The following is a 144,179-nucleotide window of genomic DNA, read 5'->3' as shown; positions in this document are numbered from 1 at the left end:
CCCCGAGGTTTCAGTTCTGCCTATGCCCTCCAAAAGCCTCAGGAATATTAATGAAAAAGGAAGTGGTGACTAACATTTCTTCTCCCTTGGAACATTCCTTTCTCTGGCTTATGAACTCCTGCGTGACTACCCTATTGTCTCAAACCCAATAAGGACCACTATCTTTTCAGGCCTTGCCACGTCCCTTTTAAGAGTATTTCCCAGTAATTGCCATTACATACATATATGTGTATATGCATATATATACATAAATACTCCCTGCTCTCCCTGTATAATGTTACATCTAAGTATGTGAATGAAAATGAGGACATGACCACTCCTAGGTCTGTCAAGGGGAAGGTTTTATTGTAGATATGAGGGAGGATACATCCAGAGGCAACCAAAGGAAGGGTCCAGACCAAACATGGCCAGCAGACTGAACAGGGCCATGATGGGAAGAGAGAAGAGGAGAGGAAGGGAGGGGAGGGGAAGGGAAGGGAAAGGAGGGGAAAGAATGGGAGGGGAGGGGAAAAGGGAGGGCAGGAGAGGAGAGGAGAGGAGAGGAGAGGAGAGGAGAGGAGAGAAGAGAAGAGAAGAGAAGAGAAGAGAAGAGAAGAGAAGGCCAAGATTGAACCAGCAAGGAGCCAAGAGGATAGAGGCAAGAGACCTAGACAGTTTGTAGCCAAAATGGCTGCTTATATAGGAGTCAGAAGCTGGGAGAAGGGGAGGGAGAAGTTTAGGGTATGGGACCTGCTGAGTGGTGTTGGAAGTAGCCACAAAATTTAGTGAGACTGGTCCCAGGGTTGTTTGTTTGTTTGTTTATTTTGAGACCTAACAGTATGCTTTCAGAAGTATTTGGTATTGAATAGCCCATGAAAGAGAGCATGGAGAGTTATGTGGAAGGGCTTGGAGGGCAGAAAGGGAGGGGGAGATAATGCAATCATATTATGATCACAGAAATAAAAAATATTCTAAAAATACAAATGTGGCCTTCTTGACATTCAGAATTAAAAGAGTGGAATGTGTTCATCAAACTCTTCACCTCAAGCTCAGGGATCTATGTGAAAGAGGAACCAGAAACATTGTAAGAGCCAGACAGAAGTGGTGGATGACTCCAAGGAAACAGACACAACAGAGCTGATGCATATACGAATTCAGAGACTGGGGCAGCATGCAGAATTGCACACGTTCAAGTCAGACAGTTTCCAGTACTGAAAGGGGAAAGTGGGTGCCAAGTCCCACCTCTAACCAAGAAACTTCAGTTGGTACCTGCTGGGGAAGGGGAAATCGCTTTGCTCCAATGCGTTCTCACTGGGTATATCAACCACACTCTAAGGTAGACCATCCCCAGGAGTAGCTGACCAACATAAAACATGAACTCCAAGAGTATTTGGGGGGGTGTTTATTTTTGTTTTGTGGGCTTTTTGTTTTGGCATTTTTTGTCTTTTTTTGATTTTTGATTTGGGGATTTTTTTTTGTTTTTGTGTTTTCTTTTGAGATAAAGAGGGAGGGGAGCATAGAGTCGGGTGAGTAGGGAGGTGGGAAGAATCTAGGAGGCATTGGAGAAAATGATCAAAATATCTGGGAAAAAAAAAGTAACACAAGGAGTCATTTTCCAGTAGTAAAAACCCAATCACTGCCTAGAAAAATTTCACTGGGAGCTTAGACCTAGAAGGATTCATTCTCATAGTCAAACTCACCTCAAGGGGACAGAACCTTGAAGACATTTTATCTAAAATTATTGCTAGATTTAGAGGCTCTCATCTGAAGTCTTGGCATAGTCTTTAACTCCATTCTGCTTATATTAGTTTTTCTGCTCTATTTTGAGACCCCAATTAAAAGTCTATTCAGTCATTTGACTGAATATTTTTGAAGAACAATAGTGTCCAGAGAACTGATTTAATTATCAAAAAGCAGTGTAACAACTTTTATAAAGTATATGCCTATAAATTCCTGCTAACCAGGCACTTGGAATTTGAGGAGTAGAGGAAAGCAGATTAAGACTTAATAACAAGCCGGGCGGTGGTGGCGCACGCCTTTAATCCCAGCACTCGGGAGGCAGAGGCAGGTGGATCTCTGTGAGTTCGAGACCAGCCTGGTCTACAGAGCTAGTTCCAGGACAGGCTCCAAAACCACAGAGAAACCCTGTCTCGAAAAAAAAAAAATAAAAAAAAAATAAAAATAAAAGACTTAAGCCGGGCGGTGGTGGCGCACGCCTTTAATCCCAGCACTTGGGAGGCAGAGACAGGTGGATCTCTGTGAGTTCAAGGCCAGCCTGGTCTACAGAGCTAGTTCCAGGATAAGCTCCAAAGCCACAGAGAAACCCTGTCTCGAAAAAAACAAAAAAAAAAAATAATAAAAAAAAATAAAAGACTTAATAACAAGAAGGGCAGTGAGATGACTCAGTGGGGTAAACACACTTGCCACCATGCCTGCCAACCTAAATTTGATCTCCAGAATTCACATGGTGGATGGAGAAAAGCCAGCTGTCTTCTGACTTCCAGACTTGCACCATGGTTCATTGTCTCTCATTCTCTCTCTCTCTCTCTCTCTCTCTCTCTCTCTCTCTCTCTCTCTCACACACACACACACACACACACACACACACACACACAAATATATAAATAAATGAATAACTGTTTAAAAAAGCAAAACAGAATGAAGTAAAATTTCATGAAAGAGGATTCCTGGGGAAAAGACTAGCCCTGGTAAAATTCAGAAAATATGAAAGTGGATGCATATTGAGGGACTTGTCAATGACTCGCTATTGTTATACATATGATGGATAAGGTCAAGGCAACAAAGTAAGACCAAGGAGGGACCCATACTGAGAAGGACCTATTATGACTTGTGTACCTGTGACCCCAGTCTTCACCTGAACTGGGATTCAGGCTACTTTGACTGATGAGTAAAGTCAGGTAAGTAAGGTCCTAATGAGTACCGTCAGGAGGACTCAATCTGCACGAGAATCATTTCCAGTAATGAAGAGTGCAGCCTGACCTCTGACCCAGATATGGATTCCCTGCATCTGGACTAGTGACTTGCCACAGGAGTTGAATGGCAGCCTTCATAATGGATGAGTTCATGGCCATCCTGGACTATGTGAGACGCTGCCTCAACTCCTTCCCCAAAAACAAAAGAATCTAAAGTGAAAGTACACTTGATAAAAACAGAACTAGTCTCACTGGGTGAGGGCATCACCAGCTGTGCTATGATGTGGGTGCCAAACGGAAATGGTTTTGTGGAAAACAAGTGTCCATGGGACTACTGAAGAAAAAAACTGAGTGGCAGCCAGTGATGTCTGGAGATCCCAAAGGGAGTTTCAAAAACTAAATAATCTGACACACATTTTGGAGTGCAGAGGAATGTCACAGACATTTACTATGCAAGTACACAAGGCCAGAACATTTTCAAAATGGGATGCAGAGCAGGCTAATTACAGAGAATATGATACATTTGTATCATGTCATTTTAGGCACTTTGAAATTACGTTTCTCAGATCTCCATCCTCTGTATAGTTTCTGGTTTGCTATAATTAAGAGACAGTCTGAATTTTGGTTCAGAGGAAAGAAGTACAATAGTTCAGATGCTTGGAGCGGGTCATAAGTTATTGTTTGATGACACACCTGGTTTGTAAGTGGCATAAGCAAGGATGGCAGTTCTTCCATATTCAGTCAGATATCATGTCAGATTGTGACATAGGAGTATATATCATGTATTTAATCAGGCGCACTGTACAATTCAATGAAAAATGTTCATATAATATTCTAAATCGTGAACATTCTGGAGTCCTCATATGTTCAACGTAGGATGGGCATAAACATACTTCATAAATGCGGAAGCAAACGTCACAACACAAAGGCAGCATAAATTACACAGTGTGTAATAATAGAACCTTTGGGACATCTTATCTGTTCATGAGGAAGTAAGATAAAATCTCACCAAAAGAACCGGTCTGAGCTGGTCTAAGCCAATCTAAAACACTCTGAGCCAGTCTGAACCTGTCTAAACCGGTTTGAGTAGGTCTGAACTGGCTTGAGTAGGCTTAAACCAGTTTGAGTCGGTCTAAACAGGTCTGAACCAGTCTGAGCCAGTCTAAACCAGTCTGAACCGGTCGAGACAGGTCTGAACCGGTCTGAGCCAGTCTAAACCGGTTTGAGCTGGTCAAAACCAGTCTGGGCCGGTTTGAACCGGTCTGAACCTGTCTAAACCGGTTTTGACAGGTTTGAGCTGGTTTGAACCGGTCTAAACCAGTTTGGTTGGTCTGAACCGGTTTGAGCCGGTCTAAACCGGTTTGAACAAGTTTGAACCAGTCTAAACTGGTTTGAGCCGGTTTGAACCGGTATAAATGATTTGAACCGGTTTGGTTGGTCTGAACCGGTTTGAGATCGTCTAAAACCGGTTTGAACCAGTTTGAACCGGTCTAAACCGGTTTTAGCTGATTTTAGCCTGTCTGAACCGGTTTGAGCCGGTTTGAACCTGCATAAACTGGTTTGAACCCATCTGGGCCGGTTTGAAACAGTTTGGGCCAGTCTAAACCGGTCTAAACTGGTGAGCCGGTCCAAACCAGGTCTAACCGGTCTAAACCGGCTTTAGCCATCCTGTACCAGTTTGAACCGGTCTGAGCCAGTCTAAACTGGTTTGAACTGTTCTAAACCGGTCTGAGCTGTTCTAGACCAGTCTGACCTGGTTTTGACCAGTCTGAACCGGTCTTAAGCTGGTTTTAAACTGATTTGAACCTGTCTAAACCGTTCTGAGCCAGTCTTAACTGCTTTGAGCAGGTTTGAAGTGGTCTAAACCTGTTTGAGCCTGTCTAAACCGGTTTGAGCCAGTCTGAACCAGTTTGAGCCGGTCTAAGCTGTTCACTGAGGCATCTCATTAGCTCAGTTTTTGTGTAACTATCCTGATACGAGAACCCCTCATTGTATAGAGTGAGAGTCTCTTGCTCAGTAGAGCACTTCTTACATTTCTAGTCACTGGGTAAAGACATAGGTCAGTAGCATTTCTTCTTCTCGTAATATATTTTCCATCATGTTTAAAGCTGAACTACATCAGAAACTGGAAGACACTCTCCAAAATGTTAGGTTCTCAAGGAGACAGGTCATGACAGTATGAACGTGATATGAGGAAAAGCCCCAGTTGGACAGTAAGGGGAAATCATGTGTGGCTTTGGGCATGTAAATACAAGGAAAGAAAGCTGAGAAACACATCATTATTGTGCCATTTTCAAAGGCATATAAAGAGTCTCTTTCATGTGCTAGCAACTCCTTATGTAATGTGGGTGTGGGTGTTAGGTTGAGAGGACAATGAGCCGAATAGTGAGCTACTCATGACTTTCTTCTAGCAGACTGGTGAGGATATTTTATCAGCCTTGCCATATCTTCCCATTCTACATACCAATAGGAGTGACGGGGAGTAATGCAGTGTGCTTGAAGCTACACTAAATAAAAGCCCAGTATCTGTGTACACTTCCCATGTTATTGAAATATGCTACAGCTGCTGATGACATACCCTAGGAGGGTTATGTAATCTGCTTGGGAAATGCACAACGGACAGTGGTAGTATCTTTACTGGCAGCTGTTATAAGATAAATACCTACCCCTTTGCCTCTGCCCAAAGTTGAATATCAACTTGCCCATTAACTTTGGAATTCATATAAAAAGGAACATTAACAGAAAGACAGAGGCTTTTGTGCTTGTAAAATCTGAAACAATACAACACCCTAAGTCCAACCTGACTGCAGCGGGATTTCCTGAATTAACTGATAGACATTTGTAGTATCAAAAGCTGAATAGTGTCATGCGCTCTCCCCCTTTTACTTATTTCACAGTTTGTTTATCCTGTCTGTGTGTCCTTACTATTGGCAAAAACTAAGTTTGCTCTATGTTTTTCCTGACTACTGACCAAAGCTAGTTCAAGGTACTTCATCCTGGAAGAACGTATTGAGAAATCACAAATCATCGCTTTGTTTATATTTCTATCATGTTAAATATTTGTGTTAAGGAAAAGGTAGTCACTTGTGGTCGGTCACCTTTTCATGAAGGTCATTGGAACCTCAATTTGCTTTTTGTAGCAGTAATCAAAGTTCAGACAGGGCTCTAAGTTGCACAGACTTTGAAGTTAATGAAGGGCTAGGACAAGGGATTTTCTTAACAGTTTTTTTTTTATTTTATTCATTATTTTGTCCTTCTTGGCCAATGTTTTACATATTTGTTTGCTGTTCTTTGGAACCTAGGAGATCGTTATGGAAGAGCAGGTGAGGGCTGAGGCAAACAATTACTTGCATTGAGAAAATGCAGGAGCTTAGCTCTGTTTCTGTAATAGAAGTTTGGTACTGCTCACCACTTGACTGAAAATATGGGAAACAGAAATCAGTTACAAAATAGTTTTATTCATGGTTAGTCAAGGACAAAGGAGACGTTTCTGTCTAAAAGCTCCATCTTGGCAGCTGGGACTGTGACTCAGTAGTAGAGCACTTGTCCAGTAGGTTCACAAGCCTGGTTCTTTCTGTCCCCAACATTGCCAAAACAAAGCCTCCATGTGGAACAGTACTGTGAAGATTTTTTTCTTACTGTGCATTGGTGTTCTGCCATGGGTGTCAGGTCCTCAGGAACTGGAGTTACAGACAGTTGTGAGGTGCCATGTAGGTGTTGGGGAGAGAAACCAGGTCCTCTGGAAGACCAGCCAGGGCTCTTAACTGCTGAGCCATCTCTCCAGTCCCGTGGGAATAATTTGTGTGTGTGTGTGTGTGTGTGTGTGTGTGTATGTGAAAGAGAGAGAGAGAGAGAGAGAGAGAGAGAGAGAGAGAGAGATGGTTATAATGAGATGGTGAGTTAAACCATACCTGATCCTGATCTAGGCTGGGTCTTTCTCTCCAGAGCACTGACTCCTGATCTTTTTCAAAAATCTGCCTAATCCAAAGACAGGGATGTGGCTTGGGCTGTTCCAGCACAACGAGGACTGAGACAGCAAGGTCGCCATTTCCAGGCCAGCATGGATCAAACAGTGAGACCCTGTGTCACAGAGTGATACTGTCCTTTTAAAAAGGGACTTCTGGGAGTTCAGTTGTTAAGAAAATTATCTGTTCTTCCAGAGGGCCTGGGTACAATTCCTGCAATCACGTGGCAAAACAAAACCGTCTACTGTTCCTGTCCCAGGAGATCCAAGGCCCTTTTCTAGCTTCTGTGTTCATTAGACATGCACATGATACACAGACATATATACAAGGAAAACATTTATAAGCATAAAATTAAATTAAATTAAAATTGAAAAAATAAGATCTGATTGGGACTTAGGACCTGGACTTATTATGTCTGTCATCTGACTTTTTACTTCAAATATATTGCTTTAAAGCAAGTTAATTAAAACGAGACAAAGGTCTCTTTAAGAGTTTAGAATGGAGCAAGACATGGTGGCTCCAATCAGTAATTGGAGTACTCAGGAAGCTAAAGCAGGAGGACTCCTGTGAGTTTCAGGCCAGCCTGGGTTACAAGATCCTGTCTCTGTGGCCACAAAGCAAAAAACACCAAGACCCATCCTAAGTGTGAATGGTCCTGTTTCATGGGCTGATGTCAAAGACTAACAAGGAGTGAATGAGCAAGTATAGCAAGAACACTTATCGCTGCTTCCAGACTGTGGATACAACCTGACTAGCTCTTTCAAATTCCTACTGCCATGCCTACTCACCATAACATACTGCATACTCAAACTGTGATCCCCAACCCTAATTCTAACCCTTAACCCCTAGCCTTAACCCTAACCCTAACCTCTAACCTTAACCCTTAACCCTAACCCTAACCTTTAAAGTGGGTGCTCATTTTAATTGATGAGTTAGTTTTTTGAGACACAGCCTCACTTTGTAGCCCAGGTTGGCCTAGTAGTCACTATTCAAGCCACACTGCTCTCAACCTTGCAGCAATCCTCTGTCTCAGCTTTCCAAGTCCGGGGCTGTAGATGGAAATCACCAAAACAGTAGAAGACTATTTGTCAATGGAATAAATAGCTCTCACATTACCTTTTTTTTTTCTTGGCTCCCCATTAAAGATGGGTAAACTGCAGAGAGAAACATAGGGCTAATATCCTATTTTAGCCATCTTTTTCAGGTGAGTGGCCCCTGACCACTGCTAAAACATCTTAAGAGCAGAGCCAAGGCTAGTTGAGGACTCTGGCGGATATGGAATAGTTTTTTACGGCCTGAATCAGTATAATTAATAAAAAATAGAATGCACACAGGACCCACAGTGAATATAAGTTTGTTCTTAACTGCAGAAAACCAGTAACTAGTTCTTAAAGATAGAGGCAATCTAGCATTTAGCTCTTGCATGTACGTAGAGCCTGAACCTCCTGCTTCTGTCTGCTGAGTATTAGAATTATTACAAGTATGTACTGTCATACATCTCATTTGCGCAGTGCTAAGGACTGAACTCAGGGTTTCAGGAATGCTAGACAAACGCTACCAACTGAGCTAGAACCCAGTCTCCTCTTTTTGAAATAGAAAGTATGGCAAAATATAAAATAATCCTTGTTATCTAGAACTACTTTGGTGCCTTGATAGTCTAAGAGAAAAACTCGGTCCCCAACTTTCACAGAAACTGAATATCTCCACCCTGTTTTTAGCTCTTGATCTGTTGCAGTATTTTGCCATGAGTTTTTTTTTTCCCTAGAAGCATAATGCCTTGTTTGGTTTCTATTTCAGCTGCATTCCTTCAACCAATACTCCATCAAACAGCAAAAGATATTTCTGACCGCTGTGTCACCTTGATTCTTGCTTCTGCAGTTCAGACTCCTCCCCCGCACAGCCGCTGCAAGATCAGACCTGCCATAAGGATAGAGGTGCAAGCTGTCCAAGACCAGAGTCTTGAACACATGAAAAAAAAAAATCCTCATTTTCTTTCTTGTTGTTCTAAATTCTCATTACGGGTCCTAGATGGCTAAAACTCACTGTGAAGACCTAGTTGGTCTTGACCTTTGAATATACTCCTTGTCAGTTTCGCAATTAGGTGGTATTACAGGCCTGCATTATGGGAAAAGGCAACTACTAATGTTTTTATTTATATATTGTAATTGCACATATTTGTAGGGTCTAATATATTTTGATACACATGTGCATTATATAGTGATCAAACAGCACATCCAGCTGGGTATTGAAGCTCATGCCGGTCACTCTAAGCACTCAGGAGGCTAAGACAGGAGGATTGTTGTGAGTCCTAGGCCAACCTGGGTTACAGATTGCAACTCTGTGTCTAAAACCAAAAGGAGTGGATGAGTTTGCTCAGTGGGTAAATATACAGGACAGCAAGCTTGATCTACTGTGTTTCATCTCTGTGAACAACACAGTGGGGAGATCTGACATCTGTAAACTGACCTCTGATCTTCACATGTACACACAACACACACACACACCCACACACACAGAGGGGGGGAAGGGAGAGACAGATAGACAGAAACAGAGAGAGAGACAGACAGACAGAGACGAGAGAGAGAAATAAAGATGAAAGAAAAAGAAATCAAAGAATTAGAAATCCTATTGATTCCTGGGCTCAACATAGGTACAAAATGATTATAGCAGGTTTTCCTTCAGACTACACTAGATTGAAGCAGTGTCAGGGTGAGATTGTGACATCACATTGGACCTCTAGATAAATCACTAGCATCCCACATGCTCAGCGTTGCCATGCAGCCTTTCCAGTCATGGAACAAGGAAACTGTTATCCTTAGGCTCCTTGGTAGGCAGAGTAATGCTCTTCCAAATACGTCCATATTCTAATCCCCAGAAACCATGAACACATATCCTTACATGACAACAGAAAATTAAGGTTTCAAAGTTCACAAAGATTAGTAATCATATGATCACATGACCTACAATGGGAAAATTATCCTAGCTTGTCTGCCAGGCTCAGTGCAATTACAGGTGTCCCAAAAAGTAAACAAGGGTGTCAGAATAACAAGAGGTGAGAAAGACCAGACTGATGGTTGCTGACTCAAGGAACGCAAGCAACCCCTGCAACTGTTGAAGACACGAAACCAGCTCTCCCCTAGAATCTCCCCCAAAGAATGCAGTCTTGCTCACCTTGGTTCTAGCCCACTGCGTCATTTCCAACTACTAACCACAGAACCGTAAGATTGTGAATGTGTGTTTTTTTTCAAATTTGTATTAAACAAAAAGTTTATGTTGTTGTTTTTCACAGGAGTCACAGGAAACTAAACAAGTCCCATTTGACCAATTGGTGATATTTATATTTTTACTTAACTGAATTTTTATGAATTGGTTGTTTTAATTTTATGTAAATATTTATTTATTATGTATACAGTATCTGCCTGCATATACACCTGCAGGCCAGAAGAGGGTATTATATCTCATCATAGATGGTTATGAGCCACCACGTGGTTGCTGAGAATTGAACTCAGGACCTCTGGAAGAACAGCCAGTGCTCTTAACCTCTGAACCATCTCTCTAGTCCAAAATTGGTTGTTTTATAATACACACAAGAAAAAAAGTAATTTCTTGTTCTTCCTAACCTATTATATTTGTTGGGGTAATGATTATACTCATCATACTTCTCCTGGTCTTTTTAGTGAAAAAATCCAATTTGCAACTCATTTTTCACTTCAGAGCTCATGGACATCTTTTCAGGGTAATTTGAATGACTACAACTCACATGAAAGTTAAAATATAAGAATGTCAACACTCAGGAGACTGAGTCAAAAGGACTGTCATATCTTTGAGGCCAATTTAGGCCACATAGTAAGTCCGAGGGCAGAATGAGAGAGATACACACACACAAAAAAAAGTAGTCTATGCAGGCATAGACATGCCTATAATCCCAGTATTTGGAAGAGTCAAGGGTTTGGAGAGTCAAGGGTTCAAGGCCAGACTAGGCAAGGTAATGAATTTGAGGACAGCTGAGAGTGCATAAGACCCTCCCTCCAAACAAGTAAGGCACATGTGGTAGTGTACATTTATAATCCCAGCACTTGAGAGGCTAAGGCAGTAGGATCGTTCATAAATGTAAGGGCAGCCTGGGTTACATAGTAAATTCTAGGCCAGACTCAACACATGTGAGAAAATGAAAAAAGGAAAAGTGGGGAGGGGGGAAGGAGGGTAAAAATGAAGGAGGTAGAGGGGGGAGGGAGGGAGGAAGAGAGAGCAACTCAGTTGGTAGAGTGTTTACCTGGAATGCATGAAGTCCTGAGATCCCCCTGCACCACATAAACCAGGAGTGACACTGGGCCTCTGTAACCCCAGTAACAACTTGGGTGCACACCTACATCCCATCACTTGAGAAGTGAAGGCAGAAGGATCAAAAGTAAAAGTTTATTCTTAGCTACATAGCTTTTTAAAGTTCAGCCTGGGCTATATGGACACTGTATCAAATGAACTATGATTTTTTTTCCTGAGGGAGGATCTCACACTATCCAGGCTGGGTGTGTACTTTAGTGCCTCTCTGGGAAGTCAAGGTCAACCTTAAACTTCTAGGCCTCCTGAATTTACCTTCTAAGTCCTGGGATCAGAGGTGAGAGGCACCACGTCCGGTTTATGCAGTGCTTGGCATCAGACTCAGAGTTTTGTCCACACTGCTTGAACAGTTAACCATCTGAGCTTTATCCCCAGCCCAAAATATTTATTTTTAAGTCTTTTGCTGAGTTCTTTAAGAATTTCATCCAACGTACTTTGATCGTATTCACACCCAACTCCTCCCAGACCGGCCAACACCTCTCCACTCCCTCCCATCTTCATTCCTTTTTCTTTTAGTAACTCAACTCCCATTTGTGCTGTTCATATCCGCATGGGTGTGAGGCCATCCACTAGATGTGTGGTTAATCTACCAGAAGCTACAGCCTGTTCAAAAAGAGCTGGTTCTCTCGCCTCCCCAGAAGCCATTGACCGTCCACAGCTCCTCCCTTAGGGTAGGTAATTCTGGAGTTGTAATCACAGTACTCCAAGGAAGAAGCAATAAGATCACAAATTTGACGCCAGCTTAGATTTTTCTTCTTCTTTTTAAAATTTTACAATACAGGGTGTTTCCCTCCTAGTCTAGGCAGGCTACACATTCTCCACATACCTTCTACTCCGTCCCCAAGTACACAACCGTGCCCAGTTAAGTATCCCCTTTCTTCCCTAAAAGTATAGCTTTGTAGTATTTTTTGTAAGATGCTTACTATAGATGCTCAAGATCTGTTAAGCTCAGTATTGATAATTTCGGTATCCCCAGGCCCGGCATCTAAGCGATAAAATATATGGGTGATAATTTCAGTGGAGATGTTTCGAATATACGCATATACTTACATAATATCTCTTTATCACATTATTTTTCAAAATGCTATACATTTTCATGTGTTCAGAGTTATCATTCACACTGTTACAGTTGCTGAACAGCTCTTTATAAATTATGTTGTCTCTCATTGTATTGGTTCCTAAGTAATACCGTTATTTTATTTGTGACAGGTTCTTACTATGTAGTACTGGCTAGCCTTGAACTTGTAGCGGTCCTCCTGCCCCACTTTCCTGAGTGTTGGGATTACAGGTGTGTACTACCACACCCAGGAATAATGTTTTTATTATCTTCTACACTTCTGGAGAATGGACCAAGCCCAGAATTTGTTTTATGTAATAACCCGGCATTCTGTTATTAAAACATTTCCCACCCATTATTTCATTAGAGATTTCTTCCAGCCCTGTGAGATGCATCAAGTTCCAATCAGGTATCTTCAGAAATGCAGTGTATAAATTGGGCTGGAAAGATGGAACAGTGGTTAAGAGTTCTCACTGCTTTTCTAGGGGAACTGAGTTTTTTTTTTTCTTCCCTACATGCCAGTTAGGCAGATCACAAATACCTGCAATTCCAGGTCCAGGGAATCCAATGTCCTCTTCTAGCCTCCTTGAACACCTATACACCTGTACCACACACACACACACACACACACAGAGAGAGAGAGAGAGAGAGAGAGAGAGAGAGAGAGAGAGATTAAAATACAAAATATATTAAAAATAGAAATATAGATGTTAAGAAGTTGGCCCAAGATCACTCAGTCAATTAGTACTAGAAATGAGTATAAAGTTCCATTCTCAGCTTGGTGATTAACACATGTAAACTCACACTCCACACTTGGAAGACAAAGCCACAAAATTGACTTCTAGGTCATTCTGGGGTACTTTGTAAGAACCTGATGAAATAAAGGAAGGAAGGAAGGAAGGAAGGAAGGAAGGAAGGAAGGAAGGAAAAAGAAAGAAATTTAAGGTTGTTTTTGCTATATAATGAGTTCAAGGTCAGTCTGGGTTTCAGGAGATCCTGTCTAAAATGTATCTTTAAGATACACTATTAATTAATAACAGCACTTGGGAGGCAGAGGCAGGCAGATCTCTGTGACTTCAAGGCCAGCCTGGTATACATAGTGAGTTTTAGGCCAGCCAAGGTGCACAAAGAAACTCCATCTCAAAAAAAAAAAAAAGAAAGAAAAAGGAAAAAAAGTCCTGTGAACAGGCAGCAGCACCCTCTCTCACCAAAACCGTCCCTTGCTGCCACACCAGTGACCACCAGCCCCACCGGCCCCATCTACACCTGGATCAGCAGCAACAACCAGCCCCACCGACTCCAAATGCACCTGGAGGGACAGCACCAGTGACCACCGCAGCCACAGGCCCCAACTACACCTGGAGGAAGAGTGACCACCTGAACTATAGGCAGCACCTGTATTAATTGGAGGAAGAGGGATACTCAGAGGCTCCACATGCACCGATTGGAGGAAGAGATGGGTAGACAACAGTATAAGAATACAATCACAAACACAAAGAGCAATAACCAGTACCTAGTGGGTCTATAGCCCCAAGACTTGAACGTCCCAACACAGATAAAGTAGAAGAAAACAACCTTAAAAGTATGAAGGTGATAGAGGCTCTTAAAGAAGGAATGAAAAATTGCCTTAAAGAAATGGAGGAAAAGACAATAAAACTGGGGGGGAAATCAACAAATTCCTTAAAGAAAGCCAATAAAACCAAGAAAAAAATGATCAAACAGGTAAAGGAAACAGTTCAAACAGTTCAAGACTTAAAAACTGAAATGGAGGCAATAAAGAAAACATAAACCGAAGGAGGTCTAAAAATGGAAAATATGGGTAAATGAACAGGAACTACAGATGTGATTATAACTAACAGAACACAAGAGATGGAAGAGAGAATCTCAAGAGTTGAAGATACAATAGAGAAAATAGATTCATCAGTCAAAGAAAATGTTAAATTCAACAAATTCATAACACAAAACATCCAGAAAATCTGGGACACCAGGAAAAGACCAATCCTGAGAATAACAGAGATAGAAGAAGGAGAAGAAATTCATATCAAAGGCACAGAAAATATATTAGACAAAAAATCATATAAGAAATCTTTCCCAACTTAAAAAAAGGATATGCCAGTGAAGGTACAAGAAGCTTAAAGAATATCAAATAGATAAACAAAAAAGTGCACTCACCATATAAAACCCAAAACATTAAACATACAGAATAAAGAAAGAATATTAAGATCTACAAAGGAAAGTGGCCAAGTAACATATAAATGCAGGCCTATCAGAATTATACCCGACTTCTCACTGAAAACTCTGAAAATCAGAAAGTCTTGGATAGATGTGCTGTAGACAATAAGAAACCACAGATGTCAGCCCAGACTACTATACCCAACAAAGCTTTCAATCACCATTGACAGAGAAAGCAAGATATTTCATGACAAAACCAGATTTAAAAAAGACCTATCCACAAATGCAGTCTTACAGAAAGTACTAGAAGGAAAACTCCAACTCAAGGAAATTAGCTGCACCCATGAAAACACAGGCAACACATAATATCACACCAGAAAATCATAAAGAGGGGAAACACAAACGCTACCACCGAAGGAAAAAAAACAGGAATTAACAATCTTTGGTCATTAATATCTCTTAATATCAATGGACTCAATTCACCTATAAAAAGGCACAGGCTAGCAGAATGGATATGAAAACAGGATCCATCCTTCTGCTACATACAAGAAACACACCTCAACCTCAAAGATAGACATGACACCAGAGTAAAGAGTTGGGAAAAGATTTTTCAATCAAATGAACCTAAGAAACAAGTGCTTGTAATTATCCTAAAATTTTGCAAAATAGACTTCAAATTAACGTCAATCAAAGGAGATGGAACCCCATGGCTTAAAGTTAAGATTCAACAACACTCATTGTAAAAAGCCGACAAACTCATGGAAAGTGAATAATGCTAAACTGAATCACCCCTGGGTCAGGGAAGAAATAAAGAAAGAAATTAAAGACTTCCTAGAATTCAATGAAAGTGAATGCACAACATACCCAAACCTATGGGACACTATGAAAGCAGTGCTAAGAGGAAAGTTCATAGCACTATGTGCCTACATAAAGAAAGTAGAGAAAGATCACATCAGTGAACAGCACACCTGAAAGCTCTAGAACAAAAAGAAGCAGACTCACCAATGAGGAGTAGATGACAGGAAATAATCAAATTGAGGGCTGAAATTGATGAAATAGAAATAAAGAAAACAACACAAAGACTCAATGAAACAAAGAGATGGTTATTTGAGAAAATCAACAAGATAGACAAACCCTTATTCAAACTAATCAAAAGGCAGAGAGAGAACATCCAAATTAACAAAATCAGAAATGAAAAGAGGAATAACAACAGACACTGAGGAAATCCAGAGAATCATTAGGTCATATTTTGAAAAGTTATACTCTACAACATTGGAAAAGCTAAAAGAAATCAACACTTTTTTAGAGAGATGCCACATACCAAAATTAAATCAAGAACAGATAAACAATTAAAATAGACATATAATCCCTAAGAAAATATAAGCTGTCATCAAAAGGCTCCCAAACAAACAAACAAAAAACAGCCCAGGAAAGTATGCTTTCTGTGCAGAATTCAACCAGAACTTCAAAGAAGAGTTAATACCAATACTCCTCAAATTGTTCCACACAATAAAGACAGAAGGAATATTGCCAAACACTTTTTACGAGGCTACAGTTACCCTGATATCCAAAGGACACAAAGATTCAACTAAGAGAATTACAGATCAATCTCCCTCATGAACTCAATAAAATACTGCAAACCAAATCTAAGAGCACATCAAAAAAATGCATCCACCGTGATCAAGTTGGCTTCATCCCAGAAATGCAGGAGTCATTCAACATATGAAAATCTGTCAATGTAATCTACCATAAAAATAAACTAAAAGAGAAAAAAATACATGATCATCTCATTAGATGCTGAAAAAGCACTCGATAATATTCAACACCCTTTCATGATAAAGGCCTTGAAGAGATCGGGCATACAAGGAACATATCTAAACATAATAAAAGCAATATACAGCAAGCTGACAGCCAACATCATATTAAGTGGAGAGAAACTCAAAGCAATTCCACTAAAATCGGGAACAAGACAAGGCTATTCACTCTACCCATATCTATTCTATATAGTATTCAATGTTCTAGCTAGAGCAATAAGGCAACAAAAGAAGATTTTAGGGAATGCAAATTGGAAAGGTAGAAGTCAAATTTTCACTGTCTGCAGATATGATAGTATACATAAGTGACCTCAAAAATTCTACCAGGGAACTCTTACTACTGATAAACACCTTCAGTAATGTGGCAGGATACAAGATCAACTCAAAAAAATCAGTAGCCCTCCTATATACAAATGATAAAAGAACTGAGAAATAAATCAGAGAAACATCACCCTTCACAATAGCCACAAATAATATAAAATATGGTGGTGTAACTCTAACCAAACAAGTGAAAAACCTGTATGACAAGAACTTTAAAGTCTTTGAAGAAAGAGGTTAAAGAAGATATCAGAAAATGGAAAGGTCTCCCATGCTATTGGATAGGTAGAATCAACAAATAAAAATGGCAATCTTGCTGCTTAGTAGTACTGCACACCATTAATCCTAGCACTCAGGAGACAAAGGCAGGCGAATTTCTATGAGTTTGAAACCAATCTGGTCTACAGAGTGAGTTCCAGGACTGTCTATAGCTACTGAGAAACCCTGTCCCCAAAGACCAAAAAAAAAAAAATTGGCAATCTTACCAAAAGCAATCTACAGATTCAATGTAATCTCAAGACAATTCTTCACAGACCTCTAAAGAACAATATTAAACTTCATATGGAAAAACAAAAAACCCAGGATAACCAAAACAATCCTGCACAATAAAGAAACTTCTAGAGGCATCACCATCTCTGACTTCAAGCTCTATTACAGAGCTACAGTAATAGAGCTTGAAAACAGCTTGGTATTGACATAAAAACAGAAAGGTGGACCAAGAGAATCAAATTGAAGTCTGTGATATCAACCCACACATCTAAAAACACCTGATTTTTGACAAAGAAGCTAAAACTATACAATGGAAAGAAGAAAGCTCTTCAACAAATGGTGCTGGCATAACTGATATTGACATGTAGACAAATGCAAATAGATCCATTTCTACCATGCCTAAAACTCAAGCCCAAATGGATCAAAGACCTCAACACAAATCCAGCTACACTGAACCTGATATAAAAGAAAGTGGGAATTAGCCTAGAACACATGGGCACAGGAGAATACATCCTAATAGAACACAAGTAGCACAGACACTGAGAGAAACAATTAATAAATGGAACCTCTTGAAATGGAGAAGCTTCTGTAGGCAAAGAACATGGTCAAAAAGACAAAATAGCATCCTGCAGAATGGGAAAAGATCTTCATCAACCCCACATTGAACAGAGGACTGATCTCCAAAATACACAAAGAACTCAACAAACTAGATATCAAAATACCAAATAATCCAATTTAAAAATGTGGTATAGAACTAAACAGAGAATTCTGAACAGAAGAATCTCAAATGGCTGAAAGAAACTTAAGAAGGAATTGCTCAACATCCTTAGCCATCAAGGAAATGCAAATCAAAACAATTTTTTGAGATACTATCTTACACATGTCAGAATGGCTAAGATCAAAAATGCTGATGACAGCTTGTGCTGGAGAGGGTGTGGAATAAGGAGCACGCTCTTCCACTGCTGGTGAAGTACAAACTTGTACAACCATTTTGGAAATCAGTATGGTGGTTTCTCAAAAAAAATGGGTATCATCCACCTCAGGACCCAGCAATTCCACTCTTGGGCATATACCCAAAGGATGCGCATTTCTACCACAAGGACATTTGTTCAGCTATGTTCATAGCAGCATTATTCACAATAGCCAGAACCTGGAAACAATCTAGATGCCCCTCAGCTGAAGAAAGGATAAGGAAAATGTGGTACATTTATACAACGGAGTCCTATCAGCAGTAAAAGACAATGAAATCTTGAAATTTGCAGGCAAATGGATAGAACTAGAAAAAAACATTCTGAGTGAGGTAACCCAGACGCCATAAAGACAAACATGTATGTACTCACTAATAAGTGGATATTAGACATAGAGCAAAGGATAGTCAGGCTATTCTCCATGATAACAGAGAAGCTAGATAACAAAGAAAGAACCCTAAGACATACATGGATTCCCCCTGGGAAGAGGAAATAGGCTATATCTCCTGAGTAAATTGGCAGGGGGAATGGAGGGCAGAAGCGAAGCGGGAGGAGAAAATAGGAGGGGTAGGAGAATTGAGGGGGCCATTATGGGGTTAGCAAGAAATCTGGCAGTAGGGAAATTCCCAGGATTCCACAAGGATAACTCCAGCTAAGAATCTAAGCAATAGTGGAAAGGGTGTGTAACTGATCTTCCCCTCTAATCAGATTGATGACTACCCTAATTGTCATCATAGAACCTTCCTCTAGCAACTGATGGAAGTAGATTCAGAGATCCACAGCTAGGCACTGGGCTGATCTCCCAAAGTGCAATCAAAGAGAGGGAGGTGCAATAATATGAGCAAAAGAGTAGAGACCATGATGGGGAAACCCATAGAAACAGCTGACCTGAGCTAGTGGAGCTCACTGACTCTGGACTGACAGCTGGGGAACGTGCATAGGACCAAACTAGGCCCTCGGAATGTGGTGACAGTTGGTGCTTGGGCAGACTCTGTGGCCACTGGCAGTGGGACCAAGATTTATCCCTAGTGCTTGAACTGGAATTTTGGAGCCCATTCTCTTTGGAGGGATTTCTTGCTCAGCCTAGATACAGGGGAGAGTGTAGTGAGCCGGACAGGATCGCCATTACAAGATGGCGCCGACATCCTGTCTTGTTGGAAATAAACAACTCCGTATTTGGTATTTGGCTATGGCTTTGAGAGCTGCGCGTCCCCGCTTCCCGCATGCGCGGTGGATGAGGATCCTTGAGCCTATCCCGATGCGGTCTGGTGTCAGCTGTTGGTGGCAGCCAATCACAGGGCGACCCGTGTGCCAATTCCCTATTTAAGCGGCTGCCTAAGTGCCCCTCCCCTTCGCTTCCTGCTGCCTCTCCCCTTGCTCCCTGCCCCTTCGCTCCCCGTCCCTCGTTTTCCAGCCCTCTCATTCCATGCTCCCCATCAATCAAGAACACTCCAGTAAAAGCGTGTTCTCAGTGGAATCCTGATGTGGTGGTCATTCTTCGTTGCTGGTCGAGAAGTCTGCCACAGGAGAGGGACTTGATCCTGCCTCAATTGATATGACAGACTTTGTTGCCTCCCCAGGGGAGGCCTCAACCTCTCTGAGGAGTGGATGGGGGTTGAGGTGGGAGGAAGGTGGGGGGGAGTGGGAGGAGGTGATGGTGTGGGAACTGGCATTGGTATGTAAAATGAGAAAAGATTGTTTAAACAAACTATTAATCCTTTAATCCCAGCACTCGGGAGGCAGCGGCAGGCCGGTCTCTGTGAGTTCGAGGCCAGCCTGGTCTACATGAGCTAGTTCCAGGACAGGCTCCAAAAGCTACAGAGAAACCCTGTCTCGAAAAACCAAAAAAAAAAAAAAAACAAAAAACAAAAACAAAAAAACAACCTATTAATCACTTTTCTGCCTTTTGCCTAACATGAAATATATAATGTCTGTTCTTTAATGTTTAACATCTTGTATGTCCTGTGTCCAAGGACAATAAATGAAATGGATTTTTGGAGCTTGGAGATGATATAAGATTTGTTCCAACCACTATATACATACAGTGATCTAACTTTTACATAGCCTCTAGGACTGGTCTCCACTCTGGTTCAAGGATGGAGGTTTAGATGGCAAAATATAAGGGAGATACGTTCTGTAATTCTTTTGGTTTTGCATTTATTTATTGTTGTGTGTTTGCGTTTGTGCCACAGGGAGTGTGTAGAAGTCAGAGGAACTTGAAAGAGCTCATCATCTTCTACTACGTGGATTCTGGGGTTCACTCTTAGGTCTTCAGGCTTTGTATTAAGTACCTTTACCTGCTGAGGCATCTCATTGGACTCTGTAATTCATGGTTACTGAAAAACAATCTGATTTATGGACCTGGGCTTTAGTTTGTAGATGTATTCTTTTCAGCACATAAACAAATGCTCAGATATTTGGAGCCGTGCCAGTGAGATGGTTCAGCAAGTTAAGATGCTTGTTATATAAACCTGACAACCTGGGTTCAATACCCAGAATACACAGAAAGGGGGCAGGAGAGAACGACTCTTCTGACCTCCACATGTGTACCACGGTGTCATGGCCACACATGCCAAACACATAAATACATTAACAATAAATAAAATGAGCAGCAAGGAGCTGGGGGGTGGGCAGAGAGCACTTGCGGCTCTGGTAAAGGCCCACATGGTACGTCACACACTTCGGTGACACCAGTGCCATATGATCTGACACTTCTGACTCTTTGGCACTGGGTATGCACATGGCACATATACAGACATGCGGGAAAGATTATACAGACATGCGGGAAAGACCTAGAGAATAGAAATAAAACCTTATTTGCATGTCTTAATTTTTCTGAGACAGGGCCTTCCTATGTAGACCATCTGCTTCTGTCTCCTGAGTGCTGGTCCACATTAAAGCCCTGAGAGCCATACTCAGCAAAATAAATAAACCATTTTTAAGATCAATAAAATAAACACATAAAATAAAACTTTAGAGACAAACTACTAGTTAGCATGTTCTAATCTGTGTCTTTTCAGCTCGATATGCACCACTGAAAAACCAAGGCATCGTGTATGGAACCATTAGAATTTCAGTTTTCACTCTGATATTGTTCTTCCTTATTATAATTTTCTAAAGATTATTAAAAATTTAAGAAAGCCACATGGCATCTTCTTACTATAATTTCCTGAAGACTATTAAAAATCCAAGAAGGAAATGAAAGGAGGGGAGGAAGTGGAAATTTTGAATGGTATTGTTTATAAAGCAATAAAAATTTAAAAAATAAATGGTGCTGACACCAAAAAAAATTCAAGAAGGTCACATGGTATCATAAAAATAGAAAATCGACAGCCTTTCCATTTAGTAACCATATACCAATGCGGTAATAGCAAATTTTAAATTGTTTGAACCGAAAATGAAGACAGGCTGTCATATGTACTTCGCAAGGTTTCAAAGAACATATGTGTATGAAATAGCCACATGTGTTGTTAGGATAGCCATCATCTGTCTCTCCTCCTGTTTCAGAATGGGTCTTGCCATGAAGTGCAGGCTAGACCCTAATTCTCAGTGATCCTCCAACCCTCTAGCCTCTGTCTTCTGAGTGCTGGAGTTCCAGGCTGCACATCCCACCATCTCTACTTCTATCTGCATTCCGCCCATACTCCTCTCTCTGTCTCTCTCCCTTTCTGTCTCCCTCTATCCCTGGCTCACACCTGAACACCAGGTCTCTCACATGCTACTCCGCTACATTCCCAGCCCTAATTTGCTCTTAAAGATTTTAAACTTTGAAGTCTTTTTTAGCTCGTGTGTGTGTGTGTGTGTGTGTGAACTCACAGCAATATTCCCGCCTCAGCCTTCCAAGAGCAGAGATTATAGGTGTGAGCCACCACGCCTGACTTTTAACTGACTCATAATGTAAAGAAGAAATGAAGTGCTATCTCCAGTGTTTCTTCAACACATTCGAGATTTAATCAGAATAGTATACATCAAAAAATAGAGTATTGTTCCTTGATCATTGCAGTTTCCACTTCTTACTAAAGGTGGCAGTGCTGTTCTCTAAGGAGAACCGAACTTTTGCAGTCTTATTATTCGTTACACTTCTTTAAAAAAAAATATTGCCTGGCATGGTGGCACATGACTTTAACACCAGCACAACAGTCAGAGGCATGCCTGGTCTAAATTGTATTTCCCAAGAAGGTCAGGGTTATGTGTTGAGACCATGTCTCAGTAATAATAATAATAACAACAACAATAATAATAGCAATAGGAATAGTAATAATAACTTTAAGATGTACAATGTATTTTGGTCATATTTATCCCCGTTGCCCTTTGTTATACCCCCCCTACACTGTTTTCGAGGGTCTCACCTTGTAGACAAGGAACAACCTGTTCAGTGTTAGAATCTATTGTTTGATGTTTTAAAGGCACCCCGCTGAAGAGACACTGGTATAGAAAATAGAATTTTATTCAAGTACACTGGTTTGGTGGTACACATTTTTAATACCAGCCCTCAAAATTCAGACAGGTGGATCCTGCATTTGTGGTCACTTGGGTTAGAGAGCGAGACTGTACAAAACAAAACAGAAAACAGCAAATGGTTTCAGTCAGGTGATTTGCACAACTCCCCTACGGTAGTTCTTTCCACTTACTTTCCATGCTATGACATCTTTGTTGGCTCTCACCACCACCTCCATGTTAGCTACTTAAATAGGTGAGAAGTCATTCTGTTTCCCGCCTCTGTTTTTATTACCTGTGTGATTGGCAGAGCCAACCACTGAAAACAGATAAGAGGTCACGGAAAGGAATGAAGACACTAGTCTACCTACGGGACATGGGATTTTTTGTATAGTTTTTAATAAATAGATAAATAAATAAATAAATCGTACTTTAAAGCAAAAATTTTGAAGGTCTTACCATTTCCCCCTAACTTTTCTCTTGGAACCTCTGCTTAACCTTTGGCTTAGTTTTCTACTATCAGAGAAAATCAGAGTTGAGAGGCAGAATGTAGAGGAAAGAGCACTTCTTTGGCATCAGAAAACCCATTTGGCACCTGTGTTCTGCTACTCTTAATTTGGTTTTCTCTAGAACAGTCATTTAAACCCTGACGCTTGGTTATCTCAATTATAAATTGAAGTTAATAATGGATCGTGAAAAGTTGGCAGAGGATACAATAAACAGAAAAGCATTTTTGTAATTTATACATTTAGATTATGAATGTATCAAACTCTAAACATTAATATTTAATGTACGAGGTCTTTGGTACTGTTTTTAAAGCCCCACCCTCTCTGCATGAGTTGCTGGCTCTGCTGAAATGACTGTGCCCTTTGCCCTCAGGACTCTGTCTTTGAAAGACTGTTCAGAGGTGCCAAGCTTGGTGGCCTGGGCTTGAAAGGTCACTCTTAACTACGTAATGAGTTTCTGGCTAGCTTGGGCTACAGGAGACTATCTTTAAAAAATAGTTATCAGTCTCTTCGTAGAGTTCTCTGTACCACCTATACTTACTTCTCTATTTTGACTAAATGTTGGAATTCATATTCACCCAGTACAAATCCCTTTAAAGCCATTGGAATCCTTCAAGAGCAGAAGCAGTACAAATGAACTTTCATTTTATTTGGTCCTGATAATACATAGGATTCACAAGACATAACTAATGAGAGGGAAAGTGGAGAAAAGATGGCTAAAACAAGCTCTGGTATTATTACTAGTAGTAATAATAATAAGGAGGAGGAAGAGGAAAAGGAGGAGGGTGGTGATAATAGCTGGGTGTGGTTGGTACATTCCTGCAATCCCCAGCATTTAGGAGGCATAGGCAGGAAAATCACTGCAAATTCCTTCTGTACTAACACCTGTCATCTCAAAAGTCGGGGGGACAGAGAAAAGACGATTACAAGATTAAGATTAAGTACAACCTCAGCTACATAGTAAACACCAGGTGAACCTCCAGAATTCATCAAAGCCATGTACAGCAGAATGTGGTGATAATTACCTGAACATGAAATCCAAGAACGCGTGGCGGGAGGTTGCTCCCAAAGGCAGAGGGGAATTTAAGATCATCTTCAGCCACACGAGGAGTTCACGTCAACTTTTTACGTGAGACTAAATAAAATAAATAAAAAAACAAACCATCTCAAAAAGGGGGTGGAGCAGAAACTGGCGATAGCGATAGGCTTGGAGTATAAAAACAATTTGATAGGCAGAAATGGGAAAGACAGTGTTCTTAGATGAAGGGATCATCAAAGTCAACCGCAAAGAACAGGGAAGAGAAGGATGTCTTTGGAGGATGAAGAGCATTCTAACTGGCAGCGGTTAGAGTACACACAGGGAAGCTGTGAGGATAGAAAGATAAGTAGCAGCTTACTTTGAATTCCGAGATGAGGAAGTTTATGGAGTTCCCATTCCTGTTGGGCTTATGTCAACTTCTTCCCCTAAGTGCTGGGAGTTATCTCCTCCCCTACTTCTCCTAGTACCAGAAGGGAGCCACTTCCCTTTCTCTGATAGCAACTAACTTGTCTCAGGAGCCTGTCCCAGGATGGGCAGAGTGAACCTCTGGGGTTTACAGCTTCTGCCCCTTCCTCCTACCATTACCTCATTCTTACAGAGGCTTATGACTTCCCGACCCTGATTCTCTTCCTTAAACAACCAAGATGAATCATATAAGCCACGTGTGGTAATGAAGACTTGTAAGCACAGCACAGCAACTCAAAAGGCTGAGGCAGGAGAATGGCACACCTGAAGTCCACCTTGCTTACATAGCAAGTTTAAGGCCAGCAGAGGCAGCTAAGGAAGACACTATTCCAAAATAGAATTGAAATTAAAGAGGCTAGGGATATCGCATTTAAAAAAAAAAAAAGGTTTGGGCCAGGGAGTCAAGTTCAGTTGGCAGAGAATTTTACAACAATGTGCATGAAGTCTAGCATGACACAAAATACTGGTGGGGGTGCCGACCTACAATCTCAACTTTGGGGAGGGGCAGGCAGGAGGATTAGAAATTTAAGGTCATTCATGGCTACAAGCAAGTTTGAAGCCAGCCTAGGACACGTTACACCTGTCTCAAAAATAAAAACAAGAGGTTATATAGGTGGTGAACATCTGTCATCCTAGAACTTCCACACTTTGCAGGAGAGGAAAAAAGATCAAGAGTTCAAAGCCATCCTTCTTAGCAACACAGTAAGTTTGAGGCCTGCCTGGGCTATGTAAGACCCTATCTCTAAAAAGAAGTAAGCAAGCAAAAGACCACCAAAGGGGTAGAGGGTCTGCAAAACAATACAGACATGAGACTATTTTCAACTTGATTTTCAAAAACCGTTTTATGTGTATTGGTGTTTTGTCTGCATAAATGTCCATGTGCCACACACATATCAGAAAACATTAGGTGCCCTGCGATAGTTGTGAACCACCACATAGGTGCTAGGAATTTGGCCGGAGTCCTCTAAAGGAACAGACAGTGCTCTTAACCCCTGGGGCTATCTCCAGCCTTGTAAAATTTGATTTTTTTAAGACAGGATTTCTTCAGGCAGTTCAGGGTTTCCTGGAATGCGTGACATTCCTCCTGCATTGGTCTCCCAGTACACAGATTGAGATTACAGGTAGGAGTCACCATTTCTGGCTCCCTTCATTCACTTAAATGCCAATAGTTTGACTGTTCGTAAAAGCCACTCATTGGTTAAGTAATAAAGAAACTGCTTGGCCTCTGATAGGACAGAAAATTAGGTAGGCAGAGTAGACAGAACAGAATGCTGGGAGAAACAAGCTGAGTCAAGGCAGTCGCCATGATTCTCCCACCCAACACAGATGCAGGTTAAGATCTTCCCTGGTAAGCCACCTCGTGGGCTATACAGATTATTAGAAATGGGTTAGATCAATATGTAAGAGCTAGCCAATAAGAGGCTGGATGTAGTAATAGGAGCAGCAGGCGGCTTCCTGCCACCTGGCTAGCTTTACCTGAAATAATTATATGGAAACTGTATTCTTTTAAACACTGCCTGGCCCATTAGTTCCAGTTTCTTATTGGCTAGCTCTTACATATCAATCTAACCCATTTCTAATAATCTGTGTAGCTCCACAAGCTGGTTTACCAGGAAAGATCTTAACCTGTGTCTGTCTGGAGTGGGAGAATCATGGCGACTCACTGACTCAGCTTCTTTCTCCCAGGATTCTGTTCTGTTTACTCTGCCTACCTAATTTTCTGTCCTATTAAAGGGCCAAGGCAGTCTCTTTATTTAACCAATGAAATTAACACAAGCCAAAAGACTCTCCTCCATCAGCTGGAACTAATGGGCCAGGCAGTGTTTAAAAGAAAAAAAAAGCCACTCTTACAAACAAGTCAGTTCTATCACTCGGGTCTGTCTTCGACTTCTTTTTACTACTAGTCACTAAGATTGTCATCTGTCCAATGTTGATGCACAAGTCATCAAAGAGGAAAGGTGCTCTAGGTGGCACCGTCAGCTTCAACTGTTGAGGTCCACATGCATGCAGGCATTTGCCAAGCTCATACTACGGAGAGTTTACAGTCCTGCCCCTTGACTTTGTGATTGGTCATATAACTTGCTTTGAAGAATAAAATGGGAATGGAAGTGTTAGAGTGGAAGCTTGGATTCTAGGTTGGCATGGCACATTTTTATTTGTCCCTCTGCATTTATTTTTATACATAAATAAATATCTATTTAAATGTCCTTAAAAGAGAATCCTGCTATGCAGCTGTAGGACTTGGAATGGTAATGTCTCCCCTAGAAGAAGACATCAAATAGCTGATATTTGAACACTTGGTCCACATTGGGTGGCACTGTTTGCCGGGGTTTTGGATATGCAGCCTCCTTACTAGAGAAAGTGTATCACTGGAGACACACTTTGAGATTAAAAAGCCCATTGCCACTTCCAGTTCCCTCTGTCTGCTTTGTGCCTGCAGTAAAGATGGAAGCTCGGCTTTCTGCTCCTGCCACAATGCCTTGCTACTATGCCTCCCTCCCATTAAAGACTCGACCCTTTGGATTGTGATCCAAAGTAAACTCTCTTTTTCATATGTTGCCTTGATCATTGTATTTTATCACTACACCAAAAAGGAACTAGTTACAGAAGCTGGTACCAGTGGCGGTCAAGAATCTGACAAGTTTGTGGAGGAATGTGGAAAGCTTTGGAAGTTTGTGCTGAGAAAGTGGTTAAATGCTGTGAGCAGAGCTTAGAGGGCCTTTCTAGTGCGAGCCTGGAAGACAGTAGTGCTGAGGGAAATGTGGACTGTGGGGGTCCAGGTGAAGAGGATTCAGAGGGCAACAATATTAGGAACTGGGCCTGAGGCCAGGATGTGATATTTTGGCAAAGAATCTGTTTGCATTCTGCCCTTGCGCTAAGAACTTGACTGAGGCTAAACTAAAAATTAATGGACTCGTTTTTTGGGTTTTTTTGTTTTGTTTTGTTTTGTTTTTATTTTTTTTTGTTTTTTGGTTTTTTTGTTGTTGTTTTTTGTTTTTGATAGAGGCAATTTCAAGGAGCATAATATTGAAATTATGTCATGGTTATTAGTAATAACTCTTATGTAGGTTTATAATGAAAATAAGCAAATGATGCTTTAAGAAATACAAAATGTACAGTTTGAAAAGAAATAAAGAGGGGGCTGGAGAGATGGCTCAGAGGTTAAGAGCACTGGCTGCTCTTCCGGAGGTCCCGAGTTCAATTCCCAGCAACCACACGGTGGCTCACAACCATCTGTAATGAGACCTGGTGCCTTCCTTGCCAGCAGTACATTGTATGCTTAATAAATAAATAAATCTTAACAAAATGAAAAGAAATAAAGAGCACTAGGGGGCTTAATGTTGCAGCAAAGGCTTGTGCTGTAAGAGATTAAGGGATTAACATCATTAAGGCAAAGATCCATGCTCAATGTTGGAATAAAAGGAAGGGTACACTCAGGGCAAGACCCTGCCTAGCTAATTTTCTAAACTGTGGGGGGGAAAAACATGTTTCCTGTTCCTAAAAATAACTGAATAAAATATCTGTCGCTAATGTGATTCAAAGTGTGGGAGGGGCATTCCAAACTAGCAGCAAACCTTGACAATGTGATCCTCATGGCGCTAGCTGTAGAAGCATGAGGGATGTGACAGTGAGAGAGAAAGCCACTGAGACAAGATGGTGTATGGCAGGGGACCCCATGCATGAAGGCCCTTCAAGGGAAGGAGTCAGTGAGATCCCAATGCATGAAGGCCCTTCAAGGGAAGGAGTCTGTGAGATCCCAATGCATGAAGCTGTTGAAGTGAAGTCTCAGTTGCAGTGGAGACCAAAGACATTGGAGATGTCAGAGTCACGGGGTGCCTGTCAAGGAAAGCTGCATACAGGGAGTGGAAGCAGCCCATGAGAGAGATGTATGTTGCAAGCAGCAAAGCTAGAGAGGCAGATGCAACTAAGCCCTTTGGAACTAAAGTTCTAGACATAAGACATGAAATTATGGGGTTTGATGTTTCCCTTCTGGATTGCAGTCTTCCTTAGGCTCAGTATTTCCACACTATGATCCCATTTCTGATGGAGGAAGGTCATTGGCTAATAAAGAAACTGCCTTGGCCCATTTTATTGGTTAGAACATAGGTGGGTGGAGTAAACAGAACAGAATGCTGGGAGGAAGAGGAAGTGAGCTCAGACTCGACAGCTCTGCTCTCTGGAGCAGAGACGCCATGCTCCCCTCTCCTGGGCAGACAAGATAGCTCTGCTCTCTGAGGGAGATGCCATGAAGCAAGCTGCCAGGTCAGACATGCTGAATCTTTCTCGGTAAGACTGATGCTACACAGATTATTAGAGATGGGTTGATCGGGATATGAGAATTAGCCTGTAAGGGCTAGAGTTAATGGGCCAAGCAGTGTTTAAAAGAATACAGTTTGTGTGTGGTTATTTCGGGGCATAAGCTAGCAGGCGGCCGGGGTGCTGGGGACGCAGCCCCACCGCTCCTAGCACAACACATTTCTTCATTTTGGAAGGGGTAATATACATTCTGTGCTATTATATGTTGGAAGTATGTAACCTGAATTTTAATTCTACAGTGCTGTTACAAATAAGACATTGCCTTGATTCTCAGAAGACACTTTAAACTTTTAAATAGTGCTGAGACTGGGAAAGATTACGGAGAGTTTTGAAGTTGGACTACATGCATTTTGCATTATAATATGGTCATTAGGTCTATGAGGCCAGGGAGTGGAATACAGTGGTTTGAATGAGAATGTCCCCCATAGATTCAGATATTTGAACATAATGATTCCATATCGATGTCACTGTTTAGGAAGGTTTAGGAGATACAGCCTTGCTGGAGGAAGTACATCATTGAGGGGAGGCTTTGAGATTAAAAGCCTTTTACGGCTTTCAGCTCACTTTGTCTGCTTTGGGCTTGTGATTCAAGATGTAAGCTCTCAGCTTTCCACTCCTGCCTTCACGTCTGTCTCTTGCTACTCTGCATCCCCACCATGATGCATTGCTATCTTTCTGAAGCTTTAAGTCAGATTAAGTCCTTCCTTTAGCTGCCTTGGTCATGCTATTTTATCAGAGCAACAGAAAATTGACTAATACAGTATCTCAGGATGGCTTTCAACTAGTGATCTTTCTGCTTTAGGTTCTTAAGTTTTAGGGTTACAAGTGTGTGCCAAGCCCAGTTCTATTTGCCCTTTTGCCTTCACCAGGACAATATGTACAAGAGAAAACCTTCTTACCGACCCAGGGATGATGAGTACACACAGAGCAGAGCCATTCAACCCAAGACATCACCTGGGGTGATTTAAAAGGTCACTGTAGCTTCTTGGGCCAGAAACAGGAACATCTAGCTGAACCCAGCCTAGATCAACACAACTCCAGGCAATAAGCAGATACACTAACTTCTTTCCCACGCCATCTGTTCCGTGCCACTGCAGTTGGCCAGATCAAAATGACCTTGTGATACTAGGCAGTAGGCAAAGACTTCTTTATGGGGGACTGTATTTATGGATAGATTGTTATCACAAAGGGATGATGCCTTGGGGGACTTTGAGACTTTGATGCCTTTGGAGCCCTGTGAAACTTGCTACCTGATGAATGCTTGAGAAAACATCTTCAGAGAAAAGGAAAATAGAATAGATGATCAAAGAGTTTCAGGAGGGAGAGGAGGCAGGAGTGGGCAGGTAGACTCAGATGAATCTAGTTCCAGCACTAGCAATTATGAAACTTGTTTAAGCTTCAGGTCTTGTGTCAAAAACATGGTATGTTTTGAAATCAAAACCTTCCCTCACCTCAGCTGGTAGTGTGTGCCTGTAATCTAGATACCCTGGAGACCGACGTAGGAGAATTGCTAATTCAAGAGAATTATGAGAAACATTAATGGGGCAAATGTAAGCACAAATGAAAACATTCTCCTCCTCCTCCTCCTCCTCCTCCTCCTCCTCCTCCTCCTCCTCCTCCTCTTCTTCTTCTTCTTCTTCTTCTTTCTGGTTTTTTGAGAAAGGGTTTCTCTGTAGCTTTGGAGCCTATCCTGAAACTCACTCTGTAGACCAGGCTGGCCTTGAATTCACAGAGATCTGCCTGCCTCTGCCTCCTGAGTGCTGGGATTAAAGGCATGCACTACCACTACCCAGCTTTAGATCTTTTCTTATACATTATTTTGTATCCAAATTCTCTGTACCTGATTGTATCGGAGTTCATGTTAGATGTGACATTCTCCACAGCATGGAGACATTTCACTCTTAAGTGCATACAGAAACTTCTCTCCTAGGCCTTAAATTTTATTCCTAGCACAACAATTAGAATAAAGCAATATGAGATGGCAAGACTGCCTAGCAGGTAAAAGTACTTGCTATGCAAGCCTGACAACCTGAGTTTGATCCCCAGAACCTATGTAAAGGTAGCAGAGAAGCAAATCTGTAGAGTTCTCCTTTGACCTCCACACATGGGCTATTACATACATATCACACTCACACACAGACACACACACATTATGCACACACACACACAAACACAACTAAAAACAAGAGCTATGGATGTATTTCAATGACAAATTATTTGCTTAATATGAAAAAGGTCCTGGTCTTGATTCCCAGCATGACACAAACGTTTAACTTATTTCTAACTCATTCTATGCATTTATGTATACCCACACACAAGTAGACACAGAGACCTTTAGTTTAACTCTTTAGTTGAGTCTGTTCCTTGCAGTTTAAGTACTAAGGTATTTTCCATAATGAAAGAAAAGAAATGATGGATAACCAGATGTGTAAATCAGTATTCCCACAAGTGGTGAAGAAGTGAACTCATTGTGTACCTGGGGTGTGTAATTGTTTTTCCACATAACCAGCCATCCTGAGGTTGAGGAGTTAGAGAATTTCGGGAATTGTCTGTGATATCTGGGACGCTTGGGATGCTCATGAAAACTCTCTGGTCTTCACTGGCTATGCTGAGGCAGGATGTTCTAGGATTGGCGCACATCTGTGATTGTCAACAAGCTGGTTATTTTGGAGAACATTAGGGACAATGAATTTGTCTCTGCTCCCTGACGTCTTTGATTCTCTAACAGGCTAGCCTAGGCTTCTTTACATGGAGGTCTGAGTCCGCAATGAGCAGCAAAGAAGGTTTAACTGCTTTTAAACTCTTTTAAGAAGCTTTTTCACAAATATTTTAAACAAATATTAACTACATATAATGGATTTCTTTATGGCATTTTTAGCCATGTACATACAGCATTTTCATCATATTCTGCTCCCATTGTCCTTCCCTGTCCCCTTCCCAAGAATTGGGAATCAAACTGAGAGCCTCACATATGCTAAGTAAGTGTTAGACAACTGTACCACATTCCCAGAAAGAAACTCATTGAAAATCCCTGTCCATGTCCTATTTACTGAAAAAGGTCCTGGTCTTGGGCAGGGCCTTAGGCAAAAGTTTAGGTTTATAGAGGTTTAAACACAAAAGAAGCCATCACTTCTAGACTATAAAAGACTACAATCAACAGGAGGAAAGGAAATACTGATAAAGAAGAAATTGCTCTTGAACCAAGATCAAAGACCGGTGGAGCAGAGTCAATTTAAGAAAACCATCAGTAGGGGCTGGAGAGATGCTTCAGTGGTTAAGAGCACTGGTTGTTTTTCCAAAGGACATGAGTTCAATTCCCAGCACCCACATGGCACCACACAACTGTCTTTAATTCCAGTTCCAGGGGACCTAACCCCCATGGCAAGATACCAATGTGCATAAAATAAAAATAAATAAATTAAAAAAGAAAAACCACCTTTTTTGTCATTTGTTTTGACTTTGATGCTGGGGATTGAATTGAGGGGCTCACACATGCAAAGCAATCACTCTACAGCCAAACTAACTATCAGGCCTAAGGCCCTCATTTCCTCCCTCTTTCCCCATTTTCCCCTTCTCTTCCTTCCTTCTGAAATTTCTTTTCTTTTGAGACAGGGTCTCACTGTAGCCTAGACTAGCCTCAAATTTAATGTGTAGTTGAGGGTTACCGAGAAGTCCAGATCCTCCTCTATCTGCCTTCCAACAGTTGGGATATCAGTTACACACTACCAAGCCCAGCCTTTTTATTTCCTTTATTTATTTAATTTTTTTTTGGTTTTTCAAGATGGGGTTTCTCTGTAGCATTGGAGCCTATCCTGGAACTAGTTCTTGTAGACCAGGCTGGACTCGAACTCACAGAGATCTGCCTGCCTCTGCCCCCTGAGTGATGGGATTAAAGGCCTGCCCTGCTGCCACCACCACCCAGCCTTTATTTCCTTTTTGAGACAAAGTCTTACTCCAGGGTGGCTTTGAACTCAAGGTGATCCTTCATCCTCAGCCTCCCAGGTTCTGGGAGCACAGATAAGAGTCACTCACACTCAGCTACCTTCAGTTTTCTATGACGTTATACATCTTTGGAGGACACAATGTTTGAGTCCATAGATTCTAAGGACTATGTGATTCTAGTCCAATGTGATTCTAAAACCATAGAAACACTGGTCTAAGCAGTTAATCCAGAATCAGATATATTGGTGATTGCCTATAATCCTAGAATTCCGGGTAGGGGGATTTCTGTGATTCTGAGGCCAGCCTAGGCTACAGAATGAAACCCCCTTTCAAAGATAAATATATAGCTTTAAACTACCTGGGATGAGGGTGTAGTTTAAGGTAAAATGTTTGCTTACTCCATAGGAGGCTCTTGCGTCCAATTCCTGAGTGCCAAGATTGCAGTTTTATGTAGTACAGAGGCCACGGGGCGTGTAGACAATCATTCCACCAACTAACCGAGTAGGCTCTCGACCTGGTTTCTAAGATTTTTGCTTTAGGTTTCTTGACAGAGAGTTTTATGTAGCTCAGACTGGCTTCCATCTTTCTATGTACTCAAGGCCAACATTAAACTCCTAATTCTCAAGCGCTGGAATTATAGGCATGCACCACCAGGCACTGCCTTTCTTTCTTTAGGAAAGCACAATTAGAGTAGAAATGGCCAGGAAATGTGAAGAGAATGAAAATAACTCCCTGAGTATAGTGCACATCACAGAGTTCTTTAGTAATGAAATCTTTATGTGTATGTGTGTGGACATATGCATGTGGGTACATGTGGAAGAAGGCATCAGATCCCTTGGAGCTGGAGTTCAAGGAAGTTGTGAGTCACTCATTGTGGGTACCAAACTTCCATCCTCTGAAAGAGCAACAAGTGTTCTTGACCACTGAACAATTTCTCCAGCCCCAAAGATCTTATTGTGTTGTACATCCGACTACTGGCTGTTTTGGTATTCACAATGAAGAATTCACAACTGGGTTTGAAGCCATGGCAATCTTTCTGCCTCAGCAACCTACATGGCAAAATTGCAGGTAAGAATCACCATGCCTGTCTTACAAATTTCCTTGTATTTGATAGGAGAAAAGATTTAGAAACAATAAGCATCTCTGCAGAAGGAAAAACTATTCTTCACAGAATGTTTCGCCAAGGCATGAAACACAAGGCAACAAGCCCTGATCTGAGATGAACTTGTATATTATCACAGATCTGTAAAACTTAAGTTCAAAGTAGTCAGACCTTTACTTATTTCTTTACAGACATATGAGCCCGAGTATCAATTATCAGTGTGAGATTGATAGATTAGAGATTTCGAGGGATTTCAGAACAATGCACTTTATAACCTATTGACTATGCAGACAATACAGACACCAGACATGTCTACACATGGACACTGCCAAGGCAAGTCTTCAACAGGAAGTTGCCACATTACCCGATCTAGAAAAAAAGGAGTCAGGAGATGAGACACAAACTTGAGAGTTTCTACGTTGCGCACATACTCATTTACACTTAGAAGCCATTTCCCCTTTAACCAGGTTCCTCTTAGGATGTTGCTTAACTTCAAACCAACGATTGTGACATCACCTTCATTTCCCAGCAGTCAAATACAAACTGCCTAAGAAAAAAAAAATTTCCCTTTGTGGGTTGTAGTGTCATTAATCAGCAATTGGAGGAAAGGCCGTGAAGGGCAGGGAAAAGTTAAGTACGTTTAGAAATGTAAACTGAAAAATGTACTTGAATTTGTCCTGAATAGCAGGGACTGGGGTGGGGGAGTTATTTTTATTATATTGATTTGGGTTTTTTTTTTTGTAGTCGTATGCATGTATGCGTGTGGGAGTGGTGCCCATGCCATGGTGTGTCTGTAAATGTTAGAGGGCAACTTTCACCAATTGGTCTCTTCTTTCTTTGTGGGTCCCAGAGATTCAGCGCAAATCATCAGACTTGGTGGCAAGTCACTGAGTCATCTCTCCAGCCCTATTTATTTAGAGATGGAGTCTAATTGAGCCCAGGGTAGTCTTGAACTCTTCATGGAGTGATGATCTTGAACTTTTGATCCTACAGCATCCACCACCCAAGAGCTGATATTACACACGTGCTTATACCTGTTTTATGTGGTTCTAAGTATCAAACCCAGGGCCTCAGACATACTAAACAATCACTCTACCAATCTACTGACCTAGATCCCCAGCCCAAGGGTTAACCCTGGAGTTTCTCTTAAAAAGAGAATAATGTGTTCTGCATAAATGAATGATTTCATTCTATGCTAACATCTTATAAAATATTTGAAATTGCTTCAACTTTTAAAAGTTGTTAATTAAGCATATTTAACTATAACTAAAAAGAAATCTAATAATATCATAGGTATTATATGTATGGAATAAAGCTGGCAGTCACTGTGGCCAACAATGAGGGAGACGGGAGCTGGAAATGGGAGTGGAAAGAGGAGGGAAAGTGTGCTGACTTCCCAAACAAGATAATGAATACCTTGTAATGAGCAGGGAGACAAAGAAGAATTAGATGTCCAAATCAATCAATACTATGCTGTGGTTTTTAAAAGAATGCTTTAGTATATGGACATTATATGGAGCCTTTTAAGGTTTGCAGTCAAATTGAGAAGAAAGCACTAATATTCTGTACACATCCTCCTCCAACCTTGCAATACGCATGCATCCTTTTTTACCTGATTTCTACTTTGGAGTAGAACACTTATTACAACTGTTACCCGTCATTCAAAGTCCAGAGTTGCATTATGGTCACTCTTTGTTTTGTTTTGTTTTTTATTTGTTTGTTTGTTTTGAGGCAGGATTTCATGTAGCAAAACTGTGTGTGTGTCTGTGTGTGTGTGTGTGTGTGTGTGTGTGTGTGTGTGTGTGTGTGTATTTCAGGATGATCTTGAACTTCTGATCTTTCTGCCTGTCCCTTTCAAGGGGTGGGATTACAAGTATATGCCACTATGCCAAGAGCATTAGGATCACTCTTGGTACTATATATCCTACGAGGTTGGGCAAATATAATAATGAACTATAGTCACCATTAAGCAGAGTGGTTTCAATACCCTAAAAATCTCACTCATTCTAGCTCCTTCCTAGAACACCTGGAAATAGCAAATATCTTTATGATTAAAATAATCTTTGGCAATTTCATACCCGATTCTTCCTCCTATTCCCTCCAGACACAATTCCTTCTTTCCCTTTCCACATTCATGCCATTTAAAAAACTACCCCACTGAGCCCAATTGGGGCTGCTTTCATGTATATTGGCGTGGGGCTGGTCACCATAGGTAATCTAAAAGACCCACACCTCTGTGGTAAAAATGTCTTCTGTTCCCCTGGTAGCCATCACTTGCAGGTAGAGTCTCCTATGGATGGAGTTTCATGAGCCCCTTTTCCATTCATGCCAGAATACCGACTGGTTTGACTTTGTGCAGGTCTTGCGTAGGGGCCCATAGCTGCTGTGAGTTCCTAAGTACAATGGCCATGCCATATTCAGAAAACAGCATTTTCCAACAGTCTTTCCTATCCTCTGGCTCTTTTGATTTTTTCCATTCCTCCTTCAGTGATGCTTCCTGAGCCTTGGGGGAAGGGTTTGATATAGATGTCCTATGTAGGGACATCTACATTCAGCAGTCACTTCTCAGAAATTTGACTAGCTTTAAGTGTCTACGTTAATGGTCACCCACTCTGAAAAGTTTTTCTGACCAAAGCTGAGAGAGACACTAATCTATGAGTATAACCATAAATATTTAGAATGGAGTTGAACATGTTCACTTAGTAAAAATAACAGTAGCAGGTTCCTCCCTAGAGCCTAGTATCTCCCCCATCATGGGACTTTGACCACGTTTACAGCACCAGGCATGAATTCCTCCTGTTAAGGAGGCCTTCTATCCAATCAGAAAGCCATTGGCTACTTCCATAACAGCCAAGCTGGTATTGTACCAGTAGACATATTTTGCCTGGGAAATCCACACTGTAGCATGCAGGACCATTTTTTGCCTATGTCTATTGACTATTTTTCTCCTCTGGCAGCCTGAATAGAACTTGAGACACTAGGGAAGCTTGCTAGCAGGGAGGAACTGTTTATCCAAAGTGTGTTGTATCTTCTGCAACCAAGTTTGACTATGTGGCTATGGTGGGCAACTAAAATCAATGCCAAGAGCCTGTATTGTTGGGGGAATCTCTGGAACCTCCCTGACCAATAACTTGTGGGGATGTATCCTTTGTTGCCACTGAGGTTTTCATGTAATAACCCATGTCCACACATGCAGGCTACCTCCATTTAAATGCCTTTAAAAAAATAACTATTTTAACTAGTTTACAAGGCAGAGGGTTGCCAAAATCGGGCTTTCCATACATCCTTAGTTTTGTTTAGCCCACTCCATCCTCTCCTTACCTCATTTCCCTATAAATAAATCTCTGTCTTTATACTCTTTCTATACTTTTACCTTGTTTTGTTTTATTTTATTTTATTTATTTATTTATTTTGGATTTTCGAGACAGGGTTTCTCTGTAGCTTTTTGGTTCCTGTCCTGGAACTAGCTCTTGTAGTCCAGGCTGGCCTCAAACTCACAGAGATCCGCCTGCCTCTGCCTCTCGAGTGCTGGGATTAAAGGCATGCGCCACCACCGCCCGGCTTTACCTTTTTTTTTTTAAAGAATATCACATAGATGCATGCAACATGCAGCCTTTACACAGTGACTTCTTTTACTTAGTAATATACATCTATGGTTCCTTCATGTTTTTATAGCTCAAAAATAGAATGATTTTTAACATTTTATAACAATCCATTATTCAGATGTATCACAGTTTATTTGCCTACTGAAAGACATCTTGGTTGAGTTTATGCTTTGAAAATGATGAATGAAGAAGCAACAGTAAAGATCATGTGTGAGCTTCTAAATGCTAAGGCATTTTCAATTCGCTTAGGTAAATACCAGGGAGTGTGACTGTTGGATCATGTAGTAAGAGTATTTTGGTGTTCGGAAGGCTGAGATGCGGGCTGAGATGAGGACAGCCTGGGCAGTGGAGTAAAACCTTATCTCAAAAACAAACAAAAAAACAGAGATTGGGATGCGGTTTAGTTGGCCAAGTACTCGCCTGCTTTGCAGGAAGGTCTGGGCTCTATCTCGGCACCTCATAAACTAGATATGGTGGTAAACTCAAGTAATCCCAGCACTAGGGAGGTAGAGGTGGGAGTACAAGGTAGGTCTGGACTAAATATTGAGTTTCGAGCCAGTTTATAGATAGGGCTGGAGACCTTATCTCAAAACACCAACCCCCACTTCGCCCTCACAATAAAGCTGAAGCCAGGCATGGTGGGACATGCTCAGAATCCTAGTAGCTGGGAGGATCAGGAATACCAAGTCAGCACTGGCTACATAAGAACCCTATAAAGGAAAGAAAGATAGGAAGGGAGAAGGAGGGAAAGAGGAAGGGGGCATGAGACAGAAGAAAGAAAAGTAGCCGGGCGATGGTGGCGCACGCCTTTAATCCCAGCACTTGGGAGGCAGAGGCAGGCGGATCTCTGTGAGTTCGAGACCAGCCTGGTCTACAGAGCTAGTTTCAGGACAGGCTCCAAAGCCACAGAGAAACCCTGTCTCGAAAAAACCAAAAAAAAAAAGAAGAAAGAAAAGAAACAGAAAGTGTCTCTGAAATAATATCACAGTATTTTTCAGAGATGGTTCAATTATATTTATTTATAAAATGCTTCTGTTTTTATCCTAAGGAAGAATTACTATTGATTGATTATATGCTTTATATAACTTATGCATTAAATTTTTATTTTCAAGAATAATGATAAATACAAAAGACATTTATATGCATCTCATAACCTAGTGATCGATATCACATTTGAATAACATTCCGCAATACACCTTGATTCATATTCTTAGTTATTTCATCTATAGTAAGTACAGTTGAACTAATTAACACAATGCTTTCCACTCACTTAATAAAGAAAAGTCAAGCAAGACATAGTAGCATGAACTATTGGTCCCAGCTATTCAGAAAGCTGAGTTTTGAAGATCACTTGTGTTGTGCTTTCCTGTCGCTTTAAGCGACAAGCCACGCCCACTCCCATTACTTCTGACCTGCCCGCTGCCATCTTGGGCCCTTCCTTTTCTGCTTCCTTGACATGCGCTTTTTATTATTAGGAAGACCTGGGAATGTTATGGTTATGGTCCCTTTAAGAGACAAGCCACACCCACTCCCCTCCCCATCCGCTGAGGCAGGCTGATCTTCAGCTTCCATCTTCCTCTCGGAGAGGCAGCTTCGCTTCTGCCTCTCTCCCCACTTCTCTGCTTCCCCCCTTCTCTGTCTCTTTCTCCTCTTCTCTCTCTCTCTCTCCTTCTCTCTCTGTCCCCCCCTTCATCCTTCCTCCTCCATAACCCCCTGAATAAACATTCAACCTCACCCTGCATGTCATGTCTATCCATGTTTCTGTCTTCTGCCTGTCGGCCATGTATCTCCCTGCTTGGAACCAGCCATTGCTCGGGGCCTACTGCCTGCTGCCACATGGCCTGCCACCACTGCTCTGGGACCAGCAGCTGTCTCTGCCTGGGACTGGCTGCTCCCAGGGCCCACTGCCTGCCACCACATGCCCCCCCACCACCACCATTTGGGACCTACAACATTTCTGCTGCCTACTGCCACGGGGATCGTGCAGCATTTTTTTTTTAAAAGAATAACAACTTGAACCTTTGAGTTTGAGATCAACAAACCAGGATACGAAAGCATATATGTGTACACACACACACACACACACACATCTCCTTCACAAACAGATATGTCCCTCAAAGAAAAATGTGGATTGCTTCCCAAAAGAGGTGTTCTCATTAAAAGAGAATGAAATCCAGTCATGGCAGCACAAACCTTTAATCTAAGCATTTGTAAGGCTTGAGACAAGGAGACTGCTGAAATTTTAAAGTCACCCAACATGACAAAGCAAGACTTGTCTCAAAAGATCAACATACTCAAGAGACAATGAATAAACTTCAATTAAAATCATTGTTCCTCTTTCTCTATGGGCTCTAATTCAGTGATAAAACTGAATTTTCAGTCTAATAAATTTTAATTATGAATCCCAACAAATAAAATGAAGTTCTTTCCTTTCAAATAGCCCATTAGTTTAAAGTCACTAAATGAAGGCTTACAATCTCATGGAGATTAGTGAATACTCTTCATCTGTTCAATTTTTAATTTGAGCTTACTACTAGATTTGTATAGAAGGCTGTCTAGTCTCTGTGATAAGAGTACTGCAAAAGTCTCTGAAAGTATCAATGCAATATAAGAATAGACTATGGAGCCGGGCGGTGGTGGCGCACGCCTTTAATCCCAGCACTCGGGAGGCAGAGGCAGGCGGATCTCTGTGAGTTCGAGACCAGCCTGGTCTACAAGAGCTAGTTCCAGGACAGGAACCAAAAGCTACGAAGAAACCCTGTCTCGAAAAATCAAAAAAAAAAAAAAAAGAATAGACTATGGTTAAGAGAGAAATGTTGTTGTTAGTATCGGTAATTTTTACTTTTCTATATGAAGTATCAATAGGTAGAAAATCAGAAACAACATACACCTTTGTCTCTCTTCCATCAGCCAGTAGAGACTTGGTTTGTAGCCTAGTAAAACAAAGACAAACAAGCATAAGAAAGGAAGTATGAGGGTAATGTGAGCCTGGCAAGGTTCCAGTCAACCTGGGTCAAAGAAGGAGAGTCTGTCTTAAAAAAAGAAAAAGGTAAAGAAAAAAACAAAAAACAACAACAACAAAAAAAAAACAAACTAGTTTTGAAGGAAGATTGCTGTCCAGTCCCAGGCTTTGGAAAAACAAAACAATCATCCGGGTCTGGTGCTGCATACCCAGAACACAGAAGTCTGGAGCAGGACAATAACGAGTAGGATACTAATCTGAGTTATGTAGCAAGATCCTATCTGAAACAAAACAAAACAACACAACATCATGGTGGCACACACACCTTTAGCCCCAACACTTGGAGACAGAGGCAGGTGGATCTAGGTTAGCGAAGTGAGACCCTGTTTCCAATACACACACACACACACACACACACTCACACACACAGAGCCAAAATAGCCAGTAATCCTAACTTAAATACCATGTAGTCCTCAATAAATCTACCCATCATCTTGAGGATGTTCCAGGAATGATTGTCACAGAATGAATTTTCTTACTAGACCTGGATGGAGGTGGGGGGTTCCCTGGACTTCCCACAGGACAGGGAACCCTGATTGCTTTTCGGGCTGAGGGGGGGGACTTAATTAGGGGAGGGGGAGGGAATTGGGAGGCGGTGGCTGGGAAGAGACAGGAATCTTTAATAAATAAATAAATTTAAAATTAAAAAAAAAATTTTTTTTCGTAGCTCAGGCTGTCCTGAAACTCACTCTGAAGTCCTGGCTTTCCTCAAACTCACGGAGACCCCCTACCGCTGCCACCACCCAGCTGACAAAGAACACTTTAAATGTTGATTAGCATATGTAGATTACAGTTTCAGGAATCCGTTCCCTGTGGAGATGTAAATAAAACCTACTTCCTTCTCCTGAGGCCCTTTCTGCACTGCCCAAGCCAACTGCTGCTACCCCCAAAGTAAGAGTCCATTAAAGTTCACCCAAAGGAAACAGGGAGTTTATTGGACTTCCTAACATAGCATGAGTGAGGAGTTAGGGGCTGGACTGCAGAGAAGAAGATTCTTTTTTTTTTTTTTTTTTTTTTGGTTTTTCGAGACAGGGTTTCTCTGTGGTTTTGGAGCCTGTCCTGGAACTAGCTCTTGTAGACCAGGCTGGTCTCGAACTCACAGAGATCCGCCTGCCTCTGCCTCCCGAGTGCTGGGATTAAAGGCGTGCGCCACCACCGCCCGGCCAGAGAAGAAGATTCTAAAGCAGCTGTCTATAGGGAAAGGTCAGCACCCACTCAGCTTGGGCAATGGCCTCCCCACTACAGTGTAAATGGAGCCTCTTCCCTTAGCCTCCTCTAGCCTACAGTTAGCACGCCCCACCCCTTGGTCACGAAAGCCGTGTTCAATTAGAGAACATTGCATAGAAATGACTGGAAGAAGTGGCTGGAAAATCAAGTGCAGGTCCAATGACCCCACCCCTTCCTTCTGTGTGGAGGGGAAGTCAACAGTCCTCAGGTCTGCTCTTGAGAGACTCTTGCAAGCTGGCATAGCTGTTCTGATGAGCACAGTGGCAGTTTGGCTTGGACAAGAGCACAGAACAACATCCCACTGCTTTCTCTCGTCCTTACAATCCACCTTCCTTCCTCTTCCACGATGCTCCCTCCTTGAGCCCTAGAGGAGGTGACCGAGTTGTCTCAGTCACCATTCTCCGTCTCCAGCAAGGGACTAAACCCTCGTGTTATCTCAGCAGTTCCTGTGTGAAAAAAGGGATGGATGATGAGCCTTGGACACAATCCTTTTGCTATGAAAAGGAAAAGGAAGAATATGGTAAAATATCTGAAGGACACTGACAGAGGTAATAACCTGTTTATCGGGATTGTTTTCTCTATAAAAGGTATTTTGACCATGAAGGGCCAATATTCATCTCCCAATATTCAATGAGATCTCCCTATTCCCTGCTATACCTGCTTCTGAGGCTGATTCCCTGGGTCTGAGAGGCTTTGAGTTGGCACTGTAGCTATAGCCACAGCTATAGCCTCTCTGTCTAATACACATGGCTTCTGGGGAGGCCATCAACAGGCAAACAATCTCCACATGTGGTGGCTAGGGTTTCTCTAGCTGTGCCCAAACTCCATGACCCAAATCAACTTAAGTAGGAAAGGGTTTACCTCATATAACAACTTCTAGTCCCTCCTCCAGAGAAGTCAGGGCAGGGTATCAATGCAGGGGCTGGGAGTCCTAGCTTCCGCGTATTGACTCTGAAAAGACACTTCCTAGAAGATTTTGCCTCAGTGATGTGGGTCTCTTCTTCACCACTGCTAATTTCTCAGTTCCAGCTAGCCACAGCATCAATTACTCCAGGTTGCGCTTTACTGTTTTTTTTTTCTCTTAATAATCACCGCCAGCTCTTCAGTCCCAGCCAACCAGAACCATAGGTGCTATTTTTCAAACACTGTAATTTTTTGTATTTTGTTACACTTTCATTATTTAAAACAATTTTTAATTTAAATATATTTTGATAATACTCTTACCCTCCAAGTCCTTTCAGATCCTCTCCCCCTCCAGACCCACCCAACTTTAACTCCTTTTTCAAAACAAAACCCAATTCAACAACAGACCCTCCCAAAACCAAGTAAACTAAATAAAAACAACGTCCAAAAAGGAAAAAAAAACCAAAGCAAAACAAAACACCAAACTGTAACCAAATAAAAGCACACACAAAAATCTGTGGAGTCCGTTATTTGTTGGTTGAGTACTCCACTCCGGAACATGAATCCTGCCCTGGAGTGCTTGATAGACCCAGATGTTAATCCATTGTAGAAAACTGATTTTTCGCTCCAAAACCACAGAGAAACCCTGTCTCGAAAAACCAAAAAAAAAAAAAAAAAGAAAACTGATTTTTCCCTCTCCCAGCAGGTGTAAATGACAGTTCAGTTGTGAACCTTTACCCCGGTGGCTAGGTCTGCATTCATTCATTCATTTTTAAAATATATAACAAAATAAAAACAAAATCTATTACATTGGAATATGACAAAAAAAAAAAAACCAACAGAATCGAAAGAGCCCAAGAGAAGGAATAAGAATCCGAGACCCACTTGTTCTTTCCACTCAGAAATCCCATAAAAAAACCCTAAGAGGACCTGCTGCAGACCTATGCATGGCCTGTGCCTGCTGAATCAGTCTCTGTGAGTTCGTGTGAGATTTGCTCATGCTGATTCAGAGGGTTTGATGGCTATTCTTGCTTGTCAATTTTCTATTTGGAATGAACTATAATGCAGAAATGGAGGACACACTTGTTATCCAGACCTTGAGGCTGGAAGACACACCTTTAATCTGGGCCACACCTTCTACAGGAAGGACAACGGCTTTGAGAATTTAATGACCTAATCTTTAATGGTGTGCGCTCTTTCTGTTTCATGCTTGCAATTCAAGATGTGAGTTCCCAGCTGCTGCTCCAACTGCCATGCCTTTCCCCTATTCCACTAAGACAGACTCATCCCTCTGGATCTGTAAACCCAAGTAAATCCTTTCTTTTATAAGTTACCTTGGCCATGGTGTTGTATCACACAGTTGAAAATAAACTAAGATAGCCTATGAAATGGGCATCATACATAATACACTGCCAGGTCCTACAGTATGTCCACCTTCTTTGGTCTTCCAGCCTCTGATACTCATGGGGAACTCTATTGGCAGTGACAAAGTACCTCTAATAGCTTGTGTGAGCTACTCTACTAGGGAACTTATTTCCCTTTTTATTAAACCTTGTAGGTCTAATAAAAATCTGAATGGCCAATAGAGAGGGAAAGTAAGTAGAGGGAGGAAGTTAGGCTCAGGGAAGAAGAAAGAAAAAGAGACACGAGGGAGATGCCAGAAAAGAGCCAGACAGGCACAGAGGAAGCAGGAAAGTGGGACATAAGGAATGAAAGAGGGTAAAAATCCCTAAGGTAAAATGTAGATGGCTAGAAACAGGCAAAATAAAGTTTTAAAAAACTACTGGGACAAGCCTAAAAGAAGGCTGAGCATTCATTATTAATAAGAATTCTCTCTGTCATTATTTGGGAGCTGGTTGGCAGCCCAAAGAAAATTCCAACTACAGAGAGGCTCCTTCATTGATTGTCTAAGGCTTGTCCACAATTCCAGCAATGTCACTGCTGGATAATCACAGCCCCTCACACAGACCATTGCGAAGATCCCCATCAGCAAGCAGGATCATGGATTATTCTTTTCCCTGTATCAAAAGTTAGACCAGAGTGGTGTCCTCTGATACTTCAATTTTGTTCTTTTCCTCTTTCTCTTCAGGCCTTCCATGGGTCCCAGGTCTTTCAGGGGGTCCCAAGAAAGGCTCTTTAATATGAATCTGATTGGTGATCCTGCTTCCTTGGCCCCAGCCATGAGAAATGGGAAGCCAATACCTCCAGCTCCTCCTCTATTTTATCCAATTGAGCCACTACATTGGAAGCTAAAGCAAAGGATGCCAGATGAATGACTTTCTCCTTGACTTTCCTCCCTTTCATCTGCAAGCTCCTTCTGAGCAACCAACTCGGCCTCAGAAGTATTCTTATTCCCCATAGTATGGCCCGACAACCTCTGCAGCCTCTTTCAGTTCTCTCGTTCTTGAAGTGCTTCTTTCAAAGACTGTAACAGCCGCTGTAAACATTCAACAACTCTCAAAAATAATGTTAAGGCTTACATACCCCCTCACTGAACAAGCATGTAAGTCCTTACCACTCAGAAACCATCACTTTGAGACTGCCCCCAAAGATACTCCATCTTCAGGGATCCCTGCCTTAAGTATCTATCACACTATACTCTAGATTGCCCATGGCAGTGCACTACTCACAAAGGGCGTACACTGCATGACATATGTGGATGGACGACTGTGTCAAATTCCTTCTGGGGATGCTTCACCCTTCGCTTCAGCTGCCTGTCTCATTCCCCATGGCAGAAGCAATGCTCTTTCACATACATCCTTGGTTTTGCCGTATCCGGCTGACTGTTCCAGCAGTGTTGTGAGGAGTTCTTCTTCAGGGAGACTTAAATAGCTACCAACTGGGTATTCGGCCAAGTTCGCCCTGGGGAACCACTGAATTTACTAGGCATACTTACAGAGCATGGGTGAGAAGTTATAAACAGGAACTTAGGTGGCCATAAAGCAGTTGCAAAGGAAGGTCTGCTCCCATCAATGCATATTGGCTTCCCTATGGTTGCACAGATGGGTGGACTTTCTTAGCCTTTTCCCAGCCAATAAACTCTAGTACCTCCCCTATACCCTGAGGCCATGTGCAATTGAGACAAATTTGCATCCAAATGGCTGGCAGAATCTGCTGGAATATCAGATGAAGTTTCAAAGGCCCACCACAGTCCCCTGCTTCTCTGACAGATTCTTGCAAGCACAGACAACTGATATGAAAATGGTGGAGGTTTTATCTTAGAGGATAGTGCTGGACAATGTTACACATAATAATAGGTTTTATTATGACATTTTCATATATGTACAAAATGTATTTGGAATACATTTAACCCCTAGTATCCTTTCTTGTCTCCTTCTTACTACTACTAACCCCCCTTCTTCCCAATTAGCCCCACTGCTTCCATGCTTTTTGGTGTGTATATATGCATGTGTGTGTCCCAAAGAGGAGTTTCATTAGGGTTATTTACAGGAGAATGGAGAAGAGTTTGTTTAGAGGATCATGTGCTTCTTACTACTGGCTAAAAAACCATTGAAGACAATGTCTCTTCATCCCTTATCAACTATTATGTACATGTATGTCTCCAGGGAACAGTCCGGCCCATGAATCCCTCCCCTAAAAACAAGCTGCCAAACTGTAAATGCCTCAACAAGTAAGTACGAGTTACTAACAGTTCATGCATGTTTAATAGATGAGAAAATCTCTCTCTCTCACTGGAACAAGACCTTATTACGTTGCACTGGCTGGCCTAGGCCTCACTATGTAGACAAAGCTAGCTTGTCATAGACATCCATTCACCTCTCTGTTTTCAGTGCTAGGATTAAAGTTGTGCGCCAGCATGCCAGGAGAGAAAAGGGGGACATTTCTGCATGCTCATATTAGTGTTATTTCAAGTGTTCTGTGATTTAATTAAGCAAATACTTCAACCGCATAGAGATGACTCTGAAAGATTCTAAATGGTCTATTTATCTGTGGTTGCACGAGGGCAGAGTGAGCCTGAAACTACACGGGGGTGAGGCTTAAATGGCTCAGCAGTTCACACCTATTGCTGTGCAATCATGAGGACTGGATGTCAGATCTCAGCACCCATATGACAGGTTGAATGCTTCAGAAATCTCTGTAACTACAGCCCTAAGGGCTCCAACATCCTCTTCTGACCATCACATACAAAGATACCACACTTTGCACATATTAGTGCATGTATACCCACAGATACATGCACACATGCATAAAGTAAATCTCTAAAAATACTAAGTGACTCAAAAACAATAACCATTTATTACTTCTCATGATCTTTTGGACCAATTAGGCACAGTTTAATGGATTTTAAGTTCTATGCAGAATTGACTAAGGTCATCCATTTAACTAGACCATACTTCAACAGCCGGAAACTTGCTGGGGCTGTAATATCCAAGATTATTTTACTGACATCTCTAAACATTATAACTGGTAACCTGGGGTGCCTTGGGTCTCTACATGGCCTCTCATTTGCTGGCAATATAGATGATCTTTGTCAGAGGACAGCAGATGGTGTTGGGATGACTTCTATATATGAGCTTTTCAAATCTCAATGTGTGTCCTGCTAATATTCCATCACTTGGACAAGTCATACTGTCCAAGCTCAAGGTCAACACAGGAGGGATCAACAAAAGGACATTATTGCTTGAAAGCATGAGTCACTGGGAGCCACTTACCTAGCAGCTTATCCAGTGCACGTGCACATGTGTGCCTATGTGTGTGTGTGCCTATGTGTGTGTGTGCCTGTGTGTATACATGAGAACTACATTCATTCATTGATTCATTCATTCATTCATCACTGATACAAAGTCAGGCCCAAAGGATATAACAATTAGCAGGGCAAAATCGCTGGCAATAAGGATTACATTGGGGGGGGGGATGTACAATAAAAGAAGATAGAGCTGTTAATTGCCTCTCAGGAGTTGAGTGTGGGCCTCTATTGTTGAAGATGCCACACACGTAGGCCTAGTTTCTCTCTCTCTCTCTCTCTCTCTCTCTCTCTCTCTCTCTCTCTCTGTGTGTGTGTGTGTGTGTGTGTCTGTCTGTCTGTCTGTCTGTCTGTCTCTGTCTCTTTCGGCCTGTGGATCAGGTTATCTAGTTCTCAGCTACTTTGCCAGCATGAACATGCCTTCCTGCCACCATGCTTCCCACCATGGACTAAGCCTCTGAAATTGTAAGCAAGCCCCCATTTAAAAGCTTTCTTTTATAAGAGTTGCCTTGGTTATGGCGTCTCATCACAGCAATAGAAACAGTGACTAAAACAGAAGCTGGTACTAGGAATGGGGCATTGCTGTGACAGGCCTGACCATGCTGCTTATTAGCGGGATATATAAGACTGAAACTCTGGACTAGAAAAGCAGTTGGACGCTTTCAGTGCTGGCTTTAATGGGCTCTCCTAGCAGGAGCAGGAAAAACAATGCTGAGGGCAATTTGAACTGTGGGACCCAGCTCAAGAAGTTTCTGAGGGGAAGAATATTAGCAAGTGGCTCTGATACTAGACTGTTCTTGTGATATTTTTGCAAAGAATGTGGCCGCTTTCTTTCCTTGTCCTACAATTTTGCCAGAAGCTAAGCTGAAGAATTTTGGATTAATGGAACTGGCTGGGACCTGAAGATTTTGGGATGACAGCATGTGCAGAATGTATAAGCCTACGGCCTATAGAAGCTGGTAAAATTTTGTTTGAGGCTCATTCTCTTTTCTGCATTAGTCAGAACCAGCTACATTTTAGTATTAAAGAGTTTTTCCCTTATTAATCTCTAAGTGTGAGGGAGTTATTAGCTTTACCTTCCTATTGCGGTGATAAAACACCACGCCTCAAAAGCAACTTGCGGAGGAAAGTGTTTATGTGGCTTACGCTTTGACATCACAGTCCATCATTAAAGGAAGTCAGTGCAGGAGCCTGGAGGCAGGAGCTTATGCGGAGGCCATGGGAGAGTGTCACTCACTGGCTAGCTCTCCATGGCTTGGTTAGCCTGCTTTCTTATAGCCCAAGGACCATCAGCCCATGGGTGGTGATGTGAGATTTCCCTCTGTATGCTATGAATATGTTTTATTACCACTGGTTAATAAAAAAGCTGCTTTGGCCTATGCCAGGGCAGAATATAGTTAGGCTGGAAGAGATGGAGAGCAGGTGGAGTCAAGGAGACGCCATGTAGCTGCCAAAGGAAACAGACACTGTACCCTTACCAGTAAGCCACAGCCTCATGTCAATACACAGATTATTAGAAATGGGTTAATTTAAGATGTAAGAGTTAATAAAAAGCCTGAGCTGAGGCCAAGAAGTGTTGTAATTAATATAGTTTCTGTGTGATTATTCGGGTCGGGGCAGCTGGGAAACGAACGAGCTGTCTCTGTTTACAGGGTGCTCTTATCCACAGTGAAACGTACCCTCCCACACTAATTAAGAAAATGCCCATCAGACTTGTCGACAAGTCAATATTATGGAGACATTTTCTCAAATACAGTTCCCTCTTCCCAGAAAGGCTGAGGTTTTTGACAAGCTCACAAAACACAGCCAGGATATTGTTAGTCTTACCCTGTCAACACTGTAAAATGATACACAGTTTTTAGTAGTCAGATTCTTTCATACTGGATATTCAACCAACTCTCCTCACACACTGAGCTATATTCCCATCACTCTTTTTACTTTGTATTTTGAAACCGGGTCTCACTGAATTGACCAGGCCTGTCTTGAACTCACGCACTAGCCTAAGCAGTTATTAACCCTATGATTGTTCTTCCTTTAGCCTCCCAAGTATCTGGCACCGCAGGCCTGCAGCACAAGGCCAAGCTCACCCTGTGATTACTAACATGCATATGAATAGAGTCTCTATACTGAAAGAGAAGAGGCTAAATCTCAAGTATGTTTAAATTTCTATCTGGGGCTACGTTTGGTGCCACATTACACAAGTGCTTCACAGAGATGCTCGTCAACCCTATTCCATAAAATGATAGCCCTGTGCTTTTTATTATAAACATTTCAAACACTAACTCTCCATGTTATACTTCGATCATCCATATCGATCCATGCAGATCATTAAAACCGAGGAGAGATTAAGAGAAGGATAGCTTTCCAAATAGATTAGGTTAAAAATTAAGTACAACTTTTTTAAAGGGCAGGATTTCACATTGTAGCCAGGCTGGCTTCTAATTCTTGGCAATCTTCCTGTTTCAGCCTCCCTAGAGGTGGGTTTCTAGATGTAAGCCATCACATCTAAGAACATGTAATGAGAAGATCACGGAGGGTTACTAGGATATTCTTCAAGGAAAAAATAGGTTTTCTGTTTATTCAAGATCTGCATAAATTAACAAAGAATGGGAAAACCCTGGGAAGGAGTAAATGGAAACAACTGATGAGTCTCCATCAGAGGTTAACATTTGTTTCCTCCTCCACCAGTCAGAAATCATGAGTGAGGGCCCGACGGCATACACCTGTAATCCCGACACTAGGGAAGCAGAAGGAGAAGGATCTACCTCATTCTCCTCAGCAATAGAGAAATGTAGAGGCCGGGCTGCATTACCTGGGACTGCCGTGAAAGACAAGGGAAGGGAGAGCGGGACAAAGGAAAGGAAAAGAAAAATTATCTCAGTGTGAGCTTTAGATGACTCGGATGTCTTAAACTATTTGTGTGCAGGACTTCTGTCCTCGCCTTCACACCTGATTTCTACAGTAGAAGCAGACTTGACCACACAACTGCATGACTTTTGCTGTTCCTGCCTAGCTGTACTGCTTGTCTGGTGTTTTCCGAGGCATTATTACATCAGTTAAGTCTCGGTCACTCATTCACGTCACTATCAGTGACATTTTCCCTAGTTTACGAGAGAGCAAAAAAAAAAAAAAAAAAAAAAACCACGAGTGACTTGAGGTCACGAAGATTACATGCTGAATGGCAGAGCCACTGCTTTGCCTTAGATCTGAGGTAGTGGTGCGGAGAATGATCAAGGAGAACCAGCATATACAATCTTCTCTCCCACCCATTTTCCCTTCTAATTCTCTTCCGCTTCCAATCATTTAGGCTGTGGTGAAGGACACTACGTTTGATGCCAGAATGAAATTCCAGTCTTGGACATGCCCTAGGGGCTGGCTAGTCTCGAACATGTACATTATTTGAGCTCTCTGGGACTCAGTTGCCATGGTATTACTTCCAACATTTTTATACCATCTCATTTGACAACATAAAAATGGGATCACAGTACCGATTATTCAGTTTTATAGTTATCCAGAATTTTTGGACTGCAGCTGTAGCTTGAAGGGATGAAGAAAGGGGAAGAAAACAGAATAATTCTTCTTTTTGGTCTGTTCCTCTTTAGACAAGGTCGTACACAGCCCAGTCTGCTGTTAATTCCCTAGGGAGCTAGGGATGACTTTGGATTCGTGATCATCTGTCTCTACCTACAGTGTGCTGGCATTCCACGCATGCCAGCCTGCCCAGATAAAAGAAAGGGAGAAAATAAATCGGTGAACGTTTAGAATAAATATTTAGGGTATGGTATTAAGATAGGCTGAGCTAGAGTCTCCCATTTAGGACCCTTTTCTGGTCTCTCAGAGGACATATAAGATATGAGTGGTTTTTGAAAAGTCAAACCACATTTTGGCTTTTCACTTTTGTTTTGGTGAAAGCAATGAAGTTGTGGGATATACACAGTTGTAAAGAACCACAGTAAAAAGAAGTGCAAGCTTCTTCGTGTACCTCTTGCTGCAGTTAGTCTGAAATGACTGAATTCTGATCCCTACTGTGCTGCTAAACAAATAATTTGCTGTCCTGTTGGAATCTGAGCCACAACTGTGTTAAAGGTCAGACGTGTTGAGGATTTTTTTTTAATGGTTCAACATAATAAGGTCAGTGGCTTTTTTTTTTTTTAAATATTTATTTATTATGTATACAATATTCTGTCTGTGTGTGCCTGCAGGCCCGAAGAGGGCACCAGATCTCATTACAGATGGTTGTGAGCCACCATGTGGTTGCTGGGAATTGAACTCAGGACCTTTGGAAGAGCAGGCAATGCTCTTAACCTCTGAGCCATCTCTCCAGCCCGGTCAGTGGCTTTTTTACTGACTTCTACAACTAAGGAAATCTTTACCCATATAATTTATTTAATTAATGCCTATCACAGTTTTGACAGAGGTTGGTCTAGTTTCTTAACATTTGCCTATTCTGCCTGTCTCCTATTCTGCTCCAGGATATTAAAAACTAGTGACTTATCTGCAAGGTTATCTATTCTTGGCAAGTGTAGCTCCCCTATAAGCAGTCCTCATCTGGAATAGCAGGCTCTAATGTCTGAATGGAGTAGAAGAAATTGTGCTTTAATAGCAAATGTAGTAAAACTATATAAACAGACATATAAAAGTATATAAACACATGTGGATGAGTGAGGTGGAATAGAACTAAGTAAATTAGTGAAAATAGATGGAATGTTACAAAATAGTGTGACATTTGGGAAAGGGACGGAAAGAGATTGGTAATAGTATCAGTTTTGGAAAAGGTAGATAACACGATTGCTTACAAAATAATTCCTGTGATCCACCTTTTTGTAAGGTATCTTGTAACCTAGCCTGGCCTTGATTTTGCTAATCAAGGCCTCAAACTCCCTTCTGATCCTCCTCCCTGTACCTCCCAAGTGCTTCCACTAAATCGCCTCCACAGACAATCCAAATCGCAAAGCTCACTTTAGTGATTTTATTTTCAATCGGGTTGTTAAAAAAGATATGCCATAGTATGAAATACATAGAATGCATAGCATAGAGGTGCTTTTAGAAAATATTTAAAAATATACATGACTATAGAGCATATACTTATTATACATAAAAATGCAAATATAATGAGCAGCATGCAGACACCAGATCCAGGTTGTTTCGAAAACGATTTCTCACTGTGGGTCCAGACCAAAGTTTGAACGCCTCTAGAACACGCGCCTCCAAAGAATTTAGGCAAGGTAAATTCAAGGTCAAGTGCAAATCCCAGTTTGCTCCCAACCAAGCTAGTCCTTGGAGGTTAATGAAGAGAGCGGAAATGGCGTGAAGGGGAGGGCGTACTCCAGTGGAGCCAAAGAAAAACAGCAAGGGAGATTCAGGGCTGAAAGTGCCCGGTGCTTTTTTTCTTGGTTGGTCAAATTGAAGCACTTGGAGACAACGATTTGAAATGTTTTCCTTAAATAATTAAGCCGAAATAACTTCCGCGTTTCTTGTCCCTAGTTTACAGAGGTGAAGGATTCGCGAGGCTCCTGCAGCTGGTGGCACCCTGAATTGATCCCGGTAGAGGTGTTTATTATCATTAACAGGAGCTAAGAGCGCGGGGCGTGGGAAGCGCGGGAAAGAAAGGACGGGGTCGTCAGTAGGCGACTCAGATCGCGATCTCTGCTCAGCCTACTGGAGAAAGAACAGGAGGTTCTGCACTTGGGGTGGCTTCTGCCGGCACTAGCCTCAGGGCCCCGTCTGCAGGGAGTGTTCTGGGGGTGCTCCCGGCCAATAGGCAACGTCCGCCTCCGCCCTCGCTCAGCCTCAGCCGGGCTCAAAGCAGACGCTTCTCCCGCACACAACCATGTGACCCACCGCGCGGACCCCCGCCCCCGCCATAAATCAGATCCCGCCCCTTTGACATCTCACTGTCCTAGACTGGCTTGCCGCCCGGACTCCTTCTGTGGTTCCTCATTGGCCGTCCGGGAAGACAGCGCCCCCTTGGCAACCCCCACCCCCCCAAGCCTCAGTGAATGCGGGCCGGGGCGGGGCCTGAGCCGGAGGGGCGGGGCGACGCTGCCGGGCGCGGGTAAAGGGGCTGCCTAGGAGCCGCGTGAGCCTCCAGCAGAAGCGCGCCGCTTCACCCTCTGCGCTCTTCTACTCCGCCCTCCGCAGTCACCCCAGAGACCAGTCGTGTTAAACTCTCCGACCTGAAGCTGACTGACTTCCATGGCAGCCGCGAAGAAAGCAGTTTTGGGGCCATTGGTGGGAGCAGTGGACCAGGGTACCAGTTCAACACGTTTCTTGGTGAGCCGGGGTGACATCTCAACCCCTGAACTGGGACGCTAGTTGGAGGAGGAAAGGCGGGGTGTTGCTTTCTCAGTCCGAGCCTCTTGCTCTCCTGGGCCCTCGGCTGTTGGGGCGAGGAAAGGAGGCCAAAGAGGGGACCTACCATGCTGGGGTTGCCCAGTCCTGGCCGGAGGGGGATCTTGGCCTCCCAAGACCCCCGCAGCAGAGTTGAGCAGTCTCAGTTTTGATTGTGGAGCCAAGTCACATACCAATGGGGAGATTCTTTCCCCAAGGAGAGTACTCTTAGAGCATCCACACAGAGCCACCGGGGTATGGTAGGGGACAGGTGGTCACACTGACGCTGCAGCGGTCTTCCCCAGGAGCATTTGGCCTGCTAGGCGCAGGACGTCCTTGGATGGAGGGAAAGCTGTGTCACGGCTGTGGGAACCCAACAGAGCGTCCTTTGGAGCGATAGAACAAATAAAGTATTAGCGTGATGATGCATTGTCATCCTCTCCCACAGAGGAAAGACTACTGAGGGGGTGGCAGAACAAATTAGGAAACAGACAGATTGCAGTTATTTTGCTGTAATCTTTCTTGTTTCTAGAGCTTAAAATTTCAATTCTGATACTTTGCCCATTACCAACAAATACTGTCTACTCTGACTGTGCGATGCGACAGGGTAATTTTCTGTTCATTCAGTAAGCATGACTAGAGTTTTACCATAAAGAGGCATTGTTTATCACTCTGCTGATTAGTTTTGCAGTTAGGAAGGTTAGCTTTCTTTTCTTTCTTTTCGCTTCTTTTCTTTTCTCCTTTGTTTTTGGGATGGGGTCTGCCTGTGCACCCCATGATCCTCCTGCCTCAGCCTGGCTAGTGCTGGGATTCCAGGCATGGGCCACTGCTCCCTCACAACTAGGAAACTTGCTCTTGAAGTGATCTAGCACTCAGTTCAGTGAGATCATTTCAAAGTAATTTAAGTAAAAAGAGTGTTCAGAAAAGGCCATGCTTCAGTGGACATTTGACTAACCTGAAAAGTTGATGTAAATATTTAGTGATTTAGTACCCCCTTTATTTCTTTATCAAATATTTTTCCTCAATTATTTACTTACGTTGTGCCCTTAAGGGTTGATGTCCTTGCCTGTAGCATGGTAGACAGGCACTCTCCATAAGCTACACCCTCAGCTCTTCCGGTATATATAAAGTGTGTGTGTGTATAATATGTATGTTGTGTGTTTTGTTCAGTTGACACTGCATTGTGCTGTGATTATGAGAAGTCTTTTTTTTCTAAACTGAGAAACTTTCAATCCACTTTCAATTTTATTTTTTTATTTTTTATTTTTTAACAGCCATAAATGTTTATTAAAAAGGGGAAGGGAGAGAGAGAGAGAGAGAGAGAGAGAGAATGAGAGAGGGAGAGAGAGAGAGGAGAAGAGAGAAAAGAAGGGAGAGAGAGGAGAGAGAGAGGCAAAAGCCCCGTGTGAGAGGAAAAGCAGGAAGAGAGCAGGCAAGGCGGAGGTCAGGAGTTAAAAGGAGTGGGCGTGGCTAGGGCAGGGACCAAAAGAACAACATTCCCACATCTTGCTTTTAATAAAAAGCAAATTAGACGCTCCAGTTTGAAGGAATTGGGGCGGTGAATTCTCAAGACTGCTTCTGGCTGATTGTGGGCGTCGTCTTTGGGGGGGGGCGCGAGAGAAGGCTGGGTGCTGGGAACATCCTGGCATAGCTGGTCTCTTTGCTTTTGACCGATGTCTGTGGCATGGAAATGTCTGGTATCTCTTACCCTGTTTAAGGTATTGGCAGAACAAAAAGAACAAAGTTAAATTAAGGGGAAAAAAAAATTTTTAGGACCAGGGGATTGAGGGGGTATCTGACCTGTTTAAGATGGATTCTTTAATTCGGCTCCCTGGAACTCACGAGAACTCCTTGGATTTGTGAAAACAGAAGTTTTAGACACATAATGACTGTAGCATAAGAGATAAACTTGGTTTGAAATTTGTTTGGTGACGTCACCTTGCAAAACCTCTCAGCTGTCAAACTGTCAGAGATCTTTGAGAAGGATAAGATTTTACTTGAGTTACTGATTAAAAAATGACAGAGAACTTACTTGGTTGGCACCCAGAGCTACTCTTTTTGGGTCCTCCATGGTCACTGAAGGTTGCACTTGACCTTTGCTGTTTAGTGCAGGGCCTGACAGACTGCAGAAGATCCTGTGGGCTAAGAAATCTGTAGGAAGACAGGCCTACCTTGACCTGAGCAGCTAGGCTGTCGATTCCAGTGATTCCGTCCACGTCTAGAGGTCTTTACTTTAGATGAAAGGCAGGTTTTCCCAATGGTCAGCGCTCTGCAGTCGATGCGAAATGCAGAAGGACGTTGTTCTGCCCGTCTCTGTCTTCTGTCTTCTTTGGAGGGAGCAGAGAGCAGCTGCTAGGAGCCAACCTGTCTCTTTTTTATTGTTGTGAAAAGTTTTTAATAATTAAATACTTAAATATCACATTCCCCAGATCTCTGAGCAGTTGAGGGCTGTTTATCAGGTATAACTATAGTATAGAATTTGTTTGGAAAGTTGGGTCTGAGCTTGACCACACTGGCTCTCAACAGGTAAGATTTACATTTGTAAAAAGGCAAATAGAGGGGAAAAAAAAGCTTGTAATATAAGGTTATATTACTGACAATGGTAGAGAACAGCTTAAGAGACTTAAAGGTACATACCAGCTTAAAATATATGTATTATTATGTATAGAAAGAGTGAACAGGAATTGGGCAAGTGGACGACTCTGATGGGCCCTATCAGAGACATGCCATTGCTCAAAACACTTGTAACAGAGTTAACAGGAGGATTTTAGTGAAAACCGGGTGAGAAGGCAGGGTAAAACCGGGAGTAAAACCGGGAGAGTGTGGTCACGTGGTCTGGCCCTCAGCCAAGAGGGCGGAAAAAGTCACCTGACCCATCTGGCCTTCAGCCAAGATGGCGACCACCACGTGTAGTCTGCTCTGTTAGAGCCCGCCATGCCACAATAAAAGCCGCACAGGGAAGGGGCAAAAGGCTGGAACCGAAAAACGGCTGTGTAAGTGTAAGGCATTAAAGCATGAGACCGGAGTGATAGGTCTGAATAGCTTGACTCCCATGGTGAAGGCCGTGCAAATACCCGCAAAAACCGTGGCACCTCAAGCCTACAACGAGAACGGCTCCCCGTTAAGGCGAGATGCAGATGGCACGAACCTCCGGGCCCTATGGAAAGGCGTCCAATTCCATAGGGGGGGAGGCTATAACCTAGCTGAATCGACTCGCAGCCAAGAGGGATCCAGCCTAGGTCAGGCCGCACCGAGCGGCGTGCTGCACCGTAGCAGCAGTTACGACGAAAGGAAGGAAGAAAAGGAATGAAAAAAGAAAAAGAGGGAGAACTGGAGACCCCGGGCCTCCAGGCGCGAGTGAGCTGAGGGGCTGGCTAAGGCCAGCCGTCTCAGGCACAGGCTTAGCACAGGAGACAAGCCGAATTGAATGCCAGCAAAGGGAACAACCGAGGCACTGAAAGCCCGCGGTTGGAGGTCCCCCCATCCCTAGAAACCGTGAAGGGTTGCCGGGAGCTCAACGGTCAAACCCTTAGGTTAAAAAGAGATGGTTAAGCTGGCCAAGATGGGGACACTCATGATTAGTTGATCCAGGCAGATGGAACACGTGGTCGTACTCAGGTCCTGATTCTGCCCTGGGATGGCGCCGAAAGCCGGAACTTCGGCCCCAGGTGAAAATCCGGGGCGGACGAATCATCGGAGTCACGCAGCACCAATCTTATTCTTAAAAAAATATCCCTTGGGGTCCCCCTGCCCCGCAGCAAACTCCGGCGGGTGCGCAAGCGACTACAGTCGGCGGCGGGTGGCGGCGGGTCAGACATATAAACACAGGAAATAGCCATAAATGTTTATTAAAAAGGGGAAGAGAGAGAGAGAGAGAGAAGGAGAGAGGGAGAGAGAGAGAGAAGAGAGAGAGAAAAGAAGGGAGAGAGAGGAGAGAGAGAGGCAAAAGCCCCGTGTGAGAGGAAAAGCAGGAAGCCACTTTCAATTTTAAATCCTGCTTAGTGACTTAACCCTGATTCGAGTACCCAACCACTGTTTCACATCTGCATTTTTTAATCTTTTGATTGCATAAAGTAGGTTTCATTTTGTCTTATATTAATGTAAATGTCTATATAATCCAGAATCACAAATCAGAAAGTCTGCATAACGGGATTTGATTAACATATAACCTACAAAATCATTATCATTTTCTAAGCTTATTAAGACCATTAAAATATGTAGACTGAATAACTAGGCTGATTTTTTTAAATGTATTTATTTTATGTGTGTGGGTATTCTGTCCACATGTATGTCTATGAGCCATGTATGTGCCTAGTGCCTGAGGAGGCCAGAAGGGTGTCAGATCTCCTGAGATATAGACAGTTGTCAATTGCCACCTGAGTGTTGGCAATCAAATGAAGGTTCTTTGGAAGAGCAACTATCTCAGTTGCTAAGCCATCTCTCTGTGCACTGGTTATTTTGAGATAATATCATGCTGTGTAGCTCAGGCTGTTCATGAACCACATAGCATAGGGTAGTCTGAAACTCACAGTCATTCTTCATCAGCCTCATAAGTACTACGATTAGGAGCACAAGCCACCACCATCGGCCATGTGTGTTGAATTTTAAAGCTACATTTGAGCATCGTCACACTTAGGGCCGGAGAGATGGCTCGGTAGATAAAGGTGCTTGCTGCCACTCCGCTGCCAATCCTAACGATCTGATCTTGATCCCTGGGACCTACATGGACTAAGAAACAGCTCTCACAAGTTGTACTCTCACCTCCACGTGTATGCTGTGGCGTGCACACACACCACACAAAGAAATAGATGGAATAAAAATAATTTTAAAAGATTTGTCACGGGCTGGAGAGATGGCTCAGTGGTTAAGAGCATTGCATGCTCTTCCAAAGGTCCTGAGTTCAATTCCCGGAACCACATGGTGGCTCACAACCATCTGTAATGGGGTCTGGTGCCCTCTTCTGGCCTGCAGACATACACACAGAATATTGTATACATAATAAATAAATAAATATTTAAAAAAAAAAGATTTGTCACACTAATGGCTGCAGAGGCCAGGTAGGTTGAAGCGGGGTTTTGGGGGGGGGAGCAACACACTGGCAATTTGTACTAGGCCAAGGTGAGAGCTATATTGCTAACCAGGAACAAGCTCACTGATGCCAGATCTTCCTTTTTTTTATTCATTTTTATTTTTTTGTTTTGTTTTGTTTTTCGAGACAGGGTTTCTCTGTGGTTTTGGAGCCTGTCCTGGAACTAGCTCTTGTAGACCAGGCTGGTCTCGAACTCACAGAGATCCGTCTTCCATTTATTTTAATAAAAGATGATGCTTTAGAATCTTTGGCGAGACATTCCTGCTTTCTTCTTACCTTTCTAGTTCTTAAGTGGTAATAACTACTAACTCAAAGTATTGGGGGAAGCCAAACCAAGTATGATCATTGTTCCCAAGTTTGCATAGCCTTTGCCCTATATGAATGTGAATAAACTATACAGGTTTTCTTCTTAGGAGCCTACCTGAATAAGTTTGCCTTCATGTAAGGTCTTCATATTGCTATCTATGTAGTTCAAACAGTCTTTTTCTTTATGTACTGCAGATTGTTTCTGGTCCTTCATGTCTTGTTACTTAAAGACATCTTTTTACATTGATAGAGAAAGAGTTTATCGAGTTCATAATGCTAAAATCATATAATGTTAACACCAACCACAGAAACCCTGCCGGGCAGTGGTGTCATACACTTAATCCCAGCACTTCGGAGGCAGAGGTAGTCTGATCTCTTGAGCTCAAGGCCAGTCTGTTCTACAGAGTGATTTCCAGGACAGCCAGTGCTACACAGAGAAACCCTGTCTTGAGCCGGGCGGTGGTGGCGCACGCCTTTAATCCCAGCACTTGGGAGGCAGAGGCAGGCGGATCTCTGTGAGTTCGAGACCAGCCTGGTCTACAAGAGCTAGTTCCAGGATAGGCTCCAAAACCACAGAGAAACCCTGTCTCGAAAAAACCAAAAAAAAAAAAAAATAAAAACAAACAAGGGGTGATGGTGGCACAAGCCTTTAATCTCAGCACTTGGGAGGCAGAGGCAGGTGAATCCCAGTGAGTTCGAGGCCAGCCTGGTCTACAAGAGCTAGTTCCAGAAGAGGCTCCAAAGCTACAGAGAAACCCTGTCTTGAAAAACAAAAAATAAAAAAACAAAAACAAAAAAACCCACAAATTAAAACCAAAACAAAAACAAACAAGCAAAAATTATGTTTCATACTGAATGTTGCTCATTGGTAGAGCACCTACCTAGAATATATAAGGCCCTAGCAAGATACCTGGTACTGAAAACAATATTTGACTGCAGTTATTAGGTGCTCTATTAGCACTATAATAATGTTCAATTTCAGAAGATTACTCCCTGCTGGGAAGAAGTTAATTAAAAGTCAGATGTGGTATCTTATACTTTTTTTTTTGTTTTAGATTTATTTGTGTGTGTGTGTGTGTGTGTGTGTGTGTGTGTGTGTGTATTTCACATGTATGTGTTTCCCTATGGAAGACAATGAGACCCTTGGAGTTGGAGTCCTAGGCATTTGTGAGCTACATGATACAGGAGCTTGAAACTGGAAGTTGGGTCTTCTGGAAGAACCCCCAAGCCATCTCTCCGGTCCTGGCGGTGCACACTTGTAAATGCCAGTAGGATTATTGAGCTGGGCTACCTGGTTCTAAGTCAACCTGAGCTACATAATGAGACCATGTCTTAGGAAACAAAAGTGAATAAATAATAAATGACTAAAAACAATTGTTAATCGGTAACATCTGTTCCGTAAGAAACAACTATGAAATAATGCTTGAAAGGCCAAGTGGGTTACTTGGAATCCTTGGGCATGGTTTAGCAAGATAGTGTTTCCTTTGGTTGTAAAAATTTCCTGGGGAATGCAGATAGAGTTGACTTGCTGACTAAGTGCTTTGGTCACAAGGTGATTCCTCGGGCTTGTTCCTATATTACTCTTCCACGTTGTAATGATGATGCAAAGATAATGGTTTGCCTTCTTAGATAAGGGTGCAGTGTGTAGGAACTGTTATAGGAAGCACAGGAAGGTAAAGAAATTTACACAATCTCATTAGTCTTGATTTAATTTGCATATTTAAGTTATTGGAGGCCAATAACCTCCTTAGCTCTCTTTTTTTCTTTTTCTATTAGCAAAATCTTTATTTCTGCTCTTTCATCCAACGTGAATCCCCCTTCCTCTGTACCCATGTCAGTTCCTTACGGTTCTATTCGGCCTGTAAATAGCAGTTCAATAGCCATCCATCTCTTTCGTTTCCCTCAAACCCTGAACCACAGCTCTCTCTTCCACTAACAGGTTTATTTATTTATTTTTGTGGTGCTGAGGATCAAATGCAGGGCCTCATACATACCAAACAAGCATTAAACCATTGAGTCCCTCACCCCAACCCTGGATGGTTCTTTCTATACTACTCTCAGTGGCTCTTTTTTTTTTTTTTTGGCCTGTGTTTGTAATTCTATACCTACTATATTGAAAGAAGCCACCTTACAAGCCGTGTTCATTCTTGTATTCCTTAAAAATTTTCAGTCATCAGTGTAGAAAATAAACGTGTTTTGCTGTCCTACCTGCAGGTATACAATAGCCTTCCCGGCTGTTATGTAGATTTTTATTTTTCTTTAATACATCAGCTGACTTTTAATTCTGGTTTTCTTTTCTTTGTCAATAATGTGTAAACTTTCTCTGTCTCACTCTCTGGTTTGAGACAAAGATCATGTCTCACTTTATAGCCTAGACTGCAGTATAGCCAAACTTGCTGTAATCCTCCTGTTTTGCCTCCAGATGTTTGGATTACAGATGGGCTGCCATACCAAGCAAACAAAACAAAACAAAAAACTCAATTCAGATTGGATTAATTTCTTTGATTTTAGTAGTAGAACTTCCGTTTTATTTACATTATTTTTCAAGTATAGGTGCTTTGCTTGCACGCATGGATATGTGTACAAATTGTGTGCATGCAGTGTCTAAGGATGCCACAAGAGGTTATGAGTCCCTTGAAACCAGAGTTACAGTTGGTTGTAACCCGCTATCTGGGTGCTAGGACTCGAATCAGGGTCCTCTAGAAGAGCAACATGTGTTCTGAACCACTGAGCCATCTCTCACGGAAAGTCAGAGGACAACTTATCTGAGTTACTTTGCTGTTTATTTGTTTGTTTTTGAAAAAATTATTTATTTTTATTTTATGCACATCGGTATTTTGCCATGGGTGTTAGGTCCCCAGGAACTAGAATTAAAGATAGTTGTGAGCTGCCATGTGGGTACTGGGACTTGAACTCAGGTCCTCTAGAAGAACAACCAGTGCTCTTAACTGCTGAGCCATCTCTCCAGCCCCCATATTAGTTTTTTTTTTGAGATAGGTTTTTCTATACAGGCCTAGCTGTCCTGGAACTCTCTCTGTAGACCAGGCTGGCCTCAGCTTCAGAGATTCTCCATAGTTCTGGGATTAAAGGCTTGCACCACCACCACCTGACTTGAGAACCACTTCTTTATTTCCTCCTTATAGATCTGGAGAATTGAAGTCAAGTCATTGGGTTTGGTAACACACACCTTTACCCACCGAGCCATTCCTTCCACCCCCATGTTTATTTCTTTATCAGATTGTCAAAGGATTAAGTTTTGGGGTCCTCCGCAGATGTTTTGTGCTAGAGGAAAATTCCAAGCTTGTCTGCTAGGAAAGTGAACTTGTGTTGGCACACAAGCTGCAGAGTAGGAACTTCTTGGAAAGAGAATTAGTGTAACAGGTTTTCAGGAGGGGCAATTTCTTTGTGAGAAAAAAAGCTTCAGTCTAGGCAGTCAACTTCCTTCTCTACCTGGTAACTTAATTTTTTCCATTAAGTCAAATGTTTACAAAGAAGGTTTGGAGAATGTTGGGACTTGCAGTATGTCAAGACAGCATTGAAGACTTTCCTAGGCTTATGTCATTTGATGGGATTTAGATAGGACTCAGGGAAGCCACCTTACCTGGGTGATGAGATCTCGGCTGAGGATTTGAGGATCGGGGCCCAAGGTCACATAATAACTGGTAGAACAAGAATTCAAGTCCAAGCTACACTCTGAGGTAGCTTATACTAACTACTGCCTGGAGACTAGAGAAGAGAAATTCAGAAAGGACCCAGCCAGTCAACTTCCAGTTTATAAGATTATAGCCATACGTGAATGTTCATCAAGAAAAATATATTCTTACAAATTGCTTTCACAATGCATGAATAAATACTGCTTTGCATAAGTACTGCGGGTTATGATCACTTGGTGAGTCAGGTTCAGTGGGCCCTGGGCAGGGCTCAGGTGTGTCATCGTGGATAATGTTGTGTAATCATTTTGTTCCAACAGCTAGTGAATATGAAGAATGACAGGAATTGTAGTTCTTTGCTTACTTTGGCAGGAAACATTGCCGTGGCCCCAGTTGTCTCCTTATACTTAGAGATTTAGAGATCTCAGAAAGCTTACGGATAGATTTCGCCTCCCTCCCTTCCTCCCTCTTCCCCCTTTCTTTTTTTTTTTTCTTTTTCCTTCTTATTCAACACATCTGTTTTTGTTTTCTTGAGACAGTCTTACCACTGGAGCCCATGCTGGCCTGGAACTCATTGTGTAGCCTAGGCTGGCCACAGACATACGGCTTTCTTCCTGCTTCTCCTTCCTAAGTGCTGAGATTACCGGAATGAACCTCCATGCCCAGCTTTTAAGAGCTTTCGATTTTTGTACTTGAAGGCCCGAGCCATCTCTTGTTTTCTTCCCTAAAGGGACACAATAGTTATTTACTGTACATGAACAAGCACATGAATCAACACGAGCATCCGGGGACTGAGATGTGTTGACGGAATGAGAAACTTGGGAAATTTAAAATTTGGCCACTAGCTATATGTTAGATATCTGCATATGTGCTGAAATAAAAATTTTTGTGGCACTGGGGACCAAGCACTGGGCTTGTAAAAGCCACATAGGACCTATACTGCAGAGCTATATGCTTTGCTTTACACATTTGTTGTTGCTGTTTCAGATGATATTCTGCATCTCAGGCTGCCCTCAGACTTGCATGTAGCCAAGGGTGACGCCTGATCCACCTGTCTCCACTTCCCAGGTGATGGGATTGCAGATGTGTACTACCACAGCCAGCGTACAATTGCATTAAACTTTTATCACACACACACACACACACACACACACACACACACACACACAGAGAGAGAGAGAGAGAGAGAGAGAGAGAGAGAGAGAATGTGTGCACCTGCAAAAGTTCATCCCCTCGTTTCATCATGTGGGTCCTGAAGATTGAGCTCAGGTGTCAGGCCCGGCAGCATGGACCTTTCCACCTGAGCCATCGTGTCAGCACAGTGTCACTTCAAAATACTTTTTATTTTACACGTATGGGTGTTTTGCCTGTACTGTATGTGTACACATATATGCTTCCCACAGAGGTCAGAAGAGGGCATCAGGGGCTGGAGAGATGGCTCAGAGGTTAAGAGCACTGACTGCTCTTCTAGAGGTCCTGAGATCAATTCCCAGCAACCACATGGTGGCTCACAGCCATCTATAATGAGATCTGGTGCCCTCTTCTGGCATGCAAGCAAACATGGAAGGAATGTTGTATACATAATAAATAAATAAATCTTTTTTTTTTTTAAGGGCATCAGATCCCCTGGAACTGGAGTTAGGGAAAGTTGGTGCATTGTTGGTGCTGGGACTTGAACTCTGTCCCTCTAGAAGAGCAGGTGCTCTTAACCACTTAGCCATTTCTCCAGTTCCTGTTTTTCTTTTTAAGACTTTATTTTACTTTTGTATGCATGTATCTGTATATGTGTGTCTCTGTGCGTGTATAAACACGTGTGCTGGTGCCTATAGAGGCCAGAAGAGGATGACAGATCACGTGGAGCTGGAGCTACCCCATGTGAATGCTGGAATTAGAACTCTGGTTCTCATGGCTAGAGACCAAGTGCTCTTAGTTACTGAGGCATCTCTCTAGGCCCCCATTTCATTCAAAATGTTTTAAAATGACATTTTATTTGGTGAGGGTGTGTGTGTCTTTGTGTGTGAAGGTCAGAAAACAACTTGCCAGGGTTGGTTCTTTCCTTCCAGTATGTAAGTCCCAGGAATCGAACTCAGGTCCCCTGGCTTAGCAGCAAATGCCTGCCTGTACCTTATGACAGTTCTCACTGGTCCCTACAATTTCTTTTTTCTTTTCTTTTCTTTTTTTTTTGTGACAGGCTTTCCTTGTGGTGTTGGAGCCTGTGCTGGAACTAGCTCTTATAGAGCAGGCTGGTCTCAAACTCACAGAGATACATCCGCCACTGCCTCCCAAGTGCTGGGATTAAAGGCATGCACTACCACTGCCCAGCTTTTTTTTTTTTTTAAGATTTATTTATTGTGTATACAATGTTCCTCCTGCATGTACACGTTCATGCCAGAAGAGGGCACCACATCTCATTACAGATGGTTGTGAGCCACCATGTGGTTTCTGGGAACTGAACTCAGAACCTCTAGAAGAGCTGCCAGTGCTCTTAACCTCTGAGCCATCTCTCCAGTCTCTTATAATTTCATTTGTAGCAAATGATATGATGGGATATGTCTGTAATCATATGATACCAAGGCAAAAAGATTGCAAGTTGGAGGCCAGCTTGGGCTATGGAACCAGACTTTGTCTAAAAAAGAACTAAGGACAGGAAGAAAGAGAGAGGGAGAGGGAGAGGGAGAGGGAGAGGGAGAGAGAGAGAGAGAGAGAGAGAGAGAGAGAAGCATCCTAATTTATATGCTGTTTCTGTGGCCTTAAGCCATTAAACCTTTCCTTGTCAGTTTTGCAATGTAATATATTTGTGGCTAGTATTTTTATTTTGGGTCATCCAAGTTTGTGTAAATATGTAAAATGGTTTTCTCATTCCATTTAGTATTTTATTTTGACACAGGCTGGCCTCAAACTGACCATGTAGTTGAGGGTGATCTTGAGCTGCTAATCCACCTGCTCTGTTGCTGAGGCTGCTTGTTCATTTCTGGCTGCCCAGACCATGAAATAATCACACAGAAACTTTATCATTTGCAATACTGTTTGGCCAATAACTTAAGCATATTTCTGGCTCACTCTTATATCTTAAGTTAACCCATTTCTGTTAATCTGTGTATCGCTACGCGGCTGTGGCTTACTAGCAAGGTTCTGTCTGGTGTCTGCATCTGGCGGGGCTACATGGCTTCTGCTTGACTCCGCCTACTCTCTCCTCTATCTGCTTGGAACTCCTGCCTTGCCCTATTCTAAGCCGCTGGTTGAAATAGCTTTATTCATTAGCCAATAAAAGCAACACATAGACAGAAAGACTTCCCACACCGTTCCCCCTTTTCTGTTTAAATAAAAAGGAAGGTTTTAACTTTAACATAGTAAAATTACATATAACAAAACAGGTATTAAGCAAGAATTATAGTTATAATATTTATATCTGCTTTATCTTTTATCATAACTAAGGAAGGAAAACTATAATTATAACTACCTATTCTTCAACTACATGAAAGACTCCAGAAGGATATAATATTACTTAAGTAAACAGGAAGTGCATTGTAAGCAACTTCCAAAACTCTAGAATTGACAAAGACATCTCGCTGCCTGAACAGCTGCCTGAACACTGCTGTTACAGAACTCAAAGTTCTGTAACATGGGTTTCCAGTCTTCAGGTTACAGGCCCAAAGTATCCAGCAGAAACAGGACACAGAAGAAAGCAACTGATGGACTTTGCCATTACGCGGCAGAACAGACCTTCGGATTTCCTGTTTCATTTTCTTAGAGACATACGCTGGACCATAATCTGTCTTTATTTGTGCAGGTATACCCACAATACCTCCAAACCCGAATAGTGGGCTTGTAGTTATATGCCACCACACCCGGCCTACATTCATGAATAATTTCTTATCACGTAGTAAATTTTAGAGTACCATAAAAGAGTAGGCTGGTGGAAGGGGTGTGTGGGCAGGAAAATGAATGTGCATACTTATGGCACAGCTAAATTAGTCTTCGATGACAGAGGCAAAGCTGCAGGGTACTTAGGAAAGCGAGCATGTAATCTTTCTGAGTCTTTACAAGTCAGCGAACGTATACACCAGTATGTTTCAGCAGATTATTGTAAAACTTTTAAAATCATAATTTTGATTCTGTGGTTAACATCTCTGAAATTGAGAGGCGATTTAATTGTAGAGGTAGAATAGAGATCTGTAACTTTTTAAAAACGTTGAGAGACTGAGTCTTACATAGCCCAGCCCTTTGAATTTGCTGTAGTCAAGACTGCCTTTGAACTCAAGAATTTGCTGCCACCACCACGCAAGTGTTAGGATTACAAGTGTGTGCCACACTGCTCAGCTCAGATCTCAGCCCATCTAATTCTGCTTTTAGCATTTCTAGGTAATGCCGTAAGCAGAATAAAAAGATAGAAGCAGGAGTAACGAATATAGCGCTGGAAATGGCCATTGGATATATACTATATCTGCACTGCACCAAAGTCTTTTCTACATTAACTTTTATTTTTATGTACATGAGTTCAGGCTAAGACTTACTCTATAGCTGCAGATAACCTCGAAGTTCTGATTGTCCTGGCTCTGTTGCCTGAATCTAGAGTTTACAGGTATGTATTACCATTCCTGGTTTATTCCATGTGGGGCATTGAATATGGGGCTTTATGCATTGTTAGCAAACATTCTGCCACTCCAGCTCCATCCCCAGCCTATGCATTAACTTTATTTTCTGTGCTCTCTTTCTTTTTTTACTTAAAAAAAATTGTGTAGGGCAGTGGTGGCGCATGTCTTTAATCCCAGCACACAGGAGGCAGAGGCAGGCAGAACTCTTTGAGTTCGAGGCCAGCGTGGTGTATAAGAGCTAGTGCCAGGACAGGCTCCAAAACTACACAGACAAACTCTGTCTCAAAAAAAAAAAGAGAGAGAGAGAAACAAACAAAAATTATGAGTATGGATGTATGGCCTGAATGCTTGGTGCCTAAGAAGGCCAGAAGATGGCATCAGATCCCCTGGAATTGGAGTTGGAGAGGATTGTGAGCTTACTATGTAGGTGCTGGAAACCAGATTCTGTTCTTCTTCTCAAAGAGCAGCCTATGCTCTTAACCACTGAGCCATCTCTTCAGCCCCACATGCTTACTTCAATAATGGAAATAAAAATCAGGACCCAGGCAAATAAATGATTTACCACTGAATTATACCTATAGCCTCTTCAGAACAAAATCCAGAACTGAGACATGATACCTAGAGATAAATGATTTGTTTGTGGTTAGTTTGGGACAGGGTCTCATTTAGCCCAGTATGGCCTTAAAAACAATACATAGTCAAAAATGACCTTGAATTCCTGATCCTCCTGCCTCTAATTTTCAAGTTCTGAGATTTTAGATACAAACTACCAACCATATCTGACTATTTTATTTTATTTCATTTTTGGTGTTTATGTATTTCATTCATTTATCTTTGTTTGTTTGTTTATGGAGACAAGGTCTCACTGTTCTCAGTATATAATCCAGGCTGCTCAATTTTTTTTTTTTTGGTTTTTCGAGACAGGGTTTTTCTGTGGCTTTGGAGCCTGTCCTGGAACTAGCTCTGTAGACCAGGCTGGTCGGCTGCTCAAATTTAATAGAATCATGGTTTAGCCTCCCAAGAACTGGGTTATAGATTTACAGGCATGATCCTCCTTGCCTAGCTTTAGGTTATTTTTATTCAGACTTAAAAAAAAAACCAAAATATCTTAATGTTTAGCACACCTTAAGTCGGCGTAGAAGTCTCAGACTCAGTGTGCTGGAATTACAATCATGTGCCACCATGACCACCTATTCTCAGATGGAAAATTCATGAGGCTCAGAAAAAAATGAAAACCAAACAGCTGACGTGGGCAGGGTTGGAGCGTAACGTCTCCAAGCCTTGTGTGCCTCCAGGCCCTATGCTTTTTTTAAAGCCTCTGAATTATGCCAAACCTGAAGTTCTTGTCTGCTTCTCTGGCGCACGGGAAATTCTGGGAATATGTATTTCTTTAAACGGATGACCTGAAATAGGAACAGCTGGGTGCTGGGCATCCATACCCTGAACCAGAGCAACATCTTCAATGAGCATTGTTTAAACTGAAACCTGCCATCTGGCTCCATTTTTCCTGTCCTGCAACTGTTGCACTTACCCTCTTTGTCTTGTGAATGCTGTGTACACATGCCAGCCTGCCACGTGCTACGTCCTTTCTGGATGCTTCACCTTTCCCCATTGCAGCCTCAGTACTTAGATTTCAAGTCTCTCAGTACCAGCTGCTGCTGCTTTCCCGATGGAACCCTCCACGTGTCATACTTATTGCTATAGGGACGATAAGCTTTGCCCCCTCTACTTCCATCATAGCGATAGAGAGTATTATGTCTTCTCGCCCACCTGGACACCCCACTCACATGCACTTCCTGCCCCACGTGACGACATTTCTGCTCAACCAGATTAGAGGTTAACTCTTCTGGGATCTCTTACCACTCCCACGTGTCTGGATGAGATGTGTCTTTTTCTCTTCATAGTCCTAGCAATTCTATGTGAGAAGATTTCTCCTTATCACTACGATGGAATAGATGGTAAAAAATGATACTTGTTAGTATGACGTCAGAGTAGGAAAGGACTGTGCCTTAGGGTTACTATTGCTGTGATTAAATACCTAATCAAAGCAACTTGGGGAGCAAAGGGTTTATTCAGCTTGTCCTTCCATGTCACAGTTCATCATCAAAGGAAGTCAGGACAGGAGCTCAAGCAGGGCAGGAACCCGGAGACAGGAATGGAGGTGCAGAGGCCATGGAGGGGTGCTTCTTACTGGCTTGTTCCTCATGGCTTGCTCAGCCTGCTTTCTTATAGAACCCAGGACCACCAGCCCAGGGATGGCCCCAGCCACAATGGGCTGGACCCTTCCCCATCAATCACCAATCTAGAAAATGCCCTACAGGCTCCCCAACAGCAGATGTTATGGAGGCATTTTCTCAGCTGAGGCTCCCTACCCCCTGGTTACTCTGGCTGTGTCAGGTTGACATAAGACTAGCCTGCATACACTGAAGAGCTACTGTTCCTTAACTCTTCGTCAGTATTGCCCAGTGTGGCTCTCACCTGGTAAATATGAGTGCAGTGTATTGGAGCCGTGGGTTCCGGTTGGTAATGTCTTCTGGCATTCATCTTAAAACTCTGTTGTCACTTGATTTTTTGAAGAAATTGAAGATGGAAGCTGAAGATCAGATGGGATCTGCAGGTAGGATCTAATCTGCGGGCTCAACTGGAGGCTGTGCCGTTCCTTCTGAACTCCTGAAAGCTCCTAGAGAAGCAATAGCGTGGTTTGAAAACGCTGGGCCCCGATCGCCAGCGTTTCTTTTAATTCCCATAACCTCACTGTGCTTTGGCTTTGTTTTTCAGAGACAGGGTCTCCTGGAGCCCAGGCTGACCTCAAACTCATTCGTTTTCTGGCCTCATCCTTTCAAGTATGACAGGTGGAATTACAGGTTTGACGATGGCTTCTGAAGTCAGTTTGGGGAAAACCCAGTACCAATCAAGCAGCCCTCCCGACAGTGGACAGTGGGTCATTTATGTGCAGTTAGTTACCTTCTACCATAGAATCCCTTAAGGCTATTCAGTGAACAATAGTGACTGTAGACCTCCTAGCCTTATGTGACTATTGGTCATTTTTATTTTTTTCCTTATTATTTCTCTCCCTTCCTTTGGTGGTCTGGTTCTCACTGTGTGTTTGAGGCTATTCTCAAATTTATGCCAATCACCCGACTTCAGCCCTGTGAGTGCTGGGGTCATGACCATGCTGGGCTTAAAGAGGGGTATCTTCGTCATTTCTTTCTGCATGTGTGTGATGTGTGCATTGTGTGCATGGAAGTGCAGGGGAGCCTGTGCCCATGCATACACATGCAGGAAGAGTACATGTGCCTTGCTCTATTGCTTTCCACTTTATTCCTTTCAGACAAAGTCACTGAGATGGAAACTTGTCATTTTGACTGGGCTGACCAACCAGTGAGCTCCAGGGATATGCCAGTCTTCACCACCGATGCTGATGTTATAGGCATAAGAAATCATGCTTGGCTTTTAATATGACTACTGGTTTTCTACTTCAGGTTCTCATATTTGCACACCACGTACTGTTACACACCTAGCCTTCTCCCCAGCCATTTTCCCTACTACGTTTTAGAAAGATGATCTTACTGAGCTATTTTCTCAGTCACCTCCAATCTGTAGGAAGGCTCACACACTTTAACCTAGACTGGCCTGGACCTTGCCTTGTAGCTGAGGCTAGCTTCAAACTTGTGGCTAGTCTTCCGGTTTTAGCCTTCCAAGTCCTGGGATTACAGGTATACGTTACCATACCTAGCTCCTGTCCCACCATTTCTGTTTGTTTGTTTGTTTGTTATTTACTTTGAAACAGAATCTTAGTAGGTAGCTCTAGCTGCCCTGGTACCTGCTATGTAGACCAGGCTGATCCCAAGCTCAAAAGAGGTCTACCTGCCTGTGCCTCCTAAGTGCTGGGCTTATAGGTATGTGTCAATCACCATGCCTGGCTATTGATTTATCCAGACAGGGTCTCATGTAGCGAAGTCTGCCCTTGAACTCTTGGTTTTTCTGCTTCTACCTCCTAAGTGCTGGAATTGTAGGTTTCTAAGACTATACCACTACATTTAGATTTAGGTGGTTCTAGATATCAAACCCAAGGTTTATATCATGCTTGACAAGTATTCTACCACATGAGTTACGTCTCCCTAGCACCATACCTTCTCATATTATCCATCATTTCCTTTGTTTCCTCCTTTTTTTAAAAAATATTTATTTATTTATTATGCATACAATATTCTGTCTGGGTGCAAGCCTGAAGAGGGCACCAGACCTCATTACAGATGGTTGTCAGCCACCATGTGGTTGCTGGGAATTGAACTCAGGACCTTTGGAAGAGCAGGCAATGCTCTTAACCGCTGAGCCATCTCTCCAGCCCCCTGTTTCCTCCTTTTTGTTTGTTTGAGATGTTTATTTATTTCTTATGTTCTCCTGGCTGACTGGTAACTCATTATCTAGATCTCCAAGACCAAGCTCCCCTCAAACTTGTAGCAGCCATTTTCCTGGCATTGATTTCCAGTTTATTAGTACATATGCGAGCCACCACACCTGCCTCTGCTATTTCTTATCTGATAATTTTTATCCAAGTAAGTACTTAGAATATAGAGCGTCTTTTTTCAGACCGTCACCAGTGTGCAAGGTACTATCTGTGTCCTGGGGATATATCAATAAATAAAACACGGGCAATTGAGCCTACATCCTAGGCACATACTTTAGTACTGAGTTGTAGATCATAAGATATGAAATGAAATTCGGTCAGCTTGTTTTTTTTTATGATGTTGGGTTAACCTTTGATTTGTAAGATATTTATCTCCTCAGGGAACTTTAGAATTTGCCATCTTGCTTCCTATTTATCACTTCTCCAGAAAGGCTGTTGTGCGTCACATCAATGGAAGAAAACATCAATGGAAAAAAGTTTCTTTTTGAGACAGGCTTTCTCTGTAGCTTTCGGACCTTTCCTGGAATTCACCCTATAGAGCAGGCTGGCCTCGAACTCACAGAGATCTGCCTGTTGCTGCCTCCAGAGTGGTGGGATTAAAGGCATGTGCTACCACTGCCTGGTTCTGTTTTTTTGCTTTTCTTAGTCTGCATTGAACAGATGTTTTCTCTCCCAGGAAACTGAGGCATGGAACTACTCTCTGAACTAATTAGAAGTGAACATTATGCTATAGTTACAGTGATTTGGAGAGTTAATTTTAGTTAAATTATGAATTCTTACTCTCAAACCATAAGAAAATTGGTACTCAAGTACAGGCACTAACTGGAAGAATCTCTAAGAAAAAAGATCTTTAATTTTTTTTTAAGTGCTTATTTACTTCACTGAAATTGTGGCCAGTTGTGTAGTTTCTTTATTAGCTCTCAGCCCTGGTTTTAATGTTTTATATCAAGGGTCTGCAGTTAATGACACAGATGCCTGGTGGATGAGGCCTCCAGTTAACAATTTCTCTCCCTGCTGATAGGGCTTTGTTTTCCTGTTAAAGAGCCTGATAAAGGCACCACCGAGTCTCCCTGCGAAGGAATTCACAAGTACCAACCCTGCATGAGCATCTTTCTTCTCATTGAAGATGCATGAGGAGTGGAACCTGCTGTGACCATCAGCATTATCTCACCCTTCTTATTGTTCTTGGTTTTTCTATTCACCAAGGACATCTATGTTATTAATTATATTAATTTCTATTTTGTACAGAGCCATTTTTGATTTATTTAGGGATAAAGAGCTGGGTTTTTTTTTTGTTTGTTTGTTTGTTTGTTTTCTGAGACAGGGTTTTTCTGTGTAGCCCTGGCCGTCCCGGAACTCGCATTGTAGACCAGGCTGGCCTCAAACTCAATGATCGGCCTGCCTCTGCCTCCTGAGTGCTAGGGTTAAAGTCATACACCACTACTGTTATTATTATATCATTATTTTTTTGGACCCAGCTTTGTTATGTAGTTCAGGCTGGTCCCAAAAGTCGTGGTAATCCTCTTGCCTCAGTCCCTAAAATGCTGAGGTTACAGGTGTATACCACCACAACTAGCAGAAATTACCTTATTAAAAAAATATGTTTCATTTTCTCAGAAGAAATTCTTTTAAATATGTTTTAAAATTTATTCTTTGACACATTCAATCATATGTATAGTGAATTTCAGTTGTTTTCATACCCATTGCCTTCTCTTCTCTTCCTCTATTTTCTGCTGGAACCTTTCTACCAAAGAAGTTCTGTTCTTACTTATTCCTTTTATTGTATCTGTGACCTACCGACTTTAACTAAAGTTGCTTGCCTGGGCATGGGTGCTATTGCAGTCTGTCAGGGAGGGTGGTGCCCCTCATGAGCCCCTCTCCATCTGTGATGAAACACTGCTAGATCAAATCTTTTGTAGGTTTTGTGCAGTAAGTACAACTATCATGGATTTATAAGGGTAACAACCATGTCATGTCCAAAAGACATCCTTCTGTGCCATACCTACTCATCCTCTGGCTCTTGCATTGTCTTCCTCCCCTTTTCTCTGATGGTCCATGACCCGTGGAGGGATGATATAGATGTCATCTCATCCATCATCACTTTTATTCTTGACCCTTTGACCACTAATGAATCTCTGCATTAGCCGCCACCCACAGCTATGAGAAGCTTCTCGGAAGAAGATGAGAACAGCACTAATCTGTGGGTAAAAACATGCATATATAGAAGGCGGCTTAACATGTCCAATTAGCAAAACAGTAGTAGTAGGTTCCCTGCTGAGCCTACATCCATCCCAGCCATAGATGCCTGACCATGTTTGCAATACCATCTCAGGAGAAATTCTTTCATTTCTCTTTTTAAAAAGATGTATTTATTTTTATTTTATGTGTATGGGCATTTTGCCTGCATGCATGTCTGTGCACACATGCATGCCTGATGGCCATGGAGGCCAGAAGGTGTCAAATCTCCTGGAACTGGAGTTGCAGAAGGTTGTGAGCTTCCATGTGGGTATTGAGAATGGAACCCAGGGTCCTCTGGAAGAGCAGCCAGTGCTCTTAAATACTAAACCATCTCTCCAGGCCTCATTTCCTTTTGTTTATAGTTTTTATAGACAATATGTCTCATTGTAGCTCAGGCTAACTTCAAACTCTGGATTCTTCTACCTTAGCCTCTTGAGTACTAGGTGAGATCTCAGATGTGAGTCCCCACCATTTCTGGTTATGAGAAGTTATTTCTGAAGTGGCAGCGCAATTTTTGAGATAGATTTTTATTGTGTGTGTGTGTGTGTGTGTGTATGTATGTACGTACACACACACACACACACACACACATTGTTTTCTCCATGTATTCACTTAACAAACACATACCTCAAAGTGCCCACTAGTGCACCTACACACACCCACAAAATTGGAAATACAGGAAGTTAAGAGCCATCTGAAATGGCTGCTGGAATTGAAATGGGTCCTCCGGGAGAACAGCAAGTACTCGTAACCACTGAGCCCGTCTCTATAGCCACCCACATTCCAATGTGTTATGATTCTGTCTGAAGAATAAGCCAAACGTCATTGGTGGCCCTTCCATCTGATTCATTGTTTTCTATATGTTCCTAAGAACTTCATTGACTCATTAACTTTAAACAGATTTTATAGCAACCTACATAATTATATTGATGTGTTTTTCAGGTTTTTAATTCAAAAACAGCTGAACTTCTTAGTCATCATCAAGTCGAAATCAAACAGGAATTCCCAAGAGAAGGGTATGTTTTTTCATTTACTATGTAATGGCATGTCACATTGATTGGTTTCTCTTATCGCATGCACTCTGTGGATTGGCATAGTAAACTTAGCCAGACACTGTCTTGAGAAGACCTAAGAGATTGGGATTGGTCAAGAGATGAAGTTATGATGTGGTAGTTCAGAAAAAATGTCTGAACAATGGGTGGCTTAGGAATTCAGCAATGGAAAGTAAAGTGTAAGAAATTTATGTAATACAATAAAGGCGTGTTAATTGCCAGAAATTTTGCATTGACTCTGAAGTCATTTATTACTAATAGTGATAAAATGATTACTTTTTAGGGTTTTTGTTTGTTTGTTTTGTTTCCTGGCTTTTGGAACCAGGTTAGTCTTGTTTTCTAGACCAGGCTGGCCTAGAACTTAAAACAGTCATTCTGCCTTAGCCTGTCAAGTGCTGGGATTTGAAGAGTGAGCCGCACCTGGCTAGTGACCATCCTTAGAAGGATGGATTATTATTATGTGAAGAATAAGAAAAATAGGAAAATATAAGGGCAATAGTTTTTTTTTTAATTCCTTTAGAATGTAGAATATAGATATGCTTTGCTTTCCAATTTTTTTAATCTATTTATTATGCATACAGTATTCTGCCTGCATGTATGCCTGCAGGCCAGAAGAGGGCGCCAGATCTCATTACAGATGATTGTGATCCACCATGTGGTTGCTGGGAATTGAACTCAGGACCTCTGGAAGAGCAGTCAGTTCTCTTAACCTCTGAGCCATCTCTCCAGCCCTCCATTTTTTTCTGTTATGTGCTAGGCACATCTAATAGGTTAACTTATTTGTGGAAACATGTTAGGTTTGTAGTGACTTCTTGGAGACTAACACATTTATCCTTTTGTTCCAAAGATGGGTAGAACAAGACCCGAAGGAAATCCTGCGGTCCGTTTATGAGTGTATAGAGAAAACGTGCGAAAAACTTGGACAGCTCAATATTGACATTTCCAACATCAAAGGTATTTCAGTTGAGTATTCTCATCTTCTGATCTAGCTCTGCTGATCCCATTCATTAATTTATTCTTTCTGCTCACAATTGAATGTTTATGCACTGTAAGCCTTTTTTTGTGAGAACTTGTGGGCGCAACAATAAACAAGATTCAGTCTCTGTTCATGCAGATATTTTATTCTCATGAAAACAAAGAAAAACAAATGAAGACAATACAAGTTCATTTCAGATACTAACAAGTTCCACATGGGAAATTAAAACATGATGGCGTGTGCCTACAAGGGCTTACTTTAGATTAGATGGCCATGGGAGGCTTGTCTTCTCTGAGGAGGTGATTATTTTACTGACATTTCAAGGGGCATGAGGGATTAGCCATGTGATGGGAGAAACATCTTTGAAGAAAAAAAAAACAAACTGCACCTAAAGATCCCAAGGTGAGACTAAATGGAGGTAGGCTAGGGCCACCAAGAAGACCAACATGTTCTAAGAACAGTAAAAACAAGTTGAGCGGATAGAGTGGGGAGGTAAGGGGTTTAATGGCGCTGAAACTGGCGAAATCAATGGCATCTTGTTGACCGTGTTTTGGAGCTTGAGTGTTGGTTTTATTGTCAGAGGCAGCAGGTTAGAGACAGTTCCATACCTGGTGTGTAGAAAGTGAACTCTGGTGGGGAGACCACTGTGAGGCTTCTGTAGAAGAGGATGGTGGCTTGGCTGACAGCGGTGGCAGAGAAGCAAGGAGGAAGGACCAATACTTCTGACTGGTTGCCTACCAGGGTAGGAGAGAGAGTAGTGTAGTGAGTAGTTGGGCAAGGGGAAGAAATGGGTCAAAGATGATGCTTCAGTTTCTGGTCATTTTTGTTTTCTTTGGTTTTGTTCTGTCGGGTTATGCATTGCTCCTAGGTAGGTGGAAATGCCTTTCATTGAGAAGAGAAATACGAAGGGGAAGAATAGATTGGGGGAATAGTTTTTGAAATCCAAACACATTACTTATAGGATTTCTATGAAATCACTGCCTGAAAGTGTGAGTTTGTTGGAGATCTCTCTATGAATTCCTAGTTTCTGTTAGAATACCTATGCTTGCTTGGCTGTTTATTATTTTTACAGGGAGAAAAAGTTACCTAGCTCCCCAAGGTTGCTGGAACATTGTATAGTGTGAAACACAATGTGGTCATTGCTGCTTCTTGTCTTTTATAGCTTGTATTGTATTCTTGAGATTTGTTTGTTTGACTTTTATTGAAACAAGAACTGAATAAGTAGACCTGTCTGGCTTGGAGTTTGCTGTGATTCTCCTGCTCCTCCTTTCTAAGTACTGGGATTACAGGCATGCACCACTTTTCCCAGTGTGTGTACGCAAACACACATTTAATTTTTAATTATTATTTATTTATTTACTTAGGTAGTTTGACTACCAATAGAAGGAACCATAGTCCATTTTTGGTGTTTTGATTCATATCCTCTTGGCTTCAAGACTTAGACCATGCTCCTAAGATTTTTGTCCTAAGTACATTTTTTTGATCGCTTTTATTGTTATTATTATTGATTTTCTGTTGGCTTTGATTTTTAGACATGGTCAGTCTATTGCAATGAAGAGATGACAGCAGCAAGTCTTATAAAGGAAAACATTAAATTGGGACTGGCTTATGGGTTCAGAGGTTTTGTCTGTAATCATTATGGCAGGAAGCTTGGCTGCATGCAGGCATACATGGTGCTGGAGAAGGAACTGAGATTTCTACCTCTGGATCAGCAGGCAGCAGGAAGAGAGATACAGGGGCCTGGCTTGAACATATGAAACCTCAAAGCTCGCCTCCAGTGACACACTTCCTCTAACAAGGTTGCACCTACTTGTTCCACTTCCTATAAGTCTGTGGGGGCCATTTTCATTCAAACCACCACATTACACTCCTTGGCCCCCATAGGCTTGCAGCCATATCAAAATGAAATATTGCATTAGTCCAACTTCAAAGTCCCCTTCCATAGTCTCGTACATTATCAACACTGCTTAAAATCCAAAGTTTAAACTCTCTTCTGAGAATCATGACAGTCTCTTAACTTTAACCCACCTCTTCCAAAAAGGAGGAAAGAGCATAGTGAGTAAATATTGGATCAAAGCAAGACTTAAAACGAGCTGGACAAACTCCAAATTCAGCATATCCATGTTTGATGTCAGAGCGTTCTTCAGATCTCCAAATCCTTTCAACTTTGTTGACTGCAACATACTTTTTCTTTTGTGTTGGTTACACTCCCTGTTACCAACTCACCTTGGCAGGGGTCCCATGGCGTTAACATCTCCAACATTTTAATTGTCTCCAAGGCAATCCAGGTTTCACCTTCACAGCTTCATACAAAGGCTTCTCTGGACTTCCATGCAGGGGCAGCTCTGCCACACGCCTGGCCTCATCAGCTTTCCTTAGTCACAGAGGGAGACTTCATAATCCCTTTCTTGTATCCTTTGACTCTAAGCCAAAACCGTGTGACCAAATCTGCCCAATTCTGCTGCTTTCTGGGGTTAGAACATGGCCTGTTCATTCAAATACGTTTTCACCAATTTTCTGATTTTGGTAGTTTCATTCATTGCCTCAGTTTGGCTGTTCTGAAACTTGAGCTATAGACCAGGTTGGCCTTGAACTCAGAGATCTGCCTGCCTCTGGTTTCAGAGTGCAGGGATTAAAGGCATGTACCATCACACCTGGTCATCAGCTTTTCTTAATTATTTTTCATAAATTGGAAGCTTAGATGGGTGGGGTCTTGCCCTGAGGTCACCAATCCCTTTATTCCATTTAGGATGGGGCTTTTCTTTAAACTTATCTTCTTGGGCACTGGACTTAGTTCTATTACACTTCCTGGTACTCCCTTTCTTTTTAAACTGTATATTTTGTATACAGTTTCCTTGTTCAGCTTGTTCATTTTCATTATAGATCTGCGTAGGTGTGGCCAGGCCATTAATATGGTCAATGGTAGGTTGTTTGAAAATGTCCTCTGCCAAAGCTGTCTATAACTCTTCAATTTAGCCTCAGGCCGGTTTTTTGCACAAGGGCAGAAAGCATCTTTACCAAAATATCACAAAATATTTTCTAGGCCACATCTTAACAGTCGTCCCTGAAACCTCTTGAGCTGAGCAAATCATCCTTAGCACCACTGTCTTCTATGTTCCTATTAGTATGGCCCATTTAACACCATTTAAAGCATTGAACTGCTTTCTTAATCCAAAGTCCCAAACGAACTTTTCCCTAAATGAAAGCACAGTCAGGCATATCACTGCAATATTCCATCCCTTGTATCAGCTTCTGTCTTTGTCCTCACAAAATAAAAAACAGGGTTTTTATTGCTGTGAAGAGACACCATGAGCACAACTCCTATAAAGGAAAACATTTACTTGGGACTGGCTTACAGGTTCAAAGGTTTAGTCCATTGTCATCATGGCAACACACAGGCTGATATGATGCTAGAAGAGAAGAATTCTGCCTCTCCCTATCTCTGCCTGCCAAGTGCTGGGATTAAAGGCATGTGCCACCATGCCCCACTATTCTTACATCTAAATAGAAGTGCAGTCACCAAATTTATGTGAGCTGTATATCAAAATGATTGCTATTCTTTCTTTGGGGATATTCTAACAGTCTGAAACAATACGAATAATTAATCAGTTCTCATTAGTGCTCAGTTGTTAAAAGAGTCATTACCTCGGAGGCAAAAATAAACTTCACAGCTTAAAGAGATGTTTAATATAGAGTCCAGGATAACTTACCCTGGCATTGACATTGTTCTACCTTCTCGACATATAAGGTGGGATACATTATGGTGGCCTTCTGAGCCCACTGGTATATAACTCTTTCTGGGTTTTATAGGGTATGTGAAGATGACACACAGTTCCTCACCAAGTAATTTGTCTTGCACTTGAATAACTGGTCCATAAGACTTAAACATGTACCTATCTCTTCCTCCCCCTTCTTCCTCCTCCTCCCTCTTCTCAATATTTAGTCCTGGCTTTCTTGGGCCTCTCTATGTAGAGCAGACTGGCCTCAAACTCATAAACACGCACCTGCCTTTGCCTCCCAAGTGCTGAGGTTAAAGCAACTATTTTGTTGATCTACTGATTTGTCCAATATAAAAGTCATACCAAGTCAAAGTGATTCTTACCTGGCAATCAACAGTCTGTAGCTAAGGATGAGGACATCCCATAATGCCTGCCATAACAGGCCAGGCATGCTGCTGATAATTTCCCCAGATAATTTATTGAATTGTTATCAGAAAGACAAGATTTGCTTTCTTATGTAGAACTATAGGTAGCAAAACTATAAAAGCTGTAAAGGGTCAGCAGTCACCTAAAGCAACTTCCCTTAACTGCAGTGGGGAACTAGGACCGTAGGACATGTAGCTGTTTACTAGCAGAGGGCTTTAAAGTACTGCTTTTATAATGCTTGGACCAGTTTTCTCCCTGGGCCACTTTGATAATAATCTCACAAAAATTTAATTTGTATTTTCTACACAATAAGTACATGAGCTTTGCCAGTGGAGAGCAATATCATTTAGTCTTATCTGATAATATTATCAGAGTTCATCATATCTGGTTATATATCGTTTACAAATTCGTGACTCATTCATTTTAGTTGTCTTCATCTATCAAAAAGTACGTACTTCAAAGTTCCACGTCATCATTCATGTCTATAGTCTCAGCACTTGGGAGGCTTAGGCAAGAGGAGTGCTTGTGAGTTCAAGGTCAGAGTGGTCTATGAATTGAGACACACATTTCTTAGACACCCTCGCCATATTTTTTTTTTATTTAAGCTACAGTGAAGAATGCCTTCTAAGTTAAAAAAATTACTCTCTCGTTGAATAGCACGTTTAAACCTAAAGCGGGCCCGTAGCTGCTCTGCCTGTGTTAGGCAGTTACGTTTAACTTGAATGTGACTTTAGGAGTCACTACATAGCCAAAATTACAATGCCAGATGTTCTCTCTAAGTGATGGGCAAAAACTGTTTCAAAGACGAGGCAATAGATCTTCAGGAGTTACATTCTCAGCAGTTATTCTGGTGATAGGATAAAAGAAAACCTCTCCGTCTACTCTCCACCCTAACACACAAATCTCCGTCACATCTTACACTTGTGAACCTTATGATGGACTCAGAGAGGCACCTTTTTCTACAAAATAATATTCCACTAGTTTCCATATCTCGTTTCTAATTTTCTAATATACATGTTGCATGTAAAACTACACAGTTTTTTGGTGGCCTGAGAAGCAGAAAGGGTTTGATTTTTTTTTTTTTTGAGAAAAAGACTAGCTATGTAGCTGGCTTTGAATTCACAAACTCCATCCTCCTGTCTCAACTTCTTAAGTGCTGTGATTATAGGAATATACCACCATACTCACTGTGAAAAGCTTAATACGTCTTCCCACATGGTGCTTATAGTAGTAAGAAAGCTGTTTTTGTAAAGGCCTTATTAGTTTTCTCTGTGCATTATCAGTTCTTATTCCAAAATGTGTTACAATGATTAAATAAAGCATTATTTACTGATTTTAGTGCTGGGGATTCTATACAGGGCTCTACCCATGATAATCCATGAGCTATATCTCTACCCTGTTTTTATTTTTGAAAGGATTCACATCATCCACAATGTGGTCTAGACACTAATTACTAAGACTTCAAGAATTTAAAAACAAAGACTTTTTCTATCTTCTTAATTGTGGTTATAACTTTTTGTTCATCTATATGTATGTGTGGCTTTATGTTTGTCTGTCTGTCTTTGAGATAGGAGATAAGATCGGGCTAGTAGTTCAGACTGGTCTGGAGCTTGCTATGTACTGAGACTGGCTTCAAACCCATAGCCAACCTCCTATCCCAGTCTCCCAAATGTGTTGTAATTTAGTCACAAGCCACCATGCTAGGTGTTGGCTGTTAGATTTTAAATAGTTTAATCGTGTTACTAACAGTCACTGAACAGAAAACAAACCCCTTAAAAATATTAGGTAAAGTCTAAACCCGATTGACATAAGACCAACACATTAGTTTTTATTTATATGAATGATTATATCTGTAAATACATTCCCATGAGGCCAAGAAATGTCTATTTTGTGTATGTGTATAGCATTCATATGTGTCTGAATGGTGTGTACTATAAGCCTGAATGTGGTACTCTGCAAAAGAAAGAATTAAAAAGTAATGATTTGGGCAGGTTAAGATGGCTCAGTGGTTAAAGGCTCCTGCTGTCAAGCCTTACAACCCGAGTTCAAGTTCCAGGCCCTACATGGTGGGAGGTAAGAACTGAGTCCTGCAAGTTGTTCTCTGGCCTCCATATTCAAGCCCCCTTCTTAATAAATTTTATATATATGATATATATATATATATCTCATATATATTATAATGTAACTTAAAAATGATTTTAGGGTAAAACAACAATGGGTTGAGTCACAGAAAAAGCTCACTGGCTTTGCATTAGACCTGTGCGCAGTAATAAAGATAACTGGCCCAAAGAGAATCCTGAAGAGCGATTTCCGTGGACTTTGGGTGTCTGCGAGGAAAGCAGTTTCACTTGGCACGGAAGAATGAAATTAAGACAGAGGAGCAAGAGGGAGTGGTTAGAGAGAAATCCTGGACCAAAGAATCGGATGGAAATAGCTCTAGATTAGATTCTCAGTATGAGTCAGAAGGAGCCAATAAAGAAAGGTTGTGTGACAGACACGTGACTAGAGGGGTTGTGACTAAAAAGAGCAGCCAGCTGACTTACAGGGAAATCAACAATGAGGAAGTGGACTCTTAGTAGGGAATTCCCTGTGGTGCCACCTTGTGAAGTTTTCATTTTAAAGCAAATATCACTTTCGCAATATTCCCCTGTAGCCACCCATTGCTGGGCTCCTGCTTTCGTGCCCTCTGAGATGCCAAGGATTTCTCTCAGCCTGCTCAGTGCAGTCTCATTGTCTGCGACAATCACTGGACTCTGTACTCAGTGCTGATGACGGCAGCAGCTCTGAGGGACCTTTATTCAATACTTAGTTCTACCAGACATTTGCTTTAATGTGTGGGGACGTATTATTAGGTGGGGACTTTGAATTTACAAGAAATAAAACTCCGAGGAGACAAAATAAGGGGACTCTTAAGATTGGAATTTAAACAGCAGCTGTTTGGCTTTGGTGAGCCTAAGTGTTACTGAATATTTCCTTAATATTGCTTCCTCTTATTATTATATTTTTGGGGGTTTTCGAGACAAGGGCTCTCTGTAGCTTTGGAGTCTGTCCTGACACGCACTTTGTAAACCAAGCCAGTCTCAGACTCACAGAGATCTACCTGTCTCTGTTCCCCAAGTGCTGGGACTAAAGGCATATGCTACCACTGCCTGGCTTAAATTTGTAAAGACAGCGTGTGGTGGGGGTGGGGGTGTGTCTATACCATGACGTGTGTGCAGGCCACAGGACAACTTGATGGAGTCTTTGTAGTTCGCCTTTCCTTTATCTTGATTCCAAGGATCAGAAACTTAAGCCATCAGACTTGTGTGGCAAGTACCTTTACCTTCTGAGCCATCTGGGCCTGGCTTGAGACAGTGCCTCATGTAGCCCTCAAATTTCCTATGTGGCCCAGACTGACTGTGGCTCCTGGTCTCCTTTCTCACTCGTCCTCCCAAACACTGGGGTTGCGGACACGCATTCCTGCTGCCATGCCTGACTGTGGCGGTTTTCCTGAAATGATGCGTGCACATATGTACCCATACAGGAAGGGAACTTTCTCGTAACCAGTAGTCAGCACATGAGTTAGTTCATTGTTGCACCTAATCATAAATTAGTCATAGCAAATGTGTGAAGTTATTACTTCCCTTGAGACAATTTGGAACCTTTTCTTCGTAATGATATGGATCCATGTCATCGTGTGCTTCAAGTGCAGTAGGAGGATTCTGTAGAATTAAAAACTATACATTGTATGCTCATTTTTCCCAGGGCCATTTAAGGAAAAAAATCAGATACCGCTACAAATATTCCAGATGGAAGGCTGAGCATGGTGGCATATGTCTTTAATCATGGCAGGCTGGAGGCGGAAGTGGCAGTGTATAGGGGAGTTGGTCTCTGTTAATTCCAGGTCAGTCTGTCTACATACGGACTTCCAGGCTCCATAGTGAGGCCCTGTCTCAAAAAAAAATCGCAAGTTTTTAAGAAGTGTTCATTGTTCCTGTTATCCTGAAGTAATATTTAACATGTTTAATTGTCTCCTTCCTTCTGTTTCACTTTCTTGTTAAAGCCATTGGTGTGAGCAACCAGAGGGAGACCACGGTGGTCTGGGACAAGCTGACTGGAGAGCCTCTCTACAATGCCGTGGGTAAGCCATCATGCCGAGGTGCAGCACAGGGCCTTGTTCCATTCGCAAAGGTGTTAACACGCAGTCATCTGACTGGAAAACCATATGTTCATGTTTCCTGTAATCTGAGGAGGTGGGCGCCAGAGTTCTCTTAAACTTTTCCGATCATAGTTATTCACGTGCTGAATTAGCTCTCTCCCTTGCTCTCTCCTTCAGCTGACTGTTTGTATCATATAAGAGGGTGGGTAATTCCAGAAGTGTTTGATGACCCCCCCCCCACTGTGTTTCTGCCATCTAGAAGAGATCTTTCTCCCTATCTTGAAAATTCAAAATTGCAAGTGTTCAAAATTATCTATCAACTATCTGTATATTTGTACTTTCTACCTAAAAATTTGAACTCTTATTAAGATAAATGATCAGAATTTTAGCTGCTTCTGTTATAGATTTAATTGTTTTTTAGGGCATATAAACCTCAAATGTCTCAGGCATCTTACCTTTGGGTGTCACATCTTAGATGGAAATGTCTGAGAAGATGCTAGTATTATCCTTAGCCTGTGACAGGTGCAGAGCACTAAACAATACTGCTCCTTCCTAAAAGGAAAGTTGTCCTCTAAATCTGTGACCATTAAAAGATTTCTGTCACAAGTAGCAAATCATGCTGGCTGTGACAGCCCGTGCCTTAAATGCCAGCACTGAGGCAGGAAGATCGTCTCAAGTTCAGAGCCAACCTGGCTTACACGGTACATCCTAGGTCACCTAGGGCTGTAAAGGAAGACTCTTTCAAAAACCAAACAAAAATGAAAAGAAACAAACAAAATGAGAAAAGAAAAGCTAATAATGTGTGATTATTATAATAAGTTATAAAGAAGGGAAACTGATTTTCAAAAAGAAGGAAAGGAATATGAAACAGGTGTTGGGGCCCATGAGGGTCCAACATAAATTCTCTGATTCCCTAACCCGGCTGGAACGGAGTCGCGAGGAAAAGAACCGACACAGCTTACACCGTCATCATGGAAAAGGCCAGCCTCTCCAGTTATTGTCCAAACATTTTATATACCCACACCAAATTGAGCGGGGAAAACACATTACGCCATCACCTAGGCAACCAGGTGCCTGGGCTCAAGTCAAGTTTGCCGCTAGCAGTCAGGTAGGCCCTGAATTAGCATCTCTATAAGACACCTTCCAAATTACAAAAGGAAGGAAGCACCAAACATCTGAACTCCTAAATCATCAGCTTCAGTCAAACATCTCTTCTCAGGTAATCCACATCTTAACAAAAGAAGCTAGGAGCAGGCATCCTGGCTTTTGTTAAGGGCAGAGACAGCTTGTCTGCAGAGCTAAGTGATCAGCTTGGACCTGGGAAATGGCTTTTGTGCCATATTGAAATATGGGCCCACAAACAGGAAGGGGATGCAAATAAAAAACATAAACCTAAACACGTCTATGGTAAAGGACAGGATTTTTCTGTGCGGTGAAAGCTATTAACTGAAACTTGTAGTTGGTTCCTGAGAGAGTGCAGTACAAATGAAGAGAAGAAAAACTGGCAAGCCATCTCAGGCTAGGTGCGACCCTGTGCCTTACCATGGAGAGTTCCCAAGCAGGAAGGAGGTGACCATTCTTATTCTTTGAGAAGCCCGCTCTCTAGGCTGTTTCTCTTTTCCTTAATGCCTCTTAGCACTCACTGTGCTTAAAATCTGTATTACATCCATAACAGAACCCCAACCCTGTTTCACAGAAGACATGATAGAAAAATTTTACAAAGTAATTTGAGTTTGTGAGAACGGGAGTTAATTCGGTAATATTAAAGGAGGAAAATAGCTTTTTGCTTTATATGAGATATTAAATTTCTGAATGAAGCTATTTTCTAGACAAGTAGAAATTAGATTGTTTTGAAAGTTATTTATTTATTGTTTTGAAAGATTTGCTTGAAAGTTTTTCTTCCATGTATTTATTTCCTTTATTTATTTATTCTCAGGAGAAGGCAAGCCTGCATTCTCTGGCAGGCATGTGGAGGAAAGAGGAGAACTGGCTGGAGCCAGTTTTTTATTTTCACCTTGTAGAGATCAAGGCTCAAACACAAGTTGTCTGGACTGGGACCAAGCGCTTTTTCTTCCCTGAGCTCTCTTGATGGACCTTGCTTGTTTCTAAGCCAATGTTTTATGTAGTCCTTGCTAGTCTTGAACCTACTCTGTAGCTAAGGATAACTTTGAAATCCTGACCTTCCTCCTTCCACCTCCCGAGTGTTTAGTTTACTGCCATGCACCAGCACACTTGGCGGTAAATTGCTTTCAATGCAGATTTGAAAATTTTCAGCACAGATAATGTTCATCTCAACTAATTGTGGATGATTTCATTATAGGAATGAATATACAATGAAATTCAAAAGCGTGGCTAGATATCTGTGTTCCATGTTCTGTGGTGGCCCCTAAATATATCTCAACAACCCAAGGAGGCTTGTCATTTACCCTTGTGTCACAAGTTAAGAGTAGGAATTTGTCTAATGTGTCTAATATCCACTTATGAATGAGTACATACCGTGTTTGTCTTTCTGTGTCTGGGTTAAGGAAACAAGGAGAACCCTAAAAGAGACATACATGGATCCCCTGGGATGGGGAAATAGACAAGATCTCCTGAGTGAATTAGGAGCATGGCTAGGGGAGAGGGGAGAAAAACATGAGGGATCAGAAAGGTTGAACTGGGGGAAGGACAGAGAGGGAGAGCAAGCAAAAAGATATCTTGATTGAGTGAGGGAGCCATTATATGGTTCGTAAGAAACTTGGCACTAGGGAAATTCCCAGGAATCCTCAAGATGACCCCAGCTAAGAATCTAAGCAATAGTGGAGAGGGTGCTTTAACTGCCCTTCCGCTGTAGTCAGATTGATGACTACCTTAATTGTTATCATAGAACCTCTTATTCTTTAAAAAATATCCCTTGGGGTCCCCCTGCCCCACAGCAAACTCCGGCGGGTGAGCAAGCGACTACAGTCGACGGCCGTGGCGGCGGGTCAGACATACAAACACAGGAAATAGCCATAAATGTTTATTAAAAAGGGGAAGGGAGAGAGAGAGAGAGAGAGAGAGAAAGAGAGAGAGAGAGAGAGAAGGAGAGAGGGAGAGAGAGAGAGAGGAGAAGAGAGAGAGAAAAGAAAGGAGAGAGAGGAGAGAGAGGCAAATACCCCGAGTGAGAGGAAAAGCAGGAAGAGAGCGGGCAAGGCGGAGGTCAGGAGTTAAAAGGAGTGGGCGTGGCTAGGGCAGGGACCAAAAGAACAACATTCCCACATCTTGCTTTTAATAAAAAGCAAATTAGACACTCCAGTTTGAAGGAATTGGGGCGGTGAATTCTCAAGACTGCTTCTGGCTGATTGTGGGCGTCGTCTTTGGGGGGGGGCGCGAGAGAAGGCTGGGTGCTGGGAACATCCTGGCATAGCTGGTCTCTTTGCTTTTGACCGATGTCTGTGGCATGGAAATGTCTGGTATCTCTTACCCTGTTTAAGGTATTGGCAGAACAAAGAACAAAGTTAAATTAAGGGAAAAAAAATTTTTAGGACCAGGGGATTGAGGGGGTATCTGACCTGTTTAAGATGGATTCTTTAATTCGGCTCCCTGGAACTCACGAGAACTCCTTGGATTTGTGAAAACAGAAGTTTTAGACACATAATGACTGTAGCATAAGAGATAAATTTGGTTTGAAACTTGTTTGGTGAGGTCACCTTGCAAAACCTCTTAGCTGTCAAACTGTCAGAGATCTTTGAGAAGGATAAGATTTTACTTGAGTTACTGATTAAAAAATGACAGAGAACTTACTTGGTTGGCACCCAGAGCTACTCTTTTTGGGTCCTCCATGGTCACTGAAGGTTGCACTTGACCTTTGCTGTTTAGCGCAGGGCCTGCCAGACTGCAGAAGATCCTGTGGGCTAAGAAATCTGTAGGAAGACAGGCCTACCTTGACCTGAGCAGCTAGGCTGTCGATTCCATTGATTCCATCCACGTCTAGAGGTCTTTACTTTAGATGAAAGGCAGGTTTTCCCAATGGTCAGCGCTCTGCAGTCAAAGCGAAATGCAGAAGGACGTTGTTCTGCACGTGTCTGTCTTCTGTCTTCTTTGGAGGGAGCAGCTGCTAGGAGCCAACCTGTTTCTTTTTTATTGTTGTGAAAAGTTTTTAATAATTAAATACTTAAATATCACATTCCCCAGATCTCTGAGCAGTTGAGGGCTGTTTAACAGGTATAACTATAGTATAGAATTTGTTTGGAAAGTTGGGTCTGAGCTTGACCACACTGGCTCTCAACAGGTAAGATTTACATTTGTAAAAAGGCAAATAGAGGGGAAAAAAAGCTTGTAATATAAGGTTATATTACTGACAATGGTAGAGAACAGCTTAAGAGACTTAAAGGTACATACCAGCTTAAAATATATGTATTATTATGTATAGAAAGAGTGAACAGGAATTGGGCAAGTGGACGACTCTGATGGGCCCTATCAGAGACATGCCATTGCTCAAAACACTTGTAACAGAGTTAACAGGAGGATTTTAGTGAAAACCGGGTGAGAAGGCAGGGTAAAACCGGGAGAGTGTGGTCATGTGGTCTGGCCCTCAGCCAAGAGGGCGGAAAAAGTCACCTGACCCATCTGGCATTCAGCCAAGATGGCGACCACCACGTGTAGTCTGCTCTGTTAGAGCCCGCCATGCCACAATAAAAGCCGCACAGGGAAGGGGCAAAAGGCTGGAACCGAAAAACGGCTGTGTAAGTGTAAGGCATTAAAGCATGAGACCGGAGTGATAGGTCTGAATAGCTTGACTCCCATGGTGAAGGCCGTGCAAATACCCGCAAAAACCGTGGCACCTCAAGCCTACAACGAGAACGGCTCCCCGTTAAGGCGAGATGCAGATGGCACGAACCTCCGGGCCCTATGGAAAGGCGTCCGATTCCATAGGGGGGGAGGCTATAACCTAGCTGAATCGACTCGCAGCCAAGAGGGATCCAGCCTAGGTCAGGCTGCACCGAGCAGCGTGCTGCACCGTAGCAGCAGTTACGATGAAAGGAAGGAAGAAAAGGAATGAAAAAAGAAAAAGAGGGAGAACTGGAGACCCCGGGCCTCCAGGCGCGGGTGAGCTGAGGGGCTGGCTAAGGCCAGCCGTCTCAGGCACAGGCTTAGCACAGGAGACAAGCCGAATTGAATGCCAGCAAAGGGAACAACCGAGGCACTGAAAGCCCGCGGTTGGAGGTCCCCCCATCCCTAGAAACCGTGAAGGGTTGCCGGGAGCTCAATGGTCAAACCCTTAGGTTAAAAGAGATGGTTAAGCTGGCCGAGATGGGGACACTCACGATTAGTTGATCCAGGCAGATGGAACACGTGGTCGTACTCAGGTCCTGATTCTGCCTCGGGACGGCGCCGAAAGCCGGAACTTCGGCCCCAGGTGAAAATCCGGGGCAGACGAATCATCTGAGTCACGGCACCAATCTTATTCTTTAAAAAAATATCCCTTGGGGTCCCCCTGCCCCGCAGCAAACTCCGGCGGGTGCGCAAGCGACTACAGTCGGCGGTGGTGGCGGCGGGTCAGACATATAAACACAGGAAATAGCCATAAATGTTTATTAAAAAGGGGAAGGGAGAGAGAGAGAGAGAAGGAGAGAGAAGGAGAGAGGGAGAGAGAGAGAGGAGAAGAGAGAGAGAAAAGAAAGGAGAGAGAGGAGAGAGAGAGGCAAAAGCCCCGTGTGAGAGGCAAAGCAGGAAGAGAGCGGGCAAGGCGGAGGTCAGGAGTTAAAAGGAGTGGGCGTGGTTAGGGCAGGGACCAAAAGAACAACATTCCCACATCTTGCTTTTAATAAAATCCGAGTCACGGCACCAATCTTATTCTTTAAAAAATATGCCTTGGGGTCCCCCTGCCCCGGAGCAAACTCCAGCGGGTGAGCAAGCGACTACAGTCGGCGGCGGTGGCGGCAGATCAGACATACAAACACAGGAAATAGCCATAAATGTTTATTAAAAAGGGGAAGGGAGAGAGAGAGTGAGAGAGAGAGAGAGAAGGAGAGAGGGAGAGAGAGAGAGGAGAAGAGAGAGAGAAAAGAAAGGAGAGAGAGGAGAGAGAGGCAAATGCCCCGAGTGAGAGGAAAAGCAGGAAGAGAGCGGGCAAGGCGGAGGTCAGGAGTTAAAAGGAGTGGGCGTGGCTAGGGCAGGGACCAAAAGAACAACAGAACCTACACCCAGTCACTGATGGAAGCAGATACAGAGATTCATAGGTAAGCGCTGGGCTGAGCTCCTGGAGTCCAGTAGCAGTAATATGAACAAAGGGCTCAAGACCATGATGAGGAAACCCACTGAAACAGCTGACCCGAGCAACTGGGAGCTCAGACTCCGAACTGACTGAACTAGGCCCTCTGAATATGGGTGATGGTTTTGTGTCGTGGACAGTTTGTGAGGCCACTGGCAGTGGAACCAGTATTTATCACTAGTGCATGAACTGGCATTTTTTTGGAGCCCATTCCCTACGGAGGGATACCTTGTTCAGCCTAGATACAGGGGAGAGGACCTTGGTCCTGCCTCAAGTGAGGTAACAGACTTTGTTGACTCCCCATAGGAGGCCTCACCCTCTCTGAGGAGTGGATGGGCAGTGGGTGGAGGAAAGTTGGGGGCAGCGGGAGGACGAACGGGAAGGAGAGCGAACTGGGATTGGTATGTAAAATAAGATTGTTTTAAAAATTTCAGAAGAGTAGGCATTTGGTAGCTAGAAGACATGGAAAGAGAACTAGAGGGTAGAAATCAATCAGAAAGCAACTGCTTCACCGTTACAAGGTTAGATTCTTCCTCCAACTCCATTTCATCTAGGGAAACATCAAAGTATTATCCATCCGTGTAGGTTTCAGCTGAGAGTCTCATCATGGCATTAAATATTTAGCAGCTTTATTCAAAAGGAAGATCAGATGGGATTAGTGGGAACAGAATCAGATTGCCCCATGGATTTGTGGTCAAGCTTCTTTGGCGTGTTTATATCATAACTTGATGTGTGTGCTTTTCATTCTCTCTATGTTCATTCAGGCTGCTAGAACCAAAATACCATAGACTCGGTGGCTTTTTCAGCAGATTTGTGTTTCTGCTAGTTGTGGACGTTAAAAGTTCGAGACTGAGAACAAGGTGCCAGTTGATTTGGTCTTGTGAGGGCCCCCTTGCCTGTCCTGTGTTTTCATACGGAGGAGAGCAGAGCGCAGGAAAGCAAACTCTTTGCAGCCTTTTGACAAGTGCACTAATCCCCTCTCTGAGACTCTGTGGTTGACCTAGTCATTTCCCAAAGGCTTTCCATCTTAATTCCTTCAAGTTTGGGGCTTAGGAGTTCGCTATGATTGTTTTCTGTTATATTCAGGCCGAAACAGTCATGGTGGTACATTGATCCAAGTACTTGCTTGGGGCATGGAGCCAGGGAGATCAGGAGTTCAAATATATTCAGTCTACATATTGCATATATAGTGATGTATGTCTGAGGGCAGCCTAGGCTATATGACTGTAAACAAAACAACAACATCAGCTTCCAACAGTCTTTTTTCTTCCTTTTCTTCTGCCTCTTGTAGAGCTCCATTACTCTAGCCAATTCTTCTCATTTTCCTGTTTTTACTCAACTGAATTGGACAAGTGACGAACAATATGATGAACGGGTGAATGAGAAGAAAAGTTTGTATATTTCTTTTTTTAAATTGCCCGAGGTGGCTCATTGGGTGCCTACTGACTTGCATTTGAGGCCTGGGATGAATGTGTGGAAGGAGAGAACCAACTTTGCAAGTGTCACATGACTTCCACACACATGCCGGGCACATGCACGCGTGCGCACACACACACTGAATGGGAAATGTAATAAAAATGAAGAGAAAGTCCCTTTCGTGCGGCCTTCTTTTTTCCTATATGTGTGGTAAATAGTGAATATATTTGCCTCTAGTATAGTAATGGAGAAAATAAGATATAAGAGTCATAGGATTCAGTGGTGGCCATGGCATAGGTTTATCCAACAAATCAAATACTGATAAAGGCTATGCTTACTTGCAATAAAGCTGTGTGCTTACTGGTATCTTTTCCAATTGTAAACAGAGGTGAAAATTCAGTGGGTCCCATAGCTATATATAACCTACTGCTAGATGTCCATATATATATATAAAAATTCTGATCTATATTAGCCTTAGTAAGGTATACTCTATTGCAGTATCTAAGGAGGACTGTCATTTTGCAGCACTACTTCTCAGGCACTCAAGTCTGTCTTGGCATTTTGCCTTTTATGTACTAACAGCTAAAGCTGATTTCAGATTCTGCATGCATATGCATTTGTATACACACACACACACACACACACACACACACACACGGAAGGAGATGAATAGGTTTTAATTTTGCTGCCTTTCCTACTCACTATTTTTTTCCTTTTGGTTCCATCTGTTATTGAAAATGTCATCGAATGAGGGGCATAGTCTCTTCTCCCTTGTATATGACCTTTTAACCAGCTTAATTAATGGCTTACCTACTGGCATTTCCAATTCTTACATCACTGAAGGGGAAGAAGCCAGTAACATTTCGTAAACCTCTGATGGTCGTTGCTTATGGTGTGCTGGATCGCGTGGAGCCTCCTCTTCATCTTTGCACAGTACAAACAGAGCAGGCCAAACCATCTCACAGGAGATGAATTTGCTCTGTGCTTAGCCAGCCAGATATAGGTGACTCCTAGGGATTTTTCCATTTTCATTTTCTTAGATGTGTTTATTGCTTCTTATTGTGATGGTTAGCCAAAATTGTGCAGATTTCTGATTTATTATTCAATTTCCTCTAAAGATAATGATATCTTCTATACTGTGTATATCACTCAAAAATGGCTCATAGAGATTGAGGCAACTACATTTCTTTTTTCATTCATAAAACTCTTTTATAAAGGCAAACTAAATATATTAGATGTGACTTTATTCACACCATCCAAATTATTTTGTATACTATTCATTGGATGGTCCGGAGCATTGAAATTTCTATTTACTTAGTCTAAATAAGGCCATTAATACCTTTTAGAAGGAGTTTGTATAGTAGTCTGCACTCCATAGAGTTTATTTCCCCACTATATATTATTTTATAACTTTAAGAATTAGCAGTTCTCTATTCCCAGTAGACAGTGCTGTTCCTGTCTGTGGGAAGGATTTTACTTCCAGCAACCCAATGAGAAAAGTACTTTCTTGGGGTTGTGCCTTCCCAAGATAGCTCTTTCATGGCCTACAGTAGAAGACCACAGCAGGGACTGGAGCATGTTCTTTGAACACCCCTTGAAAATGTGCTCTCATGCATGATTTGAGTTCAGTGGTTTTTTTTTTTTTTTTTTTTTTTTTTTTTTTTTTTTTTTTTTATTTTTCGAGACAGGGTTTCTCCGTAGCTTTTGGTTCCTGTCCTGGAACTAGCTCTTGTAGACCAGGCTGGCCTCGAACTCACAGAGATCCGCCTGCCTCTGCCTCCCGAGTGCTGGGATTAAAGGCGTGCGCCACCACCGCCCGGCTCAGTGGTTTTTTTGAACTAAGATGCACGTGTGTTGCCAAGTGGGGAAGCATCTTTCTGAACAAGAAACACATACTTCCATGTCTTCATTCACATGGAAAGTGCTAGTGAACCAGACATTCTGGCCAGATTTCCTTCGTTCCCTTCTACTCCAGGTCTCTTTCATTTCTTTTTCTACATCCACACGTGTAGAAAACACATTCATGCTGAGGAACTTGCCCGAGTGATCTATCGTTTCCAAACAAGCGTGCATAGACCTTGAACCTGGCTGTCTCTAGCATGAATTGCCATTATTTCTCCTAATGCTCCAGCTGCTCCAGTTTCTCCTGGCTCTTCAGTTCCAGTTGCGGTTGTCCCCTCTGGCTCTCCAGTTCCAGCTGCTGGTTCTTCCTCAGGTATTGGTGCTCTGGCTACTGCTCCCTTCCCGACCTTCCAACTCAGACGTGTTGGGGGGGAAATTGACTGCCGCTGCCAGATCTGGATCTGTCACTTCTTTTGATCTCAGAAATGACCTACACAAGGGGCTTAGTCCTCCAGCTTGGGGGTCTTCTCTTTGGCTTTTTGATCTCTTATTCTGCAAATCTAATTCTGCCATCTTAGCTTCTATAATGAGTTTTCTAATTGTTTTGTTCTTAATTCCATTAATTTTGAACATTTGTGAATTGCTTTGGTAGTATATCAACAACCACTGACATCTTTTTCTTTGCCATTTGTACTAATTCATTCCATATACTCTAATTGCCATATACTCTCTGGTTGTAAGAAACAAAGTAAATATCATGGCAGCATTCTGCAATCCTGGAACAGTGGAAGGACAAGGACTTTAGATGCCATCCACTCCAGCATCTGTATTTAATATGTAGGGGATCTGGGACAAGATGGGTTTGAAAAATTGTATAAGTCATGAAGCTTGTTGATAGCAAAGCCAAACCTAGAGCTTTGGTTTCATGATTGTACATTCAGTGTTTCGATTCTTTGAAGTGAGGATTTAACTCTGTGGATACCACTGTTGTCAAACATAACTACAAGTCTGGTTAACTAGTCTTCGTGAAAGAGTAATTAAGTCATTGGTCCACTGAGATTCCTAGTGCTACCGTATTGTCAGCATTTGATTTGGTTTTGAATTAATTATTTGGAGCACATAAATACTCTAAAGAACATGCCCTGTGAAAGATGTACTTCTTTATTAGTATTGTGTTGGAAAATTTGGAAAAGTACTTAGGCATAGGCCTGGCCCAAGGTAGTTATGGTTAGATAAGTTTGAAGTTTTCGAGGTGGTTCTGTTATGCTTCCTAAGAAAGAACCGCCACTGTGGAGTTCTGGTAGTGGTTTTTGGAAAGGAAGGCACTTACTTAAAGACAAATTTGTAGGTTCTTTTCACAGCTCTACTGTCCCAGAATCGTGGAGTATGGGGCCTATCCTTCAGCTTATCAGCTCCCCAGTAAGTGTTATGTCCATTGAGATGCAAGTCAACAAGGAGTGCTGGTGTAGAGTCAGTGGAGAGCATTTGTCTGGCCTTTGCAAAGTTCTCTATTCCATCTCTCCCCCTTCTGTGACAGCCAGGGTGGAGGGGAGGAGAAAAAACAGAGAGAAAGAGGGAGAGCACCAGATGTAGGAGGTTTGTATTATCAAAGAGGAGACCAGAAAGCTCCTCTCTTGATTCATCAAGCCCATATAGATAAAACTAGTGTTTCCCAAATCGATTTTAATCCTACCAAGTACAATGAACTCTAGTATTTGCTGTCCTGATCTACCATTTCATTTTTTGAAGAGGTAATCAAAACTCATTAAATTCTTTTTTAAACTCATAGCTGATTGTAGTTCAAAAAACTGAGCATTGAGATGCGCTTGGTAATCGCAGACTTAAAACCTCTCTTCTGAATCCTTCCACTTTCCCCAGTTACTCCTGTTAATCCAATAACATCTGCTAAGGCTGCTTGTCTGTGAGGAAAGTCTATTTTTGTCAACATCACGCAGTACTGTTACTATGTAAAAGGTAGCTGACTCGCCATGGCTGATGGATGATATTGCTAATGGTTTGTGCCCTGACATTTTTATAGAAAACTCAGCTCCAACTTAGTCAAGTGAAAAAAAAAGCAAGTCAATTTTTGCTAATGGATCTAGCCACCCAGTGGTAGCTTAGTTTAGGCGTTGATTGGTTCTGAATACAGAGGGTCACTGGTGTCCCCCTGAAGTCTATCTTTTTGGAGGTGGCTCCTGACATGATAGACTCAGATCTCCCGTCATGAAAATAGCAGGCCCAAATCACTCAGTGCCAAACGCAGCTCAGAGAAATGACAATTGAAGGCTGAACATAAATCTCAGTTCAGTGATTTGGCCAAGGAATCCCTTGTGTAAGAACTTAGGGTTCATACCTTACCCTGGAACTTGGGATAGGGAGCTTTCTTATTTAAACCACATGGCTAAGGATTATGGAAATCTAAATCCCCAAAGGGAATTTGAGATGATGTTTTTGGGGTCAAGAGGAGTAGGTGCTGGGCACCAAATGCAGATCTTACCTATAGGCCTTCTATTTTCATGGGTTTTACTATCCTCCTATATTCTTGGTTGTCATGTGGATCATTTGCTTCCTGCTTTTTATACCGAGAAAAACTAGTATTGTATCCTGGTCTCCAGCTTAAATCTCATGGGAATTAGTACTATCAAAATGAAGCTCAGAGCGATTTAGATAACTAGAATTTATAGAAATTTATTATAGGAAAGAACTGATTTTAAATGAAGAGATCAGAAAAACACAGTTAAACAAATCACACTAGGTACCTGTCAGCATTCAAAAGTGTAGTGTGTAAGCTTGCATTATTTCCCCTGGAGTCCTTTAAATAAACTGTTGGCCTGAGTTCTTTTTAGGAAGCATCTGAGCATAGTTAGCATCCTAAAAATACTCATATACCATGAGTAGATTAAAAACTATAAAAGTTAAATACAATAGACCCCGTCTCTTAAAAAAAATAGCAAAGCTGGTGTCTGATCACTTATGCAGCCTATTTTACACTTTTTAGTGCATTCTGCTCCCCAAGCTTCTGCCCCAAAGCAAAATGAGATATTTTCCACTTGGAGGTCAGAAAGCAGATAACAGAAATTTATAAAGAAAATGGTGGTCCATTAAAGTAGAGTTTTTTCCCCGTGTAGTCCAGCAAAGAAATGGATTGTAATTAAAGAAAATCCTTTAACGATTTCAGATCTTGCATCCTTCAAAAGACTTTATTATAAAGAAGCCTCCCATCAGGTTCTCTGCTTACTTAGTCCTTTTCACCATCTCTTCTCCCAAGGTTTCTAAGACATCTATTTTATCCAGAGCTGTGCATTTTGCACTGCCAACTAGCCTGCCCGGCTTTTAGGTCTTCTCTCCACTTGTGTGTTTAGAAAATCCTTACTCTAAATACTTTCTCATAGTTTTTTTCCTGTAAAAATAATGCAAAATAAAAGCCCAAGGTTTGTATTGGTCCTATAATTTGGTCTGTAATTTTGCATAAAAGCTTTCAATTCTCCTCTGTAAATATATTTTCTTCTAACAGTATGTCTATTCATTTCTAATTTTCTAATTTTTGTCCTTTAAAATCTCTAGCATTTTAATTGCTTGTGGAAACTAATCAGTCTCTTATCTGTGACAGTGATTTCATTAAGTTCTCATGCTTATGAAGTTCTTTATATGTATTGTTATATTTTGATCTATAGTGTGGCTCGACCTAAGAACCCAGTCTACCGTTGAGAACCTTAGTAAAAGAATTCCAGGAAATAATAACTTTGTCAAGGTAAGAAATCTCTTCAGGAGCACACTGTAAGAATGTGTATTTAAAAAAAGTTCACCGATTTCACGAGACAGACTATCTCAGGCTGACAACCTGTGGTACAATGGTTATTTTATACAACTTATAGACTATTTCTTTCAGATAACTGTGGTCAAATCAAGCCTTCACCTGTCTTTCTTGTTCTCTGGGGAAATGAAGTAACAATACCCCAAGGGGACAGACTAGTAGAGATCTTATTGTTCCAGTAGCTTAAATCATATTCCCCAAGGGGTGCTTCCTTTTTTTTTTTTTTTTTTTTTTTTTTTTTGCTTTTTCGAGACAGGGTTTCTCTGTGGCTTTGGAGCCTGTCCTGGAACTAGCTCTGTAGACCAGGCTGGTCTCGAACTCACAGAGATCCGCCTGCCTCTGCCTCCCGAGTGCTGGGATTAAAGGCATGTGCCACCACTGCCCGGCAGGGGTGCTTTCTTTAATTCAGCCATGCTTTCAGAATCCATCAGCATAGTTCGCTGTTGGCCACTGAAGAAAGTTCTGAGTGCTTTTGAGTTCTTAGTAAGCTGGATTCAGTGAAAAAGGAAACACAGATAGTATTCAGGTTTGTCTTGCTCATTTATTCCTCATTTTGTTTGCTTTGCCACACTGCATAACCCTGCCTCCCAGCCTCTGCACTGAGCTTCAGAGATTGTGTAGTGCTCCCCGCATTGCCGCTGCAGGCAATGTTCACATTCCTGTCTGACCATTTTAACACTATGTCTATTAGGTTTGCAAGATCTTCTTGAGAACATCTTGTGCCTCTGTGGGATGACCTTGCAAGTCAAATAATATTTCCATATGTTATGTTTTCTATTATTTCTGAGCACTGATACTCTTTGCCCCCAACAACCCAAAAGAAAGCTAGAAACCTTAAATTTTTTAATTTGCTAGTGGAGTTAAAATATTTGAGAATATTATTGTTTTCTAGTTACGGCTTGTAGGTTTTTGTTTGTTTGGTGTTTGTTTACGAGAGAGACAGAGACAGAGACAGAGAACGCACGTGGAGTTGAGTGAGGAGAATCTAGGAGCAGTTATGGGAAGGGAACTGTGATCAGAATAGATTGTATGAACAATTTTTTTCTGTAAAAACATTTGAAAACATTTTTTGAGACAGGGTCTTACTGTGTAGTCCTGGCTGACTTGGAGCTCACTGTATATACCAAGCCAGCCTTAAACTTGCAGCAGTCCTCTTTTATGCATTACATTTTATTTTATCTTATTTTATGTGTCTGGGTGTTTTGCCTGCATGTATTAGCTGTGCACTGTACGCATGTCTGGTGCCCACCGAGACAAGAAGAGGGTATCACATTCCTTGCGACAGGACTTTCAGACAGCTATTAGCCACCATATGGGTACTGGGAACCAAAGCAGGGTCCTTTGGAAGAGGCAGTCAGTGCCTTTAACTGTTAAGCCATCTCTACAGCTCCTCAGCAATCTTTTTGCATCTGTCTCTCAAATGATGAGATTATAGGTGTTATTCTTTTGGTCTCTGGTCCCTTTAAGGGACAAGCCACGCCCACTCCCCCCACCCCCAACTTCTGACCTCTCTTGCCATCTTGAATCTCCCTTATTGCCCTCTCTTGGTGTTCACGCGTGCCTCTTTGTCTCTCTGTCTCTCCTCCTCCTCCGCTTCCTCCTCCTCCTCCGCTTCCTCCTCCTCCTCCTGCTCCTCCTCCTCCTCTTCCTCTTCCTCCTCCTTCTCTCTCTCTCTCTCTCTCTCTCTCTCTCTCTCTCTCTCTCTCTCTCTCTCTCCCCTTCTCCCTTTCCCCTCCATAACCCTCTGAATAATATTCAACATGTTGTGTCTGTTCCATGTCTCTGTCTCCTGTCCTCCTGCCACAACACCTCTGCAAGCGGCTCCGGAGTTTGGGCACCGGGGACCCGCTAGTGGCTCCGGACCTGCCAGGCTCACACCCGCCCGCTTGGGTGGCTCTCTTGGGAACCCGCAAGTCTCTGCCATGGGACTGGCTGCTCCCAGAGCTCGCTGCCTGCCTACAGCTGCTCGGGACTCGTCAACATTCTTAAAAATTCATAAAAATAGGCACGTACCAGTACAGCGCATCAGCTGTGATTTGCGTTTTCTCATGAAGTATATTCATCTGATAAGAAGAAGGAATAGGATTAGGAGAGAAAACTAATTGCATCATTTTTATATTACTTCAATTACATCTTTAATCCCTTTATTTGAACTTTATAAAGAAATTTAATATTTAATATGCTAACAATAATTGGACCTCACCTATTCTCAAGAAAGATCAATAAGCACACGAGTTCATTTTTACCCTTTAGCTTTTCCCCAGTCCTTTTCTTCCACTCATTGGATTTGCTGATGTTAGCCAGCTGCTTTCTTATGTACAGCAGTTCTGTATTGCTTTAATCTGGCATGTCATTGAGCTTTGCTGCATTTATTTTCCACTAAGTTTGTATTACTCTGATATTTGAATATGTCTGCCTGTCTGCGCATGTAAGTATAGATACAGTATGTTATTCATTTATGTGTTTCAAAATAATCTTGTTGCTGTTGTTATTAATTTATTACTGCTAAATTCACAGTCTACCATGAAAAGAACAATCAAGTGCAGAATTTTGGTTTAGGATCTGCAGGTAGGCAGTTTACTGTGAAACGACCTTGCACGGTCACCATCTAATAGGAAGATGATGTGTCATGTTGTTGTCTCTTTACTTTGCTTACGCGGATACTCTTTGAACTGCAAACATAGCTGCTGTGCTCTTTGGTCATGAACATGCTTTTCTGCACCATGGGAAAGGAAAAGTACTTTCGTTTGAAAGCCTATGGGATTGCTTTTAGAGACACTAAGTCAATTTGTATTTTGCTGAGTTGTTTTCTTTAGAGGTTTTGTTTTAAACTGTGGTGAGTACAATTTCCTGACCGAACTTTATAACTGTTTTAGTCCAAGACAGGCCTTCCGCTTAGCACTTACTTCAGTGCAGTGAAACTCCGCTGGCTCCTTGACAACGTGAGTAAAGTTCAAAAGGCTGTTGAAGAAAATAGAGCTCTTTTTGGGACCATTGATTCATGGCTCATTTGGGTATGTTTCAATGTAATGTATGCACAGAGAATGTTTTGGGGGATTTTTTTTAACTGTCCTACCTTTTTTTTTTTAACCAACATTTGGAATCTAATTTAGCATCATTATTGAGGAAAAACTACTCGAAGCAGCAGAATGTCTATCTCCATTTGAGAGGCAATTTTGTCGACTTCCCTTCTTTCTTTTCTTGTTTTATTTGAGTGACAGCAGAAGATAGTTACCAAAACCATATTTCATAGCTCTTATCACTTGGGAAAGTAATTTCTGTAGCTTTTCTCTCATACCCATCATTTCATTCTATCACACCAGCCATTTCTTAGAAGAAAGAACTATTTTATACAGTAAAAATGCCTCAGCTACTTTTCTCCTTCATAGTCAATGTTTTATAGCTTTCTCTTGTGAAACCATGCCAGGATATAAAAGAAAATCATAACAGTTTATGTTAAAATGTTTTGTTCAGAGATGAACACGGGTCAGTAGAAATGAACAGTTTAGATATTTATATGACACATTATTTTTCTGTTTTGGCCTTTTGATATAGCATCTCAGGATATAGACCTGACCAGCCTGAAGTTTACTGCATAGACCCTATTAGACTTGAACTTGTCCAATCCTCTGACATCTGTCTCCTGAATCCTGAGATGCAGACATGTGTCACTATATCCAGTGACTTCCAATCTATCTCTGTCTCTATGTCTGTCTGTCTATCTCTCTTTCTAACAGGATTTCACTATGTAGCCTTGGGTGACCTAGCTAGAACTTGCTATGTAGACCATAGACATCCACCTGCCTCTGCTTCCCAAGTGCTGAAATTAAATGTGTATGCTATAACACCTGGCTTGCAAAGTAGATCTTTTGATTTTTTTAAATTATTTCATTATTTTGTGTTTATGGGTATGTTGCCTGTAGTTATCTAGGTATACCATGTGTATGCAGTGTCTTCTGAGACCAGAAGAGAGTGTCAGATTCCTTGGGACTAGAGTTGATACAGTTGTGAACTCAAGTGTGGGTGCTGGTGCTTGAACCTGGGTCCCCTGGAAGAGCAGCAAATGGTCTTTGCAGAGCCCTCTTTCTAGCCCCACAATATATATCTTTAAAGTATATGTCCTTTTGTGGTTCCTATTCTCTCTCCCTTTTTATCGCTGTTACATTTATTATAGCCATTTTTGTTAATGTGTCCCAAAACAGTCAATACTGTGATTAACATCTCCAACAGTAAGCCAACTGTAAAATCGTACACTTTTGTGCTGATCTTGCTTCAACTATACTCACATAATTCCAAACACATTACTCCACAAATACTATATGAGGAACTTTTTCACCATCTGGGGGAGCTTCAAGCCAGTATTGTCTTATTCTCATTTATGGACTCACAATACTTTCTGGAAGGGTTGCCTTCACTACCCTGTCCTGTACCTGGCCAGGGAAGGCATACTTTATGTTCTGTAGAGGCCAACTGTTTTTTTACAGTTGAATGAGTAGCTCTAGCAATTGCCTCAAAGCTGAATGACAGAGGATATGGGAACTAGGAGCTGCAGCAGACAGGAGGGCACATTTTGGGACTATGCCCAGTGGGATGCTGTTTGTCTCCATTTGTTCTTTTCTTACCTCTTACTGTTTCCATGTGAAGGATGTCAGCATTGCTTCTGAAGGTGTTATAGAGGACTTAAAACTCTGCTTTTAGGATGTGCACAAAAAGATGTGTCGTTGAAAGAGAAAACATGCATGTAAAAGGTTTTCTGTAAACCGTTGGAGGTAACATTCCACCTCGTCAAATTTTATAAGACTCTGAATTTTCCAAAGATAGAAGATTAAAAACAATACTTGTTTTTAAAATAGGAAATTAACTAGACTTGCATGAAAGTAGCCACATGAGGTTGTCAATCCTAACTAGAGTATATTGTGAATATAAAATACACTCTGGATTCTACAGATTTAAGACAAAAGAGAAGATAAAATGTATTAATAATATTTTATTGATTTTATGTTCAAATGTTATTTTAAATATATCGACTAAATAATATGAATATAGGAATTACAGGTACAATTTATAGCTCTATTTCTTTGTGTGTTTTCAATGTTTTAAAATTACATTTCTGTGTATGTGGGGGGGGGTGAGTGCCCGCCATGACATGTGTGGCAGTCAGAGGACAACCTGTGGGAGTCAGTTCTCTCCTACTGTGTGGGTTCCAGGAATCAACTCAGGGCCATCAAGGTTGGCAGCATGTGCCTTTTCCTGATAAGCCATCTAGCTGCTCCAGCTACCAGACATTTCAAAATTACATGTGTAGCCCAGATTGTATTTCTGTCGAATGCTGCAGAAACCTCAATAATTGAAATGTTTGGTTCTTCCATTTTTTTATGTGCTCTGCTGGTAATAATTGCCCTTGATGATATATAAATACAGCTGCAGATTTGTTCAGAGTTAACGTGTCCCTTTTGTTCTGTCCAGAGTTTGACAGGAGGAATCAATGGGGGTGTCCACTGTACAGATGTAACAAATGCAAGCAGGACGATGCTTTTTAACATTCATTCTTTGGAATGGGATAAAGAGCTCTGCGAGTAAGTTATGTTTTGGCCTCAATGCAGGTCTCCTTATACACTTTCGTATACACTATTTACTGAGTTTCTAAATCTTCCTGTACTAACAGTTATTATTATATTTCAACTACAGTACGCTAGTCTGTGTTTGTGGGTTTTTGTTTTGTTGTTTTGGGAGGCATTTTTTTGGTCTAGGCTAATGAATTCATAGTGATTCCTCTGCGTCAGCTTCACTGGTTCTGGGATTATAAGTATGAACCACCACCACAGGCAGCTTCTATTGTGTGGGGTTTTTTTAATGTTTTATTTATTCTTTGTGTCTTTCGCATCATGCATCTCGATCTCATTCATCTCTTTCATCCCTTCATATCCACCCTCTGCCCTTGCAAAGCCCCTCCAAATAAAATAAAATTAAATTTGAGAAAGAATATAAAAGAGAAAAATCTCAGCATGGAAGCTGTAGTGTGGATATTGGATGGGCCACCTCATAGCCCTGGTTCTGGACCTGGGTAGCTGCAGGGTTGATCAGCCTTACCAGCTCTCCAGGTCCTTACCACCAGGGTGAGCTCTCCAACATTGCCACTCCCCATCCTCCCCCCCCTTAGGTTTGCCCAGGGAGGGGCAAGAGCCACTCTGCTCAGTGCTGCTGCTAGTTAGGGGCAAGGACCCAAGGACAGCTCTCTCTAAGTCTTATGACCTCAGGGCCAACACTCCCAACTACTACAGGCAGCTAGAGGCAGTGTGTGTGTGTGTGTGTGTGTGTGTGTGTGTGGGTGGGGGGGTGCGGCTGGGATCTCTCCCTTGCCCAGGGGCTGGGCCAGATCTCCCCAGCTCCCAAGGTGGAGGGTTCACCTGCTCTCCTCTCTACAAGGTCAGCTTTCCTGTGCCGCCCAGTTGAGATGCGAGGCCCACTTTCCCGGGTGCTGCAGTTAGTGTGGGTCAGCGGCAGCTCCCCTACTTGCCGCAGGTGGGGGGAGTGGCGCAGGCGGGCTTCCTTCCCTGTGTTTTACTTTAAGTGTCTGAACACACTCCCTTTCAGGGACACAAGGACTGTGGAGTGCGCACGGAAGCCAGAGGGTACCTGTATGAGTCAGTTTTCTCCTGCCCTTTGCATTCCACGAATCAAGCTCTGGTCCTTAGGTTTGGTAGTCAGTGCCTTGACCTGCTGAGTCATCGCACCAAACATAGCTATGGCGCATAAGAATCAACAGGTCGAATTAGGTATCCTTTATGCATTAGCCTCTTTTAGAAAAGTTCTTTGGTTTCTGAGTATGCTTTAAAATTTGTTACGATTTGATTTTCAAGGTTAGACTGTTAAATACCCAAACACACAGCTATGTTCTCTTGTCAAATATGTTTACCACTATTGACGTGTATGCTCACATGCACCTATTTTCTAATTATGTTTAAAAACGTCTCCACGTGTTTATTCCAAACAGTGTTATATACCCAAAGCTATTATTTTTCAGATTTTTTGGAATTCCAATGGAAATTCTTCCCAGTGTCCGGAGTTCTTCTGAGATCTATGGCCTAATGGTAAAAATCAATAGTAGGGGCAAGGGATTTTATTAAAAAAAGAAGACCTTTGCCGTTTCGAATACAGCAGTCAACTCTATTATGTTTTATGGTTTGGGATTTGGGACTTTCGTTGTTAATGTTCGTAGTATGTAAAAAAAGAATTTAGTGTTTTTAAATGGCTTTATAACTAAAAACTTCAAGTTCTTACTACCAGTTGTTTTTATATTTATAAACTTGAGTCGGCTTTTCTTTCAGTAATACTGTTTTGTATTTTGAATATTAATATTTTTAAGTATTATCAATCAGTAACCTAACTCTCAGGAGTGGTGTGGGAATGTTTAGGCCAGTTTATCCTTCCACGTAACTGTAGTAGCTGTGCCATCTGCCTTTGATTTAGAGCAGGTGCTATCCCCATCCTAATGACATTCTTTTCCCTAGTTAATCCCTTCCAGTGGCTGGACCATTGTTATGTAGTTCATTCTTTGTCAGTTTGCAACCATCTAACAAAGAAACTGAAAGTAAAGAGTCTGTTTCTAAATCGCTTTGCTAATTAAGGCAATTTCCATAAAAGGGGCATTTCATTTCTCCCAGAGGGAGAAAAGTAAGTGTGCTTAGTGTCACTGAAAATCTGTAGCCAAGTGTCAGGAATAGAAACCTTTAAGAGGGTTTGAACTGGTATTTATTTAAGTGCACGAAATTGAACTTCATGATAAAACTTAAGAATAAGTTTAAGGAGGCTTCAAAACTAGCTGTTTCATGAAAAATAGTAGGAACTCCATTCAGACAGTTAATAAAAATAGAATTGGATGCCAGGTGCTCTAGATAATGCTTGAGTAAGAATTTTAAGTGCTCTGCCTACGAGTAGGGCTTTTTAGGGAGTTGCTTAAGGCAGGTGTTGCCACTGCTCAGCTATAGCGCTTTCAGAGTTCCATATTGATCGCACATTCGCTGGGGGCAGAGCAGAAGAGGCTATTTTTGAAAGAGCTTCGGAGAATGGTAGAAATAAAACATTTATTTAATTGGCCTAGTTTTCTCTTGCACTTAAAATATTATGCTTCTGTCCTCCTCTCTCCCCCTTGCTGACTATAGAAAATCTCTCATAGTATGGTGAGTAGGCTACCCACCGGTTATGCCACCCGTTCATTTTGAAAAGATACAGTGCATTTCCATTGATTCTCAGACAAGCTCAAGTCCATTCGCTAAACAAATGTATCTAGAATTTGTATAACCTTCTAAAATATTATAAGCTATAGTAATGTTTTATATTTTTCAAGGAAGCAGAATCTTGTTTATTTGTTTTCCCTAAGATTAAAATAAATGTTTCTAAAATTCTGGGGGAGTTTTCTGGAGATTTGGATGCTACTTACTGCAGAGTATAATCGTGATGTACTTTGGTCTTGAGCATAGTAGGGAAATTAGAAGTGTTTTTTTTAATATCCTAAATATCCATCTTCTCTGATGTCTTGCCCAATGTTTCAGACCAGTTAGTTGGAAATGCACTGCCATTTTTTCTGCATGCTTCCTCAGAGGACCCTCCTGGAATCCTCCAGAAGCCTCTCCCCATAAAGAAAACAGAGCGCTTTACATGCCTGAACACTCCTTAGATCGCATTAAAGTGTGATCATTTTGAAGGGATAAACAGACTTCTTACAATAAATTATCAAGTTCAAATGTAGTCTAATCCTTAGTAGTATCCAGGCTCAATTTCAAAGAATGTATACAATAAATAAAGCATCAGGTCTTAGGTAGGGAATGTAGCTCAGCAGTAAAGGACTTACTTACTTTTTAGTTGGTGCTGGGTTTGATCCCTAGCACTAGAAGTCCACCCTTGAAAACCAGCCAGTATTTTATTAACCGGAAAGCATGAAAGAAAGAAAGAAATAGTAAAAATCTAGAGGGTGTTTTCTGTTTTGATAAGGGCTTCCATATATCTCTATATATGAGGAGGGTACTAGTGTTACCTTCTTCATGTTAACAGGCGGGGAACTACAGGTCCCAGGGCCATTTGCTAACAAATGGTAGGCAAAAGAGACAGTCTGAAGGTTTTCATTTAGTGTTCTTTCTGCTATGCTCCTCTTTTTCGGGATTACATTCCTTAATTTTTCTACTTCCTTAATATCATTTGAAAATTGCTCTGTCATGATGTTTCCCTGCTGTGGCCGTGGGAACCAGACCTGGGGCCCAGCCTAGGCTAGGTAATAGCTGTGGCACCGAGTATCTCCTCAGCCTTGTGATGTTTCTTCAAAAACTATTGTGTAAAGTTTTGGCAGCCGCTTAAATCTCACTTTGCTTCTTGCAGGCCATACCGATTGAAATAAGAAGCATCATTCATAAATTAACGGTTACTTTTCTAAATTGAACTTTTTTTGAATACATATCTTGGTTCTTCAAAGCAGTTTGAGTAGAAAGAAGAGCTGATACAACACAGGCTTTCGGAAACTATGTTCCATGCTACTTTGATAGCTATTTACAAATACGTTAGTTGTTTCATAATTGCAGCAATGATAGCAAAGCACTAATTTTGATCTGTGATCACATTGCCCAGGAGGCATTTTTAAGTTGTGTAGAGCGATTCAGCAGCCTGCTTGATGCCTAACACTGACTAACCAGGAGTAGAGCTTATGTCTTCTGACTGCTAGTCCAGTGTGTTCATGTTCCGTTTCCAAGGCCGCGACTCTTCTGGTCATATCTATGACTACTTCTAGACTCTGTCTTTGTCCTGCTCATGTAGTTAAACACTTGCTCTTGTCTTGTCCGTTCACATCCTTTGGCATGTTGCTCTTCTTGTTTGTTCCTATAGTGGTTATGTTAGTAGAGCCAAACTTTTGTGACTGATCCTAACCCTTTTTAAAATTTTTATCAGAAAGCTGGGGCCTTGGAAGGTGTGCCAATATCTGGGGTAAGTATCAGTCAGTACCAAATATAATCCTGTCATGCCCCCCATCCCACCTCCACGTCTATCCTATGTTGTGGCTTCCCCTCTCTGTCTTAATCCTTTCGCCTTTCCTTGAGCTGGGGAGGGCAAGAAAGAGGAGCTTTCCGGCCACTTCTTGTTCTTCTGCCACTCAGGGTAGGTCACTGAAAATCTTCTGAGGGAATTTGAAGTCTGGTGTGGAGATACAGTGCACACCCAACACTTTGGGGGGCTAAATTTAAGTGTAGCCTCAGGTACAGAGTGAGTTAACTTTCAGTCTAGCCTCAGGTACATGGTGAATTAACTTTAAGTCTAGCCTCAGGTACATGGTGAATTAACTTTAAGTGTAGCCTCAGGTACATGGTGAATTAACTTTAAGTCTAGCCTCAGGTACATGGTGAATTAACTTTAAGTCTAGCCTCAGGCACATAGTGAGTTAGAGGCCAGTGTGCATTACGTGAGATTATGTTTCAAGGAAGGAAAGGAAGGAAGGAAGGAAGGAAGGAAGGAAGGAAGGAAGAGATTGAGAGAGAGAGAGAGAGAGAGAGAGAGAGAGAGAGAGACGGAGGGGAAGGGAGGGAGGAAGGGGGGAGGAAAATAAATTTTAATTCTCCCTTATGCCTTTTATCTTGATTAATAAATGGGGGGGAATGCCAATGGGAGGAAATGTAAGGCATAGATATTTCACTTCTTGGTGGATTAAAATCCACAAAAATAAACCTATGGCTCAGTATTCTTCATTGTCCTTTATCATTTCAGTGTTTGGGGGACCAGTCTGCTGCTCTGGTGGGACAAATGTGCTTCCAGGATGGACAGGCCAAAAACACGTGAGTCTAGAAAAGCGGCTGAAAAAGCATCATCGTTTTCTTTCCTCCTCTCCCTTGGTGCTTTAAAGGAGGAAGTGAGGACATGTTTTTCAAATTCAGCCAAACTGCAATACTTCAGTGTCTTCGTATGGACATACACAGTATTTTTATAATTTGTTTTTCCCTTTCTCTCTCTACCTTGAGTCTTCTTAGCCCATGCTGGCCTAAAACTCCTGATCCTCCTGTCTTAAATTCTCAAGTGCTAGATTTACAGGCATCTATCATGACACCCAGTTTTATGCAGTTTGGGGATTAAACCCAGGACCTCCTCCTGCACATTAGGCTAGCATTCTGCCAAGTTAACTACACCCCCAGTTCTGATTTTGTCTTTCATTTTTCATTAGGTTTTAGTAGTTTTGAGATGGGCCTGACTCTCACCTCCTGAACCTCACGCTAGGTAGCTTAAAACTGCTCAGAAATTCATGGAAATCTCTCTGTCTCAGCTCCCCACATTTCAGGATTTTGTTTTGTTGTTTACCCCGAGGCCATATCTATTCCTTTTTTAAAGCTAGATTGGTAGCATTGTGAAGAAATGAGAAGAAGCCCTAATACAAATTATAATTTTTAGTGTATTATCCTGTTCAGTTTTCTCTACCTATAACCAATCTCAAAGACTATTTTTTAGGCTATTTAATGCCATTGTCTTGCTTTCTCCCTCATCTGAAGTGGAACAGATGATGAGGAACAGAAAGGATGAAAGAAATGAAGACTCAATAATATTTTCCTCATATAATTTTCTCTTAATTTGTTTTATTAAAAAAGTCCCTATCCCATGACATATATTAAATGGCAGAAACAATATGTCCCAAGAGCTGAAGTAATAGTGACAATTATAACACATTTTCAGACAATGGCTCTTGTGTTATATATAATGGTTTATATACCTGAGATGTTACTCATTAACATAAATCTTATTATATAGAATCCTTTTCTTCCTATTTTATGCTGGGTAACTAAGATTTAGAGAGGATAACTAATTTATGTAATGTCCTGAATCTGGTAATTCAGAGGCACAATAATTGTACCTTAATTCATTGTATTCCTTAGTTGTGGCTCTAAACTACTATGCTGTACTGTCTGTTCTGTGGAGAAAATATTTCCAGAAACATATAAGACTGGATCTCTAATCATTCTCATGAGAATTTCCTAAGTCTGTCATCAAGGGTTTTTGTTAATTGGTTTTGGATTTGTTGTTTCTTTTCTTTTCTTTTCTTTTTAAAGGTTTTTGCTTGTTCTTGTTTGGTTTTGGTCTTGTTGTTTTTTTGGAGACAGGGTCTTGCTGTGTAGCCTAATTCGTCTGGAACTTGCTTCGCATCTCAGTCTGCCATGAAATGTATCATCCTTCTGCCTCGGTCTCCCATGTGTTACAATTATAGACATGTATCATTACACCTTCTCATCAGATATTTTATTGGTTGGTTGGGTTGTTTTTCAAAGTCTCTTAGAGCTCAGTCTATCCTTGGACTTGCTATGATGCCCCTGTCCTTATCCTACTAGTTCTGGGGTAATAATGATGGGATTGCAGGCACGTACTACCATGATGTCTTCTTTATTTTTGACTGAGGTGATTAACTTCTTTCTCTGCAAATAATGAAATATCTAGCAGCCCTAAAATAAATGCTGTTCAGCAGGGTCAGCCTCCCTCGTGCAAATGAGTAAACTCTTTTGAATGAAAGTTTGTCAGGAAGAGGATAGATGAGAATTCCTTGTAGGCTGTGATGACCTCAGGTTATGAAGATCTCTTGAGTCAACTTAAGTGTGGAAATATTTTCTTTGAATCAGTGTTCCAGCAACCGAATCAGGAGTCATAGAAAACTAGGCTGATTTTTTTTTCCCTTTCCTCCTTTGCCAGGAACACTAATGTTAGTAAATCAGATGCTATCTCCATCTGTCCATGACCTAGCACAATAGATAGTACATAGTAGGGACACAGTAAAATAGCCTTTCTCTCTTTCCCATTGTCAGGCAAGTCCATAAATTAATTACACGTAAGTAATAATGTAGTGACTGCAGATTGGAGAAGGGAAACAGCAAGTCATACAGTCTTGATCTCACATTTCTTACCCTGAGGGGAAACAACACAGATATCCAGTTATTGGTATATAAAATATCCAGTTATTGGTATATAAACTAGAGCTTTCACGACATGTTATTGGCTTTCAAAGTGAGGCCAGAACCATCATAAATGATGATGCAAGTGGGCTCAGCATCTAGGTCAGCGGTAGAGAACTTGCCTAGTGTTCACTGACCCCTGGACTTGATCCCAGTACTAGCAAATCAAACCATTATGCTGCTAGGGAGATGCTTTCGCAAAAGAGCAACCCTGGAGAGCGCAGGAGACGCTTATTAAGGATACAAATAGGAAGGTTTAGTATAGGAATGTAGCGATGCTGAGGGTAGGAAAATGGTAGAAAAGAAGACAAGATGAGCACAGTGGCTGAGTTGTATTCAAGGTAATTGGGAGATGGTCTGGGCTAAATGGTGAGTTCCGTATCAGCCTGAGCTACTCAGCATAAAAAACAAAACATGGCTGTGGGGGAGGGTGCTATTTAGAAGAACAGTGTAGTGGCATGACCATGTATTGGAGAAGTTCCCATCATGGCAGACAGAAGGAAGAAGCAGAGGACGTTGAGGACTTAGTATAACATTCAAAAGCATACATCCAGTGACATATATCCTCTAGCTAGGCCTCGCCTCCCAAAGCATCCATAAACTTTGCAAAATCACATCACTAGCTGGGGACCAAATGTTCAAATCATGAGTCAGTGAGGGATATTTCATTCATACCATCAACAAACATGCCATAAAGCTAGTTAGGGCCAAGATTTTTCCTTTTTTTTTGTTTTGATTTTTGTGTTTTTTTTCTCCTCGATAGCAAATGGATAACTTCTGAACATTTATGAGCTGGTATTTAGGTGTGGCTGGAGTTCTCAGTTAATGTGATGACAGTCTTGGGTCAAAGCAAGGGACAGCTAGAGGCCATGAACCCATGGTATAAACCATTATATTTTACTACTACAGACTCAGAGGATGGGAACAGAAGGAAAGACTGCAGGGGTACACAGGACACTGCGGAGAGTCAAGGGAGAAGAGCCAGGAACAGAGGGTTAGGATTAGCCAAAGTAAGGAAGAGGTCCAGTAAAAGATGTTGTGTTTGGAACATGTTTGTAGCACTGATAAGTTATGTATTGCACACACAGGGAAATGGGAAGTGAGTTAACTATAATTTTTTTTAAGATTTATTCATTTATTATGTATACAGTATTCTGTCTACATGTTTGCCTGCAGGCCAGAAGGCAGCAGCAGATCTCATTACAGATGGTTGTGAGGCACCATGTGGTTGCTGGGAATTGAACTCAGGACCTCTGGAAGAAGCAGTTAAAATAGCTCTTAACTGCTCAGCTCTCTCTCCAGCCCCAGGATAAGTTGTTTTATGTAAATGATTTGCCTACATGTATGTCTGTGTGCCACATATGTGCTTAGCACACATAGAATCAAAAGAGCATCAGCTAACTTGGAATTGGCAATTGGTGTTACAGATTGTTGTGAACTACCATGTGGGTGCTGGGAATCGAACCAAGGTCCTCTGCAAAAGCAACAAGTGCTCTTCACTGCTGGGCAATCTCTCCAGACCCCCTGTTTGTTTTCTTTCTTTCTTTCTTTCTTTTTTTTTTTTTTTTTGATTTTTCGAGACAGGGTTTCTCTGTAGCTTTGGAGCCTGTCCTGGCATTAGCTCTTGTGGACCAGGCTGGCCTAGAACTCACAAATATCTACCTGCCTCTGCCTCCCAAGTGCTGGGACCATTTGCTTTTCAAAAGCATAAAATTATCTTGTTGTTATATGTCTTTAATCTCAGCACTCTAGAGGTTGAGGCAGGCAGATCTCTGTGAGTTCCAAGGCCAGCCTAGTCTACATAGAAAGTTCCAAGATAGCCAGGGCCACACAGTCGAATAGAAAAGCATAAAATCTTTTTAGTAAACTGCAACTCTTCTTTGAGACACCCTCCTCCATATTCCTGAGTATCCTTTTATCTTTCTTGAGTGCCTTTCTTTCTACTTTTAATAAAATCCCAACATGAAAACACACAATCAGTTTCCATCTTAGTGATGGGCAGCAAAGAAGTAGAGAAAGCCATGTGCTTCGTGTGGTAAATATATTGCTCACACTTAGTGTGTTTGACAAGTGTCTGTGCAAACTTAAATATTCAGTAGTCCTATACCTCTTTAACGTGTCACCTGTTCACTGAGCAAGCCAAAAACATCCACTTGGGTAGAAAGAGATAGACTATTTTGAAGTAACTATTACTCTTATGGTGTATGAAGAAAATATTTTTTCAGGAAAAATGCGCATGGTTTGTGCTTATTGCCCAAGAAAAATGAAGCCATCATAGTAATAGTAATAGATTCTGCCATCATCCTTCTGTCAGCTTGGAGGCTAGGCACCAACACAGTTATAACCATGGTAGCACATAACATAGGATCCTGTGGGGCAGGAACTGGCAGTTTTGGCAGAGTCAACAGTGGTTATAGCAGCCTTGTTATCTCTGCTCACTTTAACACTGTTTGTCAGTTAAGTGGTGGTGGTGCATACCTTTAATCCCAGCACTCAGGAGACAGAGGCAGACTGTTGTCTGAGTTCGAGGCCAGCCTGGTCTATAGAGCGAGTTCCAGACCAGGACAACCAGGGCTACACAGAGATACCCTGTCTCACAAAACAAAGCAAAAACAACAACAACAAACCAGAAAGCTATTTCTTTGTGACCCTTACTTATATCAGTTGGTATTAGCAACTGATCTTGCATACCCAACTCAAAGCTGTCTTATGCCCAAGTGTCTGATTTGTGGCAGAGTTCAAAGCTTATCCAAAACTTAGAGCGATAAACCGCCACAAAGTCAGTTCAGTCTTCCATATCAGCAATGCCGAGTTCTGGCTTTGATTATTCCGCCACTGTTAGGATATATCATCCTGCAGAGAGAATGAGAGCAGAAAGCCTTAAATGGCTTTTCCTTGTTGGTGACTTTTGTCCTAGTTTTCAGGCTATACCTTCTGCTATTCCATGCTTATCCTTTCACCCTGCCAGAACACAGTGGTTTTTCTGAGATCATAGCTAAGCTGGCTGACTCTTTAGTGAATGGCTGCTACGGATGCTGTTTCTCCCAGTGAGGACTGGCAGTAAGTTAATTGCGACTGAGTGTAGAATTTGTTGTATTTCAGTCATATTTTACAGACACACCCTTGGCCTATGACTGACTAAATGCTAAATCCTGTACCTGCATTTTCCCCCTTGATTAATCTCAATATATTTCCTTCTAGACTAATTTGTAAAAAGATACTCTTAAAAAGAATATTTAGTATGTGATGTGTGTAGCAGGACTAGTGACTGAAACCCAGAGACAGACACTGGGGTTCAGCTGAAGCTCAGAAAAGCAAAGCAGCCAAGCTATTAGAGAGCTCTTACCTCTACCAAGACTCAGATAAAGGGGTGATCCTACCCCCAGAGTGACTGCAGACTGCAATGCTCCCCACCAAACCTCAGACTGCCACTTTCTCCACTGACCTCAGACTACACTGAACTCCTGTCTCCTCCCACCTTATATTCCTCTCTCCACCTAGCCAGGTCACTCCTGTCCCTACTTCCCTAGTGCTGGCATTAAAGGCGAGGGATCCCAAGTGCTAGGATCACCTTTGTGTGAGCTCTGTTTATCTTCTATTCAATCTTGTGTAATCCAGGGTGGCCTTGAGTCCTGGAATTAAAGGAATGTGCCACCACTTCCTGGCCTCTAATGGCTTAGCACTGCACTCTGATCTTCAGGCAAGCTTTATTTATTAAAGCACAAATAAAATATTGCTATATTTGTTGGCTTTCAATCCTTTTTAAAAGGCTTCATAAAATGACTTTTATCGTACTAGGTTAAATGTCCACTTTGAAGAGCGGTAGTACTAATATTTTGCTGTTTGCTTTTGATAGAATTGTCATGCTGTTCATTTTTCCTCCGCCTATAGGTATGGAACAGGGTGCTTCTTACTGTGTAACACAGGACATAAGGTTGGTTTTTCTTCTAAGTTCATTTTGATAAAAAGTCTTTACATTTATATTCATAATGCTTGAATCTAATTCATTATTAGTGAGCTTTTTGGGTCTTCATCTTTTACTTGAACTTTATCATGGTTTAACTTGGTTCAATAGCAATGATGAAAATCATGAAATTGGGGGGATTCTAATAAGAGTCCTGTGCTTTTTTAATATTTTAGTATTCTTTTGATTGTGTTAATGGAAATTCTAGATTTAGTATCATGTCAGATTCTTAGTGAAAATCTAATTTAAAATAAGTAATAATTTTTAGCAGTCTGAGTGTATTCTTATTACTATTGACCAAGACTTAGTTTTAGTAATTATTATTTTATTGATGAATAAGCATTCTGTTATAACTTTAAATTTTTTTACACTTAAGCTGGGCATGGTGTTATATGCCTTTATAATCCCAGAACTTGGCAGGTAGATCTCTGAGTTCAAGACAAGCCGGGTCTAGTGAGTTCTAGGCTAGCCAGGACTACACAGTAAAACCGTGTCTCAAAGGAAAAAAGGTTTATACTATTCTTTACATTTTTTCCACACTAAAATCTTTGTTTCTCTTTCCTACAGTGTGTATTTTCTGAACATGGCCTTTTGACCACTGTGGCTTATAAACTCGGCAGAGACAAGCCTGTGTATTATGCATTGGAAGTAAGTTCTTTTCATTCAGTACAGGTGATATGGCATACATTCCTAGCTAAGGAAAATTGCCATGCATTCTGCGGCGAGAGATATTATGTTGAGGCCGGATCTTGTCATGTATCCCTGGCTTGCCAAGAATTCTATTGTCCTTTTAAATTGATCTTGAACTCATGAAAGTCCTTCTCCTTATGCAATTACATGAGCTACCACACCTGGAAAAATTGCCATGTTTTCTAACATCTTTTCTCATACATTTTAATATACAGGACTCAAAAGTTCCACTTTTTGGCCCCTGATTAGGTAGAAAGAACCTCGAACTAAGCTAGGGGTCAAGACTTCCCTGAGACAAGATTAAACCATCTCCTCAGTTGTTGGTAGAAATGATCTTGTCACCTTGGGGATATTATTTTTTTGTTGTACAATGTCAAATTTTCTATCCTTGAAGTTTAATGCAGGGATTTGATGGAGGAAGGTCATTGGCTAATAAAGGCACTGCCCTGGCCCATTTTATTGGTTAGAGGATACGTGGGAGGAGTAAACAGAACAGGACGCTGGGAGGAAGAGGAAGTGAGGTCAGAGACTCGAAAGCTCTGCTCTCAGCAGCAGACGCCAGAGAGGGACACCATGCTGCGCTCCTGGGCAGACACACGCCATGAAGCAAGCCGCCAGGTTAGACATGCTGAACCTTTCCCGGTAAGACCGGTGCTCACCGATTATTAGAGATGGGTTGATCAGGATAACAGAATTAGCCAGTAAGGGCTAGGGCTAAAGGGCCAAGCAGTGATTAAATGAGTACAGTGTCTGTGTAATTATTTTGGGCATAAGCTAGCCGGGCAGGCGGCTGGGGGTGCTGAGAACGCAGCACCGCGCCCCTAGTACTACATATGGCGCCCACGTGGACAACTGCTTTCACATAAAGCCTGAGACAGCTTGGGAAGTAATTCTAGAACAAAATGAAAGCATTGTGCCTGGTTTCTTGGTAGCAGCAATTTCTCGGTTCTACTCTGCTTGCTAGAGGCAAGCATGCGCCTTCATCTAAGAGAGGCTTCCTGACTCAGCTTTAGCTGCAAAGCCTGCAGCTCATTAAGAGGTCCTGCCACGAAACACTTAAACGGTGTTGACGAAAAGCTGAACGCATGTTTTTCGGTTTTCAGCCATAGCAGGAAAAAAGCTGCGCCGTTTAAAAATGCCGGCTTTCTGGGCTGTCCTGCCAGGACAAACTCTGACTCTTTTACGCAGGCGGTTTTCAAGCACAGGCTGTTAAAGCTCGCTTGCTGGCTACAGCCAGTACCTCCGCCATGAGGCTGGAAAGCTAAGGAATGGACTGGATCTAGCTGGCAAAGCCACGCCTTTAGTCCTACTGATATTGCTTGGTAAATTAAAGACTCATGTGGTCAGAAAAACAGAGAGAGATACAGTAAAGAGAGATTCAAAGACAAAGAAAAATTTTAAATGGTTTACAGTGTGTTAAAAATATACGCAAACTAAAAGTTGAAGTTCTTAAAGTAAAAAACAAAAAAAGGAAGAGAGTTGTTGTGTATGGTAGCACACGCCTTTAATCCCAGTGCCTAGAAGGCAGAGACAAACAGATCTCTGTGAGTTCAAGGTGTAGTAGTGTACACCTTTAATCCTGAATGCCTGGGAGGCAGAGACGGGCGGCGGATCTCTGAGAGTTCAAAGCCTGGTTTACAGAGTTACTTCAGGTCAAAGATACAGACAACCTGTCTCAAAAATCAAAAAGTTAAAAGTAAAAATAAACGAAATAGAGGTTAAAACAAAGCTGTACAAAGATGGAAAATACACAGAAAATCTTGATACTGTATGCTATTATGCTCTCTTTCAATTATTTAAATGCTGAGGAAGGAGCAACAGATGCTAAAAGATATTTGTTTATAAATGCTGCTGAACTAATCCAACATAGATATCTTGAATTTGGATCTAAGGATATGATACTTTGGAAAGGAGTTTCTTATTTTGTTTTCACAGAGGATGAGACGCTGTTCATTTCTTCTATTCCGATTTGGTATGATGGACCACGTCCTCCTGAATGGTTCCTGTGCACGCCTTCAGAAAATTGCTTCGCTCAACTGCCAACTGAGATGAAACTAGCACACAGGTTATACCATGAAAGACCTAATTAACGACGCCCCCATTCAGCAGGAAGCAGTTTGGAGAGAAATAACTGCGCCCATATTCCCAAAAAATGTTTATAAATGTTCTTTTACATTTAAAGGGGGATATGATATAGGTATGAATAATTTGCATTAGTATAGATTTTGCTTTATTGACAGAGATTTAAGGTCAATTTTGTTATATGTATATGTATTTCTGATATTGATTAAGGTGTTGTGATTGTGTAGTTCATTATTAAAATGTAATGTATAATTAGTAAATATAGGTTGTTGATGGATAATCATAAATAATAGTCAAGTTTGTAGTCATGTTAGTTAAGATTTTCTAGATGTGCATAGATATATCTTAGATAGGCATTCTTCATATCTTTCAAAGATTATAGAATATGGCATTTTAAATGTTTTAATAACTTAGGACTTTTCATGACAATGAGACACTCTGCTCCTGGCAGCAACAATGTACTTCAAGAGGAAGATGGGCATCGAAGAGGATCCTTATGGAGTTTGATAGCCATTTGGGCAAGAAACTGCTCTTGCCTGGACTATTGCATAAACTGGACACAGAGAACCCGCAGAGAGAGGACTACTGAACTTGCCTAAGGTGAGATGATCTTTCGGGGTTCCTGATTCATGAAAGAGTCTGCGAGACATTCTGTAGGACACAACAGATAGTGACTGAACTGATTTTGAATTTTCCTGCTTTATGGAAATGTCTGCTGGATACCAAGGGCCTGAAGGCTGAAGATGGATGCCCCAACGGTACAAAAGAACTTTGGGTGACTGTCCAGGCAGCGAGATGTCTTTGTCATTTCTAGAGTTTGAAGTTTCTTAGTTCTTATTTACTTAGGTAATATTATATCTTTCTGGAGTCTTTGATGGAGTTAAGAATAGTTAGTTATAGTTATAGTTTTCCTTAGTTATGATAAAGATTATTGTAACTTTTACTTGATAACTGTTTTGTTATATGTAATTTTGCTATGTTAAAGTTAAAGCCTTTTTTTTTTTTTTTTTGTTTCAACCGAAAAAGGGGAAATGATGGAGGAAGGTCATTGGCTAATAAAGGCACTGCCCTGGCCCATTTTATTGGTTAGAGGATACGTGGGAGGAGTAAACAGAACAGGACGCTGGGAGGAAGAGGAAGTGAGGTCAGAGACTCGAAAGCTCTGCTCTCAGCAGCAGACGCCAGAGAGGGACACCATGCTGCGCTCCTGGGCAGACACACGCCATGAAGCAAGCCGCCAGGTTAGACATGCTGAACCTTTCCCGGTAAGACCGGTGCTCACCGATTATTAGAGATGGGTTGATCAGGATAACAGAATTAGCCAGTAAGGGCTAGGGCTAAAGGGCCAAGCAGTGATTAAATGAGTACAGTGTCTGTGTAATTATTTTGGGCATAAGCTAGCCGGGCAGGCGGCTGGGGGTGCTGAGAACGCAGCACCGCGCCCCTAGTACTACAGGGATTGGCTGAGTCAAGCACTTATTTGAGCTTAAAACACTCTCTTTAGTCACTAAAGTGCCCAGTGTTCCATAGTGAATCCTTGGGCAGAGAAGGGCGGAGCGGCTATCTTTACTTGTCTCTTCATGGTATCATGTTACATATGGGTGTGAGGAAGAGAGAGAGGTGATTTGTCCCAGTTATCCCAGGAAACATCTGTTTCAGATGCATTTGCAAATTATAATAGACTATGGCGCTCTAAATTGTAGGACATGATACAAGAGACATTAAAGGGGTTGGTAGAACTAGTGATAAACGACTTTGCCTAACATTCTCAAGGCTCCAGCTGAATCTTAGATTCAGGCTTCAGAATCAGGAAAGGAAACAAAAAGACCAAAACATTGGTTAAAAGTCACAGAAGTAATATTTGGTCTGTAAAATCAGACACATGTCTTGTCATGTGTACCAGCAGGTGTGTACCGCCCAGCTCTGTTCCTAACTCTGTAGAACTAGCATTGGAGGGACTGCCTGATCACCTATGGGAACTCACTTCTTAGAATACCTGATGATAATATAGTCAATGGCTTAGACTTCTAGTCATAGTTAAATTTTTTTCTCAGCTGGTAGGTCGACAGCCCCCTTCTTTGTGCCACTAGTGGTTGAGCTCAGAGACTTTGAACCTGCAAAGTGTCCTCTGCCCAAACTATATCCACAGCAGTCTCGATCCCTCTTCTTTAGACAAAGGCATCTGCATATTAAAGCTAGCTTAACACTTCTCAGGATGAACCCCTTTCTCCTTTATTCCTCACCGTGGAGAATGCTCAGGGCAGCACTGTTCCAATAAAAGTAGATGGTTTTGGGGGTTACGATAATTGTAGTAGTATTAATATGGGGTTTTTTTTTTTTGCTCTTGTATGAGAGACATAATTTTAGGTAGTTTTAGATCTGGAAAAGGCTTCAAGGATGGGGGTCACCTAGTCTTCTCACCCAGTGTGAAATCTTTCTCTTGTCTCCTTTTCTTTTGAAAAGATAGAATTCTAAGCTGTTGACTTTTTTTTGAGACAGGGCCTGCATATCTCAAGCAGCCTTTAATTTCCTATGTAGCTAAGGATGAATGAACTAGAACTTCTGACCCTCCTGCCTTTACTTCCTGAATGATGGGGTTATAGGCATGTGCCTCCATACCCAGTTTCAAACATTTTCTTAGTAGCATTCCTAGCAATGGTGCTAAGTCATCTGTAGGTCTCCAATGCTAGGAGGCATCTCTCAGTTTGTCTGGGTCTTATTCACCCTGTTTAAACTGCCTCGCTGCCCTGGTATCGCTTACATACTTGGTAGTATTGAGCTCCCTGTGTTAGATGCATTCCACATCACCACTCACCATAGAGATCAAAAGGTTGTTCTTCGTGTGATATAGCATGAACTCAGCAGAGTGGCTCGTGTCCCTCGCCATAAGCATTCACCTGCTCTTCTGGCCAGAGAGTTTATTTAATTTAGTCTAATAACTTCTTTATACCACTGGTTCTCAGAACATATGCTAAAATATCCTCTCTCTCAAGCCAAGCCTGCTCCACTGTGCGTTTGTACAAGACTTTGCAGTTAATCTAATCTAGGGCTTTATTTCCCTCTTATTTTTAAGACAGTTAACTGTGCAGGTCTATTCTGCTATTGTCTAAGTTACTTTTCATTTGCCATATTATGCATATACACATGCCCATTAAAACTTTTTAAATATTAGTAGGTAGAATCCCCCCCTTTTACCTTTACATTTTTGTCCATTAATAGATATTTTAAAACATTTTAAGAAAACAAAACAAACTAAAAAAAGAGGAATGATGCTAGATTGATAAAACTTAGTAAATTTATACTAATTCTTTTGTCACTTTGTCAACACATATAATAATCATGCCTTTAATTTGACAAATTGTTGGGAGGCTTAGAAATCAAAACTATTGAATTGTTACTTTCTGTACTCTTTAGAAACTGAAACTAAAGCTGTCTGTCTTCACCCGTTTACTCCTCCCCTGTCCCTGTTTTTGCATTTGATCCTTGAGATAGGATGTCACTGTATGTATGGCCTGGAAAGTCCTACTGCCAAATGCAAGGCTTGCGGATAAGAGCTACCACATCCAGATGTTTGAGTCTTCCTTCATTCCCCTGCGGATTTGAGAGTAATACTGATTGGATTTTTTTTTTCAGTTAGTGATTTTTTTTTCTTTTACATTTAAAAATAATTAACTAAGGTTTTCTAAAAACCTACATATATATATATGATATTTTAAATATTTCTCAACCATAATGAGGATTTCAAATACCGTATCCCTAGAGACTTTGCTCATTATGTTGAATTCTGTTGTTGAAAGTTTTCATTTTCTTCAACATACAGTAATTAGTAGTTTTCTTTACAGTTGAGAGCAAATTATATTTATTGACCCATTATATTCATTTCCATATCCAGTATCATTGTGTTGAGGCTTACTCTTTTTCTGTAACCCAAGCTGGTCCCTAGTATACTTGCCTCAGCCTGTCAAATGTTGGCATTATGTATATATGCCACCACACCCAGCCCCAGCAGCCTTTCTTTGGTTCCATCCCTTTTATGTCCCCATTCAAATTTTGATTTTGTTCTTGATCCTTTCGTAATCAGAGTGTAGGATAGTAAGCCCATTCTTTTTTAGGCTTTTATTTATTTTGTCCTCATTTGGGATAAGTATAAATTTCTAGTTTTTTCATATCCCTTATGGTGCTTTTGATTGTTTGAGACATGGTCTTCCTATACAGCGCAGACGGGTCACTTCCAAATCCTCCTCCTTCTGCCTCCTGAGTGCTGGACTTACAGTCTGAACCACCACAGCTGGCCACTGCTACTAAGGAGAGCTCTGCTGCCTTGTCCGCTTAAATGTAGTTCCTGCAGATTGTTTCTTTCTTTTTTTTTAATTTTAATTTATTTATTTATTAAAGATTTCTGTCTCTTCCCCACCACCGCCTCCCATTTCCCTCCCCCTCCCCCAATCAAGTCCCCCCCTCTCAGCCCGAAAAGCAATCAGGGATCCCTGTCCTGTGGGAAGTCCAAGGAACCCCCAGCTCCATCCAGGTCTAGTAAGTTGAGCATCCAAACTGCCTAGACTCCCACAAAGCCAGTACGTGCAGTAGGATCAGAAACCCATTGCCATTGTTCTTGAGTTCTCAGTAGTCCTCATTGTCCGCTATGTTCAGCTAGTCCGGATTTATCCCATGCTTTTTCAGACCCAGGCCAGCTGGCCTTGGTGAGTTCCCAATAGAACATCCCCATTGTCTCAGTGTGTGGGTGCACCCCTCGTGGTCCTGAGTTCCTTGCTAGTGCTCTGTCTCCTTCTGCTCCTGATTTGGACCTTGAGATTTCAGTCCTGTGCTCCAATGTGGGTCTCGGTCTCTGTCTCCTTTCATCGCTTGCTGAAGGTTAATATTCAGGAGGATGCCTATATGTTTTTCTTTGGGATCTCCTTATTTAGCTTCTCTAGGATCACTAATTATAGGCTCAATGTCCTTGGTTTATGGCTAGAAACCTGAGCTTTTAGCATCGTCTTTCTCTTCAGTGCTCTGGAGTTTTGCTGTATGTTCCTGGGTTTGGATTTATTTTTATTTATCCTGTTAGGTACTTGGGTTCCAATTTATCATCAGATCTGGAAAATTCTCAGCAATTATCCCTTCAGATATTACTCCATTACTTCCATTTTCTGGAGTTGCTAGTGAATGAATCTTTTAACCTTTCAGCCCATCCTACATGTCTCTTAACTACCCTGGTTTATATGTATTTAATCTTTTTGTTTCTCTGTGCTGCATCCCTAGTGAGTAACTCAGTATCTACCCTCTATTTCAAAATTCTGTCTTTGAAATAAACCTTAATACATAAAATCCATGTGGTTTTGCATTGTGAAATGTTAAGACACCTGAAGAAGTATGAATTAAGGCTAGAGAGATGGCTCATCAGTTAAGATGAGCTTTTTCAGAGGACCCCATTATTCCAGCACTCCAGTCACAGGAAATATGATGCCCTCTTCTGGCCTCCAAGGGCACTGCATGCAGGTCAAACACCCATACAAGAAAAATAAAAACAGTTCTCAAAAAATCGATTAGGAGAGGAGAAGAATATGATAAAATATATTTAAGCTTAAAATTGCTTTAAAATATAATAAAAATGAATTAAATCGCACTTTACATCTTCTCAAATTATTACAAAGAGAATATGGTGTAATCTCTTCTCAAGTCTAATAGCAGAACACCAGCAACCTCCAAGAGCCCCTTCCTGCCACGCATAGTCACTCTGGTCTCCCTGTCCCCTGAGATAAAGTGCCCTAAGTTTTAGTATCATCATTTCCTATGCTTATTTAGAGTTCTAAGACAAATCTGCCACCTCCAGCACTGGAGTTTAGTTTTACTTGATGATAATGTCTGAGACGTTAGAGGAGGTGGGGAAAGACAAAGAAGCATGAACAGGTGCATTTTGAGTCTGAGCCCTGAATTCCTTGATCTGGCTTCTCTCGCTCAGCGTTATTCTTAGGGAATTTGCCCATGTCAATAGAGACAGCTGATTTTTTCACTCTTTCTTATTGCTGCAGTTTTCATATAGATGTTGACACCTAGAGTAGACTTTCTAGGCCATGGATTGTATATATTATCTCTTTGCTTACACGCTGCCAGCAGTTTGTCACTGTAAGTTTGTGAGTTCTTCCCCAGCAGCAGCTGACTCACTAATAGACTCATTTTAGTGTGGCTTGGAGCGTATCCCTTTCATTTCATAGTTTTAGTTAAAGGATTTTTTGGCTTGTTTTTCAAATCTAGCTGATTTTCTTTCTTTTCTCACTTGTTTCACAATTTCTTGTTTTTTTTTGAGCAAGGGCCTTACTCTGTAGTCCCAGCTGGACTCAAACTTTCCAGCTTCCTACTTGAGCCTCCCAAATCCGTGGATTATAAATGTGTGCCACCATGTGTGGGTTTGCCGTTGTGATTTTCAATGGAAGTCATGCCCCAATTTGCTTTTTCAAATATTTTTTAGCACTTATTTGTCAGACTGGAAGGAATTCTATTCCAGATATTAAGTTTTGTGGGTAAACTTTTATTATGGATTTCTTTTTTTTTTTTTGGTTTTTTTTTTTTTTTGAGACAGGGTTTCTCTGTGGTTTTGGAGCCTGTCCTGGAACTAGCTCTTGTAGACCAGGATGGTCTCGAACTCACAGAGATCCGCCTGCCTCTGCCTCCCAATTATGGATTTCTTTATGAACAAAATTTCTTATTGCCAGTATCATCTTCCATTGGGCCATAGCCTTAGCCAATAAGCTGACAAGTGCTTATTTCCACACCCCTACACAAGTAGAGCTCTGCCTAAACCTCCGGCTTCAAGCATTGAGCCTGATTGAATTCCTTGTCCTACACAAACCATTTCGGACAAGTTTCCTCAAGGGGAAGCAGTTTCTGGCTGCCACTCCTATTTCTTGACACACAGAGGGAAAGAAATGAGACACCATCATGCTAACAACTGCAGTCTTACTCTGCGGCACACTTCCAGCTGCATCCGCATGAGTGTTTCTTTGTATTTAAGTCAAGGTCTCCTGGTTTATCTGTCTTTATTTTTGCCTGTTATCCTCTGTGCTTAAAACAAAGAACATTTTAAAACTATGACTGACTATGCTTATGTAAGCATCTCCATCATCTTCACTGCCAAGAGCAAGTATTTTCTGTTTCTCCCAGATTGCTGGCAGGTGATTGTAGGCTTACTATTTCTAACTCTCTGACTTCTCACTTCATCTCATGTGAAAAGGAACTAGAGAACATGATCTGCATGCTATCCTGAAACTAGAGTCCGGTATCAAGCTATTTCGATTTGTCCCGCCCTTTCTGTTTAGAAAACATTTCTCCATGGTGGAAGAAAGTAGAACAAAGTAGGGCAGTTATGTGGCCCTGTCTTCCCTCTGTCATCTGTCAGAAGGACACTATCTTCCTGTCTTCCTGAAGCCAGCCTTGCCTTTTCCTCGTTCCGCTTCTTTTTCTAAGTATTGTTTCTGAAAACAAACCTCTTTTTGGGGGCCTGTAATATGGCCATGACCTTGTCCCGAATTACAGCCTGAGACTTCCATGTTCTGAATTTACTTATTAAGACATAGGCTTTTTGAAAACTGTGTGTGTGTGTGTGTGTGTGTGTGTGTGTGTGTGTGTGAGAGAGAGAGAGAGAGAGAGAGAGAGAGAGAGAGAGAGAGAGAGAGAAAGAGAGAGAGAACGCACATGGCTGTGGTGGACATGATATAGCATGGGTATAAGGTCAGAGGACAGCTTGTCTGAATACTTGCCCAACCCCATCATAGACTTTCAGAGGCCAGACTGTTTTCTCCATCCCTCTATCCTATAAAAGAACGTAAACAAAACTAAATTCTATGTTAAGCCCGTATTTTTCTCCTTTTACACATAAGTGTTAGAGGCTTCTTTATATTCGTTTACTAGCTTCTTTGTCTACCTCTACATTGTGATTATCACGTTAATATTTATTGTCTCGAGATTTTTATCTTTCTTGTGCAAGATTGTCCATTTTAGGTGGACGCCTCTGTAGTACCCAATTATTTGATATATCGCCATATTACCACAAGGTTGGGTGACTTAAAATAGCACAGAATTATTTCCACTCAGTTCTGGGTAGTCTATCCAGTATGTCAAAAGGCTGTAGTTAGGTGTGGACTGAGGCTTTGGCTTATCTGGCATTTCATCTGCTGTCAGCCTGATAAAGGCTTTTTGGCAGAGTCTAGTTCCTGCTTCTACAAAGGGCTTCAGCTTCTTTCTAGCTCTCAGCTAGAGACCACTCTCAGCTTCTAGAGGTCACTTGTAGCTTCCGTGCCTTCTCAACTTGGCCCTCAGCTTCCTCAAAGAATAAAGGGAAAGGGGGAGTCCCAGAGAGAGGAGAGCAGTGGTCTTCCGTCACATAACCACATGCATCTTTGCATAATCCTTCACCTTTGACTAGAAGCAAGTTAGGGGTTCCATTGTACCCAGGAATCACAAAAGAACATAAACATTAGGAATTACCAAAACTACATCAATTAAGAATATGAACATATGCCATTAATAAAGATTTTTTGGACTTTTGTAATGTACATTCTTGGAGGGAGGAGGGTAGCTCAATTGTAAAGGTGCTTTCTTTAGAAGCATGAGGACTGGAGTTTGATCCTCAGAACCCATGTGAAAAACAATTGGGCATTGTGGTTTGTTCTTGGCAGAGACAAGTGGTTTTGTAGGGCTTGCTAGCCAGCAATGCCAGCCTAATGTAAATAATATATTCACCTTGTCCTGTTATCTCTCACTTTTTTAATACCTCCTCAATTTTCTATTGAGTCTTCCGTCAAATGCAGCTGGTGATGTTTATATGCTTACATGCACCTCTCCCAGTGCATTGAAACAGCCCTAGGGCCTGTTTGTAGGTGGGGCATTGCAAAGTCTCATCTTTGTATTTAGGATGCAATTTGTGGTAGCTTGAGAAAACACTGTTGGTTTCTTCTGTACTCTCTTTTCCTGTGCAACTTCAAAACATTATACTCTATTTTGCCTCCTGCCTCTGAATTCAGAAGCCCGCGTGTCTTTTTTAGTTTCATTTTAATGAATTCATTAAACACATGTTCATGTGCCTTTGTCTGTGTAAGTGTCAGCAGGTGCTCAAAGAGGCCAGAAGAGGGTGCAGATGACTTGGGGCCCGAGTTGCGGGTGGTTGTGAGCCAGCTGATGTGAGTGCTGGAAACAACATGGGTCTGGAAGAGCAGCGAATACTCTTAGCCACTAACCATCTCTCCAATACCCTTACATGCTTTGCATTTCAATTTTAAGAGTTTTATCTCATTTTTATTCATTTCTTTCAAGTCTAAGCCATACTGTACATTATATCAAGATACAAACATTCTATTCTTGTTTCAGATACATATTTTAGCTACTTTTATTGTCACTTATTCACTGTACTTCTTCAATGAAACATTCCTTGACTCCTGAAAAGCAAAGCTTTATCGAGTGGCTGTGAGCACACATGCCACAGTGCAGGCGTGGGACTCATAGGACAACCTTCTCTCTAGTATGTAGATTCTGGGAGTTGGCGCAGGCTTGGTAGTCGGTGCCTTCATCTACTGAGTCACCTTGTGGGCCCTGTGGCTTTGGACTTTTGAAAGCGTTTGTTTTAACTGAGGTAAGGCTCTGTAGTTGTCACCTTGCTGTTTCTTGTCACTTTTGTTTCTCAACAGGATCTTAGGTACCCCAGGTTAGCCTCTGTGTGCCACCGTACCCGGCTGCGTTCTTTTTTTTCCTTTTTATTACGTTTGTTTATTAATGTAGCTGCATGGCATGGCATGTGCTCAGTTCTCACCGCTGCCATGTGAGTCACAGGGATGGAACTCTGCGTAACAGGCTTGGTGGCAAGATCCTTTACCTTATGAGCCATCTTGTGACTCCAGAAAGTGGTTCCTCCACACCCATACTGTAGCAGGGGTGTGTGAACACACACATGTTAATAGTAATAATAATAATTTTATAAATTGTAGTTTAGATTTTAAACTCAGTACAAAAAAGAACTCAGTGATTTGAATATTGATGACAAGTTTAAATTTTACATTAATGTGTTGAGTTAAATATACTTTAATTTTGATTTTATTTTTATTTACTTTACCATTTAATAATTTTGCATATAAAGCTATTGTATTAGGAAAAACTGTGTTATTGTTTGTGGTGATATATAGTGACTTCTCATAGAACCTGGTGGAGTAAATCACTATATTCTCTGATTCATTTGCATTTTGGCAACTGACATCAAGAAGGAACATTTGGTTGGTTGGTTTTATTTGGTTTATTTATTTAGCATATATTTGCATATATTAAATATAATTTTATATTTATATTTTTATATATTTCTATATTTAACATAATATTATTTAACACACACACACACACAAACACACACACACACACACACACACACACACACACATACATATATATGGGTATTTTGCCTGCATACTTTTTTACAGTATCCAAGGAGGCCAGAAGAGGGCCTTGGGTCACCTGAGACTTAGGTTCAGATGGTTGCAAGCTGTCATCTGTTTTTTGGGAAGCAAACCTGGGTTCTCTGAAATAACAGCTGGTACTCAACCTCTGGACCATTTCTACAGTATTTTCCCTTAATTTAAGGGAGGACCTCATATTCAAGCTGACCTCTAAGTAACTAACTGGTCCAGGGTGGCCTTGAACTACTGATTATCCTCACTCCATTCCCCAAGTGCTGGAATTATAGATTGCAACATGATGGTCAGTAGGACGACGTGAAATTCATGTAGTTGTTCTGGTAACAGGTTCTTACCTTAATGTCATCTGATATTCGGTGTGGAATGACTCCGTCATTTTATGGTTGGGACTTCAGAGCAATAAATTTGAATCTTTAAATATTGTTTTGATGTATTTTCTGCCTTCAGGATATGTTTGTTCTTCTGTTTTTGTAGGATTTGGGGTTGAACCTAGAACCTTTAACATGCTAGACAAGCTCTCTGCCACAGGGCTAAACCCTTGGTCTAATACATTTTTATAATTGCTTTATTGAGATATAGTCCAAGAACCAAAACATCTCTCTTTTTTGGTAATATTCTCTACCTTTCTCTTTCTTTATTTTGTGGTTCTGGAATGGAAACTAGGGCCTTGTGTATGCTAGGCAAATTACTCTACCAACAAGCTACAATTCTAGCCCCAAATTTACCTTTGTCATGTATATGAATCTGTTGTTTCTCATAAAGTCATACATTTCTGCAAACAACAGCCCAACTCCAAAATGCTTCATAATCCTAAAGAAAAGCCCCATTACAGCTCTATCCCATACCCTCCAACCCTGCCCCATTCAGACCTAAGCAGCTATTAATCTACTTCTTTTCTCAATGAGTTTACTGATCTTGGCCATTTCATATACATGTAATCATAGTATATGCTACTGACGAAGATTAATGAAGCTAGTATTTATGTTTAGTAAGGACCTTGACATGTATTCTCATAGTAAGAGGCATGGTAGGTTGTTTAGATAAGTATTGTAATAGTTACCATCATTCTGTAGGTTAAAAAAATGGAGCTCAGTAAGCCTAGATAATTTATTTGAGATCACATAGCAATTAAGTACTAAAATCTCAACTCACATGTGACTAAAATTACATTTTTACCCTTATTTTTTCCTCGCAATCCCCTGGAAATTGACTGGGTATAGGAGCGATACTAGAGATCTAACCCACTGCCTTATCCATGTGACACGTGATTGATTTCAAAGAATAATCACTTATGTCTTCGCTAGATTTTTTTCCTGTGCTATTAGATACATAAAATATACTTACATTTTTAGTGTGTCTCATTGCAGTAGTTTTGTGGATGATGTAAGGTTTTTTAATAGGTGACACTATGCATAAGTAGCTTATCATGTTATACAAAGATCAAACTGCTCAAAATATGAATGGCCACCTATTAGGATAGGTTCAAGGGTGCACTGGAAGAGTCCACTACTTCATGGTCTAGGTAAAATGGTTTGTATGAGAAATCATAGTTTTTTATATTTGTAGGGACCCCAAAATAGAATTGTTTGAAGGTTCTCCACTTAATACTATCATACATACTAGAAAGGACAGAATGATCTTTCTAGTGGCAACATACATTCTATCTTGGATTCCTTTTCTCTTAGGGTTCTGTAGCTATAGCTGGTGCTGTAATCCGCTGGCTAAGAGACAACCTTGGAATTATTAAGTCCTCAGAGGAAATTGGTGAGTATGTTTTGTAAGAAGTTAAAATGTAAAATAGGATCTCTATGAGTTCTGGGCCACCCTGGGCTACATAGCAAGTTACAGGACAGCCACAGCCACATAGCAAGACTAAGTTTCAAAGGAAAACATCCAAAGAATGAATGAAAAATGTTAATATTTTATCCCTGCAATCTGTAAATACTTACTTTGCCACTATCCTGATCTATGAATTATGTAAGACCCCTTATGTAAATTTGATCTATCCAGAAAAGACTATTTTATGAAGATTGATTACACAATGAATTGGCGTAATTTGTGGTGGGTATTAATAAAGTGGTGAGATGGGACATAAAAATGACTCATGCATGAAATTGAACACCAAAGACTGCTGCCTGGCTCGCAGGTAGAGCAGTGTAATTACCTTTATCTGATGAGAAGGAGCACTAACTTCTGGGTTAGGTGAACGGTGAAACACTGATACTTATAAATTAAGTATTAGTATGGCTGTATTCAGTCTATGGATAATTAGTTTGAACATAGCTAGTCATCTACCTGTTTAACTTTGCCTCCTGAAGGTAAGACAACCAGAAATTCATTTCTGGTTAGGCGTCAGAGGCAAAACCGCCTCATCTCCTAGTCAAAGAACTTCAAAATCATAGAAATGGGACTGGGGACAGTAGGTAAAGTGTTTGCAGTGCAAGAACAGGGGTCTAAGTTTGGTCCCCAGAATCTATATTGGAAAAAAAAAACTAGCTTGCTGGCTTCTATATCTAATCCCAAGGCCGGTAGCTGCAGACGTGTGGATTCTTAGGGCTGGCTGCCTCAACATTCTAGCATTTGTGGCATGTTCTAGGCCAGTGAGAAGTGTTGTCTTAATGAACAAGATGGACATCTCCCAAGTTCCAAGCATTGAGGTTGACCTCTGGCATCTACATGCATGCACACCCTCACTGTGTACACACATACAACAAACATACACATGGATATGAACAAAAATACCTAAAGGAAATTAATCCAGTTTCTTGAGCTCATTTTTTGGTGGGGGCAGCCAATGAAGGAAAAATGTTCTTATTGTTCTTATTTAGCATTCTTTTGTAATTAGTGACACTTTGTTGTAATTTTTTGTAATTAGTGACACTTCGTTGTAATTTTTTGTAATTAGTGACACTTCGTTGTAATTTTTTGTAATTAGTGACACTTCGTTGTAATTTTTGTAATTACTGACACTTTGTTGTAATTTTTTTGTAATTAGTGACACTTTGTTGTTGTTGTTTCCCAGCCGCCCAGACTCCCGAAATAATCACACAAAAACTATATTAATTAAATCACTGCTTGGCCAGTTAGCTCTAGATTCTTTTTGACTAACTCTTAAATCTTAATTTAACCCATTTCTAGTAATCATATATTGCCGCGAGGCTATGGTTTACTGGGTAAAGTTCAAGCATCTATCTCGGGTGGGGATGGATGGCTTCCCCTTCTCCTAACATCACCTTCCTTCTCCCAGCATTCAGTTTAGTTTTCCCAACCTAGCTCTCTCTGTTCTGTAATATCAGGCCAAGCCAGTTTATTAACCAATGGTATTCACAGCATACAGAGGGGAATCCCCCATCAACATATTACTACTAATGAACTAGAAATGAAAGATGCTGATGTAAATTTGAAAGTATATATGTTTATTTAACAAAGCAAGATACTGATTTGATTTTCTTTTTGCCTTTCTTTCTCCTTTTTAATACTAGAAAAATTTGCTAAAGAAGTAGGTACTTCTTATGGGTGCTACTTTGTTCCAGCATTTTCAGGGTTATATGCACCTTATTGGGAGCCCAGTGCAAGAGGGTAAGTATGTCTATAGTTACAAGTAATTTGCTACATATTTTAAAATGGCTAGAAAAGAGGCTATTGAATGTTCCTATTACAAAGATAAGATAAATGCATGGAGTGCTAGGCTTGCCTCATTGCACATTATATATACATGTCTCCAAACCTCTAACAACACTTCATTAATATGCACAGTTATTATGTATTAATTGAAAAGTAAGTGATAATAAAAGACATGAAAGTAGAAAAAGGGGATTATTAAGAGTAAGAATAATGGATTGAATATGTTCAAAAAAGCACTATGTAGATATATGAAAATATAATTAATCTCATTAGGTTTAACTAATATATGCTAATAAAAATTAATGGCAATACTGAAAGAATAGGGCTAACAATATGTATTGAAAGGTCTTGGTTGTTTACTAAATTAGTAACTAATATTTTTCTACTTTTACCTGTACATTGTAGACGAGCGCACTATCGTCTAAATGAATGTGATTTGATTTTATGTTAATATCATCTGTTCTGTTAGATCACAGCTATTGCCACCTGTGGATATAGGGTTACGGACTGTAAGGACATTCTGAACTACTCAGTGAATATATTCAATTTTCTTTCCTGCCTACGTTTCTGTGTATTGAGTTCACTCTTTACATTGTTGGGACATAAGATCAATCAAGTGACAGAGCATTCCTTTAAGTCATTGTCTCTATACCCATAGATTAGTGCATCTCTCAGTCCTCATCGGGGAAGAGGTGGTTAATACAGAAAAGAAGCGTCAATAAAGTGCTCAGTTATAAATGGGACAGCTACACCCCCTCCCCAAAGAGGGAGGGGCCATGGAAAGAGAGAGGGCAAAAGGACTGTAAACCAGAAGCTGGGGAAAAAAAAAAGAATCATTGATTTATTTATATCCTTCTAGTCTGAAAATCTTTTGTGTGTATTTTAGGATCATCTGTGGACTCACTCAGTTCACCAATAAATGTCATATTGCTTTTGCTGCATTAGAAGCCGTTTGTTTCCAAACCCGAGAGGTAATGAATATAAGCCTATTTTTCTTATGCTTGATCCTTTTTATCACCCTTAAATTAAATACTCATTATATATTTATGCCTTAAATTTATTAAGTACTTAAAGTGTTCCCAATTGAAAACTGAAGCCTACATAAACAGTACTCTAAATACTGTGTGCCCTCTCTCCTCTGCCAAGTCTCATTATCTTATAAATACCCTTATCACTACCCAATGGGCATCTTATGTTGGAGAGAAGACTAGGTAGTAGAGTAAGCAGTACATATTAGGCATAGGAAAGAACACAAATGTAGACATCAGCACAGGAGACGAAGATGCCAAATTGAATGCTTAGCTCACTGAATAGGAGGGTGGGTAAGGAAGCATGAAGCCAGAAAAGGTTGGTTGCAACCAGATCGCGGAGGGTTCGGAAGAACAGAATACAGTGTCTCAGTTTCATTCTTGCTGGCTTTGAGAAATACTCCCAGGTTTGTGTGTGAGGGGTTGCCGTTTTTAGACATATTACTGTGAAGTAGTCTCATCATGCTAATTGCATTGGTTTCTTTAAGATTTTGGATGTCATGAACCGCGACTGTGGAATTCCACTCAGTCATTTGCAGGTAGATGGAGGAATGACCAGCAATAAAATTCTTATGCAGCTACAAGCAGACATTCTGTATATTCCAGTAGGTTAGTAATCCTTCACTCCTTTAAACCCCAGAAGTAATAACATTGGGAAAAACTGATCCTTCGGGCATGTATAACTACAAAATTCTTGACATAGCTTTCTCCTCTCAGTGAAACCATCCATGCCCGAAACGACTGCTTTAGGAGCTGCCATGGCAGCTGGAGCTGCAGAGGGTGTTGGTGTTTGGAGTCTTGAACCTGAGGATTTGTCAGCTGTAACAATGGAGCGGTTTGAACCTCAGATCAATGCTGAAGGTATAGTTAAAGAATAAAACTTTAAAAAATAATAATAATTCTAGTTCCCCTACCCATTTCCTCTCCCGGATCCATCACACCTCCTTTCCCTTCAGAAAGGGCAGACCTCCCAAGGATATCAACAAGCATGGCATGTCAAGTCATAAGAAAACTAGGCACATCCCTTCATATTAGGTTGGATGAGGCAACCCAGTAGGAGGAAGAGGGTCCCAAGAGCAGGCAAAAGAGTCAGAGACAGTCCCCATCCCACTATTAAGAGTCCCACAATAACATCAAGCTGCACACTGTAACATATATGCAGAGAATGTAGTTCAGACCAATGCAGGGTTCCTGATTGTTGGTAGACTCTCTATGAGACCCTATGAGCCCTGGTTAGTTGATTTTGTGGGCTATGTTCCTCTGGTGTCTTGACCTCTCTGATTCCTACAATCCAAAGAAGGATTGTAGGATTCCCTCTTCTCCAGGATTTCCCAAGAAGAGCTGTCAGTTCTCTTCAAATTATTCCACAACATAGAAACAGAAGGAACATTGCCAAATTCATTTTATAAGGCCACAGTCATCCTGATACCCAAACCCCACACAGGTTCAGCAAAGAAAGAGATTTACAGACTAGTTTCCCTAATGAACAGTAATGCAAAAACACTCAATAAAATACTCACAAACCAAATCTAAGAACACATCAAAAAGATCATCAAGCATGATCATGTAGGCTTCATCCCAGAGATGCATGGATGGTTCAACACTAGAAAATCTGTCAGTGTATTTCATCATATAAACAATCTGAAAGAAAAAAATGATCATTTCATTAGATGCTGAAAAAGTCTTCGACAAAATCTAACATCCCTTCATGATAAAAGTCTTGGAGAGGTCAGCAATACAAGGGACATACCTAAATATAATAAAGGCAATTTACAGCAAGCCCACAACCAACATCAAATTAAATGGAGAGAAACTCAAAGTGATTCCGCTAAAATCAGGAATAAGACAAGACTGTTCACTCTTTACATATCTATTCAATATAGTACTTGTAGTTCCAGCTAGTGCCATAAGACAACCAAAGGAGATCAAGTGGATACAAATTGGAAAGGAAGAAGGCAAAGTATTACTTTTAGGGGATAATATAATAGTATACAAAGGCAACCCCCAAAATTCTACAGGGAACTCCTAAAGCTGACAAACACCTTAACTCAAAAAATCAGTAGCCATCCTTTATACAAAATGACAAATGGGCTGAGAACGAAATCAGGGAAACAACATCCATCACAATAGCCACAAATAATAGAAAATATCTGGAGGTAACTCCAACCAAACAAATGAAAGATCTGTATGACAAGAACTTCAACTCTTTGAAGAAAGAAATTGGAAAAGATTTCAGAAGATGGAGAGATCTTTCATGCTCATGGATTGGTAGAATTAACACAGAAAAAAAATGACCATCTTACCCGAAGCAATCTATACAGACTAAAAGCAATTCCCACCAAATTCCAACACAATTCTTTACAGACCTTGAAAGAACAATACTCAACTTCATATCAAAAAACAAAAAAAGGATAGTTAAAACAGTCCTGTACTATAAAAGAACTTCTAGAGGTATCCACCATCCCTGATCTCAAGCTCTATTATAGAGCTATAGTAATAAAATTTGCATGGTCTTAGCATAAAAACAGGTTAATCAATGGAATGGAATCAAAGACCCAGACATAAATCCACACACCTTTGTCAAAGAGGACATAAATATACAATGGAGAAAAAGAAAACATCTTCAAAAACAGTGCTGGTTTAATTGGATATTAGCATGTAGAATACAAATATAGAATAAATCTTTTAATGGAATACATTGAAAATAACCTTCATGTGGGGAAATTTTTACCCTTTGATTTGTCGGATGCTAAGCATATTGGGTTTCCCCAGCAAGAATGAATGCGGGGAAATGGGTCCTCTCTATGTTATTTGCGAGAATGATACTGCTACTTCAATTACAAAACAAACAAAAAACTAGCCTGACAAGCTGCCAATGACAGCTTTTAGATTTTTAGGATGTTTGTTCTTTTACATGAGAAGGGAAAGCCAGATGGGGTGACACTCACCTATAATCCCAGTGCTCAGGAGACAGAGGCAGGCAGATCGTAGGCCAGCAAGGACAACATGGTCTCGGGGAAAACTAAACAAAGTGAGAAGGGAAATATACTCCGTTAACTAGTCCTATGCAGGAGGGCAGCATCATTGTTCATTTTCGTGGACTTTTTATATTTTCACTTTTAAAATTCTACCTTAAGATGCTAGGGATGGGGTAGTTATGATTTGAATCTTGTGAGCAATCAGTATTTGCTAATCCCTTCAACTGGACCAAAATCAAATCTGATTTGTCGACATCGTACTTTACCTCTCTCTCCATGTCAACCACCCCCAAAAAGAAGAAAAAGCAAATCAATAGGATTTTCCTTTTCAGATCACCCCGACTTTCTTGTGACTAGTTTGTCTTCACAGCAGATAGCCTGCCTCCCCATCTCCCTTAGCCTCCTGCTAAACTGCCTTCACACATCCTTCCTCTGGCCTCTAGGCATCTCATGAGCTCACTGCCAGTCACCACCAGGTGTGAATTACCAAGTCTGCCGTCCAGTAAAGACTCACTGTGGTTGAACATGAGCTATTAGGACCGCTGAGTAAACCTTAAGTGTTCAACTTTGACCACCTCCACAAACTACATCTCATGCATGTTTCCTCTGATTTTAATTCTAGAAAGTGAAATCCGTTACTCCACCTGGAAGAAAGCTGTGATGAAGTCCATTGGTTGGGTTACAACTCAGTCTCCAGAAAGTGGTAAAATGTCTTTATTGGCTGTTATTGACAGTTTTTATTTTATTATTGATATTTTTTCTTAGTGCGCTAATTTATTTAAGTATCTGGATGCTTGTACTAAGCCAGGGCACTCTGAAGAAAAGGGTTATCCTATATCTAGTGTTCCTCACATTTGAAACAAAGATGGAAACTACAGGTTACTATGCGCACCTCACTGGAGCCTGTTGATTTCTGCCCAGCATGTCAATGAATAACTGAATTTTCCAAAAGTAAAATTATTACTTCTGGTTCCTTCCTTAATGAAAAAAAATCAACTAGACTCTTTTATTTTCCCTCTCCCTTATCACATGTACCTTTTTGGGAGGCTTTTGTTCTCACCTGAAGCAACAGAGAAGTATATTCAGTCCTAGACACTTAACCAAAGTATTCAGGTTGAGTAAACCATTTTGAAGTGTGAATTCCTATGAACTCAGCAAGAGTAAGTAACCTAAATATAGCAAGTTGGAAGTTTTGTAATTGAGATGCTATTAGCACAAAATAAAGAACATTTTTATTTTTCAAATCACTTAGGCAAGAAAGTATTCAGGTTTAGTAAACAGCTTAAATAGCTCTAGGCTGCCTTTGACTCAGGATTATAGTCCTTATCTAGTCAAGATATGGAGTAAAATGAATGGCATACTTTATTAGGGAAGAGTTCATAAATGAAGTATTATTTGGCTTCCCAGCTTACAGTGAGTATAGAACCAGTTTTAACACTTGTGGCTTTTAGGAGACACTTCTAATTCACTGTGATCTGTATGTTTTAGCCCTAGATGTTCCTTATTAAAATTGTTCCCTTCTCCTCTTAATCAAATTTAATATGCTTTTGGTTTTGAGACTGGGCCTCTTTTTTTTTCTATTTTTGTTAAATATTTGTTTGTTAAGTCTCATGCATACCACAGGCTCATGCTCATCTTGCTTTTCTAAGATGATGGATTAACTCATTTTTGCTAAGACTAAAATTTTGAGACCCTTGACAGTTACATTTCAGAAACACTACTCTTTAGCACCCTCCTGGTTGCTATGTCAGCCAGAACAAATGTGGACTCTATTACTTTGCTTAGTCCCCTAAGTCAATGCTATGCAAAGCTGGGTGTGTGATTTCTTGGACTAGTTGAATTTTTGTTAATGATACAACCATCCTGGCTTTCTCTTTCCTTCTCTACAGCTTGTAGACACATTTTTCTTTACTACCTGTTAAAAATATAATATTAACTTCAATATTTCCACAAAAGCAATGGATCATTTTTCATTTATGTTCCTTATTGTCAATGAATTTTCAACACTTGAAAAAATGAAAAAAGAAAACAAAATTTGAATTTTTTAAGAAATATTTTTAGTTTAATTTTTCTTTCCTTCTTTGTATGTAGTCTCATATAGCCCAAGCCGGCTCTGAACTTACTGTGTGGAAGCTTGAACCTGGGATCTTGTTGTCCCCATGTCTGTTGCGATTCCAGATATATGCCATTATGCCCAGCCTTAAATTTTTATATCTCTTTATTTTGTGCTGCCTGCATCAATAGTAAGGGTATTTCATTTGTCAAGTTTCAATTATTTTTCAATACTAAAGATTGAACCCAGGGCATACACATTGGTGAGTGCCATATCTCAGCTCTCCTTTTTTTTCTTTTTATATATTTTATATTCATTCTTTAAAAAAATAACTTACAGAGTAATGAATTCCATTCTGTCTAGCCATATTTTTACTTTATATCTTGAGAGAGGACCTTATTTCAGGATTTCATTCAGGAGGCCCCCTGAACTCATGCTGGAGGCCAGGCAGTCCTTCAAATTACTGATTGTCCTGACCCATACTCCAAGATTAAGTCTGCACCACCAGACTCAGCTCTTAATTTGATTTTTGTTGTAGTTATACCAATGATTCAAAATATTTTGGTAGTTTAATGAAAACATTGAAATGTGCGGTGTCTAGGAGTACCTCTAAGCTGTACAATTATCTCAGAATCATATTTAAGGTTTTGCTAAATGTATTCCTTTAAACAATATAAAATATATAATAGCAGCTTGTATTCTGTATAACCTATATGATAATAGCAGTACAGATAGAACCCTAACCTAATAAAGCTGTCTTCAATTTAACTTATGGGAAAAATATTATATCAATAATTTACAAAAGAGGTTATCATTGCTGAAGCAACCAAATTTTTTTGTTTATAAACATGTTTGAATGAAATATAAACAATTAAAATATATTAAATATGATTATTGTATAACTAATAATATTAATAACATAATCATTTATATCGATATACTAATATTATAGATAACATTAGGACATAATTTTTAAATTTTTTAAAAAAATTTTCAAGACAAGGTTTCTCTTTAGCTTGAAGCCTATCCTGTAACTTGCTCTGTAGACCAGGCTAGTCTTTAACTCACATAGATCTGCCTGTCTTTGCCTCTGCTTCTCATGTGCTGGGATTAAAGGTTTGTGACACCACTTCCAGGCTTTATTTTTAAAATTTTAGGTAATAGTAATGAAACATAGACCAGGGTGACCTCAAACTCACAGAGATCTGCCTGCCTCTGTCTCCGAGTATTGGGATTAAAGACATGCACCACCACACCCAGCAGTATCTTACTGGGTAGCCCAGAGTGGACTCAGACTTATGATCCTCCTGCCTCAGCTTCCAAATGGGTGGGATTATAGGTGTGAGCCACCATGCCCAGCTCAGGATTTTGGTAGTTTTAGAGCAAGTCTGTTAAAATGACTTTGCTTTGGACTTACAACATATGAAACACTTTGAAAATAGTTCAGATTAGTTTGAATATATTGTATAGGTATAAGTACATAAAATACGAATTTATTATATATAAATATGAATACCTATGTAACATATATGTGTGGTTATCCCACTGGAGAAGAAATAGCTTCATCAAATGGGTACCGCCTAAATTGAGAGGAGCTCCACAGATCTTTTTGTTGTTCTTTTGTTCTTCTTTTTGAAGCAGTGTCTCAAGTAGTACAAGTTAGCCTCAGGTTCACTGTGTAGTTCATGTAGTTCATGGATGACCGTGAACTTCTGGAAAGTATGCCTCCCACTCTACCACCTCATTTTTGTGGTGTTGGAAATTGAACATTTTGAGCTTTGTGTATGCTGGGCGAGTATCCTATATCCCTAGACAGTCCTGAGACCTTTTCATATCAGAACTCATTGTAGGGACATCAGAAAAAAAATCAGTTATTGTAAGTTACAGCTGATGGCTTTCTTTAAGAGAACCAGATATTTTCTTTTCTAAAATCAAACGAAAATATGGTCTTTACAAATATGGAAATAAAAACATTTGCTTGGCATTTGAAAACCTAACAGACAGTGACCGAATATGCAAAATAGCTTATTGACCTCCCCTGAAACTGCAGTTTCTAAGGGAAAAGAAATACGTGATGAGAGGAAGAAAGCCCTCTTCCAAAATAGAAACAACAATCTTAAGACTACATAAACTGTGCTCGGGGGAATCCCTACCTGGCAGATTGGAAAGATGCCCTGTATTATAGCTGTACTTTCATAATACACCACGAGACCAAATCAGTGTTTAAAACCTAAAAGACCTCGGTGTGGGAAGGGTACTTACAGAAGTGCGGGAGTGCTACTAAGGGCAGGATGGAGATTAGAGAGGGTGAGAGCTTAGAGGGATCAAAATGCACTTCACATATGTATATATGGGATTGTCAAAGGACGAATTCAGTCCAACTTATTTATAAAAAGAGTTTTGAACTCATCTAAAGTAGACTAATGAAACCTTTCTAATATAATACACTTGGGTGAATTGTACTGCTCAGTTACTGTAATTGGGAGAAGAATCTAGAAAGCACAAACCAACAGCCTCCCAAAAAGCTCTCTTTGGCTTTGCCAGTGGAAAGCTGAAGTTGGCTATATGTGTTACATTCTTGGCTACTTGTGGCATGCTATCTGTATTGTTCATTAACTTTCATAAGCCTCGATATTGATTATATTTTTGATTTGAAGTAGTAACTCTTTGCCAGCTTTTATGAATATGCTATTTTTATAACTTGTTTTGCTCTCATGTGATTCTTAACATCAATATTGTAATTATGTGTCTCTCTTTTGGTTTGCTTGGCTGGAATCCCCTTCTACTTGGATGACCACAGGTGACCCTAGTATCTTCTGTAGTCGGCCTTTGGGCTTTTTTATAGTGAGTAGCATGGTAATGTTAATCGGAGCAAGGTACATCTCAGGTTAGTTACTCTTTCAATTAGACAACTTTTAGTAGTTAGCTTGAATGTGTTTGTTTGTAATTCAGCAGAAAGCTTTTAGTGGATTTCTTTCTTCCTATGTTAAAAAAAAACCCAGACATCAATTAGAGGCATAATTAGTTATATCGATTCATCTTTGCGGATAGCTAGAATTAAGAACTGTGACTTTGCTGAAACACTTTTATCAGATGATTTCTGTGAAGGTCTACATGCTGCTGTCAGCTGTAGCAGTAAGCAAAAGCAAAAAGTACAAATGTTAATTTTTAACTGAAAGGAATTTCAGAATGACTGAAGAAAGTTAAATTGTAAGGTTGGCATTAACCGTCTTGGTTTTAAAATGTGCATAACTTTTCAAGACTTCTGAAAATCTTTGCAGTATGTCTTAGTCGATCCATTCTTCCAAGAAGTTTGGTAAGAGCTTGTTAGCTGAGTTCTGAAAACTCTAAAATTGGGAAAGATATTCAGTTACTTTTACTTTAGTTAAAAGAATACATTTTGTGAAGTCTTTTAAATTATTAGTTAAGTAAATTAGGATTGAAATAAAATGGAAGTATTCTTTCCAGAATAGTTTCTACTGAATATTCATATAAAAGTAATGGTTCAGGAATGTTATGAAATATATAGTGCCACCAGTATTAATTTCAACATAATTGACATTTGGAAGCTACTTGTAGCCATTGTTTAATTTTTCTTCAGGTTTATATTTTAAATGGAAATTACTTATTTTGAAACCTGCTTCTATGTTTCAATTTGTATATTTAGAGGAAAAGCTAGATTAATTCTTGTATTGGATATGGTGATGGCTGACCTTGGTTTAAGATATAAAATTTAAGCTTCCTTCATGTGAAGGAACACTTGCCTATGGAAAGCTGACCAGCATATCTTTAAGCCAACTTATGGCACCATTAGTTTAATGCCATATAGAAGCATGAATCAAAAGTTCTTATCACCACATCATTGGATTATATTTTAAGTAATGCGAACCGAGTTATTTGCATGAGAATTTAAAGTTAGATTGTATAAGCTTTTCTGTATTCCTCATATTCAAGCATACTCAGGATAAATTTTTTCAGATCACCTACTTCTATCCTAACAATACCTTATTTTTGGTATTGATGCTAATATGCTAAAGGCTCTGTCTACAAAAACATGTAACAGAAGTAGCAGATATTTCTTCTCTTTTTGCTTCTGAGGGATGTTTGCCAGAATAGTCAAAACATTGCCTGGAGAACTTTAATTTAACTTTGCAAAGATAAGGGCTGTTTTAGAAAATGTTTTATTATCCTGAGTATTTTTGCTATATGATGATGACCTAGAAAAGATGAGGAAAAGAATCATAGCTGAAACCCTTCATTGATTTTGTTGTGTTTTGTTTCTCTTTTGATACTATGATAGCATGAAAAGTCCTAAACTCTATGGAAACTAAAACTTGTAGTGTGACTTTAAGCTAAATTATACATTAAATATCAAAAGTAGTTGACTTCTGAAACGTACATAGTCACCATCTATAAGCCTTCTTCTTTGGTGACATATACTGAGATTAGTTACCAATAGTGGTAATATTTGCTAAGGAGCTGGCCCAGTTACTTTTGTTGCTCCATAACTATTAAGCATCATATAGAAATAACGGATTTGTTATATAGAAAGTATGTAATTAGTAGCTCACATAATTGAATAGCATGTATTAACTCCTGAAATGCATATATGCCTTATTGACTATTATGGTTTTTGTCCCCCTTTAGGTATCCCATAATTAATACCACCTCATGGATTCCCAAGATGCAAGCTTTTTATATAATGAGAAAATCTGACATTTCTGTCTCATAATGTAATGACGTTATTCATAGCCTCTGATTTTTTTTCATAAACCGCCTGCTGCATGATCCTCCAAGTAGACCTATGGCTTGAAATAAAGAAAATGTAGCAGAAAGGATGCTCCAGAAACATTTAGTGTTGTTGTTTAACGTTGACAGACAGTTAAGGTTGGGCCTTAACCTTTGGGGCTGAGCCCTCCATTGTAATCCTGTGGTATTCCCTCTAAGGTCTAGGATGAGTTCATATCCTGTCCATTGGAATTGGTCATCCAGTATATTCAGACGCTAGTGAACCGAGATTTGATCCTCTTCACGGCAGACATCTGAGGAAGGGGCTGCTATTAACTTCTTCACAACGAGTGGCTTTTTGCTTGTTTGTTTTTAACAGATCAAATGTCTTCCTTTCTACATGTTAGAAGACCACAACATCACTGAATATTTCAATGGAAACATCTAAGGAATTATTAGATAACGATTTGCTGTTCTGATAACTTGAACATTTTCTGAACAGTGTTTGCCAAAATTAAAAATTTGGGGGTGTTTTACACTGTCTCACTAATTATCATGGATTTCTGGTCTAAATCTTACAGAATAGAACACTTTTTTTTCTGTTTTTTTTTCATCTCTCCTTTTTATATTTTTGATTCTGTACGTATAACATACATGCCTATATATTTTATATACTGAGGGTAGCCCATTTCTAAATCAAGAGCACATTATATGCAGTAAGTTATAACTGGGCTGCTCTTAAGTGGACTACTATGTATATAAATTTGGGAGAGGGGCAAGCAGTATACATTTTTGGGCGATGATTATGAATATTATTTACCAGGAGAATTTTTTTCTTATAAAATACATTTGAAATTAAGTATATATTCAATTTCAATAAAACAAAATGTGCTATATTGTGATTTCAACTATTTTTCTTATACTGTACCATTTAGTTATCTCAGCTAGAAGGAGAAGCAACTGTGTTGTGTAACAGTGAATACTGTTCTCAAACATGAGTGCTAGTCCAAATACAACTTTGCCTTTGAACTGATGTCTTCCATATTTGGGACCCTCTTGAGGAACTGTCATAAAGTTACAAAACTAAATAGAAAGAATGTATGAATAAAGCCAATAATCTCTTTCAAATGTTAGCAAGATGTTCTTGTTTTCTGATATGATAGAGAACCATCTCTCTTTAATGCCATAACTGACAAAAATTGTCATTGCAAATGCCTCGCGGTGAAATCAGGAACTTTGCAAATATTTTGAACTATTTCTTATAACTTGCTAATTTAATTTCCTAACATCAGGTTTTAAAAACATAGGTGTTTTGTAATAAAGGAATAATGTAGTAAGAAAATAATGCTGCCTAATTATTTTATCAGTTTGGAATGGAAAATATTGATATATTAATAGAAAAAGTTTTATTTGAAGTTGACGGTAGATCATATTTACTGTTCTGATTATGCTGTTCCTAATTATTGAATCTTCTCGGTTTTGCTGATATGACTGCCACCTAAGTGGCATAAATCTCGAAAGGTACTGTGAAATTATTACGGCAGTGATACTTTTAGACCTGGCTTATTTCTACAAAAGCAGGTTGAGCTGATTGTAAATAATTGTGCAAATCTCTGTTCAATAATTTTAAGATAACGTTGATTTTTTTACAAAATGTAAGATTTATAAGTGTTTGAAATTGTACCCATTGATAATTAATAGTAAATTTACTTCAAATAAATTCACCCCTTATTTCTTATTTGCATTGTTTATTTACAGATGAAAGTTCAGTTAACAGAGATGTTTCGGCAGACACGAAAGGCACCTTTTAGCACTTGTTCACGCACACTGAGGAGCTAAGTAAAAGCAGAAGTAGTTTCTAGAATGATGAACACCGTCATCATTCTATTAGGACAGACTAAACAGTTTCTACCTCAGCATTTCCAGAAAACACATTTTCAAGGCCAGTGGTCATTATCAGTAGACTCTCACCTGACTGAAACCTACATATCTATAGACTTTATTTTTTGCCTCAGCTTCTGTCTGCCTGGGTTAGTTGCGGGGTCTGACACCATTGTTCTCTCTTACTAATGC

The 144,179-nt window shown here is 41.1% G+C and overlaps 1 protein-coding gene and 1 non-coding gene across 6 annotated transcripts; both read left to right on the top strand.

Annotated features, from left to right (window-relative positions):
• Positions 1-19,923: 19,923 nt before the first annotated feature.
• LOC121439057 lies at positions 19,924-20,120 on the top strand. The gene has a single exon (XR_005973141.1). It is a non-coding gene; the product is annotated as a U2 spliceosomal RNA (small nuclear RNA).
• Positions 20,121-53,474: 33,354 nt separating this feature from the next.
• LOC121439035 (glycerol kinase-like) lies at positions 53,475-143,844 on the top strand. 5 transcript variants are annotated; one of them, XM_041639527.1, is made up of 22 exons: positions 53,475-53,576; positions 74,865-74,938; positions 75,822-75,928; positions 84,138-84,215; positions 94,016-94,099; positions 97,401-97,477; positions 100,417-100,554; positions 103,007-103,116; positions 104,565-104,631; positions 105,703-105,720; positions 107,477-107,512; positions 108,287-108,354; positions 114,397-114,439; positions 115,037-115,117; positions 129,381-129,459; positions 131,178-131,274; positions 132,206-132,290; positions 132,836-132,956; positions 133,065-133,208; positions 135,948-136,028; positions 140,179-140,265; positions 142,026-143,844. In XM_041639527.1, exons 1-22 carry the CDS (start codon positions 53,499-53,501, stop codon positions 142,034-142,036), a joined length of 1,764 nt encoding a protein of 587 aa, XP_041495461.1. In that variant the 5' UTR covers positions 53,475-53,498; the 3' UTR covers positions 142,037-143,844. The 5 variants fall into 5 exon arrangements, with proteins under 5 accessions (XP_041495461.1, XP_041495464.1, XP_041495462.1 ...); XM_041639530.1 differs by lacking the exon at positions 94,016-94,099; XM_041639528.1 differs by lacking the exon at positions 105,703-105,720.
• Positions 143,845-144,179: the final 335 nt, after the last annotated feature.

The sequence above is a fragment of the Microtus oregoni genome, unplaced genomic scaffold (assembly GCF_018167655.1).
Source record: "Microtus oregoni isolate MIOR12 unplaced genomic scaffold, Mior012 000059F_ref0000304, whole genome shotgun sequence".
In the NCBI taxonomy this organism is placed as follows: Eukaryota; Metazoa; Chordata; class Mammalia; order Rodentia; family Cricetidae; genus Microtus; species Microtus oregoni.
The sequence above is the reverse complement of the archived record's forward strand: the minus strand, read 5'-3'. Positions and strand labels throughout refer to the sequence as shown.

What these genes read in the sequence shown, in the direction of transcription:
- LOC121439035 (XM_041639527.1), top strand. Translation starts at nt 53,499, where the DNA reads ATGGCAGCCGCGAAGAAAGCAGTTTTGGGGCCATTGGTGGGAGCAGTG. An exon ending in GATGGACAGGCCAAAAACAC is followed by an intron (nt 108,355 to 114,396) that starts GTGAGTCTAGAA and finishes CTCCGCCTATAG; the next exon opens with GTATGGAACAGGGTGCTTCT. An exon ending in TGTGTAACACAGGACATAAG is followed by an intron (nt 114,440 to 115,036) that starts GTTGGTTTTTCT and finishes TCTTTCCTACAG; the next exon opens with TGTGTATTTTCTGAACATGG.